We start from the raw sequence: 123,661 nt of genomic DNA on the forward strand, positions 1-123,661 counted from the left end.
AGGAAGAGGAGGAGGAAGAGCGGGGCACCGGGAGGGAGCCGGGCTGTTTGCAAGGGTGATTTTTCAGCAGCACACACAGACCAGATGTTTCCCCAAAGGAAGCAGCTTCTTGGTTTTAACCTGTTTTTCCTACGGGGCCCCTCGACAGCAGCAGCTCTTGCCGTGTCGTCGAGGCTCCGGGGGCTGCACTTTGCATCCCAGGTGCCCGTGTGGGAGGTTTGGGTCTTTCATTGCTCCGGAGCAAAGGAAGCTCCTCACCCTTCTGATTACAGAGGAAAGCTGGAACAACCAAACCTGGAGAGCTTAAAATTAAAAAGCAAATAAAAATAACCTGAGACATGCTATATTTAAAACAATTTCATTTTTTCCTCGCCCCCCCCCTTGCAGGAAGGATTTTGCAGCAACAGAGCTGGTAATAAGGCTGCACGCCTTGACCCAGGCACCGTGGGTGACAGCAGCAAGAACCAGAAAGGATGAAGCCAAAACACTTCAAAAGCCTGCGACTAAATCGGGAGCCCTGTGCTCCATTCGCAGATGTGCCCTGCGAATCAAGAGGAGTTCTCTTGCCGTGCCCAGCCTGGCCTGGGTAATGCTGGATGTGCAGAGCAGCTACGTGATCCCAGGCCACGCAGGAGCTGAGAAGCTCCTGCGGATCAGACATGAGCCACGTCAACCCTGTCAGCACATCATCCCCATCGTTTTTTTGGGCAGTTGATGGAGATCCAACCATCAGTCCCCAATGCTGCAGCAGGGAGACAGGAGCAGGTTGCAGGAACCTTCTGCATGAACCAATTCCCTCTCCCACACCACATCAGCGATGGGTCCACAGGCATCTCCGTCATCAAAAGCTCAGCAACCCCCCCAAAAAAAATGCAGCTGGAGCCTGAGGGTTTCACAAAGATTTACCCCCCCCCCCAAAAAAAAAGACACAAACTCCCAACACTGCCCAGGACAGAGCTTCACACCATCATAGATGGCTGCATCACTTTGTCCCTTCGGTTCACATGATAAAAAGCATCATCACAGCTTTGATATCCTAACCACGAGTGCAACTCCGCTCCTGTTAGTCTTTGAAGATACAAAGCGAGCATCTGAGCACCAGGAGCTTTCTTAGCATTAAATACAAACACTAAAAAAAAAAAAAAAGAGAAACTAAGGAGCTTGGAAACAAAGGCTGATTTTTCAACATCAAAACTAGCTAAAAATTAAAATCCATGCTGCTTGCAAGCCTGCTCATAATTAACAATGAAAGGGCTTCCGGGGAGGAATTTAAATAGTAGATGTTCTCCATCCCAAATGATTATTTTTGACTAATTTTCTTTCCTCAAACCCTGCAATACCCAAGGTATGTGCATAAGAAATGTGCATAATAATGCAGCTGACAAAAAAAACACATACAGAAAGGCAAAGAAAAGGGCTGCAATTTGCAAGTTTAATTTCATGCTCAGCCAGAATTTGATCAAGGAGAGGAGGGAGAGCCAGAGAGGATGGATGGAGGTGCGGAGGGAAATCCAGAGCTTCCTGACAAGATGTCTCCAGCATGCAGGTCAGCTCTATGCATCCCAGGGAGGTTTTTGCATGGAAGGTTTCTCCTTCCCATCATCATCATGGAAATACTGCAGAGCACCAGCAGTTTCCAGCTGCTAAGGATGGAGAAATCAAATATGCAATGCCCAGGAGGAGCTCCTGTATTTCCTTCCAGCACAGGGCATCTGGCACACATCATCATCATCATGGATTCAGTACAAGGCAGGGGGGTGGAGGGTAAATCCCACCTCGGCTACGTGAAGATTTCCATCCCCCAAAAGCTGCCAAAATCATCCATTTTAGAACCAAACACCAGTCAGATCCACACGGGGGTAACTGTGTTATCCCTACGGGCGAGCAGCTGCAGCTACTCCACTGCAGAATCCTTGGACATATGGAAAACAGTTCCGGCTCCTCTCGCTGCAGCCTCAAGCCAATGCAAGGAACATCGCGGTGGCAAAAAGCAAAGGATGTGGAGGAGGAGGAAGAGGGTTTTGAGGCTGCTTTGAACCAAGAAGCAGAGCAGCGAGCCAGTCCCGAGAGGAAACAATCCCCACGACGCCAAGCTGGGGCTCCCAAGCCTTTTTTTTTTTGATGAGGCTGCATCTGGATAACCTCAATCCTTGCTCGCTCAGGAGGAATGGAGCCAAAGTGTTTCAGATCCGGCCATCCCGAGATGCAGGGTCGGGGCTGGGGACGCTGAGTCACTCGCCACCAGCCAAGTACAGATGTTTTAGGTCTGCACATGTGGTAGGAGGCTGCTTTGGAGAGAGCTCGGTGGTTTTGCAGCACACAAGGGTCATTCATAAGCAGAGAGCCCAACAATGGACTCCAGATGGACAACCACACCAGCGATACTGGGACGAGCTCCCAGATGTGGGTGAACACCTGGCCAAGACCCAATCCTGCACCTGGGTGGCACCCCGATACACACCAACCTTTTCCCCTCTCCTTCCCAAGCATAGACCCAGCAGGTGCCCGCTGCCAGGAGATGCTCAAAATGCGGGCTTGGAGCCTAGGTCTGTCCTTTGGTTCAGACCAGGTACTGCAAATCATTCTCCCCTAAATTCAGGAGGGCCTTATCTGTCCTAAAATCCAAAGGGGACCCAGAATGACAATAGCCGAAGGTGCTAGAGGTCTGGGTTGCCAGTGCTGGTGCTCTCACAACCGCAGATGAGCCAATCTTGCTGACCTGTATTTGAAAAATTAACAGTTTATTGGGATTAGCACCCCAAATTCACACCGGAGAGCCCCACTGCAAGGGAAAGGGGTGGGAGCATGCACTGGAGAGCAGGGAAGAGGCCAGGATTACAACCACCTTTTACTTTGTTTTGCCCAAACTGTTGCAAAATTACCCCAAAGGGGCTGCAAGAGGTAACGAGGGAGGGTAAGCACAGGGTTACCCCACGAGATGGGGGTCTGCACCCCCTGGAAAAATGCTTACGTGTCAGGAGAGCCCTGCCAATACACAGCCTTGCCAAGGGCACTTCTTTTCACCCAGGGGCTCTCAGGAACAGGAGGGTGAAGCTGTCCTGTTTGCAGAGGTTTTTCTGCAGCCTGCCTTGGAGCAAACTACAGGATGAAGAGACACTTTTTTTTTTTTGAGCTGCATTGCTTTTGAGGCACACAGGGACCAGGAGCGAGCTGTTAGGCTGAGCTGTGCACCAGGCCCTTGGAGAGGACTTCCCCTCCCCCAGGCATGGAAAATGAGGCTTTTTTTCCTCCTCCTTTCCTCCCACTTTGTTTCCACATCCCTCCCAGGCATCCCCCAGTCCTTGCGGCCAACAGCATCCACAGCATGAAGGACCTCTCCTGCAGCCACCACCTCTGCTCTCCAGCAACCCCACTGGACCACGGGAGGCCAGGACTCATCACCCAACAGCCAGAAAGGACAATACAAAGAAGAAAAAAGTGGGTTTTTTCCCCAAATCTGAGAAATATGAGAAGAGCTCCCCCAAATACATCGCTCCTCTGTGCTCAGATCTAGCTGTCATCAGAGCCTTCCTCTGTCCCCGAGCTGCCCTCATAGCAGGATAGCCAGGGGCTGTCCTTCCTCATCCTCCTCCAGCCAGGCTCTGGATGCCAGCATGGAAGGGAGCAGGCAGGAGCATCGCACCTGCAAAACATGAGGTCAGAAAAATGCCTCAAGTCCAGCGCAGGCAGCTTTGCAAAACACATCTCCCTGTCCTGTACGTGACTGGGACCACTGGACACCCCAGCTCAGGTCCTGCCATGTGTCCTCTTTAATATAGACTGAGCCAGAGGTGGGGGCAGAACTGGGGGGCTGCAGAGTCCACCCTGACATGGGGTGAAGTCCCCGTAGCGCTGGCAGCTCCCCCCCAAATTCCACATCGCAGAAGCAGGAGGAATTTCACAGCAGGGATGTCTCAAAGATCACATGCACATATTTCCACTCCCCTTATCTGATGGATACTCCCATTAATCCACCCCCCCCAGCTTTCACCACATTCTGATGACAACAACCAAACACTGCCATCATCCCTAGCAAAGCACATTTACCCGGCGTCCCCGTACCCATCATCATGGCATCATGGGTTCCATCTCCCAACCACACCAGATGAATCACCTGTTCACAAAAGAGCAGACAGGAGCGCAGGGTTTTCTGGTTCAGTTACAAAGCATGCGTTGCATTTTCATCTCCCAGGAAATTAATTCAGTTCAGAGCAGGCTAGCTATCTGTACATATTAGTAAGGTATTTTCTTATCAGAGAAATACAAGGCTTTTCTTTTCTCCAGTAACACCTCTGCAAGATTACTTTTACCATTACTTTTATCAATTCATGATTAAAAAAAGCTTTTTCTTCAATAAACTCAAAAACCCACATTGCTACAATAAGCAGCTCCATGTAGGCACCACAGCAGCAACAGCACACCCAACCTCAAGCGTATGCGCAAGGGAAATCAAGCAGAATAAATACCTGGGCAGTGCCAAAGTGGAGCTGTAGCGCTGCAGGACAGGATCACCATGTCCCAAGGAAAGCGGTGACACCGCAGTCCAGCCAAGCACAACTTCAAAAGATCTCGCAGCGGTGAAGATCAAAGCTTGCCTGGGCCATCAGGTACTCAACTCGCTTAGACGTAAGATATGCTGCAAAGGATACACGCCGCTTACAAACTGTGTGCGCGCAAAAACCAGGTTTACCCAAAAGCTGCGCAGACACTTAATGCAAACTCTTACTGTTGACTCGATGCTTCTATTTACAATTACAAGGTACGTGAAGTTGGCCAAACCTTATAGCAGGGTGCGACCGAGCTAATGCAAACCTTTATGTTATTCTCCTAAAGCAGAGCCTGCTGTCAGCCTGCAGATGGACACACAGTCCACACTTCTCCTGGGCAGCATCCCCACTGCTCCAGGAAAAGACTCCATGGCACAGCAGCATCCCTAAAATAAAGGGACCACGGTGCCATTAGAGCACACGCCAAATAGTCCTCTTAAGCTCAGTTTCTTAGGGAAACTAAGGACCAATGGCATTGCTGGCTGTCCCTCTTCTCCCCAAGAATGCGCTGGCAAACGTAAGTTTGAAATGAGGTCAAAGCTCAAGGAGTGGTTTGGTTCCTACCAGCTTGGGTAGAAGTTCAGCAGGAGGAGTCAGAGCAATGCACGCAGCCCCGGGGTGGCAGCCAGTTGGTGTTGCAGCGCACATCCTGGCTGCCCATCAGCTGCTCCATCCTAGCTACAATCCATGCCATAGCTGTCCCGAGAGGTCACGAGGGAGAAGGAGTTATTACAGTGGTGGGAAAGGGATGATCCAAAGAAAAATGAAGCCTTTAGAGGGAATTACCCCTAGGCTGATTTCAGGAAGGCGAGCGCTAGTGCACCACATTTCCAGACTCCCACACATTTTTGGAGCCCACCCTGCACTGCACAGAACAGAGCTTTTTCCAAGAAAAGCCCTTCCCAAAGCAGCTCCTCCATCTCAGCACCATCATCATCATCCTCCTCCTCCTCATTCTCCTCTTCCTCCGAGGCAGCTGCCAGCAAGGAAGGGAATACGGCAACTGCAGAAGTCACTGCGAAGCTTGTCTGCGGCTGATGCTTTAGGCTTATAAATTGCAGCTGTCCCGTGGCAACGTGTCAAACATATCATGCACAAGATGCTGCGTTCGCGCAACGATCCCCATGGCAGTCCTCCCCATCGCCATCTGTTTGGAGCTGGGCCCCCTCGACAGGTGGCTGGTGGGACGATAAGAGGAACCGTCAGCTTTTTAGGGGATCTTGCAGCACGGGATACACCGACTTTCTCCCAAATACCCTGCCGCCTGCTTAGGAACAGTCCCACAAGGAGATTCCCACTCACGAAGCCAGGCAAAGATATTATCACGACAAACTGAGGATCAGCTGTTCGTTCCCCTACGCTTTCACAACAGCTTGATGGACCTCGGGGGAGGTTTCCAGCATGGACCACCTTGTCCCGCCGCAGGACCCACTGGGGATGCAGCCATAGGTCCTACCTGGCCTGCCCAACCCAAGCAAACCCCATCAGGAATATGGATAGCTTCAGGACAGTTGTTTGAGCTCATGCAAACAGACTGCTCTAGCAGCTTTTTTTTTTTTTAATTTTTAACCTTTAGCCCGCGGTTTGTTTGCGCTGCACTCAAATGGAACCCGAAGAAGGGCAGATGCCAGCAGAAACCTGAAATAACCACATACCTCTGCACCCTCCTCATCTGCTTTTTCTAGAGGTCTCAGCACCGAGGTTTATCTGAAGTTTGGAACCCATTCCCAAAGCCCACCAGCATCACGGGGCACAAACAACACCATGTGCTGGAGCCTGGAGACCCTGGGGAGGGGATGGAGGGTGAAGAGGTGCTCCTGGTTGCAGCTACACAAGAACCCACCTCTGCTCCTGGCACCCCAGCCTTGCCGGAGGCACAGCCGTCCTCCACCTCCCACCCAAGCATAGGTTTTGAGAGGCGAACCAGCCAGGAATTCTGGCAAGGAGCTCCGGAGATGAGATTTCCAGCCTTCCTGCCACTCTTCAGTCTTTCCCAGACTTGCCTCTTGCTCCTGGCAAGCTCAGAGCTGGTTCCTTTTCCACCCATACATCCCCCAGGCTCAGCATCTCTCTGTAAGGTCCCTTTTAACGCATCCTTTGCTCTTCTTTAGGAGTTGCCCTGCCTAGTTTATATTTTTTTATTTTTTTTCAAAAACTAGTTCTGCTTTCTAAAAGCATATGGGAAGGAGGTTGCAGAATTTCCACTGAAACTGGCTTTTTCCTCCACCCATACTTCCCTAAAACTGTAATTCAAACAACTTTAATTGTACGTTATTTTCTTTCCCAATTGCCCCTATGGATAATTTATCTTCTTTTAATGTAGCTGTAGGGAGTATAATCCTATCTTTCAGCTCCAGCAATGCTAACAATTTCCTATCTTCTGATGCCTTCTGCTCTTTACTATGTTGGGGCTTTGTTATATAGTCAATTAAAGCAAAATTGCTTTTTGCTACAATTTTACTGCAATCTAATCCAGAAATGCCCAAAGAATCACAGTCATCTTTCACAACACTCATCTGTTTGCTGCTATAAAAGTCCTCACTGCTCAGTCTGGAGCATCTCTAATTCTGTACCAGCCATAATGTTTGCCATCAATTAAACCTTCCCTATTGACAGTCCTCAGAGCTTTTATAGGCAGGATACTGAAAATATTCAGCTGAGCCTAGGGTCACTCACTGCTACCCCCCATTGCTCATTTTCTCCTATTGATAAAAAAAATCTGAGGCTCAAAAATTGCTTTTCTTTTTGCATTTACATCCAGAAGCTTTCCCCCCCACACCACCACAACTTCCTCAGTAGCTTTTGTTTCTCAAAAGTGCAAAAAAAAAAAAGTCCAAAGCCCAAACATGATCCCCAACACACCCAAAACTCTATGAAAAACCCAATTCTCCCCATTTAGCTCATTTCCAGACCTTAGCAGAGCACAGCACTGACCAACACAGCCCCAAACCAAACACTTTGGGGTTACAAAGAGACACTTTTTAATTATTCCAGTTCACTCAGGCACTTTAGCTATCCCCAATCACCTGCAAGGAAGCTTCTGGATCCCAAACCAAGAACAAATTCCTGGCTCTGAGCTTATATGGATCTGCCGGAGCAGTGGGCAGAGGGTGGGTGGGTGGGGGTCCCAGGTGAGGCTGCTCAAGGCCATTAAAAACTATTAGCACCCTCATGGCTGGATCCAATTCTTTCTCAGGACCAGTATTTATTTTAGGTGTCATACTCCAGAGGGAGAAGGGAGCCTCGGGTTTCATTGAATCATTTTTATTAAACCATTGCATCACTGGCTAAAATAAATGCACCCCAGGCCAGCACAGACAGCCCCATCGCAGAAAGCTTGACCAGAGAAAGCCAAGCGAGCCATTAAGGCTAGAAAAAACCACAGGTCTAATCTGACCTGCATCACGCAGGATTAGGAAAATAGGTTGAGCTGAGCTAATTGTATCATTTACGACACCGTAAAGGCAGGCTAATACCCTTAATTTTGATTTAGCTGGTAAAGACTGCAAAAAACCCGCCACGTATGATGCAATAACCAGCACACATGACGCGTGTGGTCTCCCACTGCCCACCATCGTGAGCGATCTGCGCCGCCGCGAGCCGTTTGTCAGCTCGGTAATGAACTGCTGGCCGGGCTGTTCCCTCTGTCGTCCCCGCAACGGTCCCAAGCCTGATCGTCTTCATTTCATTTTAATCATCAGCATTTAGTCAAACATATTGGCGTTTCTGCCTGGTTGGCTGCGCACGGCTGGGACCCAGCGAGAGGACTGCGGTCGATACAAAGCCATGATAGCACAGCTGTCATTGACGTTTGGGTCACTGGGCTGCCTCTGTTCCCCCAAAATCAGGCTTGAGCACCCCTGAAGCAGCACCTATACGTGACTGCTGCTTTATGAAGAGACACATATCGTGGGGGGGAACTGGCAGTGGGAATCACAAGCCCAGGAGGGAAGAGCAGGGTGGCACAGCCAAATACAGCCCTGACCAGGAGGTCACCGAGGTGTGTCCCTTGATGCACAAACTCTTCTATCCCTTGAGTAACCTATGCCTGGAGGCTGGCTGTCAAGTCCTGGGGGCTGTAACAGCCCCACCTGGGACTCCCACCCACACCTGCTCATGGGCTTGGGAGCCCATTTAAGCTCAGCTCGGAGCTCCTTAGTCTTTGAGCTCTGCTCCTGGGGTGCTAGTCTCTAGTTTAGCCTGAGCTAGGTTTGTGCCTAACTCTGGGTCCTGTTGACCTGAACCCTGATCCAGATGATCTCCCAGCTTGATCTCAGGTTTTGGTTTTTTTTTTTTTTTGTCACTTTAGACCTGCCTGGGGATCACCAGGCTGTGTCTGAGCCTGGTTGTCCTCACAAGAATTAATCTTGACCTGTGGATTGATTTCTCAGCTTGATCTTAAGCTGTGAATATGCCTAAAGATTGGGGCTTCTGGCTGCCTTCTGCTCTCCTTATTCAGGTACCTTGGGGATGGTCCTTCCCTGCCAGCCCTGGTGTCCCCTTTGTTTCCCCATCCCTTGCTGCTCCCTGGCACAACCCCCCCTGCTTGCTGGGGGCACCCCTTTTCCAAAGCCAAGCCTGATCCCCAGGCTAAGAAAATGTGATGGGAATAGGCTGAGTGATAAAATGCCCTAGGCCACCCCACGCAGGACACAGATATGTCCCAGCATGTAATCAAAACCAGCTCACTTCCCTACCTCACCCTGAGCTAATCCATGGGTGCCACCTGCTGTCTACTTCTGATGGCATCATCCATGACTTCACCTTTGCATCGCACAGATTGCTCCTGATGTCCAGGCTTTCCCCCTGTGCCTTCTTGGAGGGCTGTTGCTGGGATTCACAGTATTGCAAGAACGAGTTGGGGTGTAGCGTGGCTATCTCTGTGTATCTTGTCCGAGGCTGGATAGAGCTGCTCCCAATGAGAGGAGGAGGAGGAGAACATCATCCTGTTCCTTGGGATAATGAGGTCAGGGAATAGCTCTTGTGTGTCTGTAACTGGAAACTAAGCTATTGGACTGGGTTCCCTGAAAAAAAAAAAAAAAACCAAACCAAAAAACAAACTGGGTGGAGAAAAACCTTACTGCATGGCTGAGCTGGATGCAAAATTTGCAATTGAAATAACTTTGGCATTGGGTCAGAGAGAGGGGGGAAAAAAGCACTTTCTTTTTGTCCTTCTTGCTCCTTTTCTGCAGAAAATAAGGCTAGCCAAACTTCAGATTTTTGTCATAACAAAGGTGAAATCAACTATGCTGATATCTTTCATTGGACTCTTTGTTTACATTTCAAATCATTCTGACCAAAATTACCCTTTCTGTCACAATGTTTGTTATGTGTGAAAAGACATTTCTTCTTAGAGGAAAAAAAAAATCAGTTAAAACATTTTGACCAGTTCTGACAGGAACATTTGAACATGTAGGAGGATGGGAGATTGCTCGAAATAACCAAACTGCCATTACCCGGTGGGGTTGTGATGTGTAAAGCCAGCTTTCTGCAAAATAAGAAAGCACAACTATATTCTCTTCTCATCATTACCCTAGAATGATTTTTTTTTTCCCCAGAAAGCCTGTTTCTCTATTATTTTGAGCTTTTCCTCTGCCTCTCATTCTTCAGAGTGCTAGTTTTTTTTCAGTTCAATCTTTCTCTGGTTATTTAGGATGAAAGCTTGTTAAGGAGTCCCCCTGTGCAGCACACTCATCTGTAAAAAGAGAACCTTTCTGGTGACTCACCGGGTGGGTGTCACCTCTGTCTGGTGGCTCCATCCCGTTATCCGATTAGGTTAATGGTGTTCCCCTGCCTGCCATTGTGCCTTTGGGGAGATTAATATACAAATCATACGTGTTATCTTGATCATGCACTTAATGCAGTCTCACGCTGCCAAGGCATTCCAGTTGGCAAGTATGCCATGTGCGTGCGGCTGTCTATGAGCTGATTTGAGCCTGTTAGATATGGATCTGTGCTTTCCTCAAAGTATTAGCTGATGTTATTTGGCATTTCTCAGCCCTGAGAACAGCCGCAGTAGCTGAGTTTCACTTTTAGACATCAGCGAGAGTTTCATGCTCTACCCTGTATTTTCAACTTGCCGATAATAGAGACGGCAAGTGAGACTTTTAGAGGTGAAGCCTTCAAGTGCCAAAACGTATCAATACATGCAACAAAATAACAGGGATCTCTTAAACACTTCCAGTTGCAAAAAGACAGGCTCAAAGACTGTACAGGGGAAAAAAAAATGTCTCTTTGCTGTTCTGAAAAGCAAGAAGAATTGCAACTCTTTGCTGAATTTGCTGCTGCTGTTTTTCCTTCCTCTTGGCTTGCTTAGAATCCAAGATTTTCTGTCCTGCTTTTGCTCAAGTCCCAGGAAATAATTGAAGAATAATCAAAATTGAGACATCTTTCCTCACTATTAAGCCAGTGTGTTGAATCCAGTTCTGGTGAATCCCATTTTTCATTCCACTGTAAGTCACAAGAGGATGTGCTCGTGCAAAGTAGAATAGATTTTTACCCTATACTGGCCATGGCTGGATACATGAGTATGGCAGGAATAGATCTATTATGTTACTATATACATTAAGGGACATGTAGGGACCATGTTTATGTCCCTCGAAAGACTCCTGAAGGTAATGGGAAGCTTCAGATCAGGTCTGTCAGCACAGTCCTCTTCAGCCCACGGCAATCTTCTGTTTTGGTTTCTCATCTCGTAGGTTCACAGAACCTCTGCGTCAACCACAAACCCACAGGTTAGCTCACTCTGCACGGTGTCTTCGTTAACCGCTCTGGGTAACTATCTCCAATCGGAGGCTTTGAGGGAAACCCCAGCAGCCACGGCACAGCGCTCTGGCAAAGCGAAGCTCCTGGCAAGTGTACACACCGGGGTAAAACCCCAGAGCCCGGTACAGCGTGTCCCGGGGTTGTCCCCAGGACAGAGCCAGAGGAATGCGAACGTGATGGGTGAATTATGCAATTGTGAGGAGATCTAGCAAAAACAAGTGTGCTGAGCTGGTTACAGAAGAGAAAATTTAAAAAAAAAAAAAAAAAGCGCCTTCTGCTAACTTCAGCCCAGGCCTCTGGCAGCGTGAGTCACTGTGAGCTGCCATGGTTACGAAACAAGTATTACTGTGCAGATACAAACCATGCTCAGAGGCAAGTACATTGCTAACTAGTTCCAAACTTGGAAAACATTCGAGTGTAGGTAAGGCCTAATACCGAGTGGGTGTTTGCATAAAGGAGAGTTAGAGCAAAATCCTCTAGAGCTAATATTCAGCAGGCAAAGCAGCATGCAAAAAGCAGAAAAAAGGACACTGCTACATGAAAGCTTGATTTCTGGATCTTTTTGCCTGTTCCTTCTGGTTTGCAAGTGCAGAATTGTTTCACGGGGGGGAGAATAGGATGTTTCTGCACCATGGCAAGAAAACAAATAGTAGTTTCACAGATGATTCAGCTGGCACAAATAGTGAGTCATGGAAATGCACCATAGAAATTCTCCAGCACAGGATGCATGGCACAGTGGAATATCTGATGCACATCACATCTCGTACCACGGCATCCTTGGAGAGCTATAGGGGCAACCAGGATTACATACGGCACTGGCACATGCCCAAATGTCTCTCACATGCGACCTCAGCTCTGTGAAGCTGCAGTCATTAAGCCCACAATGGTCATCATCAAAGTCCTGAAGTGCTCAAGCAGCAGGGTGTTTGTGAAAAAAGGTGTGTCTGATCCTCCTCTTCAGTCTTTTGAGTCACACCAACAATAAAATGACTCAGAGTCTGGGTGCTGCACCCACTCCCCTAGTCCGTTGTGTCGTGGGTACACTGATGCCTGCTGAGACCTCTGGACTGGAAACACAGGACTCTGCAAAAAATCTGGTTTTGAGGGATTTTTCTGCCCTTTTTTTTTTTTTTTTTTTTCTTTTCACTCCAGCATCCTTCTCTGCTGGTCTGTCCCATGGTCTCCTGCAACTCTTGTGTCTCCCCACTTTGGGTGTGCATTACAATGACGAGCTCACCTTCAGCAGCAGGCTCCAGCCATTCGTGCCATCCCATGAGGGAGAACAGTCAGAAATCTGACTTAAATAGCTGCATCGTGCTTACCATCGGCTGGGGTCACCAGCACAGCACAAAGCAACCAGAGCATGAGGAGTACATCTGACCTGGCAAGGACAGTGGCTGTTTTTCGTGACGCTCGGCAGGTCCCACGAAGCGGGAAGGAGCTTTTGTGCTTTCTGTCCCCAACTCCACCGCTAACCTGGGGCAAACACCTTTGTTTCCTAACTGTGCAAAAAGGACAGGACCCTTGAAAAAAAACACATGGACTGGCTTATATAAAAGAGTAGTGGTGACTGGTAAAATCATTTTGGTCTTTCATGGGTGTGTGGGCCTAAAGCTGAGCACTTTGGGGTGGATTTTGCATTTCTGACGCCCCTGGGCCCTGCAGAATGGCACAGAAAACTCCTAAATCACCCTTTTTGCGACTATGACTGGAGCTAAAGTACCGGTTCTTGGCCTGCCTTCCCCTCTATCCGCCGCTATTTTAACCGAGAACCGAGGAGGTGTGGGGCGCTCCTCAGGCCGCAGCTTCGGGGCAGCAGGAAGGACTCCCCCCCGCTTCCAGCCCACACCACTCCTGAGGGGCACCACAACCTCTCAGCGCCGGTACGGGGCCCGGGGCTGCCCTCCACCGGCCGGGGAGCTCGGCACCTCATGCGGGGAGCCCGCGGGCTGAAGGCCGGGCTCTCCGGAGGGGTGTGGGGGGGGGTGCGGGTGGCACTGAAGGGAATAACGGCGGCAACATGGCGGCTGAGGGAGAGGGGCGGTGACACGTGACCCCACCCTCTCCCCGGCGCCCCCCGCCCCGCCTCAAATCTCGCGAGAAGTAGCGGCGGCGTCGCGAGAGCGGGCGCTGCGGTAGGAGGTCGGCGGAGAAGGACGGAGCCGGAGCCGGAGCCGCTTCGCTCCCGCCGCCCGCCTCACCCCCTCCCTCCCACCCACCCCCGTCGTCCCCCTTCCTCCTCCTCCTGCTTCCCCTTCTCGGTAGCGGACAGGAGGATGCCGCGTTCCGGGCCGCTTCCCGCCGCCTTTTCGCTGTTACTGGTGACGGCCGCGATCCTGCCGGGACCCGCCGCGGCGCAGAACGGTGAGGGCGGCGGGGCAGGGGAAGGGAAGGGAAGGGGGGGGGGGGTTGCGTTGTTATGGGGGTGGCTGTGGCGGGGGACGAGGGTCAAGCCGGGGAGGGTGGACTCTGCGCTCCGTGGCCGCCCCCTGAGCTCGGGGCGGGGGAAACACACGGGACCCCCCGTGTTTTCAGGTCCCTCAGGGAAGGGGGGGGGGGGGGGGGGGGGGCTGACAGGGCCGCGCTGTGGCGGTTTCTCTCACCCCCCCCCCCCCCCCCCCCGCCCCGTTTCTCCTGAGGCGTCTCGTGCTGCCGGTAAAATGGAACATCTCCTCCCGCCTACTAAACCTGCATCTGCCGGGCTGCCTTAAATCATTTATAATGCAATAAACCCGTAGTTCCTTAGCAACTAAAGAGGTCCTCTGATAGGAGCGTAAAAGAAGGAGGAAAGAAAAAAAAACCCAACCCCAACCCACCCTTCTCTCTTCCTTGTAGGATAGCATGAGCTAAATCTAGCGCGGCATGCCTCCTCCCTGATGAGTTTGCAGCCAAGTGCATGACAATTAGTGGCAGAACGAAGCTGGCCCAAGAGTGTGAGCCTCCTGCTTGAAGGAAGGTCCCGCAGTGCTTATAAAAATGCATATCTCATCGTGCGATCCAAAGGCGAGAGCGAGCTGCGAAGGCAGGTTTTTCCCCTCTCCAGAAGTGCCTTAGCACAATTTTTCTGGAGCGGCTTCTTATGCAGCATCACGGTGAAACTGATGTTGGGGATGCTTTGGCCTGTGAATGCTGTGAAGGGCAGGGATCTTGGCTCACAAGAGACTCTGGTCTACCTGCGTTGGGGAAAATTTACCCAGAAGGAAGGGATACCTTACTAATATACTCATCCCACGCAAGGTTTCATCGTTTCATCCTTCTTTCTCTCGCCTTCCTTTCTGCTCCGCAGATATTATTCAATCCTAGCGTTTTCCTGCTATTGAGTTGAATTTTGTCTTGCAGTATGAGGTCAGCTTCATTAGCTGCTGGCTCTAGAAGACACGTTCAGGCTTTCAGCATATTTGACAGTGAGAGGAGAGATGTAAGTGAAAGAAATAATGTCTTGAAGATCCCAGATCAGAATTATTGTCTCAGTATGGGCAGTTTTTGCAGTCTGAAACCAGAACGGAGCCTCACGTCTGTTAACCAAACAGAAGCAGCTTTGGCTTCTGCAGCTGCAGGCTTTCTGCAACGAGAGACTTCTTGTAGAGCCTAAAAGAGTCTGGGCAAATCCCACTGGAGTTCAGTGGGAATTAGGGACCTCACTTCCATGAACTCCCAGGATCGCGCTGGTTGGTCTGACTTGTGGATAAAGTCTGGCTCTCTGTTGCAGAGATGCTTCCTGTGATAGCTATGCCATCAGAGCATCATCATGGCAGGCTTAACCCATCCGTGCTGGGTTTCCCCTTGTATTTGGGTGAAGCGAGGTGAGCAATCTTCTGACGTGCAAGTTAAATGGGTCGTGTTCCTGTGCAAGGTGTCAAATACCGGCAGCTGGTATAACAATTCCAAATAGCTGGTTGGTAGGCAGTGCAAACATTTGGTGTTTGACAGGAGTTAGAAGTCTGGAGGTCAACAATTAAATCCATTTTGTGGATAGATGGAAGGCTTTAGCCTTTCTGCGTCTTAATCGTGACTTCCATTCCTGGCATAAAGCTAACCAAGCAGTAGCAGATCTTGGCATGAGGTAAGACTGCAGACCCCAGGTGTGTCCTGCAAGCTCATTAATTTTTATTTGATTAACTAGGGTCGTCCAAGCAATTAAATGGTAAGGGAGACTCTGAGTATCTGTGCTGCTGTAGGAGTTTACACAGGTGAGTGAACCTACTTGGAAAGGAGTAGAACGCTTGTGGAGGTCCTTCTGAATAAGGTTCATTGCTGCTGTCGGATTTTTACCCCAGTTTGAATGCAGTTGTAACAGAGGGAAACGAATTTAAAGATTGTAGGCCCTGCCACAAAGGAACTCTTTTCTTTCAGCAAATAATGGCCAATGAGAGGCTTAATGAAACAGAACAATTCCTCTTTTGCTTTGGCATGAAGAATAGGTAGAGCCTTTTCCTGAATTGTGTATACTGCTTGTAAGTGATTAGAAAAATGATGTTGTGGTTTGAACAGGCACGGGCAAGTATATCAGTGACAACTCTTTTAAAAAAACCCAACATACCTAACACACAGGTGCGTGCTTTGAAGGTGTAAGGAAGGATCCCAAAGTGTATATGCAAGAATTTTATTATCCATTATTGATATGGAGCCATCAGCGCAGTGAAAGGTGATAGTCCAAGTGCTGTTGAAGGCACAGTAACACCACGTGAGTTTAGGATGATGGAGGAATGGTAATGAACTTGTGGAAACTGCGGGACAGGTCACCTCTCGCAGAAAATGCCCAGTGGAATCCTGAGTGTCTGTGGGAAGCAGCTTTTTTTCTGCTTCTGGCAGGAGATCACTGTTGAATTGCCAGTGATTTTTCCAGAAGTAATGTAACTCAGAATATTTTGAATCGGGCTCACCTATAAATCTAAGCTTACTAAAACTGAAAGTAGGTTTTTGACATTTGTATGGATTATTTTTAAAGCTCTTGCATAAACACCTAAAGAGCACAGAAAAAATTTACATGTCAGAAATTTACCTTTTCCTGAAAATTCTTGTGAGAAACTTGTCAGGTTCTTTGAGGCTGCACTTCTGATGCACGTTAGCTCATTGCTTGCATCCAGAGCATAGTTTAGATGAAGTGATGGAAGGGAGGGTTTAGAAGAGAGATGAGGAAACATGAGGAGGAACAGCTGGAAAAAGCCAGTCTGTCAAGATGATCTGTGTTAAACCTGTAGTTTCCAACTGGTATTTGTTGGAAAATCACTTTAGCGCGCTTCAAAACAGAGAGCATCCTCCTTATGGAATGGTGCTTGACTTGCTACTTGGTGATGAATCACATGCCTTTTCTAGTTGCTGTTTTTTAACCTTTGGATATCTCTCTCCAGCTGCTTCTTTAAAAAAAAAAAAAAGACTTCAGTGTACTAATACTTTCACCTTAGAGTGTTTGGACTTAAAGGAGCATGGCTATATTTTTACTGTTGTCTAAAATAGATGCTTGGACTGCCCCTGTGAAATCCACAGTGCTGCTTCAGCACACCAACGTGGGAGTTGAATCGCCAGCAATTTTTCAAGTTCTTCCCTTTTTGGAGCTTTGGTCTGGCAAAGCGTCCTGAAAACCCAACTTTATCATGTATTGTGTAGAGAAGGGAATTCTTAAACATCACATCTTAAAATTGTGAATGCTGACTTAATAAAAACTGCTGGGGTTACTCAAAGCTAGAAATAAAAGTGGAAATAAAACCCAAATGAAGTTAGGTGGTGCTTGTTTAGCTCTGCTCTCTTCATCCTCTGTTTGGATGAATGAGGAGGAACTAGCTGGCTGAAAACAGAATGTGGCTTTTTTGTTGGCAGAAAACAATACAGAAATGGCCATAAAATCAGGAAAGAGTAGCTTCTTAAAATGAATTTCTTCTTAAAAGAGCAAGTGAAAAACCTTTCTTTAATCCTTGGGATGCTATTTCTGAGTGCTGATTCTCATCCATTTTGCACTGATTGTTTTCTGACATGATTTTAATGGTCCCCAGATAAAACTGAGAAAGAGTTTCATACAGCGTTTTTGGAGCATGAGTGTGGGCTGAGCATCGAGGAAAATGTTCAAAGTTCTGTTCTCTTTCCCACCATTGCTATTCTCCTTCCTCCTACAACTCCCGCATAGGGAACTTAAATACAAGCAATATGACTAATGTGTGTACTCTGGAAAATTGCACCAACTTCTGACAGATCTCAGCTAACAGGTAAAGAGGCAATCACTGCTGGTACTGACATTTTGAACAATAGTTTTAATTATGTCGAAGAACAGTTCAAAGGGAGGCACTCTGTGGAACTACTTTTCAATGATGAAATACACTGAGAGCGTTAAATGTCCTTACAACATACTACTGTATGAAGACTTCTTGTTAAATTCATGAATGGGGCGCATTCTTCCCTTCACAATGAGCTATTTCTTTTGCTGTAAGTACTACTTCAGAGAAGGCAATTGTAAAAACTTGCACTGTAAAGGACAACGTTAGCCTGTGATTCATCCTTGGGCTGTAAAGCCAGAGCATTCAAATTCTTCTTTACCTCAAGTGCTGGAGGTGCTGCAGCTCCCACTGATGAACCTGTGAAGTTTCAGAGTTAGATAAACTGTTTCTGCTTATCTGTTAGTTGGAAAGATCTTCTGTAAATCTAACCTAAACCTGCTTTTTGGGGTTTTTTTTAGGCTTTTTACTGTTTTTATCCATGCAGTTTAGAGTGGGGAGGAGGGTGTTACCTTCTCATCAGCAACGACTTTCTGTGTATTTCTCCAGGTTCATTGTCCTGGTTGTTCTTGGTAAGTTGCATTTTCCTGGCTGTTCCTGGTGCGCTTTTGTGGATTTTCTTCAGTCACGTTTTCTGGAGTGTGATGTGTAAAACCGGACATGCTTCCAGTTGGGACCAGACCAAGGTTCAGTGGAGTGGAAGGATCACTCAATGTGTCTTGCATATGGCATTCCCGTCTGCATCACAAGACAAATGGCTTCTTACAATAAAAGATTTTTTGAGTCACGTCCAGCGGGATCCTTTATGGTGGTCAGATCTTACATTGCACTCCTTTACTGCCAAAACCAAGTAGTTCTTATTAAGATGTTCTTATTAAGTGGCATCTCGCCTACTTCTGATGTCTTTCCCCCAGTTGTCATAAGTCTTATGTTCTGGAGCGTGCAACCCTACGTTAGCTTGCTTTGGTTTTATCAGCTTAAGAGACCCTCTAGCCCATCATCAGTCTTATTTCATTCTGTTTTCCATCTACTTGTTTGTGCACTGTATCTCATAAAAAAAAACAAAAAACAAACCCACATGTGGTACACCAAGCTACGTTAATGAGATTTTATTTTTGGTTATGAGGCTCTTGTATAGGGCAGTATTAAAAGCTTTACTAAAATTAGGAAACCTGTGTCTGTTCTTTCTCCTTTGGAGTCACCTTTGGTTTTTATTACCTTTATAGTAGGAGGTCACATTGTCACGGGCAAGCTGTATCAAACCACAGGTAGGCAATACAGCTCTGTTCTTCCCTCCCCCAAACCCTTCTCTGTTTTTTCAGCACTTCAACACAGATTTCTCCTGTTCTTGAGGCTGAAATGGGATTGACTGGTCTGCAATTCCACAGTCTTTCCATTTTAAACATGGGCCCTGTCTGCCCTTTTCCCCCACCCTTTTTTTTGGTGTCGAAGGAGATTCAGTCTAAACTAAATATAATTTCAACCTGGATTGAATGTCTGTATCTGTGTCAAAACTTGAAAGGATTTATCCCCTAGTAAGATAACTACTGTAGACTTTCAAAAATTCATGCCCTGTTGATAAGCTTGAAGCTTATTTGGGTCATCCGTGCGGTTGAAGTCACTGCTTGCGTGCTGACGCAAACTCATTCAAGAAAAAAGACAATAACTTCTGAAGCTGGGAAAGGTTCTTCATCTTATGGCGTCAGAAGCTGTAGATCTCTGCTATAATAAAGAATGAGAAGTTTTTTGAGAGCCAGATGGTTTTGTGGGGGTTTTTTTACCGTTCCTGCTCAGAATACAGCACCATCACATCAGTGGTGAAAAACAGCACCATCGCATCAGCATAGTATTTTGGCTGCTGGAAGGTGTGTATGCGTGGGGGAAAGTGTGAATGGTGGGCTCTGATCCTGGGAAGCAGATGGTGCGTAAATATGACCCCAACTGGCTCGCTGTTGAAGAGCTGTAGGAATAGGAGAGCCTTTATTCTTTTCTTAATGGCTTTGATGTCGAAATGGGGTTGGGATAGCAGAGATCTCTGCTTTTGAAGGAGGGAGGGAGAGGCGTTGTGTCTGTCTTCCACTCTTCGGAGGTGTAGTTGGAACTTTAGTATGTAAGACGGAGTCTCAGGGAGACAGTGTTTTTATTAACTGTGTTAGCTTTTGATACCGGGTTGGAAGCCTTTTGATATATCAAAGAAAAAGCAGGGGCAGGGACGTTCTGAAAGAACAAAATTTCCAGTTGAGGAGGAGTAAAGTGCCCAAGACAGTAGGTGACTAGCTAAATGGATTTGCATTGTGAGACCTTTTTGTAAAGGAAAATTAGATCATAATGTCCTGTTCTGGTTTGAATAAAGAAAAAAAAAAAGGTCTTAAATTGCTCTGATTTGTATAGGCTTGTTTTACATTGCATGTTTTAAAATGCCACATTAATGAATCTGTTGAGCCAAAGTGCTACTTAGTGTAGCTACTTATACTTCCCACATTTTGTGAATTAGTGGTAGCTTCGAGTGCACATAGGGATCATGGTGGCTCTCCCCAGAGCTTGTGGTTTCTTTGGGAACCTAAACTAAATGCATTTCCTGACAGGTGTAATGAAGACATGAGAAAATAAGAGGAAGGGGGAACATAATAGACCAGAAAAGGGACGATGTGAGAAGATGCCATCGATCCAAAACTCTTAGGAGTAAAAGTGGGTGAAAAAAGTATTAAATTCTGGGAGGGTGGTAAAACTGACAAAGAATATTTTTTTTTTAAATTAAAAAAGAGAAAATTGAACTTAAATGCCTAGAAAAAGAGCTTGACAAGAATTTTGGCAATGCAGTAGGCTCCCAACAGACATCATGGCAGACCAAAATAATTCGGTGAAGGCGTGCAGCAGGAGTTTGAAAAAACAGATGCTTGAGTGCATTTTTAAAAAACAAGTAGATACCATATTAATCAGAATTTTTTTTTTTTTTTGCCTAGTTTGTTAGAAAAGCTTTGTGGTAGTCACCTAGGCTAATCTTACCTTACAGGTCCAAGTTGTAAATGTGGAAGTATTTTAATTCCTATCCTGTTCATTCAAACTCCTAATAATGAATCATGTGATGCTAATCTGGTTGAAATGCAGTTATAAATTGGAGTTCAGCTGCACTGTTTCTGTTAGTCTTGTTAAATTCATGCAAGTGTTGTAACCTTAAGCTCTTGTCTTCCTGTGATGCTAAACATAGCATGCAATGATTGACATAAGCGTTCAAAATATTACATGATGCCTTCTTGCTTGAGGAAAATCAGAAATTAATGTTACAGTCCGGAGCTTAAAAGAGCGGTGAAGATTGCTCCAGAGATGGTTGTGTAAGTTAGGGTGGCTTGGCTTGGAGAGGCAAGGATACAGGATCTGAGATGGTGAAAGACAGAGTTGGATACAGGTGGTTTTATTTTCTGTTTGTTTTGGTTTAATTCTCAGTACAGAAAAAGATAATGAATAGATGGGAAGGATAAAATAAACGCTACGTGCAGATTACTTTGATCTGTGATACATAGCTTTCCATGGCACCATGAAAGCTGGTCTCTCGTCTTGGGCACAAGACTGGCAAGATTAGCCAGGCTACTGTGTGCAAGGATTATCTCTTCCCCTGAATTATGGGTGGGGTGAGGGTGGCCTGGTGCTAAAAATCCGTAACGCTACAGAAGACAGACTGATGTTAATTCTCTTTTTGAGCAGGTTATGACCATCGTTACGCAGGCTGACAGAGCAAAGAATTACGAGATCCATAACGTACAGTTTTGCAGTATGTTGTTGATCTTGTATTCTATATATCTTCAATATAGGCAGCAAACTTCTGTCAAAATTGTTAATTTCTGCTTGAGGTGTTCTAACCTGTATGCACAGATAGTTTACCTAAAGCAGCTTTTTGCAGGGAATTTAGTATTGTTTCGTTCTCTCTGCTTTGCTTTAAGCATCCAAGGTTGCGAGCAGTTGACTCCCGCTCTTGCATTTTATACTATTACATGTCTTTATGATTTTTATAGAAGTGTGGTGACATTAATTCACATTTTGGGATCTAGCTTGAAATGAGAAAAACTTATATCGCAGTATGTAACTTGAAATACCTCTTAGTTCTACATACCCATCTAGAAAACTTGTAAAAATTCTGTTCTAGTATCAAAATCTGTGCATACAACTCTCCTGCAAATCTCCTCAATGTCTGAAAAATCAGCCTCTTCCAAAATTAAGATTTTTACAGGTGGGCAAAATGCTTATCATAGCAAAATTTCATAGTTGAGTCTTAATAATAAAGTGCATGCTGGGGTGTTCTGTTAGAGAAGGAAGAAGTCTTTAATTTCTGGGCCCTCACTGATGGGGATGCCTAAAGTTTCTGAGACTTCAGCAGATGTTGTCCTCTGCCACTTTGGACTGCCATCCCATACCACTGATTTTAACTCTGTGCGCTCCCGTGTAACCTTTGTTTAGAAAGGGGAGGTTATCGCAGAAAAAGATTGAAAACTATTCTAATGAGGTTTGAGGAGGGAGTTAAGAGGTTGAGATCAAACAAAGCCAAGAATAAATGACATGGAAGAAATAAATAAATGAGTAAATGCGAGTGTGTGTGTGTACATATATATAAAGTCTACTGAATTTAGTAAGAAATGTGGTAACAGGATGTAACACATTGCAGTTTTAAGCCAGGTAGTCACCAAATAAGCAAACTTTTATTTTGAGCATGATGCATTATCCTGTATTTCTCAAATTTGTAGCTGAAGACTTTCAGTGTAGGTTCTGTCAGGCAGCTTAGTTTACGCTTGTGATAGATTACCTTAATGACCCTAGGAAATAAATAGGAACCTCAGAATTTGGAGATATTATTTATTCAGCGTTTGCATATGGTAAAACAAGTTCTGCAGCAAGCTTTTTTCCTCTTGTTATGACTGCCAGGCTACATAAACAGTGAGTTCAGCAGTTAGCTGCTGTTGAGGCTTACCACTTCACTAGAAGAGAGTTGCCTTGGGGAAGCACTTTCAAAATCCTGAAGCAACTGAACAGCGAGGTTTTATGACTCGGAGCCAGTCTGCACCTAGTCTTTGGAAGTCTCCTCTGGATGGGACTCCTCTTCTGTATTTATGTATGTTGGGAAGCTAGAGCTTGCCTGATTTCTGGCTTTTTTGGTGGTTTTTTTTTCTTTTTTCCCCACTGCTTTTTTCATGCTGAAGAAGAGAGTCTGACAAATTGAGCAGAGCTATGACTGGTGCTATACTATGTATGACCCATCCCATTAGAAAGAAGTGATTTTTTTTTATTTAACCTAATGATAAAATCTGAATATATCCCAGGCATACTGGAGGACTTGGTGCAGATACTACCAAAGGGCAGGTGAAAGGATTGTCTTTGGCAATTGAACAGAGAGATGTTTTGGTTATACTTGGTGAGCTTTTCTTTTGTACAACTGCTCTAAATCGGTACCGAGAGAAATCCATTCAGCTTGCCATTCCCTTTGTGCTTAATTTTGCTTTAAGAAGTGGTCTATTTGGTGCCTGCTTGGTCCCCATAATGTAGAAACCAATGATGCCCAAGTGGCTGTGCTTTTCTGCTTGTTGTCAAACGCGATGGTAGTAGAAATGTTTTCATTTCCAGGAACAAACTGCTTGAAGTAGACGGGACAGTTTGAGTATCTCCCTGGTTTTGAGGGTACTGAACCTAATATGAGACTGAGATACACAGTATTGATGGTTTGCTTTCAGACTTAATCGCTGAAAAACCTGTCAGTTAAAAATAAAAACACCGCTTTGTTGCAAGTTCTGTAGTGCTCAGTAGCAACGTATGGTCTCACTTACGGTTACAAAATAGATTTAAGCAAAGCTGCATGTTTTGGGTCTCAGACTCCCAAAGCTGCTGTTTTTAACGATAGCAGGATCAATTTAGTGACCCCAATCTTGAGCCATATTGTAAGTCATTGGGTAAGACTTACAATACGTAGGAAAAAGAAGTCATTGGGTTTGGTTTCTGGGAAGGGAACAAGTTGGGAGAATGGAGCAAAAATGACAGGGCAGAGAGAAATAGCTTTTAAGGAGCTATAAATAACAGCCAAGGCAGGAGCTGTAAAAGGGCATGGGTGAATATGGTACTGCTTAGTCTCTTTCCTCGTACACCTCCATCTTCTCAAATCTTGCTTTAAGTAGATACAACAAGGTATGTGGCTTTTTAGTACGCAGTAAGTGTCCAGGAGTTATAGTTGTCAGTGGCCTACGTTCAGATTTTTCAGCAAAGCATTATCACGTTCTTTTTGTTGTCCCTTTTATTTATGCCTCTTCTAGGCAGCAAATTAACTGCAGGGATGATTTATCCTTTTAACGGCACCTACCAAATGTTAACCTGGCATTGGCTGCCCAGTCAGTACCAGTAGGAGAACGCCTTGTCCTGCATTGCTGCTCTTCTGTTTTGGGGCCTCAGTGTGACAAAAAAAAGTGGATTTACAGTTCCCAAAGGGTTTTCCAGATATTACGCTGTCATCCTCTTTTTGCAGACTGAACCAGAGCTCTTGCCTCTCTCAAAGGTGGAAAATTACTAAACAAACTTTTCAGTTTCTTTGTGGAAATGTAAACATGCTCTAAGATGGCGATGAGAACATCACCTCTGCTTTAGGAGAACCATCAGTAGCAAACTCTTGAAGGTTGGCAGAAGATCACTACGTGTTTGCCCTGTTCTTGCCATAAGCGCCACTATTAAAGGCCTGGTACAGGATAAAATCTTTCAAAGCTTTTGTCTGGTCTCTGGTGAAGTATTTAAAAAATACCTTTTAATCTTCTTGTAAAATAACTGCACAATTGAACGTGGTCTTTGGTTCAAGAGCACGTGAAAGGCTTCTTAGTGTCATCGTCGAATTAAGTACAACAGCTCTTTAACAGTGCTGCTATATAAAATAGAAGTAGTACCTTTTTTACTTGAATTTAGGGAGATGATTCAAATTAAATTTTAACCACTTATACTCTTCTCACACAACAAAATCTCTAAAATGTAGTTAAACTCTCTTTTTAAATATATCTCAGCTGTGGGTCTGGATCTCCTGGTATCGAATAAGTTGAACTTGAGTTCTAATGGTTCGGGCATGGCAGATCTTGCCGCTAACTTCTGTGGAGTGCTTTTTTCTTTGAGATCTCATCAGCTTTACACTGAAGTCATGTCAAACCTTTGCATTTCAGGCTTCTAGTTTTTACTTCCATCAAGCTGTCTGCGTAAATGCATTGTACTAGTGATGTGGTGTTACTGCTGCTGAGTTCAAAAAATCAGAAGAATTTCCGAATTAATGTTTAAAGACTTAGTGAACTGCTAGGGGGCTTTACTTTTTTTCTTCTTCCAGAAGCTTTATAGCAGATACAGGTTTGAGTTTTGCGTGTCGTGTCCCGTCCCCAATTAGTGTTGGTAACACAGTGGGGTTGTTTAGTAGATTTTCTTCTTTATAATGAACAACAGAACAGGTTTCTGTCAGTATTTTATGTCAGCTCCCTTTTATGCTGTCTACTTGAAGAGTCCAAATCTGCTTGACCCTTAATTGGATTGTTGCTTTTGCTGCAAAAGAAAGAAGAGTAGGAGAGTCTGCTCAAGAGGGCTCCAGGTTGTGTTTGAGGCTGTAAGGCTGGCTCTCCTAACTAGAAAACCTACAAGCTCAAAAATGAACCCCTTTAACCACGACTGGCATTTTGGGGGGTTTTGTTGCCCCCAGATTTGGAGATCTGAGTGGCTTAGCTCCCTCTGATGAGCAGCAGCCTTTGGCTGCAGGAAGGTGATTTCTGCATGTGGATTAGGATGCGCGGGGTGGGTAATTACCAGTTAGGCTTGCGTTAATCTTGGCCGATACCGAACTTGAATTTCATCTCATAAATAGCGATATTTGGTGCAGCAGAGGAGCTGCCCTCAGAAGTTTATTTTTGTACTAATAATCTAAGCGGTGTCAGTAGGCCGTGTGAGATCAAACCCCAGGTCCAAGGAAGGATCCGATTTATGACGTAACCCTGATGTGGCCGCATGTACTGGCACAAAGCGGTGGGAAGGGCAAGGCTATTCCTACAGGCATGTCCTATATACGAGTGGTAAGTGACGGTAGACGGCTCGGTGTGGATGTCTGAGTTAGCAAAGCCTTCCTGTGGTCAAAGGCATGTTCTTAGAGTAATAGACGTGTCAGGGAGAAGCTGAACTGTGCTGTAGAAATGGCTTGAAGAAAAAAATATTAGTAAAAAAAATGCAACTTAGAACAAGCATTTCTCAATTTGCAAAGGAGCGTAAATCTGGCAAACAAATTGCGGCATCTTTGCTGCTTTTTAATACATTTCCTTCCTGCCTTCCTCTTCCTTGTAGCTGGAATAATATAATGGTGTTTTGGAGAATGGGCTGTCCGCTGCTGCCTGTGCATGCTGCATAGCTTGTCTGACCAGCCCAGGGAGATCAAGACCTGACCTGCTAGAGGTGTGTTTACTCTGAAGTTAGGAGTAATTCTCTCCAGCTATGGAAATCATAAACTTTTGAATAAGTAAATAAAGCATCCCTCCTGACCATCTCCTGCAGCAGGGGCCAATATTTTACATATTGTTGTTGGGCAGATCTTGCTCTGTTAAAAGCTGAACTCTGATTTACGTTTAAAAATGTATTGTACCTTCTGCTAATGACATTTCTTGTGCATATAGGGATTTTTTTTTTTTTTTTCCCCCCTGAATGACTTGTTCTGAGCCCTGCCTGGGATTGTGTGACCTCTTACATAACCCAACAGTTCTGGAAAGGGCATTTCTTTTAAAAGGTGGGTGTATTAAAATGTCCTGCTGCTTCATCGTGGATGACACAAAGCAGCTTGTACTTCTGCAGAATGCATAAAAGGGGAAAATAGAGGTTTGTCATTCAGTACGTGCTTCCTTTGTGCTAAAAAGAAATGTAATCAGTCTCCTTTCAAACATGTTTGTTGGATGAGGAAAGGTTAAAGCAAAATTGAGGAGTACTTTAGACCTTTAGCTCTCTAATGGCATAGTCTGAGGATTTTAAATACCTAATTTGAACACAAGATACTTTTTGTTCTCCTTACCAACATTTTATAGTGTTTTCAATATCTTCAAGATGCAAATCTGGTGGTCTTAAAATTTTTTTGAGATCTTTATCATGCAGGCTTCAGTTGCTCTGTTAGATGTGAACACTGGGCAAATTTAAATTGCTGTCCACGGTAGCTCAGCTTTTCTGTGTTGTGAAGCTGAATTCCTTCCCACTTATTTCCAGGGAGTGGGTTCCTAGTTGTTAACAATTTATTTTTTTCAATATACGGGAGCTTTTCTGCTCCTGTATATTTGGACTTTGAGCTTTAGAGAAATTCCTGTATATTCCTTGGCTAGAACTATCATATTTCTGTAGTGACCTACAAAAAGGAGTTAAAACTAAAGTGCTGGCTTTCCCCCCCCCCCCCCCCCCCCTTCCTCCCTGCATGGATGATTGTAAGTCTTTTGTCCCTAAGTTGTGCCAGGGAGAAGCATAAATGGAAAGAACAGGAGAATAATGCCTGCCTGGTTTCTCAGAGCTTAATCTTTGGAAAAACCTTTGAGAAACCAGTCAACACATTCTCCATGGAAGAAAAATCTCTTGTGATAAATGCTTCTTGATGTGTTCAAGCCAGCTTCTTGACAGCGTGTGCTCTTCTGAACAACCAAGTGCGCAAAAGCAGCGTTTGCTACACAATTAAATAGTTCTAAAAAGGCTTGGCGTAGGCATCCTGTGCTATGCCAGCATCAGGCAAGCAGCATCCCCAGCTCTTTCAGGTGATTAGGTTGGGTGCCTGGTACCAACAGATAGTTTGAGTGCTCGTTCTGTAGGTGTCTGTAGATAAGGGGATTTTTTTGCTTTCAGATTACAATAGTTTATAGCTCAAGGTCTTACTAGAGGGAGAGCGTGAATACTTAGGAACTGATTACCGCTTACATGTCTGCTTTGATTCCCTAATCGGTTGACTAGAGAATGAAAACTGCCTTAAGTCACTTGACTCTTGCATCAATCCTCCAACGCCGAGCCCTTTAGTTTGTAGTCAGCCCAGAGGAACGTTTTCTAGTCATGTGTGTAGCATTCAGGAACGTGATAATGACAAGTCTTTTTGGGATTTTAAGGTATTTTAATATTAAAGACTGGCTTGCGTTCTGCTGGCGTTGCCCTGAATTGAGACGCGTGTCCTTTGTGAGGAGCAGCTTGCCGTTTTCCTGGAATCGCTGAAATGGCTTTGTCATCCACATTTAAGCAGTGTTATGTAAGTCGTTGGTCTACGCGAACTGCCGAATGAAGTTACCCAGACTTGCCTTTTTTTTTAAAGCGTGTGATTGAAATGCCACGTAGCTAACTATAATTCTGTTCAGGATATTGTCTTCTGTGCTACTTGCGGTGTATGTGAGCTGCTTCAAGTTCTTGACTGATGCCTTTTAATATCTTCATTGAAATATGAAGAAATGTGCTTTTTGAGGCACTGAACAAATGCATGGAGTTGCTGTTGGTCTGGATACCATTAACACAGGCAAGTTAACGCAGCCTTCAGATTGATCAGAGCCGGTTTCTTTGTCGGTCTGCTAATGTTTATTTGGAGAGTGTTGGTCCGAACATTATAAGAGAGATTTTTCTGTATTTCCAATGGAATTAAATGCTTTAATATCGTGTCTGCAGTGGTATTTACAAATATCTGTCCAACCAGGATGTCCAAAGCAGAGAGGCTTGGGGCCTTCTAGTTTATAATCCTTCAACGCCTCTAAGTAGGCGGGCTTAAAACAAAAAACAGACTTTCGTAAGGAAGAAGCTATAAATTGAAGATAGAACTTGCATTCAGTAGAAAATGAGCTGCAATTGGGACTGCAGAATACATGTTAGGGACAAGCTTGTGCAAAAATAGCGTCTTTATACCCCATGTCTGCTCCTCCATGTGTCATCTGAATAGCAGTTAGTTTACGTGTGCTTTAGTTTTCAGCACTTTTAAGTCATTTGCAGAAAAATACAGAAGTCGCTGAGTTATACGTCCTTAACAAAGTGAACAATTAAATGTTGATATCAAGGTTTGCTTACCACGGAATGTATTTCAGTTTTGTCCCATAGTTTTTTTTCCAGTAACTAAATGAAATACCAAGTTTCCCCATTGTTTCTAAAAGACCTGAGTCAGCGTTCCAGTTACTTCTTCAGACTGTCCTCTTTTATAGTACCAGAGAACTAGAACAACTTTGTTCTTTCCAGCTAAAGAACTAGGCAAAAAGAGCTGTGAACTCCTGCACTTCAAAATGTGACTGTAGCCAGCAAGCTGACATCAATATGGAGCCAAAGTGAGTCAGAACAAGAAATTAATATCTATTCCCTGTTCTTCTCTTGCTGGATATTCCAGACTTGAATCTATTTTCACATCTTACACCTTACGGTGTCAAACATACAGGTATGGAGTTGTTGCAAAAGTAGAATTGTACGCTATCCACAACACATGAAATCATGTGTGAGTAGGAGATAGGTGTCCGGAGAAGGTTTCTGAACCCACGCAGTTTATATAATGAGAATATATTTGGAGTGAAAGCAATTTCCTGAAATTGGAAGTGCATAGCTGTAACTGCTATGACACACCAGTGTCTTTTTTACCCGGTAGTGTTCCTGTGAACTGTGCTTTGATGTGTTTTTTTAGTGAATTATGGTTACTGAGATCAGTTTTTGCACAATAAAAGTGACTATAAAATAACAGTTGCACTTGAAAGTCATTTTGGTCTCAAGTTAAGCATTGCTTTTTTATTCTGAGGTAACTCTTGAGTAAGAGCATCCGTCGTGTGAATGTATGTGGGAGAAGATGAATGGGCAGCTCAAGGGCCTCAACCTGATCCAAGGGTTTTATGTCTTGGGGAGGCAGTTGGACCAGAGGACCTTCAGAAATCCTTTCCAGTCTGAATTCTCTGATTTATAACCCAGAAGCTGGTCGCTGTGTCCTTTTCTCCATCCATCTGTGCAGAGAAGTCTCCTGGCTACGTGAGGCGTGTTCCCAGGATGGTCTTGCAACAGCAAAGGCTCTGGAACAATTTACTTAAGGACTCTCCGAATTTTACTTCGGCAAACAAATGAAATTAGTTTGTCCATAAATCTTTTTGCATGTCAAACTTAAGCAAGGTTTTTCTAATGCACAGAGAAATGAGGAATGTTGGTCTGAATCCAGAAAACATTAATCCTCATGGCTGCCTCAGGTTTCCCCCTCTGTGAAATGAATCTAACATTACATCATGGGCTCGTGCATTTTATATGATTCTTTCTGGGTAATGTTTTACTCTGTAGCAAGTCATAACCTACCTTCAGCTATATAGAGCTGCAAGATGAGATTGCAGGAATTAATTTCATGTATTGCTCCAGTTCTCGGTGTGCTTATAGATGGTATAGGCTCATCCGGAATGTCTGATACGCATGTCTAAGTGCAGTTTTTAAAGCTGCTTCTGTAGTTGGCTAAAGAATAGGGCAAAGCAGAGCAAGAAAATTCCGGTTTTTGTGATTTTATGGAACTGGTGCGGTGCATTTTGAACACTATAGCCAAGGGTTGTCCGACGGCGGTGAGTCAGCAAAGAGGCCAGGGAGTGCACTGTAAAACTTTACTCCATCTCGTATCAGTGAAGTGATTAAGAGCAAACCCCTTCCTTATCAGTGATGGGATTAAACCCCGTGCTTTCTAGTGATAAAAGAATGGGAGACCATCAAACCTCCTAGATGACAGGTGAAAACAGGCAGGATGCCTTAGTGCTTTCCATGGAATTGAGGTTATCTTTACCTTTCTCCTCCAGCTGGGGTGCTGTCACTTTTTTGTAGATTTGACTAATTTAAAATGCTTTGGTTTAATAAAGGTGAGCATTGGAAAGAAACTAAACATTAATTAGGCTGCTTTTTTTTCATCCCGAATGAGGTAAAAATGCAATGCTTTGTCAAAGTGATGGTGGGTTTTTGCTGCCCTCAAAAAAAAAAAATTTATCACTTGATTCACACCTTTCAGTGAAGAAGAAGAAGGTGTTAATTAGACAGCTTACCAGTTTAAGTAGCAGACACTAGGTGCTGGGGTTTTCAAAGCCCACATGATGGGTGCTGGAGGAAAAAGGAGAGGGAGGAGGGCAGCTTATTGTGGTTTTCTTTTATAGTCTGATGGAAGTTGTAAGTGAGACTGTTGCCATGTAATAAGGGTGAAAATAAGCAAAAATGAGGCCAGAGCAAAACCTGCTGAGAAGGGCTTTGTGGGCTGCCCAAGATCATCTGTGCTTTCGTATTTTAATGAAGTCTTTACAGCCAGCACTTAGTTTCATCTGTCTGGCCTTTCCTTGGAAGGAGATGGTTGTCCCTGCAAATGCAGTGTTTGAGGAGCATGTGAAGTTTTGCATCTGGTTATATTATATTCTTCCCTTTTGAATCCTCATAACCTGAGTTTTTTCTTAATTCCACTACAGAAGATCAAGCGATTTATTTAATTGCTCTGAAGCCATGTGCTGGTGGTGGTAAAGCTTTCTTTCATTTTACCTGTGCAGAGCCTAGGGTACTTGGAGAAGCTGGAAGGTGGGTTGTTTTTTTTTTTTTAAATAGAATTAAAAAAACAAACTCCATAATCCAGAATACCAGTTAGGAAGAAGGTGTAAAAACAGTTTCGTGAAGAGACCTCACTGAAAGTTTCAACCCTAATGCCTGGTTTTGGTGGCAGAATTTCAATACCAAGGGTGATAGCGCTTGCTAGAGTAATGTATTGATGCCTCACATTTTGCATAACGCTGGTCTATAGACCATATAAAACTTCACTTTGGCAAAGATACTTGGCTTTTTGCTATTCCTTTTAGGAAAGTTATTCCCGAAGGCATGTAATTACAAAAATGAATTACACTATATTAATAAGGAAATTTTAAAATGGGTTTTCAGAGACAAAGGGAAACAAAAGAAGGGCTAGCTTAGCTCTACTTTATTCAGTCTATAAATAAGTGGAATTGCAGGCAAAGCTCTCAACCAATGCACAGAAATAAAATCTCTAGAACCGTGCTAAAGGCCTGAGAGCAGTGAGTGGAAAAGCGGTGAAATACAGACATATGGTGGGCTAACAGGACAAATAGGAAACATCAGCCTCTTGCTGTTTACGTGATGGTTTTCATTGTAAATACAATCTGTAGAGCATTCATCCCGAACCAGTCTGCATTTTATCTGTGTGTTGTGGGCTCATACTGAAAATCGGGTTTATTTTTGCACTTGCTTTGCAAACTCGCTTTTTTGAGCTTTGACCCTGTGTCGTCTTTCTTTGTGTAAGTGGAATTCACCACAAGATAAAGATAGGATCAAGATAGGATAGGAGCCTTATCTTGCTTGATGGAGGTATGCACTGCTTTGCCCCCAACTGTAAAATCGCTTTGTTACAGTTATATTCCTTGTGGTTGAAAACGTCCTTGGAAATATATTGCATTTCCTTCATTTGGGTCACCTTTGTATGTTCTCGTGTGCGTGTCCTGCTCTGAACCTCAACAGCTCCTTGTGCTCTTGGGCTTCATAGCTTCTTGTTTCCCAGTCTTTGCAGGCTCTCGCTTTCAAGACGGTCTCCTCTTGCTCTTTGGTGGTGGTGGTGGTGTGCTCGTTTTCAGCTTTAATCTTCTTGCTCGACATACGTAAAACTGAGAGAAAATTAGTTTGTTCTATGTTAGAGCTTTTTGCAGTTCTGTGCTTCATTTAAACCTGGTTGTTTCAGTCTTTGCGGGGAACTGGTTCAATGTTTCCTTTCCTCTGCTAGCACTTAGCTGCGTTTTCTTAAGGCAAAACCTAGCTTTATTTTTTTTAAACCCCTTTATATAGACTGAACTTTAACTTGGGAAGATCAATATTCTCCCTGTGTTGCTTCTCCGGTGCCATTGGCATTGATTCTTTTGCAACCTAGTGCATCTTGTGTTACATTTCAGTAATGAAAGGATATTTAAATCAATAGTGCAATCATTTCTGCAACTCAAGCGTGATTTTTGTCAGGTACTGCTTTCTGTGTATTCTTAGACTAGTAGATTGCTGCTAGCATATTTTATAGTAATTGTTGATATCTCTATCAAGATCCCTTTTTTGCATGCACATTCTAGTGGGAGAGGAAGTTGGGAAGCTCTTCGGTCAGTGTGATACTGGTTTTAAGCTATTTAGGAATTGTCTTTTGTGTCACTTTTTCATTTGGGCTCCAGCCAAGGTAGAACACAAGCTGCTCTACAGGCTTCAGAAAATTACAGTTAAATATTTCCATGCGCTTCTAATATGTATAAATTTCTAGTTGTATGCTATATTTAGTCCTACAGCTACGTGATCACATCAGCCTTGTTCCTTCTCCCTCTCGCATCTCTTTATCGACTCTTCTCTGGCCTCTGTCAGTGAGGGGAAATAGCTGCAGGTGGAAAGGGTGCTGCTGTCGTGTGACATTGGAAGGGGTATTGCTAGTATGTAAAGCTGTGATTCGTTTGTATGCCGAAGCTGGAATGTAGCTTGGCTTGGCCTCCCTTGCTTTTGGCCAACAGGTAGCTCCCAAATATTGGCAGAAGAAAAAGTAATCCGCAAAGGCGTCTTTCATTGATAAAGCCTCATTAATGAAAACAGGTCGCTCAGGAGTGGTAAAGCTAAACTTTAACGTTCATTTAAACTCTCTATCTTTAGGCTTTTTGTCCACTCTCCCCTTCTGAACTCCAGATTTGTTTAATATGGAGCTTTTCTAGCTTTCTGGCACAGAGAGTCTGCTGTACATGTTTCTCTTACTGCATATGGAAATTTTTGGCTGCCCTTTTTGAATAGCTCTTAGCTTCTCTCCCACTCCCAGTTCAAGTGCACCTGTCTTTCAAAATGCATTTAAAAAAAAAAAAAAATAATAATCTGGATTTAGTGGTTCTTCACTACAGTGCAAATTTTAACATACAGATTTTGTAATTTGTGCACTGGATTTTTTGTGCAGGGTTGTATGTAGAGATTAATTTGTTTCTCTAATTTTAGAGCATTAGTCCATTGCTTTCCTCACCTTTATCCTCACAATTTGTGGATGAGATCACATCTTCAATATACAAGCATCACTTCAGATGTGATTTAATATTATTGCTGCTTGTCTTTCATTCTGTCCTTTAGGCAGAGAACCATAAATTGTTAATAAATAAATAAAATTGGTTGGAAACATAATAGTGTACTGGAATAGCCACACCTTCTGGACCATCGTGCGTTATTTTTCTTGCTTTCTGGTGTATCATGAAGATTTGTAAAGACCTTGCAAGGGATATTTAACAATAGGTTTTCCCTTTTTCTTTTATGCATGATAGCAATTAGCTTTAAAAATATCCAAAACCTGAACAACCCTCCCCCTCAAACACCTCTTTCTTTTAATGAGGAAAACTCACTGTGTAACAGAATAACTCATTCATGACTATAACAAAATAAATACATCTGTCAATATAACGAACACTTACAGTATCAAAACTACCTAAGAATATTTTCCTTTGAGCACTTGAAGGTGCTTATTCCTATTGTATTTCACATTAAGGATTCGCTTAAGGCTTGGGCTATTCCGCTACTTCCCATGGGTCTATATGAACTTAAAGTATGATCTATGGCTTATTGCCTTCTTCCTCCGTCCTCCCGAGAGCCCTGACCTTTGCAAGCTTTTGAATGTTGGCTGTGGTTTTGCTCTACAGGGCTGACACTTGCAAGCCAAAGCTGAAAATGATTCTTGCAGCCAGTGCTTCCTGCAGCTTACACTTTGGAAATAAGACAGCTACAAATTACAAGTAAGGGCAGGTTTTCAGTCTTAAACAGAGTATAATCACTTTAACAAAACCTTGAACTCTTGGTTTGATCTGTTTGTATCACATTTGTTCTTTTGATGCTCCTGTCTCTAGAATTGTGCAGAACATGGTAATAACAAAGCAAGAAGTACTGTGCTTGGGGAAGACCAAGTAAGGAAACTGTTGGGCTCTGAAAGCCTCTTATGTAAGCAATGAAATCTGTATAGTGTCATTTTCTGTTTGGTTTTGAACAATTATAGAAATCGCTGACAATTGCCAAAAAGCAGGAGTACTTCAGTTTCCAGACTCCTGTTATGTCACAGGGAGCATTCTCTGTAATATTTAGCATTTTTTTTTTTTTTTTTTTCATAGAAAGGTTTGGGTCTGAAGCGACCTTGTAGACCACTTAGTTCCAACCCCCTGCCATGGGCAGGGACACCCTCCAGTAGCCCAGGTTGCCCAAAGCCCCGTCCAACCTGGCCTTGAACACTGCCAGGGAGCCAGGGGCAGCCACAGCTTCTCTGGGCAACCTGTGCCAGGGCCTCAGCACCCTCACGTTACTGATTAGATATGAGGAAGAAATTCTTTATCTCCCCTCTTTCATTTTAAACCCATTCCCCCTTGTCCTGTCACTCCATGCCCTTGTCACCAGCCCCTCTCCAGCTTTCCTGTAGCTCCTTTAGGGACTGGAAGGGGCTCTAAGGTCTCCCTGGAGCCTTCTCTTCTCCAGGCTGAACAAGCCCCACTCTCTCAGCCTGTCTCCATCGCAGAGGTGCTCCAGCCCTCTGATCATCTCCGTGGCCTCCTCTGGACTCGCTCCAACAGCTCCATGTCCTTCTTATGTTGGGGACCCCAGAGCTGGACGCAGCACTGCAGGGGAGGTCTCACCAGAGCGGAGCAGAGGGGCAGAATCCCCTCCCTCGACCTGCTGGTCACGCTGCTGGGGATGCAGCCCAGGACACGGTTGGCTTTCTGGGCTGCTAACGCACATTGCTGGGTCATGTTGAGGTTGTTGCCCCCCAACACCCCAAGTCCTTCTCCTCAGGGCTGCTCTCAATCCATTCCTCACCCAGCCTGTAGCTGTGCTTGAGATTGGCCTAACCCACATGCAGGACCTTGCAGTTGGCCTTAGTGAACTTCATAAAGGGTTGGTTTTTGTGTGTTGTTTGCTGTTGTTGGGTTTTTTGGGTGGGTGTTTTGCTGTTTTGGTTTTTTTGTTGTGTGTCATCGTGTTCCCCCCCCCCCATGTCTGTCTGGTACTGGCAGATTTCAGCTCTTTTTGCAGCTTCTGGCTAGGTATCTTAATCGGAAATGGCCTTCTGGCAGATGTACAGTAGCTGGAAGCATTGCCTCAACTTACTGATGCTGTTTGATGTATTGCCTTTGCTGTTTCTGAATGACTGAAAATGCAAAACATTAACCCGAGACTCTTGTGTAGAGGTTTTTAATTGCTCTGCCAGTCCTTTGTAATGCTAAATTTTAATTAATTTGCATATGGAAGTTTTTCTACCACCTTCATTGTCACTTATCTTTCCAGGATTTTGTTCTTACCTGGAACACCTTTCTATCTTCTGGTCGGGTGGGGAGGGCCACCAAATCCAGTTTGTGGTTTTTTTTTTTCCCCTTTGCCATCATTATGGAGATATCTGTGCTTATGGTATGGTTACTCAGATGAAGATAGCATTGCATAGAAATTTATCATAATCTGAGACATTGTTTTTCAAGAGGATTTGAAACTGATGGAAGTGTAGGGTTTAAAACTTAAACCCAGAAAATATTTACTAAAGAGATCTTTTGATGCATTTGTCCGGCTTAATCTTTTTTAATTATTTTTAGGCTTTGTGCAAAAGTTACAATACTTTTAACAGCTTAGTGAATGCAGAATCAGATTCAAACCCGAAAGCTTTTGACAGCTTGTTGTATTCAAATTACTGATACTCCTTTTAATAAGAGGATTTACAATACTCTTTCATCTCACAGATGTCTATTGTGTAGCCCCAGCAGCAAAGCTAACGGTTGTTTTAAAATCCACAATCACACCCCTTCACCCCTGCCACAAAGGCTAGGTAAGAAGCCTTTCTGGCAGAAATGGTTGCTTAGTAGCCTGGACAGCTGGAGAAATGGAGTTGAATTGCAGCTTTGGGGGTTTGGGTCACTTGGCCTTTGACTTCAGGGATGCATTTCACTACAGTTGGGTTCATCATCTTTGTGCATCGGTGTTTAGTGGAAACTGGGAACCTGTAGAAGGGGGATCGCTTTCTGAGCAGTCTTCCCTCAGCTACTGTCTTCCTCCTTCAAGCATCCCTTGAAATGTGGACAGTCCAGCAGAGCAAGATCATAACCCGATCTCCTCTGTTACCTCAATCAACAGCATGAAAACAGTGTGATCCTTGTTAACCTCAAGAAACAACAACAGTGGTCTGAGTGCGGTTTGTAACTGCTAGTAATTAGGGCACTTCTAGCACAACAGCTTTTCTTCTTTTTTCCCCCGCAGCACTGGATTAATTGCTGTGGTATTTCTACTGAGCGTAGAGCTCACCTCCTTTAGTGCTGGAGTACTAGGCTGGAGAATCTTTGTCAAATGAGTTTGCAATTGAAACAATTTCTGGGGTTAATAGTTTTGGTTTTTTTTTATTTTTGAGCGTTTGTTCTTGTAGCTGTTAATTGCAGCTACTGCACAGTTGCTCTGCTGGCAAGAGATGGTTTCTACTTGTGTTCTAGAGACTCTTGGTCTTGTTTTCTTGGCCAAATGATTCTTCAGAGATGCATCTATAGTGCAAGCTTCCTGTGTAATTGTGTGTCAGTGCACGGCTGTTTGTTTCACGAGTGCGTTCAAGCAATGTATCTGTGGGAAATGCTTTTTAATGAGGTGCATCAGAAATTTTTCCAAGGCTTCAAGTCCACCTTTCCCTTTTCTAAAATCTGTTGAACTGTCTTTCAATCCTCTTCCTGAAAATAAGCCGTGAATTTGAGGAGAGGGATCAAACAATCCGAGTTCTATCAGCTGTGTGGCACTCTAGCTCTGCTTGCTGATGAGAAGCCCTGCTGCCCAGGGAACACAGCAATACGACGGGTTTTGCTGTATAATCTGTCTGGCCAGCTGTATTCTAATCTTTTAGTTTTAAGGAGGGGTCTGGCGGGGGAAGAGACTAGCTTTAAGGCAACGCTGTTTTCAATAGATACCTTTGAAAATAGGATTGAAGGACAACTTAGCGTGGGCTCTTAACGCAGCTCTGAAGCTGGTAAGTATTGAAGGATGTCATGCCATAATAAGGATATTTTGGCCCGATCACGAATGTCAGCACAGCATCTCGTTTCAGAAGGCAAAAATCATGTGGTCTGAAGTACCTTTGCTCTCTCTTTCCTAACTAATGAAACAATCTTTTGGCCTCTGTATGTGTATATACCACTGAAATTCCCTTTGCCTTAGAAGGTTGTGAGAGTCCTGGAGCTGTGGTGATCCAGCTACTTCAGGAAAGTAGGTCACTTGTCTTGGGGAATTTCCTGCCTCGGAAGTCCAAAATAGATGGAAGAAGAGGTCAAAGCAGAGTTCATGATTGTGAGCTGCGTAGGGCAGAAGGTTAGGGATTTTACCCTTTTTTCCTCTGTAGGTAGGTCATATAAACCAAGAAAGCTCTTCAGCGAAAAGACATCTGGCCATGAACACTTAACACTTGCCAAATACAAGGTCCACGCGACTGAAAAAGGCTTTGAAAGCCCATCAGTTTGCTCTGCGGCTTGGAGTTACCTCCTAGCTGGTGTGCGTTGCAGCCTGTGGCTTCCCGAGTATAGCAGCCACGGATGGATCCCCTGGAGCAGCGAGAAGCGCTTGGTGCCGTGAAGCTGTGCCCCCTGTGAATACTCTGCTCTCAAACTATTGACCTCCAGCTGCCAGCGCTCCGTGTTGTGCTTTTTTTTTTTTCTCTAAAAGTGGTGTTATTGTAGATGCTAATGTCTTATCTAACTCTTTGTTTTCTGCAACTCGTTGCTTTGTTCTTTGTAAGATATTTTGTTTTCTGCCGCTCTGTCACTGCGTTTCTGCTGCCCCTTCCCTCTAGCTGGGTTTGTCAAGTCGCCCATGTCAGAAACTAAACTCACGGGGGACGCCTTTGAACTGTACTGTGATGTGGTTGGGAACCCCACTCCAGAGATCCAGTGGTGGTATGCTGAAGTCAACCGGGCTGAGTCTTTCAAACAGCTGTGGGATGGCGCTCGGAAGCGCCGTGTCACCATTAACACTGCCTACGGGGCGAATGGGGTGAGTGTGCTGAGAATAATCCGCCTTACCTTGGAAGACTCTGGGACTTACGAGTGCAGGGCCAGCAACGATCCCAGGAGGAATGACTTGAGGCAAAATCCCTCCATAACGTGGATTCGAGCCCAGGCTACTATAAGCGTCCTTCAGAGTGAGTCCGGCACCCTACAGTAGTGGTACTGTAGTATCTAGAGGCAGTCTAGTGACCCTTCCCCTCCCGTTACCCCGATAAAACCCTCTGCTACCTCGTCCTGTTGTTCGGAACCCGAGACTGCTCCTCCGCCTGTAGTGCTGACGTTGCCTGCTGTCTGTGTCTCTTCTCCTTAGGATCAAAGGACTTGGGGGAAAAAATCTATGGATCTGTTTTCTAGCTTCTGTGTGAAAACAAGCCCAGTGTTGAATTTGTGTTTCTTCCCCTTCCCCCTTTAGTTTTGTAGTAGGTTTCCAGCCACCCTAATGCTGGCTTCTCCGTGAGTGCCTTTTATATTTGATTTCTGTGTTCTTCCCAGGTCTAACCATTTTATTTTTATTTCTTCTGTTCTCGGAATTTCTCTGAATGCCTTCCCACGTGGTTTTGGTTGCATATATGCTTCTGCACAAATCCTTCCCTTTCAGTTACGTGTGACCTTTAATGTTTAGATTTTTCCATGAAGTCGTGGTGTTTCTTTTCCTTTCTGAACAGCAGTGTGTTCCTAATGAGTTCTCTGATGCAGCAGCACTGAACTGGTGCAGCTATTCTTAATCCAGCCTATGAAAGGAGGGGTGAAATACCCTCCCCCAGTGTTGTATAAAGTAATAACTTGAGCTAAATGGCTTTTATCTGAGAATGCAACTTCTGGCAGCAGAAAAGCTTTCAAAAGCAGAAAATATGGTTGACCCAGAATTGTTTTTTGTTCTCTATTGTTACAAGACTTTTTTTTGCATTCAGCTCGCTTTTAAAGCCTTCCCAGACAAGTTTGGAAACTTCTCTCTTCAGAGTCAGTAGAGAAGACCCCCGTTTCATTTTGTGTAAGATGCAAAACTCTTGCCTTTGCTAACAAGATTAAGCAAGTGCATAATGAGTTATAGACAGAGTGATTTAAATCTGCAACGTGAGCCTCTGCTGCATGGAGATACAGGAGAATTTGCTTTCTCGGTGATTTCCCAATGTCCTAACGTGACAAACAGCAGAGTGTAAGTCTTGTCTCGCTATTTGTTCTGTGCATAAATAGACGCCGGGTACAACAATGTCAAAATCTGTAATTATGTCTCAGAAATGTTTTGGGATACCTTAAAAAAGGGGGAAAAAAGTCTTCCTGAAGCACACGCACACCTCTGGCTGCTGGTCCCCAGGACCGTGGGCTGCGTTAAAGTGCCTGGTGACGTGACCGAACGGTACTGCCACGTCCTGGTGGCCAGCCCTCTTGCTGCGGTCGGTTGGCACTGCTGGATCAGAGAGGATCCTTCTGGGAAACAGAAACAACATCGATACATGTGGAAAAATAGACAGTGAACCCAATGATGGGGATTGACTTGAAAATTTAAGTGGTGTTGGGTTGTTCAGTTCAAACCTGCTCGACTTTCAGTCCTAATGCTTGATACCTCCTTTGTCCTTTGAGGTCTCAAAGGACTCGGATCGGGAGATTGCTTGCATGACCTACAAGAGCAAGAGCCGTGTAATTTTAGGAAATCATATTACCTTAAGACAAAGCTAAAAAAAAAAGTCTTCTAGGAAGTAATGTCTCCTGGAAATCCCCCCTGCCCCTCTTAAGACCTTTAGTTTTTTTGGAGCGTGGCAAGTCTGTGTCGGTCCTGTCTGTGCTCCTCTCCTTGTTGTTCAGTCAGTTTTAGTAAAACCTACTGAGGGAGAAAATCCTTTTCATATGAAAAGTCAGTAACGCATCAGTTTGGGAGAGAATTACTGTGAAGATGTCTCTATATGGAAAGTGGGTTTTTCTTCTCTCAGGCCGTTGATACTAACCTGCTCCAGGGATTAAGTTTAACCTTTCGTTTTCTTCCCCAGTTAACATCATCTTGTTGCATCTGGTGCTACTAATTCTGGAGTGTGTGTTGTGACTTCATTGCTAAGTGCCTTGTGCTGGGATAATTCTTCTGCTTTTGTGTTTTATTCATGGGAGGTGGGCGGTGGGGTGGGGAGGAATGCTGAACAGAATACTTTAATGCCTTTGCTCTGTAATATTGTGTATGTTAAGAGTTCTGACCAGCTACTGCTTGGGAAATGGACCGCTTGGACATCAAACTCCTACGTGGAAATGGAGATAAGGGGAGAAAGCAGGTTTCCAAACCGTCCCTGGAAGGTGGAGACCATTTTGTCTGAAGCCGCCCAAAATGTCTCAGCTGCTGTATTGTATGCATGAACACAATTTGTCTTTGAAATGGGAATTTTCTGACTAAACAGGCTTGAAGTTTCCATGTTTTGCTGCTGGCCTTATTTGTCATTTACATCACTGAAAGGGAACAAAAGAGCACAGCCTCTGTTCGCTGTCCTTTAAATCACAGCTGGTCTCAAATACTGGAACTGGAATGCAGAAAGGACAAGTGCAACTTGATTTCTTTTAAAAGTTAGCAACCCAAGAACTGGCGTCTAGCTTCTATCTCATTCCTAATTCAGAGAAAGAATTTCACTTATTGATGGTGGGGTGTTTTTTTGCTTGGTTTGTTGGGTTTTTAACTTTAAAACCGGATCTTGCATAAAATGGGCAGTTCAAGTGATGTTTAAAAAGAGACTCTTCAGCATCTTGCTCTTTCAACTGGACATCCTTCTTTGGATGTCACAGTCCCGGTAGTCACAGTTTGTTTTCTAGAATGAAATCAGGCTAGGACTGCCTGATGGCCCTGTATTTAAAACAAAACAAAAAACCCAGAAATGCAGGTAAAAGATGTAACTTAGTCTGCAGTTGCAGTTTAATTTTCTTTAACTATAACTTAGAAGATTGCAAGTCCAGACACAAAAGGTCCCAGCAAACTGCAACAAAGCAAGCTTGAGACAGCTGTAAATATTTTCCGGACGTTGCAACTTAGCAGAGACAGAGGTACAAATAGGTGTGAATTAGCAGAAGTCATTGGAGCTCCAGGCAGGTGTTGTATGTTCTAGTTCATCCGTGTTAGAGGCTGAAGAGTCCATTATCCACAGAATACGAAAGCTGGAAGATTATCACTGTCAAAACGCTTCTGGATTAAGTCTTTAACTTTCCAGTTTCTGTAGGGACTAGACTCAGATTTTTTTTTTGTGTGTGTGTGTGACTTTTTCCTGTTGCTGACATTTATGTAATGCTCTTCTGGTGGCAGTGCGTATGCTTTCCGTTTTCAGGATCGCTGCAGGCTGATCACCACTGCCTCAGCAGAGCACAGACAGCATCAGCATCTGATGTAACAGCACTCGCTAAATGCGTTGCGGTCTCTGTTACAGCAGCCTCTGTCTAAAAGGAAAACACTGCGTTTATTTTGCAGGCTACAGACATGAAGATGCTGCGTTCATCAAAGAAAACTGTTTAAAACAAAACCCAGTATGATCAGTGAATTCTAGCAAAAGTTATTTCTCTAGAAAGTGTTCTGACACCAAATTACTAATCTCAAACACATTACTAAAAATATTTCCAGATATCTTAGTGTTTTTTCTGAGAATGCACACAAGCTTTTTGTTGGGGATGGAGAAGGATGCAGGGCAGTCCAGTAACGGTATGGCTTTAACAAGACAATTTTAGACCCAAATGGATGCTTGCATGGTTAAAATTCCCCGCATGGGAACAATGAGGCAGAAGCACAGCTGAAAATGCGTGATAACAGCAGAAGTGTCAAAAAACCTCCACTACTACAGTACCTGCCAGTTTTTCTGCACTTAAATGATATCCTAGTTCTAAATAGCTGCGAAGAGAAGCGATGTAGCCAGCCTGCTGAAGAAAGGGGAAGAGGATGTACAGGAGTCGGAATGGCTTCATCAGGTTATTAGCATGTAAATGGGGTTTTTTTCCTCCCTGCCTCTCTGGGCAATAATCTAAGTAGTGTACTATTGGATAGGTGAATGTTTTAGGTGTTGAAAAACGCAGTGTTTCTGATGGTACTGGTATTTTCCACTTCCCCTTGTTCTATTTCATAATTTGTGTTCCGACTGCTTTGCAGATGAATATCCAAAAAACTGCCCAGGCATGACTCAATTTGTATTCCAAATGTGTCACCACAAGGCGTAACGAAATTTACAGGAATAAAAATCCTTTGCTGGCTCGCAAAAATCATCCAGATGCTCGTTACTGACCGACTCCCTCACCCTCTTGCACTTTGCTGCTGACCAGAACGCAGAGGAGGTATTCGGAGAGGTCAGCGCTGCGGGAGCGTGGTCGGTGAAATGAGCAGCTGGCAACAGCTGCCTCTTTGGAATTCATGTAATTCTTTAAAGTAAGGAAATACATCAAAACCAGAGGACGCGGTAGCATTTACATGCTACAGCAGTTCAAGCTGTAATGACAGCTAGTGCTAAATCTAGATATTTTTGGAAGACTAATAGCAAGAATTCTTAAATTTCCTTTAAACTCTGTCATCCTGTATTCAAGGTGATTTATTTTTTTTTTACATACTACTTGAAACCAGCTGTGAGATCTTCAACAGAAAGGTCTTTTTTTCCAAGTTTGGGAAGAAACTTGGCTCTGACTGTTCTAAAAATTAATCAGCCATATTTCTTAGAGACTAGCCATCTGCACAATCTTAACAAAGTGTGGTTATCAAATGTAAGGACATTGCTCTCACACTAATCTTTTCACTTCTGAAAGGGTTTTCCCTTAAAAAAAAAAAAAAAATGAATTTGATGTTACCAGGTAAGATTGTAATGTGAAACAGCTTGGGTCCGGTTCCTAATGCAACCAGCAAAGTATGTGGTCTGTTTATGCAGTGAGGCTCACTTTTTTTTTTTCTTCCGAAATGTTTATGTTTTTAGGAATGAAATAGTTCCCGACTCTAATTTTAACACGGTGTGTGTATTCTTACATTTTATTGTTAAGCATTAAGAGCGGCTTTCAGCCATTCTTCATCAGGCTTGTGCCTTATTCACGCGGGGTGTTTGCTCGAATTTCAGGCATCAGAGAAGTTGTGCTATTTGAAATATCTTGTGTGCGCAGGTTATCTTCCTTAGGAAGACGTTTTTTAGAAGACTGTGTAACTTTGAGGGCTATTCTGTATAGAAAATGGGTTTTGTTTTAAACCTCAAAATCAATAGAGGAACCAAGCGATAGCCAGAAGGAAGTTGCTTCTGAAGGACTAGCTGATCTCTTACGTGTAGTCGCAGGACGCACGTTTTCCCATATTCTGCTCAGCAGCGTGTAAAAAATGATTAATGGTGTTACCTAGAAATCTGTAGTGATGTTAAGTATTTAAATCTAAAATAAATAATTCTCTTTTTTCCTATATAGGGATGCTGATCCGTAAGGTGTTGCCTTCACGAGTGGTCAGCTGTTTTATTGTGGCTTTCTTGATGTCTCCCAAACTAGTGCAGTGATGTTCCTTGTGTAGTCTCTTTCCCTTCCTGATTCCCCTTTGAATTTTAGACTAGTGTGGCACAATTATCGGTGAAGATTTGTTGCTATTTAATGCATTCTTTGTTTCAGAGCCCAGGATCAACGCCAGCGAGGATGTAGTCATTCATCTGTATGGTCCAGCTGTCACATTGCAGTGTAACCTCACCACAAGTCCCAGCCCCCTTTCTGCCAGTTACTGGGTGAAGAATGGAGAGGAGATCCCTGGCACTAGAAAATCCTCAAACACTACAGAATACAAGTAAGTCTGGCAGGAATAATCTTCGTGTTACCCCGGAGGACGATAAACCTGGTTGACGTACGGCTTTGGGATAGGTGGGATGGGATTTGGGACTCCAAGGTCCCTGGTTCGTCACAGTGGTCAGACAAATCGAGTTGATCTGCGTTAGAGGCTCCACGAAAAGTACGGCTGTAAATAGAGTTAGAAGAAGGATTCTGGAAACATCATTGTCTCCAGCTGTCCCAGCTAGCTCAGGTAAACATAATGTCAACAAAAAACATACTGTAAACTTCAGTCTAAACTCCTGTAGTTCTCCTCTAGAGCATACCTGATGTGTGGACATAGGTACAGACACACAGTCTAGCTTTCTTTTCCTCCAAGTATATTGTGCAGTCTCTGTCCTGCTTATGTCTACGTACAGATGGCTCTGCAGCTGTGCATCTTTATCGTGCACATAAATCACTGCTGAAATCAGGTGGTTTAGGTCATTTTGTGATCTTGGAGGACGAAAGATGGTGTTCTCTGAGTTGTTACTGATGAGTTGTCAGATCACTACTATGAAATGATACCAAATCTTGATTAAACCAGTACAGCTGTATCACTTGTGCTTCTTATTTGTCAGTACCTCCACAATTCCAGCATTAATCTATTCCATGTGCGCATGCTTTGGCTTTGCCTCTGCCTTCCATCTAAGGGTGCAAAGGAGAACGGAGCGTGTCCAGCCAGCTACCTCTTTTGTTTCACTGTAGCACACATCGAGCAGAAATCCTCTGAGGGTTTCAGTACCTGGAATGGGGCTTTCTTGCCGCGGAGTTGATGAGAGCATATGAAGATCAGAGATCTGGCTTGTATGTGTGATTTTTTTCTTTTTTTTTTTTTTTTTTCCCCCCTTCCATTTTCTTCACTTGATGCCAGCCTGGACTGCAAATACAACTTTCTGTTCAGCGTTAAGCTAAGATGAAGAGCACTTAAGGCATGTTTTAACCACTGGTGGTAACTTACTCTTTGGAGATGTTAGACCACTTCTGACCCTCTACTCGGCTCTTGTGCCAGAAAGAGGTGCTTATGTCTGGTCAAGGCCCATTGTATTATAGTCCATCTTGTTTACTGTTCCTTGCCTATACATTAAAGCAAGGAGACATGCCTACACGCTCAACTGGCTTTTCTCTGTCTCCGGCAGAGTACTGTGGGCTCTTTATAATACTAATGTTGTTTACTGGCACAGGATTAAGAAACACTTGAAGTTTTTATTGCCTTAGCAAAGGATGCCTTCATCCACAGGATTATGGAACTTGTCTTTGATAAAGATGTGTTCAAGGTTTTTCCTTTTGTTTTCCACTTTACATCATCTATTCAGTTTTGCAGTTTAAAAAAAAGTCTCATTTAGTTCCGTATTTACATCCTGTTATTTTCTCAGTACAACATTTAACACCGAGTCTGAGTTTTAAAGGCTCTGCTTTCTTATCTAGCAATTAACTTGATGAGCAGTCTTGTCCAAAAACGCCAGCTTGAGTGCTACAAAAGGCATGTTGCATCGAGGTTACTGAAAATCACACATTATTATTCAGGAAACCAAGTATCGAGGCTGACTTCTCTATAATCTGTTCCAAGCTAGGAAGAATTTTTCCTTCCAAATTCCTCTGTAAAGGAAGAATTCAACTTGGCTTCGGTTTTAACTTCCTGGAGAAGAAAGAAGTAAGGTGGGGAGAAGTGTCACTTTGTTCCCAGTGAGTGAAGGGTTGGTAGAGCATGCTCCAATCACAGGACAGGCTTGAGAATTGGGGAAAACTCGAATTTGCAATGTAGACCTCAAATTCCTGTTCGTTTATAAGCTGCTTTGCTGTATATTGTGGTTTCAGGCTTTCTGTGGCATTTCTTTGTTGCCTGTGGTCACACTGCATATGATCTGTTTGTTAACTTCTAGTTTGATTCTGTTACCTTTTTTAGATCCAGAAATACCAAATTCATGCAAGCAGTGTCAACAGAGTTGCAGTTAAAAAGTTATTTAACTTCAGCATTTTTTTAACACGACTGATTAGTCTTTTGCATTCTGCTTATTTTCCTTAAAAAATAAAAAAAGTTTGAGGCTCTTGGTGTTTCAGTCATTAAGATTTGTTCTGCTACGAAATGTAGTTAATTCATTGAAGTTCAGTGTTGTTTACCATTCAGAAAGCGTCAGAATTTGTAAGTTAAACTACTTACCTTTAAAATCCCACTTCATACGACGTTAGAAATCGGACCACATTGTTCCTAATTCTTCATTCAAACTTGATGTAGCTGTTGTGGCTGGAAGGCAGCTGTAGTGAGAAAGCTTAGAGTTAGATATAGCTTTTTAGTTCACCATTTTGATTAAAAGTGGGCAAAAATTATTTGTAGTGTGTTCTTTTACAAGCAGAAAGTGCCTGGAAGTGGTTCTGGCCATCTTGTGCTTCCATTCTGGAGACCTGTTCCCCAGCCTACATTCATGGTTTGGAGGAGAAAAGTAGCGATTTCTTTCCACGTTCCTCCTCAGTGTGAATTCAGAGTTGAGTCGCAGGTTACTGAGCTAAATTGAAGAAAATGGGGTTTTGGGTGTTTTTTGCATTTGCTGGAAAGTCTACATCTATGAAAAGTTGGGCTTGTCCTAAAACCCACAGGAATGAGGGAAATTGTTGGCTAAACAAACTTGTTTCAGGTGCTTGTTTGTCTATAAAACTTTGCAGGTGCATCAACTTAACACTCTCTTTAATGATTTATGGTAATGATACTCTTGTAGAGGCTGCCATAGCTTCATGCTTCAAAAAGAAACTTGTGTCGAACTGAAAGAATACAATGTCTTACTTCTCCGCCCCCCCTCCCTTTTATAGCAGGTAACAAGCAGTGGTCAGAAAATGATTATTTAACTGTTAAGGTGCTAAATGCTATTACAGAAAGCCAGCTATTCTCTGCCTTCCCTTGCAGGGTCTTAGGACAGCCTAGTAATGGAAATAATTGGGTGGGGTTGTCCCACGGGACCTGGGTGAGGACTGCACCTTTGCCAGCGGCGTCGGCAGGCACAAACGTTCAGGCACAAACTGCCTGCTTCCTAAGGATACTTCTGCCTGCAGTTTAAACACAGTTATAGCTTTGTTTGCTAGTAAATGATCGCTCTGTCGTTAAGATAATATTTAATTTTAACTCTGTGAAGAGCGGGTGTACTATTGGTTATCTGAAAGATGTATAAACTTTATACTGAACGTTAGACCTTCACCGGTGACTCTGGGAAGTGAGTGCCGTAAACACGGTGAAGACTTAGAGTCAAAGTATTGTTAAACTGAGCAACTCTTTCTATGTGTCCAAGCAGTTTCCGTGTGTAATTAAATTATTTTATTACAGTGCTCTTCTGCAGGGTTTCTGTTTGTCTGCATGCTATTTACTGAATGGGTTTTAAATAATAAAAAAGAAAGCTAAGAAGCCTTTCAGTAAAGGGAGAGAGGCATGGGAGACACCTACCTTATTCTGTGCTATGTGGAGATGTAAATTCTGCGTCATATCGTCGTATGCTTTTCTAGTCTAAGATGTCTCTTGTAAGAAAAGCTCTACACATAGGTTCTTCAGGTATTTAAAGTCATTTGTATCCAAAAGCTTTCCAAAGGACAGCAAAAGCTGGTGGACTTGAAGTTAAGCACCATCTCAAGGGTAAATGTATCTTGGGTTTTTTGGGGGATTTTTTTGCATTTGTTTTAGCTCTGGTTTTCTTCTGGCTGGCTTGCATCTGTCTGTCCCTCCACTAGTTGTTACTGCGTTAGTCTTGCCTAATTTTAAGTGCTGGCAGATTCCTGGGTGGTGTCTTCCTTCATGAGTTGACCAGCTTTTGCAGTTTTTCCACATGCAGTCTGAATCGGAGAAAGCTATTAATGGATCGGTCTTGTATCTGTTAAGAAAAAAACCCAATAGCTTATGTGATGAACAGTGTCGGCTTTGATTGTATCTGTAGTGTGCTGCTTTCCAATTGGCCACGTATGATTTTTTCAGTGCAGACAGTACATACAAATCACGTTTCTCCCTCGATGGGAGGCGATATCTGCCTAACAGGCTAGTGACTCAAGGATGACTTGCATCAAACTAACTGCAGTGCCTAATTAACAGGTGTCGGGCTCCTTCTTTGCTTTTAAACTAACTGCAGCTTCTCCAGCTAAATTAGTACTGACTTTCCAGACTAGAGCTCACCTTTTTTCTAGGCAAAAAACCCGTCCTTTATTTCAAGTAGGTATGTCTGTACAAACATAGCTTGAATTAGCAAGTAATAGCTGTGAAATTCAGTTTAAAAGATTAAAGTAGGGAGGGGGTGGGGGGGGGAATAAATTCCTAGCCTGCTCATTTTTGATTGCTAACACAGTACCTAACACGGCTCATGTGTTCTCTCCCTGTCTGCAGGATTTTGAAGCCCAGAGCAGAAGAGTCAGGGGAATACTTGTGCGTGTTTGTGTTTTCAAACTCTCCTATAGCCAACGCCACTATAGAAGTGAGAGGTACTCTTTTGTTTTGTTTTGTTTCCTCTCCCTGAAAGTGAAGTGCTTTCACTGCCTCTGCCACCTTGAGGCCTTTCTTCGTGAAATCAAGCCTGTGTCCAATCCTTGGTTATAATTTCAGGGGAAATCTTGCACGCAGTCATAGGGGAAAGAGCTCACGGATGCGGGAATATGACCGTTGCAGTTGTGGCCCACACAGGGGATATTAAAACACCTTCTAGCACACGTTTCTGTGCTCCTTTGGTAAATCTGGCTATCGCGAGAGAGCATGCCTGCCCAGCAGGATGGAGATTGCTGTAGAATATGTCTGTGCTCATGCAAAGCCAGCTGTGGTTTCCTCCCTGTTTCACTGTAAATGAGGCCATCTGAATGAATTCAATGTATTTGTCTGCTCTGAATAGGAAGAAGAGTAACAACCAGCATCTTGTGTGTGGCAGCGTGGAACTAGTTTTTGTTTGCAGAGACTATTTTGGTTGCTGGGACAGCTTGGGTTCTGGTTAGGACAGATGCCCTGTCCCAGATTGGGGTTTTCTACTTTCATGCACCTTTTTTTCCACCCCCCATCTTGTGCATGTTAGTAGTCTTCTGCCATCTTTAGGACCCTAAAATCGTGCGTGGAAACTGGAAAATGTGAAAGGTTTGCATCGCGTTTCACTGTAGTCGTTGAACAAAAGAACAGTGTTTCCGTTAGACATACAACACAGAGAGATGATGGTGTTTTATACAGCGTTAAACTGCCACAATACAGTTGTTTGTTCATTGAAGAGCTGTGGAAATGACTGTCCCACTGCGCTGCAGTAGCCATGGTTTGCCCTGAAGTGCTGCAGGAAGATGGAATTGATGCATTATGGCAGCTTTGTTAGTCAAAGGCAGATGAGTTCACTCAAAAACGCATTTTAAAAGCCTCGCAGCCAGCCTATGCGCGTCTGGGACTCTGCTGATGCTTGTTTTATGAAGGTGTACTGTAAACTTGTTTGAAATCTAAGTTGGAATTACTTACCATCTTTCCTACGTCCCCAGCTTAAATATAGAGCTTCCTCTGCTGCTGTTTGAAAAGAGCAAATAAGGAGGATGCTTCACGCTATTTCTTTGCATCCCTTTTCTAGTGATGCAGCCTATCCTGATCTATATTTTGATAATTGCTGTTTAAATCAGGTATTACAGATCTGTAGCGAAAGCTGACCTCTTTCCTGGGAATTTCTGCTGCCTCACTGAAGACTTGCATGGTCAGGTTCCTGAATCCGAAGCGAGGAAGTGGGAGTAATTCAGCAGTAATTCGGCAAATGTGCGGTACTATCCTGAATACCATCTTTCCTCTCTAGAGAACAGCATCTTTTGAACCATACCAACAGTTTCCTGGGGAAGAGAAATGCTGCCATATAAATAAGTATTCTGACTGATACTGTACCAAGAAAAGCTCACTGATTTCCTGTGTCGATTTAAAAAGTGTTTTTTTTTTCCAATGATCTTGCATAAAGCAACTTATCAAAATATACCCAGTATTTAACCAAATCTGGTGCAAAGCTGTCCCTGAAAGGAAAAATGAAATCTAAAAGAATGTGCCACAAGTTCCTGTCAGGCTAGGATTAAAAAAAAAAAAATCTGACTGCACCTCTAGAAATAATTATTGCCTTGCTTACAGCCAGTTGAATTCAAATTTACATTGTACTACTGGTGAGCTTGTCTCCCGGCTGTTCAAGTACATAGGTGTGGGGTTGTTTCCTCATTTTGGGGGAATTTCTTTTGCGTTCTGCTCTTACACTCTAATTGCTACATCTTCTAATATTACCTTAATTAAGATTTTAAGTACTTTCCACCTTCTCTAGGCTGTCCGGTGGCAGGGACACCCACCAAGAGGACTTGGCTGAGAGGTTTACAGGGACATAGGGTTTAACATTATAGAAAGAAAAGCCAGTGTATCCTGTTACTTGAAAACTTATGTAGTAATACATTTGGACGGCATTTAAAGCACAAGTTAGAGAACTTTGCGGTCTCCTTTACTCGTTGGGGTTACTGCTCCTAGAAGAGCCGTACAGCTAAACTTGTATGGTATCACGCATATTTTCTTGGTTGTAAATATCTCTGAATAATATCCATGCTAGTTGCAAAGAATACACAGGCTTTTTTTTTTCATTTTGCAAAAGAAAGCATTCTCTGCGCTTCCTGCAGGTGGGCATAAGTATTGTACGTGTTCTAGAGCAGTTCTAGTTCTCAAAGCAAACCGATTTTGATTCTACTTCATGTGTGGAGACGTTACCTAGTTGTTAATCAAGGCAGATGTAATGCATCAGTGATGATGCATCAATCTTGTTTGACCATGCAGATGCCCTAGTTTAATGCTTACCTGCATGTGTGGTGTGTCACAGTATTCGTGGACAAGCAATCGTAGCAAATTTAATTGCTTAATTGCTAGTTGTAATTGTATTGCAATTTTTAACTGCTGATGCACATAGAAAAAGATGGTTCTGAATATGAAAGTGCTTGTGGACGAAAATAGTGACTTTCTGACAACTTGTGAACGACTCTAACAAATGCCTCGCAGCAGATGTAATCCAGGATACATCAGTGCCATTTGCCTTTTATGTAATGTTCCCTATTTTCTTCCTGGATCTCTACATGTGCCGTGTAAGAAGATAAAAATGCAGAAACATGAGTATCGCTGTTAGAATTGCTAGGTGTGCTTTCATATTAAAAGCAGATTTTCTTTGTAAAAACATTACTAGGGCAGCACTAGTATCACAGCAGTTAAAAATATTGGAGTTTTAATGTCAGACTCAACGCCATTCCTGGGAATTCCCCAAGTCTGGCTTCCCTCATACCGTCGGCTTTTGGATGAAGTGTCTGGTGGAGACTTTTGATTATTCTTGCTCAAATTATCTCTGAGCTGTAAGGGGCGAGTGCGGCTCTAAGGCTGACACAACAGGCTGAGGAAATGCTGATATTAAGAAGATTCTGCCTTGAAATTGGGATTTTCTCCTGCTCTTTGCTTTTGCAGGGAAGTCAGCCAGCTGAGAGCATTGCAGGTAACCAGCTCGTGACGTGGTTATTGTCAGCAGGGACCGTGACAATGATCCTGCCAGGCGCTAGCCAAGATGCAATGCGTTATCTACTCCCCGTCTGGAAGTAGGCTTTTTAAAATTTAATTGCTGTGTTTCCACACGGTGGAAATACCTGTAGTGCTTTTGCTGTGGTGGTGTGATCTGGAGCCCTGAAAACTTAAAGCTTAAAAGAAAAAAAAATAATGAAAAAATGCAACTTTGAAGAATTCTGCCTCTGCAATCTTTCTGCTCTTATCAACATCTTGGCAGGAGGAGGAAACAAGTTTGTCTTTCTGTCTTCTGATACTCCACAAACCATTGTCTGGCGCAGAGCAGTGGCAGTGAGAACCAAATGGAGAAGAACACGCTTCCAGTTCCCTCTGGTTGCCTAGAAATAGTGCAGGCATCAAGAAAGATGTTGATGTACGTAGCGTGACCAATGGAGGGCATCCGTTCTCTCCGCCCTGCCTTCCCATCAAAGGCTCCCTTCTTTCCGTGCACCTGGACAGGTAGAGCTTTTTAATGCCCCTACCTAGAAGGCCTTTCTGCCATTATCTCATCAAGGGGATTCTTCTGCCCACCCTTTCCTCACTCGTTTTGCACCTTCCTCTTCAATCCTCTCCAGTTCCGATTGATTTCCCAAGAGCAAATGTTCAGATCGGTCCCATTCGCTGCTTCGGAGAGACATAAAACTTACTACTTTTGAAAAATGCTTATTTTCGAATAGCAGCCTCAGAAGATCTTGGTTACTTGACTCCTGGCTGTCTTGTGAAACTGCAGCAGAGGTTTTCTTAACCAGAAATTAATTAAGGAATTGGCTATTCTCTTAGTACAACTGTATCTTAGAGTGATCCGAAGCATTACACAGAAAACTCCTGTCACGTTCTCCCTTCTCGCAGTACCTTTGGTGTCCTAGCTGTCCGCCCAGGCTATAAAGGTAGACATGGATTAGAATTAGAATGCAGAAAAATAAATCTTCCAGAGACCTTTTACTAGGTCACCCGTAAGATGTAATAGTTTTTACATGCAAGAATATTTTTAGGTGCTCTTGCCCTTGCTTTAATTTTGTCCTTTAATGGGAAAACTTTGAAAGGGTTTTGTTAATTGGGACGTGGTTTGGAGGCGTTAGGCATATTAGTTCTCTACTTTTTAGCAATGCTAGTAAAACATCTTTAAAATACCTGGAAATTAAGGGCTGAATACCTCCTATATATCAAGAAATGACATTGCATGCCCTGTAACAAGAAAAAAAACCCTTCTTTTCAGGGCTGTATTGAAACCATATAATTAAGAGAGTGTATTTTGTGCCTCTGGGGTACTTGAAGCATGGAGGCGCAATCCCCCTTTCTTCTGTGATTCAAGCTATCAAAAGAATAATGCCTATCAGAAGTTTACTCTCGTGTCAAGAATGGCTAAATCTGTATTTATTTTGATTTTTTTTGGATAGCAATTACTTTAAACTAGGCCTGCCTCTCTCTGCTCTTTCATACGCTGTTTCAAACAAACCCTCAGTGTTTAGTTTTCCTGTTTCACAATGTAAGAATAAAAAACCTGCTTTTATCGGGGGGGGTATTTTGGTTTCAGTGATGCAGGAGCTGACGTAGCATGTTGTGCCCACGTCTCCACAGCCAACTGTATCTGACCAGAGATGTGGATTCTCCTGCTTGAAAGCTGAAGTGAAATCTAAATCCTTTCTGAACAAACCCTGCTTCTTTCTGTGCTTTGTCTGTTACCGACGCTGGCACGGAGTGGCACAAGAAAAGTCTTGACTTGAAAAGCTTCCCGGGGAAACATGGCTCTGTTGCTAAATCCGTGACTGAGGTCAGTTACGGCGATATTTTAATTGTAGTTTGTACAGCGGAACATAATTAGCCAAACCGTTTGGCAGAATAAGTACTGGATTAATGTCTCAGGCATAGCTTGAGACTGGCTAGCATCATGCCCTGAAATATTAATATTCCATGCAGTGCTCCCCTCAGACTGCGTACAAAAATAGTCCCTGCCCTAGCGGAGCTGGAAATGGCTGCTGCGTAACTGTGCAAGGCAAGAGCAGAATGTATTCTTGTCGCTTAGGCTCTCATTGGGATAACCCGGTGAAGATGTCCTCTTCTTAAAGAAATACAATTATGTCCTGGCTGTAGGAGAACACTAGGTCACCCTGGAGTAGAAGTTACTGTGTCCTAGAAAGCTTTCCCTCTTACTTCTTTTCTTTCTCAGCAACCTTATAGGAAAAAGTGGGCCAGGCGCAGAGCGCTGACTTGCTGTACCCTTTTCCCCTGCGAAGGTTCAGCTGTGACTCGCTGTCTGCGGGTGGATGCAGTGACAAACGAAGCGCTGACAGATGGAGACCGTGTGGGGCTTCGCTTGAAGCTGGTGACTCCTATTTCTTCTTTTCCTAATGGGGGTAACTTGCAATCGCTGTTGACAGCACGGCAGTCAACTTCTGCTGGCCTTTCGCTTTTGTTAGGGTGGATGTGACCTCTGCGTACCCTCCTCAAGCAAGCGCAAACCGCAGGGAGAGGTCACCGGGCTTACCTAGCTCCTGCCTAAAAGAGAACTTCCCAAGCCTAGCAAGGGGGAGATGACACCTTTCAGTAGATCGCGAGATGAAATTTGCTTCTTGTTGAACCACCGTCTTCTGGAATCAATGTGATGTTCCTCTTTGAGGCTGCAAACAATGGTCTGAAAGGACGTTGCAGGTACATACTGATGCTTGACAGCCAGAAGATGTCATGCAGCACACTCAACCCTAAAGCCGATTTATTTTCTGCTGGGAGACCATCAACTCGAAAACTTCCATTTCCTCGAAGTATTATTGCCCTTAGTAGGCACAGGTAGTATGCGATCACTTAACAAGTGTGGAGTGTTCCTTCCTTTCCTGCTTGCTTCATTTTCTACACCTGCGGCTTCTTTTTGCACGAGACCAGAGGATTGTTACGATCTGCTGTCTTCATTCAGTTCATGTTTTTGTGTCGCAAAGTATTTTCACGTTTGATGTGTAAAGACCCATTTTAGGTGGCAGGTTTTTTAAAGATAGATGAACCCCATAACGCCTTGTTCTTAGCTGTCACGGTTACAGTTAGCATCGTCTTGCAACTGGTCTGCATTTGTCTAGTTTCATCCATTGGTCTCGCTATACAACCATGTATATTGAATATTGTTAGTAAAGCCATTGAATGTTGTTAGCAAAGCCCTTGTTTAACGTATTAAAATATTTTCAAATGGCATAACTTCCTTATGGGTTCTACCAGAAGTCCTGAAGTTAGTTTTAATTTCTGGTAGGCAATATCCTCCGCAGCAGCGTTCAGCTTGGCAGTGCACACCGACAGCTCTGGCTGTTGCCGAGTTGGACCAAACCATCCGTTAGAAAATGCAACTAAGAGTTAATAATTCTGTAAGTGGCAAGTACGTCTTTCTTCACGCGGCAAACGGAGCTTCTGCGAAGCTCACGTGTGCGTTGGAAATCCCGGTTGAATTTACATAGGCGTTTTGAGAAAAGCCTGGGTTGATCAGCCGCTCCTGGTGGCATCTTTTCAAGCAAATACAGACATACTGAGGAATGATGTAGCTTAAGTATCCTTCCAACCGTGATTTCTCTGTTGTTCAGAAGCTTATTTTAATTCTAACAATGCTATCAATCAGCTGCATTGCTGTCCAAAAAGAATCTTTCAGGAGTAAGGCCTGGGATGCTTTCTGCATTTGAAAAGCCTTTGAAATATGGTAATTCCTTTAGTACTTAAACTTGCTGAGCACTTCCCCAAAGAGCTCTGATGTGATTTGTTTTGGGTTGGTTTGGTTTTTTGTGGGGTGGTTTGTTGTTGTTGTCTGGGGTTTTGTTTTTGTTTGGTTTTTTTATTTGAGAAGAGCAGGTTCAGCTGATGTTGTCTGGTTGCACAAGATGTTTTGCTTGGTTTTGTATGCTGTGACTGATGACAACTGTGAAATTTGCTTAATTCTTTTAGCTTGCAGCTGCAGATACGCTGTCGCGAACCTGTTCTCCCTCTGCACGCCTGTCTGTAGGGGTTGGTGGTGGCAAAGGGAACTCTCCTTGAATAGCCCCTTACAATAAATTCCAGTGCCCGGGGGTCTTTTCCTGGAGCGCTCAGATTGGACTTTGACTGGATTAACAGATCAGCGTCCTGCGATCACACAGCAGGCCACGTGTGACGTAATTAGCAAGCTAGAAAGCGAATGGGCTTTAAAGGTGGTCACTACGGCACCAAAGCCATCCGCTTAAGCGAAGGTTCAGCTCAGGCAGTCCATTGATCCATCGTAATCTCTCGTGAGGTATTAGGCTGCAACGAGCTGCTGCGACAAACGTGGCAAACGGCAGTGATGTTATTTATGGATAAATTAAATCAGAAGACCCTCCGCTGATAGTCAGGGCTATACTTTGCTTGCAGTTTTCCATCTTTATCTGCAACCTTCCTTAGAATATACGTATTTATGGGTAGGCTGAATGAAAGGATTCTGTGTTGAAGGGATTTCGACTTCTGCTGCGTTACGGATACCTGACGGTCCCCAGGAGGAGCGTCGCTGTGAGGTGTAACGAGCATAACGAGTTGCAGCATGTTTGCAGACCAAATCTAAAATCTTGCTGCAAGGAAGAACACCTTGATTCAGCTTTCAGAAATTCACATTAAGACAGTATCAGTTCAGAGTCCTGACGCGATGGGCAAGTTGGAACCAGACCGACAGCTCTATTTGAAAGCCGCAGGGACCTCCTGAGTGGTGGGGAGGGAGACGTAGATGTTTCTCGGCTTCCTGCGCTGGGGAACGGCTGGGCCGTCTTAGCTTTGTAGGGTTGTGGTAGACAAGCCTGATTGCTGAGACTTCTCCCTTGTCCCTTGATTTGCCTGGCAAACCGATCCCGAAGGATATTCTTGCGGATCTGCAGTTGAGATGCTGCTTGGAGAGACATGGGAATCGCAATTTTCCCTCTGTAAGATGGGCTCAGTGTGGGAAAGGAACAGCTTCCAGGGAACTATTCGCTTATTTTCGGTTCAGATTCTCAGAGCTTGAAATAACTCTTCTCTTTAATGAGCAGCTTGTAAATGAGAGGTGTTTTTTCTTTTGTTTCGTAGCTACCCCCGACATCACTGGCCACAAGCGAAGTGAAAATAAAAACGAGGGGCAGGAGGCACTCATGTACTGCAAGTCCGTGGGCTTCCCGCATCCCGAGTGGGTGTGGCGCAAGAAAGTCAATGGAGTATTTGAGGTAAGAAAATTGGGACGTCAGGCGTGTGTTAACCTGCCAAAATCCCCTGTAAGGAAGGAAATGAGCACCTTGGGTTTAGGGATATATTATTTAGGGTGCCTTATGACTTCTCGAAATGCAGTTCCTCAAAAATCTGATACGTTAGCGAATGAAGCTGAATTTTTTCAGCGGCAGCGAGTGTAAAGGGGATATTTATATTGGTGCTATGTGAACAGAGGTGTTCATTGCATTGCTGCTGGGCAAAGGTATGAACTATCCAGAAGGATACGATGTTCAGGGGATTTGCTATAAATTGCAAAACGCAAGTTACCAAATGTGATTTAAAGATGCATTTGGTTATAAATTTCTCAAGCAGTTTTGCTGTTTGAGTTCACAAGACTTATTAGGACGATGTGGCAGGGTTTAAGTGATCATATTTTTTCCGTGTGGCGACTGATCTAGTGAGCAAAAAAAACTTGCCCAGCAATTGGAATGGCAAAAGAAAGAGAAACTGGAGGTTGCTAAATCTTCAGCCCACCTATTTTTATTGTTGTATGATCTCCAGAAAGGTAGCGATCTGATTGATAGAGGAGGAAATAAGCAAGTAATTAAGCAAGTAATAGTATGGGTTAGTTGTTCACTAAGCGTGAGCTTAAATTTTTAAGGACAGTGCTGTTTGAGTGATTTACCATCAGTCCTGTGTGGTGTTCTGCAGGTTTACCTTCACACTGTCTTCCTGGTGAAGTTATTTGATAAATTCATCCAAGATGAACTTTCAGGAAGATGTGACATCCATATTTTGTCAACGTTTTCCCCCTTTTTAATTCTTTGGACATAAGCAACTCTGGAAGTCTCTTTTAAGAATACAGTGCCTTGAATTCCAGCTTCTCTAAATATTCCTGAAGTCAGTGGCTTAGGCTGCTCTGGCCACAAAGCTGTGAGCAGTGCGAGTTTCTTCTAAAAACATAGCAAAGGTAAAAATCTATCAGGGCCATCGTACCTTCAACAATTAGAGAAACGCTATCTAATGCGGTGTAGAATAATCTTAACTGGTACTGCTTTTTTCTTTTCCCCTCTACATTGAAATCATTTTGTCCCCTGCTAGGGCAGATATCCTCTCTCCTGTTACTTGGCTCATCTGTTTAGGTTGACCTGGTTTATCTTATTGCTGTGAGTGGAATGGAACAGTTTCTCTTGAAGCAAAAGGCTGAGGACGTGGTAGCTCACGTGATCCCAACCACCGGCGTATTTCATGGCTGATACTGTTAGAGTGGGATAAAAATACAGCTTGTCAGTCAAGCTGGTTATATATATTTTTTTTTTCGTGGTCGTTTTGAAGCACTGTTCACATTAGTGAGAAATACAGAATAAACACCGACAGTGGGTTTTTCTGTTAAGGAACCAGCCTCTTTGAAGAATCCCTCAAATCTCTTCTAGTTTCCATGACACACAAATGAAAATGCACCAGAACTTACTAAAGCTCTTGCTCTTTTCCTCTTCCACCTTTCTCCTTTTATCAGGACATCAACAACTCTTCCGGCAGATTCTTTATTTCAAATAAAGACAACTACACTGAGCTCAGCATCACAAACCTACAGATAAATGAGGATCCTGGCGAGTATCAATGCAACGCAACCAACCAGGTCGGCTCTGTCTCGGTCACCACCATCCTCCGTGTCCGCAGTCACTTGGCTCCCCTCTGGCCCTTTTTGGGGATCTTGGCAGAAATCGTTATCCTCGTTGTCATCATAGTTGTTTATGAGAAAAGGAAGAGGCCGGATGAAGTCCCAGACGGTAAGTGTGCTCAAAGCCACTCGTAAGGAGCAAAAAAAATAAAGGAAAAAAAGAAAAGGCAAAGCGAACTTGTGGCAGCACAACGGAGTGGGGCTTTGTGGCAGGAAGGACCAGCAGCTCAGTTCGTTCAGCTCTGAGCTCTTTGCTTTCTCATCTGTTCTCTCTCCAAACATTAAGCCCAGCAAGCGCAGAGGGTCCCAACGCTGGATTTCCCCAAAATCTCAGACTACGGGGGTGGGAGGGCGGTTATTGCAGCAGCTTTAAAGCTTTTGTTACGCAAGGGTTCTAGCGTTCCCATCTTGTTTCCAGTTGTAGCAGTCCTGAGAAATCCTGCGCGTTGGCCCTAAGGGAGCGTAGGGCAGCACAGAGGGGGAAATGTTACGCTTAAAGGGATTGGGATCACAGAGACGCTTCAAAAATAAAGCATGTTTTTAATGTTAAAAAAGTGGGGGTAGGGCTTTTGTTTTGGTCTGTAACTGAATTTGTATTTAAGGAATGCTCAGGAAACTATATCTAATTGTAGTAGCCACCGAGTTAGATTTTTTCTAAAGATTAGGTTTTTATGCTCAGGTTTGATGGTAGCACTAATTAGTTAGACTGTGGATACACAAAGTTTCCTTTTTGAGCTGCTTCTGCATACCTTCTTTAAAAGATGGAGGAAGGGGCAGTTTGAGGCTAAAAAGCAGCATTTGAAGAACCCCATCGAGAACTAGGTTTTAACGTGACACCTAGCTGCTTACTACAGTGTCTATCAAGAAAACCTGTCCAAGGAATCCCTGTGAGAAGCGGCTGGCGTGCCATCGTGCTGTAGGAACATGATGCCTCCCAGTAATGGAGAAGCAGGCGTTGTAGAGTACGTGGAAGGAAACATGCCGAATCAGTACGGGAGGCACGGAATCGTTAGTGTCTTCCCGGGTTGGCAGATAACTTCCAAAGGCAGCTGGGGTGTAGCTTGTGCAGCAATGACTAGTTGTTGAGCTGCACAAGGGACTGATGAGAACGCAGCGTGACGGTCGCCTTTTTGGGATGAAAATAGAGGTGCCGAAACGGTGATCTGCTTGTGAAGTTTGGGTTAAAAACAGCTTCACAGTCCCTGAGCTTCAGAGAATTAAAAAAAAAATAAATCTTATAAAACAGATAACAAACACTAATACTGTGAGAATGGCTGAGGCTTGGTTCACTTCTGTAGCAGATCAGAACTGCCTGAACTAGTGCATACCTGGAGGAAACTAGCTTTTGATCGAAACCACTTGAGTAGCATTTACTAACTGCTTATAGAGCATGCCTTGAGACTGTTGTAGGTGTGTACCCAACAAAATTTAAACTGTGTAGTGCATGTTCCTCTGCATAACTAACAGCTTCACAGTTGCTAAGGGGTTTATATTGCCAGCAGTTTGTCCTCAAAGTGGTTCTCGACCAGCCCGGAAAACCTCAAAAAGAACAATTTAAACGTTTCCTTGCACCTCTCCTGGATTGCTATGCCACCTTAGCCTAACTTTGATGTCGGGATGGCCAGGGAGAATCTCTGTGGCTGGTCACAGTTCCCTGCGTTTCACAATTTCGTTTGATGAAGTTCCACTGAAACGAGATGCCAGATAGTAATTGGATCTGGAAATACACATTGGAAGCGGCCTCAAATGGACTAAATCCAATAGAAATTGGCTTTGACTCGACCAGATCCCAATGCGACCACCATGTTAGTGGAATTAAGCACGCTTTGGAGGTGAAGAGTTCCGCTACCTGTTTCTTACAAAGGCTGAAGTTTTCCTGGCTGGTCTGGCCGCTCCTCAGATGCCTGAGGGATCCGGGCTCACCATCTCTGATGGAGGCGTCCAAGATGATGAGCCAAGTAATTGAGGTCACTAAATTGGCTTGCACGGTCTGCTATTATTTTAAAGGCAGCTAAGCTTGAGTCCTGGAGAGTAGATGCACCTCTGTGGCGGACCAATGTTTTCTCTGTCCGCTTTCTCAGAGGATAAAATCCGTATCGCAGTCAATACCTGTGTATTAGGTTTGCCTGGATGAAGAGACACAATCGGCATAAGATCCGCTCAACTAAAGGCCGACTTGAGTCCTACGTTCCCTTGGATACTCTTGGACTTTCTGTAATGGCATTTGAAGCTTTCTGTGGTAGCGCGGTGGGAAGCACCCTGTAAACGGGGGTATTTTACAAATGCCCACGTGAGAAAGCGTTGATAGTCTGCTGATTTCCACCCTTGGGATGTTTTACTTAGGCTATTCTTAATTTTATTGGTGTTATGAAATGCCAAAGTTAATGTTTTAACGCAATGGCGTGCTTATCAGTTGAAATTTCAATTCTCTGCTTCCAAAATCCTACATCCGCCTCCGCGTGCTGCAGCGAGCTGTAGCGGGTAACATCACCGAGCCTATAGCTGAGCCAGCAATTCCTGCAGATATTAGTCTAAACACCATATTACTTAATATAAATATTATTTGGCAACAGCTGTGATCTTTCTCAACTATCAGCTGGTTTTCTGATTTAACATTTTTTTTTTTTTTTAGCATTGGTTTTGATGTGTTTAAGCTTTAAGGACAAGGGTTGTGGTTGTGCCAGATCTTTGTGTGAAGCTGCTGCGGCAATAACGATTGAAAAATCTGGTAGCCTCATCAGCAGGGTAACCTCACTGATGGCCTTCTTCGCTGGGATGTAAATTTTCTCCTTGGACCACTCCCAAATTTTTTCTTAGACACTGAGATTCCTTCATATTCCCCACCATCCCCTCCCACTCCCCGTCTTCCCATGGCGGAATAACTCTGAAGCTTCCTTAGTCACCAGATTTCTCTGATGTTCTTCCTTTTGCTCCGGAGCAGCAGGTAGGAGCAGCCAAAAAACCCAGCCGTGTTTGAGGACGGATGGCCATTTTGCATCTTACTTTGGACCGCTGCCCAGCGTTATCGTTTGCCTTGGCACGTTCTCCTGCTGCAGGCTGTCTGTTCCTGCAGAATGAGGTGTCTGCTACCAGTAAACGGCCTAAATGTTGGGGTGCAAGCTTTGTACCTCTAGCCTCGCCCCTCTGCAGTGCTTTGGGGTGCCTCAGGTGTCTCCCCGTGTTCGGTGAGGCTTGCTTTCCCCTGGAGAATCCTCTGATGTACTGGTTAATGTCCGTCCTGTTGAGAGGATCTCGGGAGTGAGGATTTCTGCGTAGACCTAGCGCAAAGATGGTTTAGTTGGGACACTTTAAGGATTTCTTAAAAGTTTTGGAGAAAAGAGCGATGCTAAACGTGGTAACTTTCCCTGTATACAGGAAAATTAAAGCCTTCCTGGAGCCTGACTGTTAGCAGCGTAGGATGACTGCGTTTATCTTGGGTCTCGCTGGGAGATGCTGGTGCCCACGCTGAGCTCTCGCCTCGCGCAGTACCCAGGTGACGTGGTGGTTTCCAGGCTCAGTTAAGCCTACACCAGTTGCAGGCAGCCCCTTGGTGCTGTGCTCATCCCCTCCGACAAAACCAGCCCAAGCGGGATCGCTCCAGGCTCCGCTACTAACAGGGCACACTTAATTTATTGAGTCCTTTTACCTGTCTCAGCTGTCCTAGCCTGCCCTCGCTGCTCATCCTGCTGCTCTTTGAGAACTGTATCAAACTATTTAGCGTTTCCACATCTCCAAAGAATCCTCCAATTCTGTGTAGCATAAGGGAGGGAGACAGCAGATCCCGAGGGTCCCCCCCCGCCCTGGCTCCACCCTGACTGACGAAACATTCTCTCCTGGAAGGTGTCTGGGATGCTTTCCGGGGCGCTTGGGAACTCTACCTGGCCAGCAAAAAAAAAAAACCAAACCCCAACACACAATTGAATTAATTCCCTTTCCCCCTCTCTCATCTCCATGTGCCACAGGCTATTCCCTGTCTTGATGTGCCAACTACCTCATCTCTTGGCGCACGGGTCGAGTGACAGCTAACCTGGTTAAATTTGCAGCAGTTCTTCTCGATTTACTGTTCAGCTGCAGAGTGAGGCCGCTTAGGTTTCAGAGTTTGGGGAGATGAAGGGCCGTGCGTTACAAAACACTTCCCCAGTGTTACTCGCTGGCTTTACAAAAGGTGTTACCTCCGTGTAGAAGCGCTGCCATGCTGCTAGGGCAAAGATGCTCCTTTAACTTTGGCATTTCCTGACCGCAGTGGTTTGGTTGTTGGATTTTGGGTTTTTGTGTGGAGTTTTTGTGGGGTTTTTTTTTTGGTTTTTTTGCATGGACCTTGCTTTTTTTGTGTTTAGTTGAATTGCTTTTTATGCCATGGAACAGGGCTGCTCAGTAGCTCCTTTGCTAATATTTCCTCCTTCACATAATTCAGATTTGTGAATTTATTTTTTTTATTGTCGCCTGCTGTTGTATAGCAGAAAAAAAGGAACTTTGCACCCGTGAAATCCATATTTCCACCAGAAATGGTGCAAGGATGGCATTAGCGATGCCCAGAGCGGGTTCTTGCTGTCGTGCCTGGGGGTTCAGGGCATTTTCACCCTCCTGGGAGGGGAGGTGACTGCAGCGAGTACCTCCAGTAACCCGCCCGCAGGAGCGAGCCCTTTGTATCCAAATTATGTGCTGGAGGGAGGAAGGGAGGGCAGATTGCGCTTGAATTTCTGCATCTTTTCAAAATGAAGAGTTTTGGCTTGCTTTACACGCCGTAAAGCAATATATGGATCACATACCTTTTCTAGCGAGCGGCTAGGTTGTAAGATCGAGACCGGGTGAATAACGTGCAGCTTCCAGTGGCTTTTGGTGATGAAAGCTGCATGAACGTGGCATGTCGAGGCCAGAGACGCTGGCGCATCACTGCATGTACGATGGGAAACGGTTTCAGCAGGGGACTGCCGATGCATTTTGCTCAGAATGCAAGCTGCTTGGACTTCCCTTGACGATAAAAGGAAGCAAATAGCTTTTTATTTCCTCTGTGGTATAGCTTAAGCTGCTTATTTTTGATAGATGTAGCGATCAGCCATTGTGACCTGAATGTAGTTTATCAAAGATTGCTGAAGAAAGTGAGGTTTTTTTCTGGCATTGTTGGATCAAATAGCCTGAAATTAGCAAAGATGCTGATTTAAAGGGTGTGTTCTGGGGTAAGTAGAAAGTAAAAACTTCTTGGTCACATTCTCCCGTAGGAATGTAAAGAGTTTTTACTTTAAAATCCATATTCTACATGATCTTTAGCTCAAAGCCATGAGGTGACTGGGTTATAACATGTCCTTTTTCATTCTTCCCTTCTCGCTTCTCAGCTTAATACAAAGACTTTCCGTAAATGTTTTTCTGCTCCGGCTCTGCGGAAGCTCCATCCATATCCCCACTTTCTTTCTAATACTCTATCTTTTTTTTTTTCTTGACTTTCCCTGTTCCTGCTATTACTGTAAGTAATTTAAAGAACAAAATGTTTTCACTGAAACGGTTTACCTTGTAACAAGTTAATTTTTGTTTGGGGTTTTTTTTTTCTCCTATTACCCGCACCTTTTTCTCCCACGCTTAAAATTCATCAAGGGGAGAAAATTGTCAGACAGGCACGTTGTTGCGAGATTGTGTAGCTATCAACTCTGCCGAACAGCGAGCATCGTTGTATCCCAGTGGTAATCGAATAGCCTGGCTCCTCCGGGCCTTTGTATGCTCATTTGTTAGACGCTATTGTAGGATCAGAACTTCTCCAGTCTAACGTAAGTAATCTTGGCCAGAGAGTCTCCGTTGCCGATACGCTTGTGCCTTCATTCCATTTCGGAGCAACTGCTTTATTTTACAGTGGTTTGCTTCATGGAGCAAGATGAGCGTCTCCATTCAATTCCTCTTTCCCCTCCTTCCCAAATATTCCCACTAATGAAGCCAAAGAGAAGAGCGTTGCTCCGAACCCGACGTGCATCGTGGTGGTAAATGCCGCTTTCGAATCTCTTCCAGCTTGGACAAACACATCTAAATTCTTACAAATGTTTTTCTCAAAAGTTTTCAAGCCACTGTCAAATTTTTTCTTGCCAGATTTAAATATAAAATTTCCCCAACGATCTCTGCAATAGTTCCAACCAGTTGCTTTGCAGACCGTCGTGTTGCACCACTGGACACTGGCTTTTCCTTTTGAGCATTTGAACACGATTAATTAAACACAAATTTCATTTTAATTAGATCTGTATGGGCAGGTCTGAGGGCTGCCGTTTAGGAACTGTTGCTGAAGCTGCTGGTCTTGGCGACTCTTTGTGTAGATGATTTTTTTTGCAAGTTCTAAAGCACGAGCAGAAACGTAGAGTCCCTTCAGATGCAAAAATTTGAATCTTAGTGCTGGAAGTAGTTGTTAGTGTTTCATTTTTTAACTTCTGCCAGTCACAAGGCTACACAAGATCAATTTGATCTTAAAAATAAATCCTGCAGCTTTCCGAAGGAGGTAAAAGAAACTGAGTAATATCAAAAATAAATCGAAATTTAAATTTTTAAATTAAGGCTGAAAGAAAAGGACCACAAAACACAGCCCCCTGCTCAGACTGCCGAAGCACGAGTGACATTCCCAGACAGTTAATACGAGCGGAGGAGCTAAAGCAAATCTACTTGTTGTCATCCTGCGATTTTTATGTCCGGATATTTTTGCCCGGAAGGATTGATTACACGTTATATGATGCATTAAAAGATGGCAGCAGTTGTAACCTTTTCAGTTCAGAACTGTGTTGTTATTTCAGGGCAGCAAAAACTCAAAAGCAAATTCCTGCAAAAGGAGGGGTTTAGTGCGGTCAATTATAAAAAATTACAGCTCGCCCGGCAGCGTTTCGGGAGCGGAATGGAATGGAGCGGCGTACTGGGAGGACGTTCTCTACGGCCATAGGTTTTAGGTACAATTAGAGATCAACCAGTTACTAGAGCAGGTCTTCTGGCATAAAGGTTTTGAGTTATATTGATATTTGTCGGTTACTATGACTTCTTTTTTTTTTTTTTTTCCCCCGCCCCCCTTCAATTGCATCATACCCTTAAAAAAATGGTGGTAAGTGAGAGCGCTGCATGCTTTGGAGTTTGTTTAATCTCCGCTTCAGTCTATACAATGCACAAGTCATAACGTTAACACTTTTTTTCTTAAATCTTCTTCATTCACGTTCACAACTAATTTGGATTTCAGTTTGCTGTTTTTAATCTTTATTTAGTCTAATTTTGTACTACTTTTTCTGTTGTTCTGTTGCCCCCTGATTTCGCTAAGGTTTCGGTCTTTGTCTGTACTGTACAGCAGTTAAATGGCTGACCAGGATAGTAACGCACACAGAAATATTCCTCAGTCTTATTTTATCACCGTTTTAGGTTCTAGATGGGAAAGGGGCGAGTGGTGGTGATCCACCAGGTAACGTTAAGTGTTCCAGTGGGTATTTTTGTTGGATCTTTGTTAGGAAAACACCCCACGGCAGCTTTCTAAATGTGAAGCTTTTTTTTTTTTTTAAACACGCAAAACTACTTACCTGAAACAGGCATCTAAATATTTTAACGGAGAAGGGGAAGATGGTTATTTTATAGCAAGAGAGAGCTTGTATCTTAACGGTGCAGTCTGATATTTCTGAAGTCCGGCCAAACAAACTCTCAGAGATGTCGATGATGCTTGTTAGAAAGCCGAGCTAAGCGAGTCTCAAAGCCGAACGGCATCGGTAGCAGTACTGATCCGGGGCTGGGGGCAACCGAGGGCTTGCTGTCTGTCCCAGGCTCTTCCCACCCAGCGTGCGGAGTACGTAGCGCAGCCTGCTTTAAGATCTTTTGTGAAGCAAAAGATGTTTGCGGAGGGAAGTTCTAGATCTGTGCTTTGTGTTTCAGTACCTGATGTGTCTCTGTATATCTCCACTGTATATACAACAGCACATTGATGTCTGGTTGTCCTTACTAGTCCTAGTTCTCTCTGTATCTTGTCCGATAGTGTACTGTTGCTGGTAATGGACTTCTGTGGACACTGGTGTGTCGCTAGTGTGTTATTTTGGCTGTAAAGCTCTTGGTTTGTGGTTAGTTCTTTATTTTTTTGAAATATTTTTTTTGTTCCGGTCACTGTCTGTGCTAGCGGTGGCTTTGCCTATCCGTTGCCTTGAAGGTACAGGTGGAGTAATGTCCCCTTTGACCGACATTACTCCTCGCGTGTGCTCATGCGGATGCCTACACTGTTAAGACTGTAACTTCCATAACTGCTTCATGTGCACTAAGCACCCTTGTGGAATCCTGCTGAGAGTTTATCTTAAAGACTTCAGTGAAAAAAAAAAAAAAATTAAAAATAAATCCCTCTAGCACGAGGTGGGAACGACAACTGTTGAGTGCCAAAACCGGCAGGTCCTGAATTGGTGTGTCGTCCCCCCCCAAAACACTTCAACAGGAGCGTTAACGTTCTGGATCAATTGGGGTTTGTTTTGGTTTTTTGGGTTTGGTTGTTTTTTTTTTTTTTTACTGCTGTTGAAATGCACCTCTGTTTTCTGTACTGCAGCTTGGGGGCGAAACAAGGCGTTTTATAATTCCAAAAATGTTCAATTGGTCATGAAAGAGCTAATGCAAAACATTACTCATTGGCAGATCTTTTTCCAATTCTTCAAAGCGACTATTTTTTGCGAGACACAGGCAGAACAATGCCGTCAGTCTTCTGTAGCTGAAGTCTGTTGTGTCTGGAGGTATTACAGCACCGCGGTGGTGTTTCGAGCCCTGCGCTCCGTCGGACGCACGCGCAACGCCTGCCGCTATCTGAGGACTGCGTTGGGATACTCGAATCGAGTATCGCACCTTCAACCTCCTCCTAACCTGGTCTCTTCTAATTAGGCATTGAGAAAAACGGAATATGTAGGGGCTGTATCGTCCACGGGGGAAGATGAGCGTATGGTGTATATACCCTGTTGTGTATATACCAGCAATTACTCATCAGTGGTTGAAGAATGGCTTTTAAAAAAAAAATTAAAAAAAAATCAAAAAAAAAAAAATCAATGCAAGAAAACAACCAGCAGGATTTTACAACTGAAACGTTGGTTTGTCTTCTCATCTATTTTTTATGAGATTGAACCACTGGAACTTGGGGACAAGATGAGTCTGACCATATTGCAACAATCTGTCCGCTACAGTTGCAGTTCTTCATGACAAGCATTCAAAGTGTTAACCAAAACCATTGAAGCAACATACCTGCCATTAAAACTTGAATCCAGAAAAAAAATAACTCCATGAATCTTGGCACTACCAAGTGGAATGGCCTTTAATGCTGTAGATAGATCAGTTTGCTGTTTGCAGGTCAGGCGGTGTACGGTGCAGAGACTGACTCTCTTTTTTTTTCTCTCCCTTCCTTGTCTTTCCCCGGATTGCATCGGAATTCTTGCTGCAGATGATGAACCAGCTGGGCCAATGTAAGTGTGTTTTAAGAGAAAAATATCGCTTGGCTTAATCTGGGAATGAAATGCTGTTTAACTTATGTGCAAAGACATTTTTTCCCTATGCTTGCGATCGATTTTTGGTGCATTTTTTAATCATTTTTTTCTTTCTCCAGGAAAACCAATTCTACAAACAATCATAAAGATAAAAACTTACGCCAGAGAAACACAAATTAAAAATGCTTATCATGTAAGTATGACTCGCAGTCATCTCGGAAACAGTCAGGCTAAAGTCCTCCTTTTTCTGTAGTGGTTGGGGTGCGTAGCCGTAACTTGTTCCACGAATTAAAGGGTTACCGGAGGACGGCACTAGCTTTCAAAGAGCACCGGGGGCTATCAAAAGATATTTTTTTCCCCATAAAATGTACAGGTAGTTTAATGATCCGGTAGCTGTCGAACTCTCTGTAATGGGGATTATTGCTAATTTAAAAAAACCCAACCAACCCACCCTAAAGCCTTCCTCGTTCAATCTTAAAATCTGGAAGCCAACCTCGGTTGGGGAGCCTTTATCTTCATTTAAGGCGGAAACGGATGTTAAGCGCTTTGATTGCACGCTCTTGTGGCACGCGACGTTGAAAATGCTGCCGGGCATTGACTAGCACCTTTTCTCGTTTCTCTTTTAGAGCTTTAAGTTTCTGAGAGACTGATGGCAATATGACCTGCTAAATTTAAGGGTTGGAACTCTTGGTTCTAGAACTCCAGTTCTGTCTATTATTATTATTATTTTTTTTCTTTCCTTTTCAAGTGAGCAACAATATGACTGTCTAAAGCATGCCTTATTTAGCCTCTCCTTGTAAGGATGACCTAGCCAGATAAATTTTAATAATGCTTCAGTGTAGAAGGTGTAAACTATTTTGGGCTTGATGTGCTGTGAATGTCGTTTTGGTTTTTTTTTTTTCCTCCTGGTTTTTTTTTTTGTCTCCTTAATCTATTTAAAAATTAGGAGTAGTCAGCCAGATCACGCATGCGCCATTTTTTACTTCCTGTAGCTGTTAAAATTGGCAAAGCTCTAAAACGCACCGCTGCCATCTAGTGAGACTTTTTGTAAAGTACAGCAAAACTTAAAAATATATACAGTATATATTTATATTTTGGGGGAGGGGGAAAACCAAAATACAGTAATTGTGTTTCATTTTTAAGCTGCTGATATTCATTCCTTACTGTATGTCTGAAAGATGAGAGAATTATACTGTTCTGGTACTTAGAGAAGTAATATAAATTGAAATTATCTTAAGGGCTTAACCTATAGAGAGAGACTTGGGTGTCCTATAATCAGACTTCAAAAGCTGGAATGGTTCGACGTGGTGGAATGCAGTTGAAAACAAAAACAAAACTTCAGTTTATAAATATATATATATGATTGCTTTTTAAGTGATTTTTTTTTTTGTTAACTCATGTAAATTCTCAAATCCTTTTGCACTGATGTGTTCAACATATTCTTGTACATTCAATTCAGGCAAACTTTTATAATTTTCTTTTTTTTTTTTTGTTTAAATGATGAAATGTTACAGCATGGTGATATTCTATGCAACTAGTTATACTCTTTAGTTTGACACTGTAATTTCTCATGATTTAAAGATTGTAGAAATAGACCTAACAGGGTTCTCACGATGTGCGTAACTGTAGATGCATGAACTTGTGTTCTGTGTATTTGTTGAAGTGCAATGATGTATAAAAAGTGGATTCACCTGTTTTTAAAAATAAAACACTGACCAAAAAAAAAAAAAAAAAGACGTGAGGCTTTCTTCAAATATTTAATCACACTTAAAACTCGCGTATCCCGTGTGCTGGGTACCTGGTATTTCTCAACCTTCCGCGAGTTTTTTCAATTCCTTCTCCACATCTTCCACAAAAGCTGGGAAATTCTGATCCATGAGACACAAGCGAATGAAGGGCCCCAGCTCTTGCGCACGCCACGCTGAATGCCGGTACACAAGGGGGAGCTCAGACTTCTTTTTCAGCACAGACTGCGAAAGTAAAAACAAAGGTGTCGCGCTGACCTTGTACATCAAAAGTAACAGCATGCAAAGTTTTCCTTTGGTGTTTGACAAAGATCTATCTGCCTTGTTGTTAACGCTGAGTGAAGGTATTCCACCAGATACGAGCTCTGCAATTCCTTCTGCTACCTAGCTTCAATCCCAATATAGCTTTTATGCAACTTTGAATTCCTTTGCAATTATTTGACTCAGAAGTGCCGGTTTCCTGGGTAACGTGGCTTCCTTGTGAATATCCACTCTGTGGGAGAGACAAGGATAACCAAGCGCACAGTTCTAAGCTCTTAATTTAGCCAGATGTCTTTTAGCAATAAATTATGGGGCTTTTTAAGAGTTAAAACACCCTTTTCATGCCCATTTGAGTTCCCTCCCGTGCGTGCTGAAGTCAATAAAGTTTACAGCATTGTGATGGATGCTTTTCGGGTACTTTGCGTAGGGGAAAAAGAAAAAAATAAATCCCTGAAGTGCTGCTTTCATGATGAGGTAGGTATGATGCGCAGAGGTGATCCAGGTGGATGGTGTTTGACTTGGGGGGGGGACACACCTCAACCGTTAATATTTTTGCTAATCTTATCGTTGGTTCACATTGGAGTATTTTAGAAGGGAAGTTGTTCTTTTATAATGTTGGTGTTAATTCACGTTCCCTCGTGTTGCCTCTTAAAGCAGAGAAGGGTCACGAAAAATACAGTTGCTAAAGGCAACCTGCTTTGTTGGATCACTCTTGTCGATGCTTTGTGCAAGGACAGTAACAGAGGTATTTTAAAGGCTTTTTAGGTTTGAGAGAGGACGGATTTGTAATGGGGAGCACAGGAATTGTCCCTCGTACCACTGATGTAAAGGAACATTGACCTGATCATCCGATCCAAAATGGCAAAAGGGTAAGAAGCAACTGCACAAAACCAGAGGTTGGGGAGAGTTTTCTCCTCAACCATCTGATGCTGCACTGCCCCAAATTCACACAGTAAACAAGGAATGGGTAGCTTCCAGCTATTTTTAGAGATGGCTTTTACTCTGGATGTCTGGGTGAAGCTGTCAATTGAATTATGGGCTCTTTTGCTGTGGGTCAAGGATGATTGATGTTTTCAGACTTAAGCTCTGACCGCAGAGGTTGTTTCTGCGGAGTCAGAGAGTGACAAAACCATTTGATTTGGATGCCACCTTTAGGTATTTGTTCAGCGTGTGGTTTGTTCTCATGCAAACGGGGTAATTACACCATGAAATACCTGGTTTTGCAGTTTACTCCCTAGCTCCAGATCATTACACAAGATCCTTTGGTTCTGTTGGAATAGATGGCAGCATCCTGATGTTGAGCAAAAACATTTACCAGATGTTTACAGCACGCGAGGCAGCTCGCTCACTCCCTGTGCCCGAGAGATTCAGTTACAGGATCTAAATATTAGATTTCTTTTTTTTTTTTTTTTGTTACCTGCACTAGCTGTGTTACAGATCTTCTTTCCCCAAAGCTTGTGCAGGAATCTGGTAGAGGCTCATCTGGCTAGAAAATATCAAATGCAAATAAGGGCTTGTTACCAAGCAGAGTGTGGGAATGTGCAAGAAGGGAAGCGGTTCCATTTTTAGAGGGAACGGGAAGAGAATGTGCTCAGCTACCTTATGCAGTAAAAAAGCATCTTTTTATGGAACCTGAATGCACATCTGCTCAAGTCTTTAAAAATGGAAGACGTGAAATAATGGGCCTGTAGTTAAACTGTCATGTCTAAACTAAGATAACTTTTAAACTACCTACTGGAAGTAACTTTAAAAAATGCTGTGTAGGAATGCTCACCAGGAGCATGCTTTTTTCCTTCCCGTGAGTCACATCATAGAAGCGATGGTTTAAGTTGTCAGTTCTATTTTCTGAGCAAGGTTTTCAGTCTGAACTTCAATACCACTGGTAGGACTGTTGGTGTTCAACAGCGTTCTGCCACGAAATACTGCCTTTACCTTTCTTTCTGTACTTTAGCCTATCAGGAAATGAACAAAGCCTGAATTGCAGGTAATCTGCTTAAAGAACAAACAATAAATCTTGAATATCAGCTGTTGAAGGTCTCCCATATGCCTTCCTGGAAATGGTGTGGGTCAAATTAGCAATTTCCGCCCCCCGCATTTTCCCTACCAAATGTAATTCCAGTGTCCAGTAGAGTAGGACATTCCTAGATGACACTGTGCAAATGATGTAGCTGAAAGCTTTGATTATTTTATTTTTCAGGGCTCAGTCTTGGTCCCGATACCTTTATCGTGTACCCAAGAGCTATCCTGGCTAGGTTAGATTTTTATAGAGCTGGTAAATGTGAGCCTCTGGCTACTGAAGAGAGCATATATTGCAGAATTTGTAACCCTCAGAAGCACTATCTGCATTTGTCTTTTCCATTTACCTTAGGTCTTTGTCTTGCAGAGGGAAAACATTCTGTTCCTACCCTGAAATTGCTTTGAAATGTGTCAGGTTAAGCTCAAGTTGATACAATTGCATATTTACCATGTTTAACACTGCAAAACAGGAGTGGATAAACACAAAAAGGAGAACACAATTCATGGCTACTTAAATGGCTCTGATCATTTTTCTTACCCTGTATAATTTATTTGAAGGTCTGCCAGGTGGTTCCCAGCAGGCTCTGCTGAAAGCCACACTGATGAAATTGCAGACATGGGGTTGGGGTTTTTTTTTTTTTTTTTTTTGTAACTATTCAGCTCTCATCTTCTGTTCCCTGTTCTTGTTTATTAACCTCAGCAGAAAGCATCTAAGTCTTCCACCAAACCCTACCTGCAGCTGATTGGGAAATAACACTTGGTGTTTGCTGCTGTTTCTTGTACCAGTAACCTCCTATCTTTGCCTGAGCTGCGTATAAATTGTTCTCTTTGTTTCCAGGCTCCATAGCTAAGGAAAAGCTCAAACCCCAGAGCAGAGCCTTTTTCCCCCACCTAGAAATCTCATTCCATACGCTCGCTAATATTCTTCCTATGATCCCGTGAAACACGGAGATTAATTTTATTGGTGACCGCTTCGATGCCAAAACAAGGGCATCTGATTGCTCTGAGATGGTTCTAGCTCCTCAAGCTTATTGTAACTATGTTGAAGTGTGGTTTAACTTCTTTTCAGGCACACTAAGAGGAAGATGATAGCCAGCTTCAGGAGCTGACTCCCTGAATAACTAGCCGTGTTCACTAACTAGGTGTAGTTCCTGCACGTGAACTCAATTTTGGGTTTCCCAAATCGTATTTTATATTGATGGTCTCATAGTTGCAAGGAACTTCCTTCAGAAGTAAAATTTGTCATTTTAAGATCTAACACTTAAAGATTCTTCTAGTTTTCTGTCTACGTGCTCTCGCTTACTTACTGTATGTAGTACCGATGCATTTTGTTCAGTGTCCTTTGCTTGATTTTCCCTGTCAGCCAGCTGACTGAGACTTTGTTCGTCGGTGACTTGAACCGGTACGTACTCTGCGAGCTTCTGAACGCAACTGCTGCAGTGTTCTTGCATCTGTTCTTTTGAATCTCCACCAAACTGCACACGAAACATGCGGCATTCATTCTGCTCAAAGACCAAACAGAAGTTAAATTAACTGTGAATTCCCCTCAAACTATTTTGATTTAATTAAATTCCTATTTGTTAAAGTTACAAAGAAGGCGATTATATTTTTGAATCACTGCACCAACTTAAAGAAACATGTTTTTCCTGCTCTATCTTCATTTTTCCCAGCAGCTAAACCACAAGAGTACACTTCCCAGTTTGAAAATCAGTTTAAAAACCCAAGAAAATGGTTAAGTGAACAGGGCCACTTGTCAACTAATTAATGACACTGAAATAAGCAGAATTCACTAAAATAAAAAATGTGAATTCTGTGTTCTGTTTAGGATTTATGTGACTGTCTGCATCAAACCCAGCCTTCCCTACCCTCCCTGGTGTGCCTGTGCGTAGTGAAACACACATAGTTAGTTTGGCGCTGCAACTGAACGCTGCTGTTCCTCAAATAGATGCTACCACAGTTGAGCAGGAGTGCTAGAAGCTGAAATGCAGTACTTGAAATAGTGAAATAATACTAAAAATAATAATAAAAAAACCCCCTGTATAGGTCTAACCCCCAATAGAGGTTGTCAGGCTGTACCATAATAGATATTTTTTGAAGTACATGAAATCCAGGAAACTGCAGTGAAAATGGAAGACCGAAGAGCCTGGCACATACAACTGCTGTAAGTCTGATACATATCGAATGCTCTTGTTCAGGGAGTGAATTAATGGGACTTTCAGCTCGATCTGGAAATTTAAAACACAGCTAAAGCAGCAAGTTTTCCTCAGACTGACCTAGGTTATTTGAGTCTTTGTCTTTCCAAGATTTCAACATCAAAACCATTTTTTTAATGACTAGACATGCTGCTAGACTGCTGATTACATGAGTATAAGGGCATCTTTCATGTTAAAGATTTTTGTCTCAAAGATGAGCCAGCTCTTCATGACAGCCTGTATGTTTACATGCATGTTATTTTAAGATGCTTGTATTGCATAAAATGATTTCTTTTTTTAGGACACTAAGCATAAAAGCTTGTCTCAGTGTCTTTTAAAGGGAAAAAATGTCAAAATAATTCAAACTGTAGCGCTCATTTTACCAGTGCCCAGTTACATTCCCTCTAATTAACTAAGATGTCAGTTTACCTGGGTCAGCTTCACATAACCAAGAACTGATTTGTGGATATGCCAGACAGGTAAGTTCTCATTACAATGACAGAAAGGTCATCTTAATTGCATCTTAATTTGAATTCCCTTTGGAGACTTTCAAAAACACTTGTTTTAGTTACCCTTACACTCTAAATCAATTTTCACTCTGGGCTGTTTGTATTGCCCTCTGCTTTTTCACAGGGACTGTTGAATACTGAAGATTGTAGATTATAAACAACAACAGGCTTTAAGTTAAACATTTTTCTTTTATGGCAAGAGAGAGAAGGCTCAAATTCAGCTCAGATGATGTCAAGTTTTAGCATAACCTGAGTACTGGGCAGGAACACCTCAACTATTGAAGAGCTGAAGTATTTAAGAACCTTGAGGTCACTTGGACCGTCAGATTTGCACCTCTTCCCACGCTGGGAGGTGAGCTCCGTGAAAACAGCATGAAGGAAAACAATATTAAGAACGTTTTTGTCTTGCTACCGTTTACAGATTGCTTCATATAGAAAAGTTTATAGAGGCACATCAAAAACTAATGTGAGGTAAGTGATTGCAGGAGATGGAGCTGTGTAAAGGGCAGTCGCAGCCACGCGCGTGCATCTGACAGGTACAGCTTCAGAATTAGTCGCTCGTGTGCTTCACTGAATAAAATTTCCACTAGTACAGCTGAGTTTCAGTAGCGATCTGTGACAGGTATATTCTCTATGTGTCTTTTTCCTTTAAGTATATTAACACTAAGCTGCTCAGAATACAGTTTAGAAACTCATTCTGCTAGCTAAGAGGCCACAATGCCCTATTAAAATAATATTCCTTAAGAAATGAGTAAGTGTTGCTATAAATGCAATATTAATGACTTATAAAAAACCGAGGAGTACAAGATAAATCAGAAATGGTAGTGTAATGTTTAGTTGCCCAAGCTCCTTAGTTGCTCTGTGCACTCAGATACAGGAACTGGCTTTTGCAAACCTAGCTTGCTTTCCTCTGCTTAACTTAGCTCTTACTTAGGGTTGAGATGTAACCCCATACACGGTCCTGAATTTTTCTTTTTAATATTTTTGAAGATTAGCACGGAAGTTATATATGCTGACAGCATTTAAGGAATCGCTTCAGCTACGATTTAGGATATAAAGTAGAGAAACTGTATGATAGGACCACTGCAGCACCACTAAATCCAGTTTAAGTCATGTGAATTTACGCTAAATAAACATTTAGATGCACCAAATTCATTTAAGACTATGTTGATATTCCTCTTTTTCTGAACTGTCCCTTAGAGCTTCGTTCCAGCCTCAGAGCCATTGTGATGTTGATTTTGCTTCTTGTCAGATGCAGCAGAATCCCCTAAAATTTTATTAACTGTAAAGGAAACTGATGATCTACTTATTCATCAGAACTAATTACTGCAACAAGTCGATAGTCTTCTTCAGCGATACTCCACGTTTTATAAGAATCTGACAAAAATCAGAGAGCAAAGGTGGTTTGGTTTCAGGCAAGCATAGCCCATGAATTTAAAACAGTTGAAGATATTTATGCAGTTCCTAGTGCCACCATTAGACTGGGCTTATTCTCAAACAAGAGTCCTTATATTTAAACAATGTTTATTATGTCTCACATCTGCTTTTATCTTGCAATTAGCAAGGCATTCTCCCCTCTGCAAATTGTATTGTTTGGTTTGTAACATCTTAGAAAAGAAATGTTTATGCGTCTTTCATAAAAGAAATCAGATAAAAGATGAAAATACAACCAAACAGGAATTTTCCCACTTACTCTGGATATCGCTATTATCTGCAGTTACAATAACCCAGTCTGTACCAGAGTTCCTGTCAGGGGAGAATGCCAGAACATCTCGGGATACCTGAGATGTTTTTACGCCTGAACAGTTCTGTGAACGGGGCAAAGAGTTAAAACTGGTCTCTAGCAGCTACTGAACAAGGGGCTCATCAGGGAATTCTCTTGTCAAGTAGAGATAGTTAAACTAGAGGCAGCTGTTTCTGCTGAAACAACAAAGCCTAGAAACCTTGGGGGGAGAAGGGAGAGCTCTTCTCATTTTGAAACAGGCTTTGTTTCTGAAAAACCTCGTGAGTGCTCAGTGTAGATGAGTAAGAAACTTCTCAGAGTTCATCCAGGAACCAAGAAAACTGAGATTTATACATAAGCTGGTAATGATCAAGTGCTGCTTAATAATTTAAAAGCTAACCAACCACTTTTCATGAGAGCTGAGGGGAAAGCCAGAAACCTAGGTCCCTCTCATTGCCTTGAATACCAAATGCCTGAATCACCAGCCCGCCACTACTGTGCCAGGTGACGGGGGCCACAAAATGGCTAAATAATTGTTCGTGTAGATACTTTGTTTGCCAAAGTGGAGTATGACTCATAGGTAGCCTGCTTCTGTACATCTGAGAGAATCACTTCATCTTTTCAATTGTTAGCCATGGCAGATAGAATCTAAAATAACTATCAGTCTAGCTGTTGTAGAAGCTAACTGTCAGAAAGCAGTCTGAAAGATGTGAATATTAGCAGTCACAAAAGACATTCAGATGATTCATTCCATTCTTGTTTAATATCTAGAGTAAAGAAAAAAATAATAGTCTTTTCATTTATACAATTTACAGAATCTCAGAACTGCTGGTTTAATTTATCCAATATGAAGAAGCCTTATACAGAACTGCGTTAGCTATTGGAAATATTAAAAGCAACTCAACTTACCTTTGCCTGTGCACGAAGCAGCAGGCAGTCTGCTCTTCTTACTATATTTAACCACTTGTGGGAATCAATCAAGGAAAAGCCTTCCTGAAATAAAGCAGAACACAAACTACTTGCACACCAAACATGCAACGCTCAGAAGTACACGTTTATGCGATCTAATTTAATCCCTAATGAAGATTAGTCATCTGCATACGTGCAACTTTTATATCTGTCAAATAATTGCCAATATGCAATTTTTACCACCCTAGGAATTAAATCTGAATCTGTAGCTCCAGCAACAACGCTATGTCCAGGTACGTTCTAATTTCCGTATGTATTTTACATTTATATTTGTGCATGTTAGGGAAGTCTCTGTGAAATGTATAATAAAACAGCTGCAAAGGAGCTTTAAATTCTTCCGCATCCTCTGAACTTGCCCGAGAGGGCAGCAGAGGGCAGGCAAACCTGAAGAATGGGACAGCCGTTGGTTTATCTAAGGCCCAGAGAGGCATTTTCTCCAGATGGAATGCAGGTAAACAAGCAGCAGCTTTGATAACTTGATAAAGATGTTTTTATACTCCAGTTGCATTAACTGTCGGTCTCTTCAAACAAGACGGATTGCTCAGCATTCTGTAAAAATACCCTCAGGAAGCTGAAAACATGATATAAAAATTGCAGGGCAATGGACTGTGGCTCCCAAGGTACTCCACAGGCTGCCACATAGTCATTAGTTAGCAAAGTTCAGGAGAAAAAACAAACAAACAAATACGAGGGCAGGGAGGAAATTACCTACTTGTTTTATCTGAACTCATAATGCTTTCAAAGACCATGAATTTTCACACAGGCTGCTTTTCAGAGGTGTCCTAAGGGTCAAGAACCGCAAGTCGTGTCCATCCTGGACCGCCAGCAGTGTATTTTTGCCAGAGTTACTATCCATCTTACGCAGATCCAGGCTGGGAAACCATCTGCTGTTCTATTTTGGTACAAGAAATCACCTCAGTAAGACACTGCTCTGTTCAACGTGCTGGCACTGGCTTTATAGTCTCATGCAGCAATTGCGTGTAGATTTTTAAACTGAACTTTTATGAGAAGACTGTCTAGAAAGCATTGAAGAGTTGAACCAAAGGCAAGCCGGATCACAGACCTGCAGCTGATAGGATAGACTCTGGAATGGTAAGACAACATGCAAGTATCATTCCCAAAAGATTTGGGGTCAGAGGGAAAAAAGAGTTTCCCTCTGCACTGTAAAAATGGGTGCTGACAGCAGATAAGACGGGCCAGTCATTTGCAGCATGTTTCTTTGCACTGAGCGCTCTCAAAATGTCTCAAGGTAGGACTTGCTAAGGTGTGAAATGCTTCAAGGTCAAAAGAAGAGGAAGACCTCATGTTGTGACTGATGGGAAGTAGCAAGCTCTCCTCTACTCTTACAGGAATTAGTAATCTGGAATCTAAGAGGGACAAACTGCAAATGATAGACCTCACAACGGAAAAGAGCGCCGGGGTTCTCCACCCATGATGCAATTAGGCTGGTGGAGCAGGAGGTTGTGTCCAGCATGCTGAGGGCACCCTCCTCCCACATACAGCCAGAATCCTCTCTGAGGTCCAACAGTAGGAAGCGTCTGAAGGTCAGTTTGTCATGTAGTCTGAATTTATGCCTGACACAGAAAAGGAAGCCCGTGAAATACCCTTACTCCTCTGCACACGTGGCATTTTATCATGCCTGCCTTTGGGGCGTGCAGTTTTAGCCTCTCTTGGTAGACCTGCACAACAAGAGCTTGGTATATGGACGTTAAAGGTGAAGGGCAGAAGATACTAAGCAGAAAGCCTGAGGAATGAGATAAGTAGGCTGAGAAAAGAGTACGGCACTAGTAGAACACTTCTAGAATAATCGGTAGCACTTCACATGTCATATTTTCAATTGCACCGTAGAATACATTACTTTGAAATTTGGCTAAAGACGTTCATGGCTGGGCAGAGTTTAACCCCAAAATATTGTATAATGCTGCAAATGGAAAAGCATCAGCAAGTTAAGCTAGTGACTGCACACAGCAGAGACTTACGTCAAAAGTCAAGAATTTCAGTCATGCCAACATCATGGAAATAGAGCACAGCATCTGCGACGGCAAAAAAACCCCATACGTAGTGCAGAAGAGTTTGAGTGGGGCAGGGGCTAGGCTTTCAAGTCAGAACAGAGATATGTAGAACTGGAATATATAAAGCAGAAAAAATTATTTTGAACTGTCCCTTCCAGAAAGGGTATATTCTTGATGTTTATACAAATAATCTGAAAGTAAATGTTCTCACTGGTTGGAATGCAGTATATTTTTGTGAAATAAACACAAACTAACATAAGGTGAATTTCATCTCAGCACAAGGACTGACTTCTCTCGTTTAAAGCTGTAAATGTTGAACATCTTCTTTCGGCTAACTTGTATTGAGGGGAATTATCCACACCTTCTCAAAATGCACGGGCCAGGTCAGAACAGCTCACTCTGGATAAGCAGCCAGGCTCAGACCTGGACAACCAGCCAGCCTAGGAAATGGGAAATGATTTTGTGTTGGAGTATGATGGCTGCTCGTGCTTACACGCTTAGTGCTTCCTAGGGAATTCCATAGGGAATTTCTCCACTGCCACTTGGTCTTCCTGCGATTCCACTACCAAGCCCCAAACTGCTGTTAGTGAAGTAATTCTAATATCCCACTCTAGGCGACTTTAACTTGTGGCCGCTTGTGCTTACCCTGTTCATTTCAAATGGTTCCTGGGTTTGATCCACACCAACTGTGTTTATTTAAATATAGCTGTTCCCCTATTAAGTCTATTTATTTTAATAGTGTTTTTCCTTTCACTGTAAGATGTAGGTAAAACAAATGTTGTCTCCTTAAAATAATAACTGTTTTCAAAGAAATCATAAATGGCAGCCAATGTTTAACTTCCCCACCGTTTTATTGGTATTTCCCAGGTTGTCATCCTTTTATATGTTCTGTTTCTGAGGTAGAGAATGCTGGAAAACCCCAGCATTTGGAATTTTTATTTATGTACTCCTAATTATTCCACTCCAAGCCCAAAATTTAATTAACTGAAACTTACATTACTTCAACTTTAAGTGGAGAACAAAGCAGAAAGTCTTTCCTTTCCTCTTGCACCTTCGGTTGTATATTGTATATTGCCAAGCAAAAACAAATAACTAAGAATAGCGAAAGCAAATAGAAAAACTCAAGGCAGTACCTGAGCAATACAACAGACCTGATTTGGCACAAGCAAGCTACCTGAAAAAAGGAGAAGGGAATGTTTTAGACAAACTCAGGTCTGCAGAACTACCCAGACTTAACTCCATCGTTAATTTTTTACATCAGTAATTGTCATTACAGTCAGGATCCTCTAGATTTTCCTCAGTTCCAAGCAGCAAATAAGCCTGATTTTGCACCACGTCAAGAAAGTCTATTTTGTTCCTCAGGGCTTTTCCACGTTACCTCAGTCAGCACAGACTGTATTTGAGGCTGCCTGAATGAAGACAAAAAAAGATTCTTCTTAATGATAATTCTCTCTTTTTGCCAACAATGAACTAGTTATGAATCTGCATACAAAGTTAGGTAAATTAATTCAGAGCAACAAGAAGGAAGACCACAATAAATCTGTCCCTTGGTTCCACCGCTCGAAGTCGAGAGGATCTCTGCCAACATCTAGGCACTTGGCATAGGGGAGATCCAGGAAACTGCACGGCAATGTGTTGAGGTTATAGTCCATTTGTGCCTCTCGAGAGATAATGAATTGACTCTAAATTTGCTCTGGATATATATGCACTGTCAAAGAAAAAAGTAGGAGTCTCTCCAGACTGCCACCACGCTGACAGAAATACAGAGAACTAAGCAGCTGTGGTCACTGTTCTCCTTGAGCAGGCAGCATCTGTAGCTGCTTTACAGTCAGAGTTGGGGAGCGCTGAGCAGTATTGGGTGTGAGCAGAGACAGATGGCAGTATAAGATTAATCGGGAATATAGACAAAAAGGCAACCTAGAACTGGGCAGGAACATAAGACCTCAAATGTTTACAATTTGAAGAGATAAACAGCAGTGCTTTTCTAAGTTTGATCATTAATATTCAATCATGCACATACTGTGTCATTCACCAGGATCAGACTTGTAAGAACACTGCATTAAAGCAAAACAGTTTCATATATCTCTGACAAAAATCTAAGTCTCTCAGAGGGAGGACCCTGAGAGGAATTAAGCTGAAAGAGAAAACAAAGCAAGACATGTCCCAAGTATTTTGGAAGCAGGCAAGATGTGACCACACCTTACACGAGGCAGAGAAGCCAATAACGCTGGTTTAGCCTTACACCCATCTAGTCTGTCATTAATTGGGAAATACTTTTGTTCTGATTTTACATTTCGGCATTCAAAAAGCTGCTGGATAACAAGGCCTGTGATCTATGTTGGGAGGTATTGCATGTTATTTATGAATACTTTTATTATTGTATCATCTAGAAACCCTAGGGAGCTAAGCAACTTATGAACACAGGAACAGATTGTCCATTTTACGTTAGATTGCAAGGCCTTTAGGCAACCCCATCTTAACTAAAAATTAATATATATTTAAGAAATGTTATGTGTGTAACAGTTCAGCTATGCTGGCATACATCATTTAGCTTGTATTTACTCATTCATGAGACAGATGTTTTCAAATGAAACTGAACTACGTGTGTAAACAATAGCTTAGGAAGAAAAACATTCTTTTTGCTACAAACATTATATAATCTGTCTTTAAATTACAACCAATGTTTAAAAAGACCAACAAACCCCCAGAATACCACACACAAAGACACACATTCTCCAGTTTTGGCTGCCACTGATAGTAGGTTCCTGAAATGCAAATAAAACAGTTTGTTCTCAGAGTTCACAGTTCAGAATGAATGTATGCATTGTATAATGTAATGGATTAAGGAGTCAGCTGGGTATCTCAGACTGGGAATGTGCATTTGCAAGAAATGATGAGTTCAGCATGAGATCAAAGGAATTTTATTGCATTAATTAATATCCCAGTGCATAGCTGCCTGAGTGGTCCTGTCTGATAACCGAAGCAAGATGGCAGAAGAGTAAAGCTAAAGGCCTCAGTCAACATCTCTCTCGCCCCATTCCGATTCAGGCTGGGCAGCACCGCGGTACGCAACTCCCCCAGAAAACAGAGCAATCTGCTACTTGCAAAGGCCATGCTCAGTTTCCAGGGAGGCCCTGTGACAGTTCCTTAATCCAATCATGTCCCAAGGTAAGCTACCAAGATCCAACTGGGGAGCAAAACTGGCACAGTACCCCTCACGGTGCTTTTGCAGGGCAAAAGAAGAGATTTGGGGAAAGCACTCATTTGGGGAAGGGTAAGATGCTCTGCTGCTCTGAGCACCCCACCTGCAAACTCATGTGCCGCTGCACAAACCCAGTAGGGATGGCTTCAACAACCTGCCGTTTTCCCCAGATGGAGAGAGGCGCTGCCCAGTTACTGCATCGTCCTACCCACAACTCCACACCACGGGTCTGCTCGCCACACCGAGGATGTAAGGTACACTGAGAAATCTTTTCAGAAATAATATTCGCTATCTAGATTTTAATTGTGATTTGTTAATCTACAATACCAACGTTTTTTGACCTCTAGGTACTATTATTACTTAACATTTATGCTGAGGAACATCTCGTTTATTCCTAGAAGCGACTAATTGGGAAACAAAGGAACGGTAATGTTATTTCCGGGTAATACATCTGGCAAAAGTTGGCAACGGAATAGAAATACTGTAGTTGAGAAGACTGTTATTAAGCATTATCCCAAGAGACAGTAAAAATAAGGATGTGAGAACAGACAGCCTGAAAAAACTTGTAAATTATGTTCAAGTATTATACTGAACACTAAAGTGGAGGTAAAACTGAGATGCTTCCAGATAACTTAAGAAAAACTGGAAAACCTGTTATTTACAACTAAGTGTTTGCTTGAAATTTGACATAGAGATTATAAATTAAATGCATGCATATATCTGAAAAATACTGATTTTTAACTCATTGCCTTCCCAAAAGAGAATCTGAGTTGCCATTTTACACTTTTTAAACTAGAAAACTGCTTATTCTATAAAAAATTAAAAAATCTTCCTTTCCTTAATGACTGCAGAATAAAAATCTAATTCCAGCTTAAAGATAAAAGTCGTAAAAAGTAAACCGTGACCATAATTCCAATCAAATCTTCATTATTACCTTGTAACACACCTAGAACTAGAAATTTTCATTACTTGTATCTTTCTTCAAGATCTAAATAAGGCGAAATGCATTAGTTTTTATTCCGGCAGTATGAGCTGTCTTGAAAACTGAGTCAAGAGTAGGAGTGTCAGCGTGACAAAAAAAAATAATCCCCAAACATGACAACTTGTAGAGTGGGGGAAGCAGAAAGTTGTTCCTGCAAAATTTCCGAACTACATGTCACTATCCAAATGTGTCACGTATAGCGTCGTTGGGAAGATAAAAGCACAACCGAAACCATGTACTATATGTAACTTACATCTCAGTGTAAGCATTAGCAGTCTCAAGCAGATCTGCAGAATATAGAATAGGAAGTGGAAAGATGTGAAAGGCCAAAAAACCCCACCAAACCTCAAGGCAGACAGACAGTAAACTAACTGGAATACGGAACAAAAGGATGTTAAGCTCTGCATTATCCTTTTGCACGCAATTTTATTTTATTTCTTTTACCCCCAATCTCTCAGAAGCCGAATCTGAAATTTTGCTTTTAAGCTTGTTTGATTGTGGAAAAGAACACATCAGGGTTGAACTCATTAAACAGAGTGCTCTGTCCTTACAGAGGCAGGAAAGCTAAATGAAGTAGCAAACACAGGACGCACGCAGCCACCCTTGAGACGACCGTGCCCAGGGGACTTGGCAACCGATGAATGTCTTTTGCCAAAGTGCAGGTGCTGCCAGGTGTCAGCTTTCTAGAAAGAGTTCCCCCAGATGGGTACAATAGCCAAGATAAGCCCCTAACTCAGGACAAACCTTGATATTTCATAGTGAGAACGTGAATTTATTTATTTTTTCCTAAATTACACTTTAGAACAGTGACACTAGACCCAGGGACTTACAGAGGTGAACTGGATGCTCACAAGTTTAGCTGGCTAAAGCTCTTCAAAGCATCCTATTAATAAGCAAAGCAATTTCTTCTTTAATTCCTGATACAAATTATATATTCCCCTAGATCAATACCATATGTTAAACTCTAACTTTAGGGTAAACACATTTTATTAATAAATGTCACTACTCTTTACAAACTATTCTAATAGCTGGGTTTAGAAGAATTGAGGCAAGAGAGAAGTAAAGATCAGAACCCCTTAAAACTCTTTACTGCTGCCAATCACCAACACTTAATCGTTATAGAACAGGAACGTATCATTATATCAAACATAAACGGGGAAGCTAATGCAGAAAGATATTAAGCTTGTCCAAAACAATCATGTCAACAGCACATGTTGAAATAAGCAAACTAAAATTTTTGGAACTACGATTGTTGTACTGTGTAAGTCAATAAAATTAAGATTCCTTCTCCTCTTTGAAACAGCAATCATAAGACCTTTAATTAAAAAAACAAAAAACAAAAAAAGAACCTTCCTCTAGCTTTGCAACATACTACCACTAAGCAGCATTAGCAACCTGCTCACTTCCCTAGGTTTCTGTCAAATGTCCTCATTTATTGCACAGGGACCTTCATCTACCCAAGGCACTGTTGTGAATATCATCTCAAAAATTTGGTGCATAAGTTTCAGGCACTGCAAAGAGAGCATCAAGAACATCAGAACGTCTGCTGAATGCTTGCCTAATTAATGAGTTAGAATCTACTGTATCCTAAGCACTGTTAGCTTATTAGAAGTCATGAGGGGACCAGGAGGGCACTAAGGACATTAGTCTACACTTTGAAAGATCGGGTCACAAATCAATTACTCTGGATTAATTTTATCCTATTAAATACGTCCTCTTCACAGTTTCAATTTGTGTAATTTGTAGGATATTAAGAATTCTAGCACTGGGCTTAATTGCACTGAATAAACCACCAAAATATAATTTTCATGATGTGCTGATTTGAAAGAGGGAAAAGAAATAAGAGTTATGGTAGACAGAACATGATGTATCTTGAGAGTATGGCCAGAGATTGACAGATAGTCCTTTTAAAATTCCATTATCTACAGTATGCAGGAATGAGATTTTTCCCCTGTAAAATACGCAGTCTGTTAGGCAACACTGCAGCAAAATCAGTGTTATGTAATTTAATTCCAAATGAGGAACTTTGTTTAAAAAAAAAAAACCACCAAAGAAAAAAACCCAAAAACCCAAAACACCCTTTGATTTGCATTAAGGATTTTTATGTTCCACGCTCTGAAGTTCTATTTACTCTCCTCTTCATTCGATTTGGCTGATCACAAGAAGTAGATTGTATTTTAAAAGGCAAGCAGTTGTTTCCTTGTTAAAATAGTTTCAAGTACGTCTCTGGCAGAGTCATTAAAGAAAGTTTAAAGTGATCTTGAATGCATACCCATTCCCCAAAAGTTTAGCCATTAAAAGAAATAATTTGTTTTCTTTGAGCAACTGACAGAAACACTCAACGCATCCGCAATTATTTGTTAATAGTAGCATGGAAGTACTTTAATGATGGGTTCTGGAGCGTTCACGGATACTGTAATCAACTGTGTTTCAAACGTATGGCACCGTACCACATAGCAGAGTAGGCAGCACAAGGTATTTACTAATCTACCTGGTTTAGAAGTGCTGAGACTCACTGCGTACATTGTAGCATTCTTTTTGGCAAGAAAATAGTATTTCAACTGCCATTAGTGAAAAGATTGCTAGAAGGGAATTCATTAAATATTCTACTGTTTTATTGCTCACGAAAATAATTCTGTAGTCTACCATATGTATTAAAAAAAAATCAGTTGTTAGGATATGTGAATATTTTATTGCTATTTTATAAATATTGTTCGTAGAAAAGGATCATATAAGAATCATAGTCTCACTTGCCTCTAAATCACTAGATTTCTTTAAGAAAAAGAAAAGGTTTCTTAACACTCCTGCTTTAAGAAAATAAAAAGGACTAAGAGAATACATAAATACATCTATTTTAGAGAAAATGTTTCGAGCCAGGAACACTCGACTATTCTTCCTAGAATGGATCTTGTTAATCCAACCATCAATGAAAGAAAGATTTCCATTTCTACACAACTCTTTCACCTCAGTTTTACGCAAATGGAGTTGTAATGAAAGTTGTTTGTAGATGAAAGGTAGACACCAGAGGATTCACTAAGTAAAGAAGTCACACACACAAGCTACGTCCTCTTGTTTTCACACTGGCAGGAGAGTACGTTGGCCAAATGAGATTAGTTTAGCGGAAAACTAACTGTGAAGCTGATCGGCACCGAGTTCAGGCAAGCATTAGTTTAGTTAACACCACTGTTTACTGCAGAAGAATGAACAAAGAAAAGTTCTCTGTGAAATACAAACCAGCCAAAGTCTGGAAGTTTACACTTTTCAGTATGTGACTTGGATTTATTTTTTTTTTTCTGGACTTTTTTAAAAAAGCATACACCCACAGTATTATCAGCATAATGCGGAGCTTGCTGGCAGCTAAAAAGGTTCATTTTGGCTTTTGTAAAATGTACACACCACTGACGAACAGATGCACTCTGACTTTTGTCTTCCGAAAGAAAACAGAAGGTACAAACCAAGACAGCTTACATCTATCAATGCACTGATTTTACTACATTTGTTGCCAATTTTAAACCAGAAGAGATATCTTCTTACCATACTACAGTACTACTCGTTTTAAAAGCATCCAATTAGTAATTAATTTTCTTTGGAACAGATGCTGGATGAAAAATTTCTTTTTTAAAAAAACTATTACTTAGGATGATCATGTTAATTCTTGGGGCGGGGCAAGGATTCCTGTTCTATTGTTACTGCTGCTGTCAAAAAAAAAAGCTAGGGACATTCACCACTGAATGAATTCTGGAATGTAGTTAGCAGTTCAGTTCATTCTTGGATTACTGTTAGAGGGGAAAAATTCCCTTTATTATCCATCCACAGAAATTGTACAAAAATACAATATAGTTATTCAAGTTGAGAAGGAAATTGTGTCCCTGTGACACAGATCTTGTGCCTCAGTGTGCTCCTGTACGGAGGTACACGGTACAAAGCTATCATAATTGTTATCCAGTTCCCTCAAAACCAGGAGCTTGTAGAACATCAAAAGGTCTGAAAAGTAGGGATTAGAAGATAGATCAAAAGACTAGACATCAACAACTTAAGGGTGCAGTTACTACATAGCAAGAAACAGTTCTGTAGGTACATCAGAGGGAATTTCAATGCGAGTAAGGCAGCACGTAGGTGTTGGAGAACACCTTGGCAATAAAAAGGAAATTCTCGGTAGCCCAGGTCAGCAAGCAGAAATGAACATACACAGTAAAACCACAAGCTGAATCATTCCAATAATTGCAGAGTTCTATCAAACTTGATACGTTCCCTCTGGAGCAGAAACTTTCACATTATCCTCTGTGACAAAATGTCCGTTATAATGGACCCCCAGTGAGAGGATTTGGTCTGTGACAGATTCAAAAGAACTATATGTACTTAGTCGTGCAAAGCCTGTTTAAATATTGTGACAGGTTTCTGACAACTCCTGAGAGCTGGAGACTAGAGGGAGATAGAACCAGTGAGATTAACCATTTCTACAGCCTGATTATTTCTACAGCAATAACACAGACTGCACAGTATTACAACTTCTTTTTAATATGGCATCTCAATAAGGAGTTTGCAAAATTTCACCAGTGGCCTGCGCAGTTCTGGCTGGCATTGAGTCTACCGCATTGTAAGCTGCTCCTGCTGTCCAGATCCCATTGTCAACAGCGTCACAGTGGTGTAAACTGTCCTTGGACAATGATACTGAGTTTCTAGTGTCCCTGCTAATTGAAGAAAACCATTCAAAGATCCAGTAATGGTCATATGTACTTTGATATCGATGCTGTTATCAGCTACTGGTCAACAGCATCACTGCCTGTGCTGCCTTTTTCAGCACAATCCCTGTGCATCACCTTTCTGTTTGACGATACTAGCTGCTATTCCACAGACTTTTCTTCAAAGCCTGAAAAGATACCTGTAGATTGGGATTGTCCAGGGAAGAAGAATTTTATCGCCGAGTATCGGTCTTGCATAGTGTTTGGAAAAGGGATGCATTTCTGGGAGGATGTGTGTCTGAGGAACAAGCCTAAGGAGTAAAGCTAAGCTAGGCATGCTGGAGCAAATCCCTTGTAAACAGGAAACCTAACGTAGTTCTGAAGATGCTCGACCGTGTTCGGAATGACCAGATTGGGTATTTGCAAAGTTTTTGAGCAAGTCAAGTATGTTTAAGAGGAACAGTGAGAGGACTGCAACTGCTCCAATCTCCAAGAGATATCAATAGGCATAGGGCGTGTCGTACCGACGTATTTCACACTAGGTTAGTTCTGTCTGCCCAGAATATACCTGCAGCATGATCCCAATTACATGCACTCAAAAAAGTGCACCCAAAGGAATTGACAATTGGGTTTTAAAATGCATATGACATCAGTTTTGTATACTTTTTCTCTAAACTTAGTAAAAAGGTGTTGGTGTTGGCCTTAAGGTTGGTATAGAAGCATTGCTAAAATAAATGTTGTTTTTCTTTAAAAAAATGAAACGACTTGTTTTTTCTTTTGAACTCTCAGTATTAGATATCGGTCACATTTACTAAGCATGTCTGTTCCAGCTCTATTCTGCACTATTCTTAGGCTGTGATCGTTACTGCAATATCTTAGTGTCTCTTCGAAGCTGAAACGAACCTGATGGATGTCAGAAATTCCTCATCTGGCATTTCAAGCAAGGCAGCTGCCTGAAAGCTTCACTAGCCACTAAACCCAAGAGCTGCAAGAAAGTGCTTTTCTCAGCCAAGTCTTTATAAAGCTTTTCTTATACTTCCCGCACTCATCGCTTACCACAGCACGCTTTTATCTGCCCGCTGTTACTTGCCAGATTCAGTCTTTGCCAGACGCAGTCTTTAAAGGGCTACAGCGTTTGTCTGTGCCTTTTTTGCTCTTCAGTTAGTTATTAAAATTTACTTTCAGTTAGCCTTTACATGGTTATTTCAAGGACATTCTATAAAGTAATATCAGCCTACTAGTTACTAAACACTTACAGCCGTCTCATCGGGATACTGAAAACAGGACCAGCCCCAGGAGAGGTGCATTCTGCACTCATTCATTCCAAACAGAATTTGGCAAGAGACAGCAGCAAGTTTCATTTCAGTTGCATTTCTTTTACCTATCTGGACCTTCAATTATTCCATCCCTTTTTTTCTTATTCAACGCAACTGCTGAAATACTTTCCAGTTTTACCTTGTCCAAGAACATCTAACTTCTCCTCGCTAAATATGTGAGCCAAATATCATGTCTCGTATGAGGGATATCCAGACTGACAGCTGACAGCTCTCTGTTAGCTCATTCATTATCTATTCAATACCCTTAACACACTCCTAGGCCAAAAAAATTCAAGGGTATCCTTGGTTCTCCCCCTATACTTACAGAAATACCTTGTAAGTTTAAGACCTTTTAAGAGGCACAGCAAAAACTAATTTACAAGTTTATACATATTTAATGCTACAATATACTCTCTTATACATTCTGTTAACCTCTTTGGTGTCATTGTGAAATCTCTAGTTTAGCAGCTGGTCATGCTTAAGTATAGGCTACAGGAAAATCAGTTGACGCAACTCTGAAGTTGTTGTTTTGTCTCCATGAATATAATATGTATGTTAGATCACATTACCCAACATAGAAATAACCCCACCGTACCCTTTGATAAGCCAAAATCCTAACAGGTCATTGGTAAGAAACTATGTGGATCATACAGCAAATTTTATAGGGTCTAATAGTTATAGTTTTATCTATTTCTTAAGTGTATTTTCTCTTTTTTCTTAGGCAGAAGAATCATGAAAAAAACCAAACATGTATCTCGCAACACCAGCAGCACTTAGTATTACATCTTAATCGAGATTTTTGGAGCCACAGAAGAAACACTGTTCCTCAGTATGAAATAATGCATTTAGTATTATTCTGGTAAACGTAGAGAGAAAGCAGCACATGAGAATTACCATGAGCAGTTTCCTTTCAGTGGGAGAGAATGTGAAGCTGCGAAGGGAAACAAAGTTAATACTGATGCTAACCTGAACAGAGAAATGTTCTTTATACATGAGAAACTTACCAGTACTGTTCGCCCTTGGGAAATAAAGAAATGGCCAGATACAACAATGGTAAGGATTAGATGGCCTGATTCTTCATTTGATTCAAAAACCTTTAAAAAAGATAGACAAAATAAAAATCTAGCCCTGTAAGCACAGAATGTACATTTTCCATTTCTAGTGCAAATTAGGAGGTTTCAGAGGTCGGTGCTAGAAATCAGGTGTGTAATTTACCTCTGAGTAATGGAACTTGCCTTCCACTCCCACAGACAGGAGGCACATTTAGGAATATTTTACTAATTATAACTCCATATACAGATTTAACTACTTTAAACAACCACCTGGACTGTTCCAACTTGACCTATAGTTTTTAATACCACAGGTTACTGCTGGAGGAAGGAATAAAAAAAAAGGGGGGGGCACTAACTATCGTATCATCGATGTGTTTAATAATGCACGAAGCAAAATCTCTCCCGATTCCTGCACGAGGTGCAAGAAACACGCAAAAGCCTCACTTATTACTGCTTGTTACACAGCGGCCTCCTAGACCCCACTGGAGCCAGTTACAGCAAAACCAAGCAGCCAGCCCCCCGGCACCGCCTGTCACCTTCCACGAGGAGGCGTTTTGCCCTTCATCTTCACCCTCCTGCGGGGGTAGGAAGCGGCCGTAGCGCTTTAGGGGCCACGTTGTGGCACTACCGAGGAGGGAGGAGGCCTGGCCCGGCTCGGAGGTGCAACCCCCGCCCGCCACCGCCATCGCTGCCCTGAGGGGGCCCCGGTGGGCAGCAGGAGCAGCATCACGGCGGCGGCTGGCAAACGGGAATTGAGCGGGAAGCAGGAGCCAATAGGAGGGTAGAGAGGGCGCGTGGGGGGAATTGTTCACCAATCAGCGGGCGGCAGAGAAACGAGAGCCAATGAGGTAGCGAGTTCGGGCTCGCGGTGGTCTTTTTCTACACCGGTCGCGCGAGCCGCGGTGCTGTCGCTTCGCTCTCCTCAGGGGTACGGTCCCCGTCTCGTCCCCGTCTCGTCCCCGTCTCGTCCCCGTCTCGTCCCCGTCTCGTCCCCGTCTCCTTTCGACGGTGCCGCTTCTCCGAGGGGAGCGCGGCTACTGCCTCCCCCTTCTTGCCACAGCCTCCGGGTGTACCGATGTGGCGGGATCGCCCGGCGGTGCTGAGGGAGAGAGAAGCCCCCGGGACACGCGCGGCGGCCATTTTGTTGGGGGCTGAGGGAGCGCCATCAGGGCCGCGCAGCGCGGAGGAGGTGGCGGTGTAGCCGCCTGCAGTCCAATTACTGCTCGGTGAAATGCCTGTGGAAGCGGGCCAAGATACCAGTATGCATCCTTCCTCAGGTGAAATACATTCAAGTCCCTGTAGAAAAGTTGTCCTAAACTCTATAAATTGCCTTTTTGGTTTCTTGGTGCAAGGTGGTGGGCTCGCTTCCCAGAACATCAACGGCCCTTTTGTGGTACCTCAAGTGGGAGCTGTGTTAAATGTCAAAAAGCAGCTCTCTTTTCAGTGTGTGTTGCCTGTTATTAGCTAGCCCAGGTTTGTACAGCTGGATTGATAAAATTGCACTCTTCGCCCTTCCCATTTTGCTTCCTCTCTTCTAATAGGTTGCACCTAGAATTATGTAATACTATACTTTCTCTAGAAAAAGGGGGATGCTGAAATGACTCATAATAAAAGACTGCACTTAAGTATTCCATTTATAGTACATACCTTGGCCCATTAACAGTAAAAACCTGTGCATTAGCCAGTCAAGGTCATTGAGGGGGCATGGAAGAGGCAGTTAGCATTCAGGAAGGTGTGCCTGAGAGTCTATTTACCTGAACGGACTTGGGGATCCCAGTCACCACCAGTTGCTGTTAAACCATCTACATGCTTGAGGGTGCTATGTCAGTAGTTTTAATCCCAGTTCTGAGCATTGCCTGCTGCCAGCAGCACATAGTTGATCAAGATGAAGCTTGGCTAAATAGTCACACTTCTTAAATTAAGCAGAACAAAAAAATTTATGCCATTTTTTTGTTTGTTTTTGTTACCTTTATGGTTTGCACTTACGTTGCTGGCTTGGCTGATATGAATAAGGTTAAATTGAATGAGTAACTACTCTCTCAACTGAAATAAAACCTTTGGTACAAGGTTAACCTATTACTTAAACTGTGATGGTTTCATCTGTTAGAAAATATTAGATTGATGTTTATGTCATGCAGCCATTGTGTTTTTCATCTGATGTTACACCCCCAGAGCCAGATGAACATCTGAGGAACTATTTCCATAGTAAACAGTTTTACTGTGTTTTCAAAAGGAAGATGTTTATCTGAACGTTTTGCAGCTAGGAAAACACAGGCAGAAGGGCATTAAATGACTTGACAAGGTCATCCAGAAAAATCAGTAATGAAACAGGGAATACAGTGTGGGCCTCCTAGCTGCCAGTTGCTTTCTCTAATCACTGCTTCCCCAGGAGGATTTCTCAAATTGCGCTTGTCAAACATTCAGAATTGGCCTGTAGACCTGGGACTTTCTTGGAAACTACAGAAGCAGCTAAATATTATTGTCAGAGAAAGATAGTATGAGTGCATATATTGAATCTGTTTTCCCCTAATTCAGCTGAAGTTCTGTGGAAAATACTTTGCGGCATCTTCTAGTGTCTTAGTTTCCAAGAGTGATTTCTGCTGACATGCTAAAGGCTTCCGTAGGAGGAAAACGAAAGCTCAATCTTTTACCAAACCCAAAATTTGAAAATGTGGTTTTGAAGGAGGCAGAAGTAAACCAAGAGCGTCAGATACTCCCTATCAAATCCTTTAAAAAGAATGTATTAGTGAAACAGCACATGAAAAGAAGGAATTGTTAGGAGAAGGTAAAGCCAGTTGCAGTGTGTAAAAAGCTGTGTAAATTCTTTCCTCCCCAGCTTTGTTAGGACACCTCAGTAGTATATGCAGTACGTGCAGTTTAGTTAGATCTGAAGCTCAGCCGATCAGACCGTGATTGGGCAGATTCTCACGCTACTCTGATGTAGAATGACCACTCACAGCCATGTTTTCTTTGGATGCTGAACCTTAAACACGATTCTGGCACCCTTTAATTTTTGGATCATAGGTTTTTGCTTGACTAGGGTCAACTAGTTTGCTTTTAGTTTTTGGATGTGAATGTGTTATGTCTTCACCTGTGTATAAAGTAAGGTTTGAACCAGGAGAAATGAGCATTGCGTTAAGACTGATACACAAGCTCTCGCTGACTCTGATTTCTTTGGGGAATTGCATGATTAGCTCTGTATTCAGAGAGTAGACATGTAGGAAGATAGTTAAAATGGGGGGGGGGGGGTTGTGTGAAAGGCTACAGAGGTTGCCAGTTTCTTAAAGTTACAGAATAGAATGTAGAAGGAGGAGACTGGTAGGTGAGCCTGACAGATTAAAATGCATTTCATCAGAGATGAGATAGCAGATCTCATGTACGTGCTGAGGGTTTATCATTGTGGTGTACTTCAGATCTGCTTGAGATTTTGCAGACTGCAATGGTAAAAGTTAATTCTCTCACTGCAAAATTACTTAGGCCTGTTACTAAGTTAGAGAAACTGCCAGAAGCAGGGAGATCCATGAGGAAGAGAGATCCATTCTGTTCCTACACAATATGGATATTGTGCCAATAGTTGTTTTTTCTGTAGAGAAGATGAGAAGGAATTTCTTATGTTTGGGAGTGGAGCAAAATGATGCAGTAATTTTCTGGCCTGGATTATATAGGCTATATGTATAACAGTTGGTGTTAGTGGTAAGTATTTTGCTGAACCATCTACATTATTGATTTGTAATAATAATGGTGGTGATAATAGCAATAATAAAATCATATTACCATAATTATATTATCAAGTGTGAGTGTAGATTTGCCACAAGTGCAAAGGATGGACAGGAGTAACTTATGCAAATTGGACAAATAATGTATAAATAGAGGCTACCAGATACATGAAATGGATAAAATAAGCAACAAAAGGTACATTTTGGAAATTCTGGAGGTTTCCCTGTGGTACTGACAACTTACCATCTGCTTCGACCCTGCGGTGTTAAAGGGATAAATAGGATTACTCGCAGTGGCATAAATAAAAGGCTAGTGAAAATGTTCTTTTCAGAGTATTTGATTTACTGCTTTGATTTTTATAATAAACAGTGTTACCTTATGCATTAGCTGCTTTGTTTAGTTGTGAGCCTTCCTCAGTAACTGACAGATTCATTCCATTAATTAACATTTCACGTAGTTGTACCGACTTGCATCTGAATGTGATCTGACAGTCGCCAACCTCACTGCCCAAATCTCTCAGTGCTAATGAAATTACAGCATCTCGGTATTTGATTATTGCATAATAGTTCTCTACCCATCACAAAAATATCTTCATCCAGTTCTGTCAACACATGTCAGCATTGAGGGAGGTGAACTTCAGAGTTTTCTTACGCAGAAATTTGAAGCCGAGGACCACGTGGTGTACGATGGCCTCTGCTGTCCTGCGCAGTGTCAGACATTCACGTACCTATTAGCAGACCTCATTCCCCAGCTGCTGAGGACTGCAGTCACTGAATTTTACTCATCGGTTTTATCCTGTTTTATTTTTTTTCCTTGCCAAAATCTACCCCTTGCAATAAGCTTTACATTTTTAAGTGAAAAACAGAAACCAAATCAGTGTGTGTCTGACTAAATGTACTTCAAGTATTGTTGTAAGGTAGGAGTGAAGTCTGATGGCTTGTATTAGGCATCAGGCTCAAATTGTATTTCATAGTCTCTCTTTTCAATGGCCATATCAAGGTTAAGATTGGATTGAGAATCCACCATTTAAGACTTCAAAGGGTCCTTCCAGCTCAGTGTCTTCCAGAGTTTTAAGCAGCAGATCCTTCTCATTTTCCAAAGTCAAAATGTTTTCTCCAGTCTTCAATTATCCCTTTTTTCAGAAGTTATTCAGTTTTAGTGTGTCTCCAGAAATTGATTCCGTAAGTTCATGTATTGTTTTAGTTTATCTAATGGTGACGTTCCTAACTTGTGAAGTGTTGTATACCTAAATGACACCTTCATCTTACTCCCTAAATTATATTATTTGTGAGGATGCTTGAGATTTACAAGGAAGCTGTGGAGGTGTATGTTGATGTGCACGCTTAGTTATGTGATAAAAAAACGTAGCCACGTAGTTCTGTGGTTTGCATATCTTAATTGTCACTGCCATGGGATTTGCTGGAGTGTTTCAAATTGAGTCAGAAGCTTTAAATAGGTAGGTGGATATAGATGTCGGAAAAGTCTATCTGCATGAGGTCTGTGTGGCTGGTGTGCAAGAAGTGGAAGAGCCCTGTGCCAGTTCTTTTGTGAACAGCCAGTGTCGATAGAAAGCAGAGCTTGTCCACAGTCAGCAGGGACAAACAAAAGACAGCCTGACTGAATTTGCATGAAGACCCCTGATTTAATGATGTCTTTGGCCTCGTTGGGTGTTTTGAGACTCAGTTCCATAAAGCTTTAGACTTTTTCTAGGGAAGGTCACATTTATTCAAACGATAATTTATTTGCATTCCCTTTATTTCCTTTTAAGTTTTCTAACTTTAGCACTCATGGCACAGATGAAGGAGCTTCTGCCTCACAGATTTTTTATTTACATAAACCCCCCCCCACCCACAAACACCCTTCACTGTCAGTGCATCCATTTTGCTGAGTGCCTTTCATTTTCCATGACCTTGAAAACATAAGGGCATTTATTAATTAAATCGAATTTACAGATGGGTGGAGGGGAGAATTGCAGATTGGAGAGAAGCAGTTTGTTGTATGCCCCTCGTTTGATGAGGATTGTAGAAGGAGAAATAATCCTTGCCATTGCCGAGATTTCCCATCCCAGTCAACTGTGTTTTCGTTTAACCACTGGCTAAATAGTGACCCTAGCTGGAAGAGAAGAGGCTGGACTTAGAGTAATTATTGTAAACTGAATTCCTGACGGTCTTGGATATGGACAGGAGCTGTAATTATCTCTGCTTTTTTAACTTTCACAGTTATTAACTCTGCATGTTTCCTAACGTAAGCCTGTATATATGGCTAGAAAGGCAGCAATAATGGAAGGGACTTCTGACTTGTACATAACTCTGTCAAAGTTTGTTTCTGTTCAAACATATGGCAGACCTTTAAGAGATTTTGTAAAGAAAAAAGGATTTTTTTTTTCCCCCTCAGGCTGCATTTAGCTGGTTTTAGCAGTTCTTAAAGTAAGCTTGAGGGAAAAATACCTCTTTGGTTCTCTTTTTAAGTCTCAGCCCCACAGCTGATGTCAGTTACATGCACGTAGAGAAGGAAGAAAATCTGTCTTGACCTTTTGTGCATTCTCGAAGGATATTCTCTCCCCACCACCCACCTTCATTCTGAATTCTCTTTCTAGTCTACTAGATTATCATGTGTTCAACCTAAGCCTTAGTGGAGCAGGTGAATAGAGGACTCTAAATATCTCTAGCTAGTGCAATATATTTGTGCCTCTTTCTCTGTGCCTGAATAGAATAGAATGGAATAACCCACATTAGAACCACTTAGAGTTTAGTGATAGATTGGTCCAAGACTCAAAGCATCCTATTCCAAATAGACAGCCATTTAAAGTACAGAAAAATCTTACCTAGATTTTGACATGCAACTGAACAGTTGCTATGCCTTCCAATAAAAAGTAATATTATGTGGTACACTTAAACCCACCTTGCCACATTCAGCTGCCCCTCTGACATATAACCTGGAATGTGTGTCGCACGAGAAGGAGCCTCTAGTCCCCTGAATCCCACACTGTTTAGGAAGCAAGTAGCAGAATGCTGATAAATTTAATTTACTTGCTCAATCTCCACTGTGTTTTGCATTAATATGAATAGCATTATAGGACCAGGGATCTGCTTATATAACAAAATGCCCTCCTTCAGCTTAAGGTTAATGCAGTTACTCATACTTGCCACACATAAAATGGAGGTCTTAATCTCCTGCAGCAGGATACAAGTAGCTTCCAGGAGAGTTATATATAACTATACTGTATGGCAGGGAACGGGATATCAAGTATTTGTGGTTTCCCCAAATTACATAATATTGGATACTGGGGACATTCCCATCTCACCAAAGATGACAGAATCAGTATGTGTAGAAAAAGAACATTGATCAGAAGCAGGCAGTGTTACACAGGAAATCTCTGTTTGCTCTAGTAGCCTAAAACAAAAATTAAAGACCTGTTCTTTCCCCAGTCCTCAAAGACTTCTGCTTTGATATTGGATTGCATAAGGTGCAGTGTAGAAATGATGCTATACTGTAATGTACACTATTGTTTTCTCATTAATTAAAATACGTGAGATTCATCATTTTTTCCTGTCAGCACTTTGGGCCAGGTTCCCTTTAGCCTACACTGATGAAATCTCACTGGTAATAGTAGGCTGAAACAACATTACAGTCTCTCTGCGTTTGGCTGAATCAAAGACATTCAACATAAGGGAATATTCTGAGAGATCATCTTTTCTGAATCAGTATCAGGCATACGATATCTCCCTGTTCTTCAGAGCTGTCTTCCTGTATATCATAACAAATTAATCTGTTAAGTTGTGATAAGTGCAAATATCCATCTTTCATGCTCCCATATGATACAGGTGGCCAAACACAACTCTTCTCCCTTGTCCCTGATTTCATTGGGGACATTTGCCGAATAGACAAGCATGATTAAGGTTTGGACATTTCTTCAAGATACAGTTTTATAATAACCCATTTTCATCTCTGAGCCTGCTTTAGTACCTCTTGGACAAGAACTGGGTTTGTTTTCCCATGTTTTCATAGAGCCAAGCATAGGATCACCACTTCATAAATATGGAATGCCTCCTCTGTACTCTAAGTTACATTTTTGTTAATTTTAATACAGTAGGCCGCTGCTTACTTCAGTCTAATTTAGTTGCTGCATGAAAACTGAGATCTATTGTCATTCTCTGCAGAACCTGCATATGATTCTGATCATCCAGCAAATTCACAGCAGAACAGTTTTACCAGCTTCAGCTGATTTCTTCTTGATATTGTTTGACAGAAGGTAAGAATGAGAGCCTTTCAGTCTTATTTTTTGTTGTTACACAAGACCTGAATAGACAGGGGCACAAATAAACACAATCTGAGTTGTTATTCTCAGCAAAAAAAAAATCAAGTGTGATAGATGGAATGCCATTTGTGATAGGAGATATTTTGTTTTCTTATCTTAGCATTCCAGAGATAGGATATTTGCTAACATTTAACAATGGCCTGATGTCAGTGGAAAACTCAGATGTCATTTGACATAAGCTCTCACATTAATCAAGAACAATGTAATTTTTAAGAGACATTTCTGCTATGGGAACAGAAGTGAGGCTTAGGGTCATGATGGAAGGTTGAAGATTATTCTCAAACTGCTTTTTCTCCTCTCGTGCTGCAAAGTAATGTTTTTCAAAAACAGCCCCTTTCCAAAAAACGTTTTCATGGCTCCACTACATTCATTACAAAGGTAGATGGAAAAAATTTGTTAATTACAACGGTGTTAATGTCAAGTAATTGGTTTGTGTCTGTGTTTTAAGAGGCTGACAAAGCATATTTTAACTTGAAGGGTAAAGGGCTGGAAGGGAATGGTTTTCCATTGTGCTAACTTTCCCAGTGCCTCAGAGTCTGTTTCATATTCTGTGTAGAGTGACTCTCTGATTGAAAGCCACTGCTGTAGAGAATCTACAAATCACCTAAACTTTCTACCACTCTGGCATTTCTCCCCCTAAAAAAAAGATTATTTTGGTGTGATTTCCACATATCCTTCGCCATGGATTTCTTCACGCTCCCTGGGTGGTCGGGCAAACCTGTTAGAAGTAAGGTACAATAAAGGCTACTGTGTTGGCTTCAAAACAGAATGAAGCTTGCTGGTGAGCTTTGCCTATTTGTCTTGGTACTAAGAGCCTGAAAGATGGTTTTAGGATTTATGCTTCTGGCCATGAAGGTCCAGTCTAGCTGTATGTATTAAGGATAGTTCAATGCCATATAGAAGGTACTGGGCAAGATGACCCTGCTTCTATCACCGTGAGTGCAGTCTTTTCCACTTGTGGATATCTCACTAGTGAAGTAAAAGCCATTATACCAAAGAGGCTCAGTACTTAAAATAGTAACATAGAAGCAATTTGACGGTATTTGACAATTTTAAAGGTATTATTGGACAGTGCACAGCAGAGAATATTTTGGTTTTCAGTGTAAGTGCAGACTTACATGCTTGCAAGTAAAGCTAAGCGCTCTCCATGTTGAGAAGAAACGATCCTTTAAATCTGTCTGGGCTTTTCATTTACCTTCAAAGCAGCATAGCAAGGTGATGCAATCTGTAGCTTTTCTTCTCCAGCAGGTGTTAAGTTTTGCAAGACTGTTGTTTCTTAAGGTTTTGAAAAGCAAAGCAGAGTAGGCCACATTAATCTGAGAGTTTCTTGTTAAACAAAGAAAAATACATTATTTCTTCTGTTTAAAGATTTTATTCTTTTTAAGAAAAATGTATAAAAATACAGAACACATACCTGACTGTACAGCAGCACACAATTTGTGTACTGGCCTCATTGCCATAGGGTGTTGTGGGTGCTAGAAGTTTGCGTGGGTCTGAAAAGTAATTAGACGAGGTAAGAGAAAAAACAATCTGTGATGGGCTGTTAAACATGGAGATAGCCCTTATAACCAGAAAGTCCTTGAGCCATAGCTTGCTAGAAACTTTGAGAGTATAGCAGAGAAATGTTTTTTTTATAGGGTTTTCCTGTTCTTATCGTTTTCTCCAGAGATCCACTATTAATTAATCTTCTCATGATTTCCTCCCATAAGAATAGTCAGTGGTCTTTCCCTAGTGAAAGTTAAGCACCTTCTTGCTCCTGCCTTCTCTCCAAAAAGCAGGGAGAGAGGTACAGGAAACAGAAACCAGGAAGAAGTACAAAATCAAATGAGTTCAGGGTACAACAAATGAACAAAAGAGAAAGTGTTGAGGGTTAAGGAGTGAAAAATGTAGGGACAAGAAAACAGATGGGGACACTGAGCAAAACACTCGCAACAGTGCCCACTGCTCCCTCAAGGTTTCCAGCAAGATGGTGGAATCTGAGAGAGGTTTCACAGTCACTTCCTGGTGTTATGGAGGGCAAGCTTGGCTAAGATCAAGAGGCTGACAAGGAAGTCTTGCAACTTAGTGCAGCTTTGAATGGGGTGAATATAAATAAAAATGTGAGGGTGAAAACAGAGCTGAAGGAACGCAGTGTGGCACACTATATGTACACAGGGCATCTCCCTCTTTCTCAGAGGAAACGTGTCAGGAGACCCTGTGAAATGCATTAGGAACATGCCTGCTGGCTGCTGTTGGAGACCTGACTGTAGCTAAACAAATCTTTAGTCTGCACCTCTATGTCTGTTCTTCTACTATATGATCCTTTTCTTAGTTCAAAATCATGCTTTTCTAGTTGCTTCTTTGAATAATAGAAACCATACAGAAGTATATGCTGTATTAGCCATGCATAATATGCAGGAAATAATTTCAGGCACAAAATCCAGGCACCAACCTTTATCAATATTACAGTTTTGAAAAAATGCTCTTTTATTCATCCTTTTAAAAGGGATGAATAAAATCCCTTTATTCATTCTTTAAAAAATATCTAGACAACCCAGACTAAAAGAAACTCAGCATATCCAGCTGTGGAACTAGAATTTTGTGAATTTTGCACACATGCGCACATATTATTCATTCCACCAGCGTGCATACATTCATCCTCTGTCTCTTACCTGCTTTAGTAATAAGCCTTCAAGAAGCAAGAACACATGTCCTGAAACAACTTCTGTCGGTTACTTAATTGCTAAGTGACCTTTTCTAGATTTGTAGAATCACTTAAGCCCAGGCACCATTCATCAGTATTTAATATACACCATGAAGTGCCACTCAATTTTCAGATACTTAGCTCTGAACTTAGCTCATCTCATGCAACTTTTTCACAGAGTTGTTATTTCCATGAAGAAGGATTTCCAAATTATTCCCTATTGTCAAACAGACAAAACTGGGTAAATCCTCAGCTAGGTGAAATATGCCAGGAGAAAACCATTGGAATCACACTGCCATACGCTTTAAACTCAGATTTTTGTCTTGCCTTAAAATGATTGCAAATTTGTGAGAATAACCTTCAGAATCAGAGGGCCAACTAGTGGTGCCAGACATGGAGAGACACTGCTTGCTTGCAGTGTTCAGCATGGACAGTAGGATGAGGAAAAAGTATACAACAGATTACAGTTTTCTATAGATCAGGAGCAATTATTTTGCAGTTCTAACTGTTTTTTACTACTTACCACACCGTAGGCACTAGGTAATCTGATAGTTGCACATCATCCACTAGCGGTGTTTTAGGTAACCACCCCCCCTAGCCTATACCTGCGGGCCGAAGAAGAAATTGGGTAAGAAGTGCATACAACAGGCAACTTTGACTTGATTCAGGATACAGGGCCTTTGCCTGTACTATGAAATATAAACGTAACTCTGTATTACTGTACTAGGAAATACAAGAATAATAGCCACTTAGATTCATAATGCTAACTGATCAGCCATGCAAGCTCATGGACATAAACTGTCAGGAATTTTCTCCCGTTAAAGCACATATAAAACAATCTTTTCATGACAGAGAATATTTGATGGGTTTTTAAAAGTTCTATCATCTGATCATAAATATGTAAATGAATAATATTTTCTCCCTAAGAATCTAGCTGAAAAAAATTATAATCAAGAATTCATAGGTGAGAGTTAAGGGTGTACTATTGCTATGTACTATGCAATTTGTAATTCCTGAGCAGAAGAATGTGTTTACTTATTCCATGAGCACTACGGGATACTTTAGTTAGGAAGTTACAATGAGATGAAAAGACAGCCTTGCCATAGGTTCATATGGAATTAGCACCAGCAAGCAGCTACCCCCTTACGCCATTAAGGCCATCTTGCTTGTGTTTTATAGACACCGATGGACAATTTTTAGCATCAGCATTAGTTCGTGAGCCAGTTCATCGCCTCTGTTGTTCTGGGATGGCAGTAGGCTTAGACACTCATAGTCTGCACATAATGTTTTCCAAGCTCTAGTTTGCACGTAGAAATACAGCTCTTATTTTACAAGGAAGGTGGGAGTATCTGTTAATGATGTGACACTGAGAGCTGAAGACCTCAGCATATGTTACAGCTTCTAAAACTTAATCTGACCCACGTGCCAGAGGGATGATGATACTTATTATTATTGAAGTGTATGGATATATTATTGCAAGGGTATAGAAGAACATTCAAGAAAGAAACATCCAAAAAGGAGTTAAATAGGTAGCAGGCAAAATACTGATCTAGATGCTTCAAAATGCTCTCTGAAACAGTGTGAAGATCCAGAAGACACTGGCAAGACATTGCTGATTAAAGAGAACAAGTCAGGGAGTTCAGGTTCCAGCTGATGACTTTTCTTATATGAGAGTTTACAAATTCCATTACACTCATGTTAACTTCAGAATTGTTCTTGCTTACTTTCTCCATCAAAATGCATTGCTTGAAAGTAGATAAAATAGAAAAAGTAATTATAAATTTGGCTCAGAGACAGACAGGAGCTATGTCTGGATGGGTCTGTGGCTGTTCAATATTCATTATTCTTCATCCTTTTGCACAGTGAAAGGACACAATTTATTTTTACAATTGTATTGAGATATTTTGTGGATTCTATCAGATGAGCAATTTGGTTGGAATCTTCTCGCTATACCAGGAGGCTGTTGTTGGTCAGTCCTTTTATTCATACACCACAGAATTCAGACCTCAGGGAAAAAGGAGGGAAAAGAACAAACTTCATGTGGTCACGTTGTCTAGCATACAGCTGGATGACAGTCGGATATAGTGAGGAAAGTAGTATAGGAGTCTATTTAACACACCTGTGCACTGCACTAAGGAATGCTACAGTACAGTGCTGGATACAGTTTCTCGAGAATCAGAGACTCCGTGGGGAAAATGTAGCCTGACTTGTATACCATAAGCTGTAGAATTTAACCCAGTTCTTCTTACTGCAGCTTGTACATGAACTAGAGCATTTCTCTCAGAAACAGTGATTTGATCTTGTTTTAAAGCCACTAAATGGTACAGCATCATTTCAATTTAATCAAGTCAAGGACGAGAAATCGTTTTTACAAAATCACCTTGTAAAAATACTAGTACCTCTTCCTCTTCACCACTCTGTGAGGAGCAGGCCAGGCATAAGCTGGTGATCACAACACTTTGTATACAGACTCTTGAAGCATTCAGCAGAACGAGGGTGGTCCTGAGTAGGCCTGTTACTGTCAGTGGCTGTTCACCTTCTGTCAAGTTGCACATTGCTTGCTGCTGCTGTCGGTACTGCTCAGTGCCCTCAGCATTAGCACTGTGACTGCTTTTCCAGACACAAGTTAAAAAGTATCTTACTCTTGATACTCAGGCAATGGCATGTACCTCCTTTGATATTGCATCCCGTATTTCCTTTTTTGGGCTTAATATTCTCAGACTTACCCAGTAGTTAGAGTGGTTTCATTCCTTATCAGAGGTTGAATGCGGAAGCATGTGAAGATGATGTTGAAGTTTTTGAATAAAGTCAAATGTGCTTCTCGCTGTGAGTCTAGGGACTTATGACATACAGAGTAGGATAGATGGAGCAGTTTCCCTGTCAGTCATTACTGTGGCCAGTGCAAAATATAGCTCCTGGGTTTCATGCAAGTGGCAGGTGCTGGGCTTAAAAAAGGAAGACATGAGTCTAAGAGGAAATTCAAGGAAAAAACTGCAGTGTCTCAAAGTCCCTTCAAATTAGGTTTGGGTGGGAATGTTTCTTCCTGCTGGCTGATGGAGACAGGTGCTGGAATCTTCCTCCATGTTGTGAAGGGTATCTATGTGTGTCTATGTAGATGATGACAGATAGTGCTATTGCCTAACCGAGTCCATGCTTACCTGCCACACTTCAAAAAAAAAACCCACCAAAACAGATGTAGAGAACATAACAGGCCTAACAGCAGAGTGAACTGATGGGCCCTGTTTATCCTGTAGAGCTGGTACAGGTCAAGGTATAGCAACATACACCTCTCTCAACTACACATATGCTCAACCCCGCTCTGGAGGAGACAGGAGACTCTAATTGTCTGGGACTGTGCTCTGGTTCTGAATTCACCTCTCTGTTTAGTCTGGCAGCCCTAGACTCCATTAGAAGTATCTGCAGAAGGGCAGGTGGGAGGGGACGGTGTTTATTCCTCCACGAGGCCTTGGCACAAGATTCCACAGGAGCACAGCCACCATGCAGTCATTCAAACACAGAAGCCTGACGCCAGTGCCGTGTCCTGACTGATCTGAAATTGTGACCAGGGGATAAGGGGTGTCTTAAAGAGTTGCCAGCTACACTCCTCTGGATTCCTGCATTTTGTCCAGTAACCTGTTTGCTCTTCTGCCTATTATATAGGTATCCAGTTGTGGGCATACAACACTGAAGCTTCAGTGTTTGCTCGCAGCCTATCACCTAAAACGCCGTTAGGTACTTGCTTAGTCCTCCTCTAGTCTAAGACCAGTGCTGACTCCTGCCATAATTTAATGGGATATTTTTACGCTAAAAGCATAGTCTGAAAAGGCTAACTTGTTCTACCATGTATGGCAAATGGATCCGTCTGTTGAGCCACCTGGAAGGCCTCTATTTTTAGGCTCTTTCCTCGGAGCAGTTGTAATTTGAATTGACATATTGTTAGCTAAATGCATGGCACACTGGGCAGTAATACCTCTGGAGCCATGCAAGTCATTGATTGTTAACAGCACTAGAAACAGGGGCCCTAGTGAGAGCCAGTTTGCTTTTTTCAAGCAGGAAAACAAGCACAGAAGTTTAGACTTGCTTTCAACAGCCAGAGCTGAGCAGTCTTAACAAGTCAGTTATTCAAAGAGAGCAAAAGGATGAAGGACACATTTTATCTGTCTGGGAAGCATTCAGACTGTCAGTTACCAGTTGATACATGAGGCAGACACAAGTATACTGTTTAAGTTAGGCACCTAAAGTTGAATTTGTACAGAGCACATATGCAGTTTTGGCTAACATTGTTACATTGTTCTTTTTTAAAGAATTCAACAAAAGTGGTATTTAATTGGGAAATGATTTCGTTAGCATGTTCACACAGTTTATGTGAACTTGATTGGGAATTAATGTATCTTAAACTGCACAACATTTTGTACATGCGTCTGCTACCTGCGCATACTTGACTGAGGAGGTCATATAGATGACTTCTTGCTTTGGCAGTTGCTATTTTATGCATAGTGATAGGCTTCTGTCTGTATGCACATGTGTTAGTTCAGAAAAGAGTGGGTGTTGGCCCATAGTGTTTCTCCCATAAAGATAATACACGTTCTACAACTGTCCTAGATTCACCGACGGGAAAAGCAGAGGGACCATTTCATCCTTCTATTCCTCACTGAAGGGTGAGAAGTCATATCTGGCTAAGGTAAACCTTCCAGGAGAGCATCCAGTCCTGATACAGAGTTATTAAATGACTGAAAATTCACCATCTCCTTTGGTAGTTTGTTGTGTGTAGTGGGTTGACCCTGACTGAGGGCCAGGTGCCCACCAGAGCCGCTCTATCACTCCCCTCCTTCATTAGACAGGGGAGAAAAGGTATAACGGAAAGCTTGTGGGTCGAGATAAGGACAGGGAGAGATCATTCTCTAATTATCATCACGAGCAAAACAGACCGAACTTAGAGAGGGAATTCACCTTATTTATTACTCCTCTCATCATTCCCCTGCTCCAGCGTGGGGTCCCTCTCACGGGAGACAGTCCTTCACGACCTTCTCCAACGTGAGTCTCCTCCACGGGGTGCAGACCTTCAGGAGCAAACTGCTCCAGCGTGGGTCCCCCACGGGGTCACAAGTCCTGTCAGCAAACCTGCTCTGGCGTGGGCTCCTCTCTCCACGGATCCACAGGTCCTGCCAGGAGCTTGCTCCAGCGCGGGCTTCCCACGGGGCCACAGCCTCCTTCAGGTGCCTCCACCTGCTCCGGCGTGGGGTCCTCCACGGGCTGCAGGTGGAATCTCTACACCCCCTCATCCTCCCTCCATGGGCTGCAGGGGGGACAGCCTGCTTCACCATGGTCTTCACCACGGGCTGCAGGGGAATCTTGCTCCGGCGCCTGGAGCACCTCCTGCCCCTCCTTCTGCACTGACCTTGGTGTCTGCAGAGTTTCTTACATCTTCTCACTCCTCTCTCTGGCTGCAAAAGCTCTCTCTAACTGGTTTTTTCCTCTTTCTTAAATATGTTATCACAGAGGCGCTGATTGGCTTGGCCTTGGCCAGCGGCGGGTCTGTCTTGGAGCCGGCTGGCATTGGCTCTGTCAGACACAGGGGAAGCTTCTAGCAGCTTCTCACAGAAGCCACCCCTGTAGTCCCCCCGCTACCAAAACCTTGCCACGCAAACCCAACACATTGTGATAGTTAGTCAGCTTGCTTTTAAATTGTACTCCCTATTTATCTCCCACTTAACTTTGAGACATTTGTTATCTTTATGTGTTTCTGTGCTCACTTACAAAATTCTTTAGTTGTTAGGGTAATGCCTCTTTATAAATAAGCGTATCACCTCTTGATCCCCTTTTTATGACAGATTAAACATAGTGAACTCTTCTTTTACTTTAAGGCATTTTTTTTCCCAGATCTTCACACATCTTCCTCACTACCCAGCTGCTTATGGTCACAAAATCCCTGTGTGTACTTGTGTGTGTGTGCAGATGTGCATTTCGGTTCGCTTTGTTATCACTGTTAAATGTTGGCTCCAGAACTATTATTTCTGGTCCCTTTTTCCCAGATTGACTTTGACAACAACTCTACCAAGACAGATTTGCTTGGAAATCTGATTTCTTGTTTGTTCTGGTGTTTTAAGAACAGGGAAGTCTAATTTCTGCCCCAGATTCTTACTCTGCTGAAGCTTTGCCAAATGGAAAACCTGTGCATTCCCAGCAGTAACACCTACATTTGTTGGGTTTGGGCATCACTTGTACAAGTGGATGCCATTTAGGTGCCAGTTTTTGTTAAATTACGAACAAGGGAGTACTTTGATTCCACTCAGTCAATTTGCAGCAGGCTTTCCTTGCTCTGAAATACTGTCAAAATCTCAGTAATCCATATCCTGTCTCTAAAAACATGCATTCATTGAGTTTAAAATGATTTCCACTTAGTTTTGTGTTCAGAAGGCTGGCAGGCCAGTATATTATCTGGCAATTTGAACTGCTTGTAGGAGTTTTCTTCTGTAATATGTATCTGCAGCAGTACCAAGGTGAGTAAGTCAATAGAATACTGGTCTGTTTGGTCTCAGACTTTTTGTTGAACTAATGTATATGTCCCAGTTGTGCAATCATATCTAGAAAATAGGTAGCATGAGGCACTTCATTTCTGCTGAAGTACGGAACTGTTCTCATGATGTGGAGAGAAATTGAGGGTAAACATTTCTCTGGTGTTATTGATACGAGAGCAGGAGAGACGATAAAATCTGCTTGTTGATATTGGTTGCTAGGCCAAGCAGAGTGGTGGTCTTTGCCTTTCCTCTTCAGCTCTCTATTGCCAGTTGTTCTTCATGTAGCTGTGAAAAGACTAAAAATGAATGAATGAGGGTCTTAGAACACGGAGCTGTGCAAAACTGGGGGTCATTTTCTGGTTTGTCCCCAAGCATTCTTTGCACTGAAAAGATTATATTCCTCAGTCTGTGCTGTACCTCTGTCCTCTAGTTAGAAAATGGGAATGATACTACTCTGCTTTATGGTTGTGAAGAGAGAGAAATAATGCTAAAATGAATTCAGAACTGTGATGCATTCCTACTGCAAGGGGATGGAGAGCAGTGTGACTTGATAGATGAAAGCTGCTTCCTAAGTAATGCTGATCTATTTTATTAGATCCCTATTAATTACAAAGGAATCCAGCTCCAATTGCTTACTGTGATTGTAGGAAAAGTCAGGAATTTCTGCCAAGTATATATTGTTTCATTGCAACTAGAATGTCTGCTTCCAGATAATATAGCAAATGGTTCCAGTCAGTCAGATGCTGCTACTATACCTCAACTCACCAACCACTGTGGCTGTTCAGAAATCCAGGGTAATTGTGGTACACACTTTGACCCTACTTGTCAAAACAATCAGTAACTCAGGAAGACGATATCTACCAAAGTTGCAGCATATTCCTGTGGGATATGGAAACTTCTCCCCTGTGTAATGGAGGACGTGATTAATTCTGACTGTGCTGACACAAGAAGGTTATTGAATAGGATTTCCTTGTGAATGGGCAAATCCATTCCTAGCAGAAAACCATTACAGAGATGTCAAACATACTCCCATTGTATTCTGAAAACCTGCACTAAGGTTGCATAAAACCAGCTCAGTGTTTACACAATTAAAAGTTACAGAGAAGCATCTACAAACTTGTGCATTTTGTAGTATTATGTGGTTACAAAACAATATGGAGAAGACTAATTTTATTGAAGAAAAAGATTAGCTCTGCAGGCTCCCTGTGTCTCTTCAGTCTCTGTCTCTGTGTTTTCAATAGCAACCAGCTATTAGTCTGTAAAAATCTGGAGTTTTGGTTCATATTCCTGTGTGTCCAGAGACTCTGGTTCCCCCTCAAGGCAGTATATAATCACTTTCTACATTTTAAGCAGCTTAACAGTTCACTGGCTTGGTCCATCCTTCTCCAAACACAACTTCAGTACCATCTGGAATGACATCAGCCCATAAGGGAAGAATAGGTGGCAGCAGTTAAAGCTGAATGAGACAGCCATCATGGTAGATGATCAGGTAGAGAGATGTCTTCCTCAGTGCTTGTAGCCTCTGCTGTTTGAAGACACATACCTACACTTGACAACTTCAGTTAGTGAATCAGGAGACTGGAGGAACCTTTCCTGGCAGCAAGGGTAGGATTTATTTCCCCCAGTGTAAAATTTTGTGCGTCAGGTGTTCACATCAAGGCTGGTCACTGACTTTATAGCCACTGGAGAGAAGGAAACACTACCCAAGTGTCCAGCCCATTATAGATACAGATACACACATTTAGTGCGAGGAATTGTGCCTCCATTGATTATGAAGAGAGATGAGTAAATGACTTGGATCTACACTGCAGACATTCACGTTTGGTCAAAGAAATCATACATCTGAGTGATGCATTCATCACTATTATCCTCTAGAAAGAAACTGAGGACCTTGACAAATCTGATCACTTTTTGCTTCAAATGCAAGGTACCCATCATCTTGACTTTTGACAACAAATCTGTGCATGTGAGTAACAATTGACCTGCATATACTTTTACCCCTACTGAGAGGACATAAGAACAAGTAAGTGACAGATATTACTCATGGTGCTCTAAAGCACTGTTGAAAGATATTTTGGTGCAAGGTAATGGATGTAATATAGATGTGTAGAATTCCCATTGAATTCACTAAGATTTAAGTGTGCATTAAAACTGCTTGAGTGCTGCACTAAGGTAAGCTCCCCTTAGACAGTAGTCACCTTTCTGTTGCTCCATTAAGCTCACTAGTCAGTGGAAAGACTTGCAGCTATTAAAAGTCGCAGAGAGGTAACTGTTAACCTCTCTATGAAGTTCTAAAATCCTCCTTTAGCAACTGTTGAAAAGCTCTGCCCATGACTCATCAAGGCTTCTCTTTTTTTATGACCGTTTCTGGCAGGTACATTTTGGTGGACAGAGCAGTGTGTCCTTCTGGAAGGTATGGATAGCTGTGAATACCGTTTGATATTTTCCTGGTGCCACAAGAGAACTAGATATGTCAGCCCAAAGTATTACAGCAGTTAACAGGATTGGTGTGATTGCAGGGGCCCTTTACTGTCTGGTTGTGTAGATTCCCTTGGAAGAGCTTTCAGCTTGTTGTGGTCATAATACTAAAGAGTACTTGACAGAGCACAGAGTCTCAAAACAAATAAGAAAACAAAAAGTTATTATTTCTGCCATGTCATTCATATATTGGACACCTTCTAACTAGAATATAAAGAGGACTCTGTGAAGAATCAAGACATTTTGTACATTTTCTTGCCAGAAGATGTGTTAGGCATATGGTAAGTTTTGGAATTTATTGATTAACTCCCTAAGTCCCTGCCACAGCTTTCTAGGAGCACAAGCCCCTTAGGAGACTATCCATTAAGATACTGGATGCTATTAGGAATCTTACGGTTAGTGGAGGAATATTAGGAATCTCACTGTTAATATAAGTTCAAAACCTCAGTGCATAGACCCATGGGAAAGGAACCAGTTCAGAATGTTTTCTGTCCTCCAGAAGTCGAGAATTAGCTATGGAGTTTTTGAACTTCAAGTACTAACTAATACTTAATATGCATAAGTGCTATATATAACCTATGTGTCACAAATTCTTCAGTGGCTACTACTATATTAAACCCTGTACATACATAAATCAACTAACTGATGTTATTATTTATGTTGTTGTTAGTGTGAAATCCAGGATCATCCTTTTACTTGGACAGATCTTACTGATCAAGTAAGATTTTTTCGACGTAAAATGTAAATTCCAAGTAAATTTCAGTCTTTGTTGCAAAGAAATAAATGAGCAAACATCTGTATTGGTCACACAGCACTGCATAGTTATAAGACGTAGCAGGAACACAAAACAGTATAATTGGGGCTGTAAGCACACCTTTAAAAGCAGTCAGTTTAGTCCTTAGGTATTTAAAAAGTTAACAAAATGTTATTTTCAGCATTGTACTTATTTTAGAATTTCATGGGATTCCAGGTAGTTGTCTGAACTGTTTAGTTCTGCTTTTGTATAGTAATTGGTTATATCATTCCTTCTGCTCCTGAGGTCTGGAGGTGGAAACTTTACAGCTTAATTAATCAGTGCTTTTGCTATTTTTATTGTCACTGTGGGATCTGGAATTGGTTTAGGTTCTTTTCCTGCTCTTAGCAATGTTTGGACCCATTTTGCCCTGTGCATGTGTTAGAAAATGCCCTAGTCCTAAAGAACCTGTACGTTCTCAGAAGCATAGTGACTGATACAATGATTTTTGGAATGTATAGCTTTAAGCACTGGCTTCAATGATACTTAAGCACATTTATAGTGCCGGCCATAAATGCTAGTCTGATTTTTTTTCATCAACTTGGATATCAAAATAAGCATTACTCACTGGTACATCTTCTTTGAAATACAAGAATTAACCCTCAAATATTTGTTTCTTGATGTCTGCAAGGCAAGTTCTCCCTGAAGCAGTTAACCTGCCTTCAAGAGAAGGGCGTTGGTGACTGAAGGGCTGCTTATTTGCGGTAAATCTTTTCCACGGTCAACTTTTCATCTGAATATATGGGCTGCAAGTCTGCTCTCAGTCTCACTGAGTAAATACACAGGAATTAATCTGAATGTCATCAGTGGAGTTACTCTAAAGTTTCTTATCTTAAATCAGATTTTTAAAAATTCATTGTTCTACCTTCTGTGTTGGCATAAGGAATTCAAATTGCCTTTACCATCTGGAGAGGATGGGTGGATCATTTTTCCCATGTGCAGCCCACTGGTAGAAATCTGATATATTTTAAGTTTGCCTCTCTGACTGAGCTTGTCAGCTATGACAGTTTAAATACAGTTCCTTCAACAATAAAGTTAGAGCTTGGTCATTTGTTTTGTTTTGTTTTTTCTTTTGAGTCTCAATATATTTGGTACTTCTCAAATGCAGCAGCTTCCAAATTAACAGTACAAGGCAAACATCACAGATTCACATTGTTATTTATTTTGGGGGGTGGTGGTGGAAGATAACATTTGTAGATGTAGAAAAACATCAAGTGAATTCTTAGGCAGTTATTATTTTAAAATAGATCTCTTGGTTTTGAAGGCCTGGTTTAAAACACTTGAAGTGGTAATGCTGAAGTAGAAAATCTTTCTGAAAAGATACTGAAGCAAAAGTCCATATGAATCTCAGCCAGGCTGTGAGGGCATCCTTGTACACGTGTAGTAGGCAGTAGAGAACAGTGATGGAAGGAGAAGAGAGAATAAGATGATTAGGTGAAAGGAAAGATGTTCCTTAGTAACATTAACTTGCTGTCTTTTGGGACAATGAGGTAGGACAGTTAAAGATTTTGAGATGCCATTGACAGTCAAGGAACAAAACTATTCATTTTGTACTTACTGCCAGCATACTTGTAGTCCATGTTACTCAGCATCACTTCTCTTGCCACAAGTTGGGGCAACTCCATGGTTTGGGGGAAGGAGCAGGTAGATTTCTGCTGTGTTGTGAAATTCCTGGTTTCACTTTAGAAGGTTTCTTTCTGTAGCTGGAAGGAGTAATTTTTTATGATAGCTATAGAGTCTGTAGAAAGACTAAATCCTTATGACAAATTCCAAAAATAAGCAAATTCTTGGTATTCTAGATCTAAGGAGTGGGTACGTGGAGGCTGTATACAGCTTTGTTGCAAGTGTTTATCTGAATAGCAGCAGATGTGATGTATGAATACATAAGCAAAGGGTTGTTTTGTTGTTTTTTTTTTTTAAAGTGCACTATTTAGATTGGGTATATATTGGATAAGAAGCCCTGACACTGATGTGTATTTCTGTGTTCATTGCCTATATACATACATACACATTTATATAACTGCACACATACACATGCATATCTATATAGACTCTGGAAATAAAACCTCAGTTTTGAGCTTGTGTCTTGGTTGTTAGTCTGCCTATATGATTAGAAAATAGTATGGCTGAGACTTTGGATCACTGCCAGAGAGGGATCATTCTGTTTTCTGAATACTGCAATTTGTGTAGTTCAGTATTGCTTCTTGGATTATGTCTCACTCTCAGTCTAAGAGTGCAGTTAGGGTGAGATGTGTTGTTCAGCAGCTTGAGGTTGCTCATTGTTAGTACCAGTTAGGGGACTTGCTTTACTGTATCCTAAGTCAGTAGGTGCCTGAACTGCAAGGGAAGGTTCATGGCATTCATCCGTTTGCTGTTTAATAAACATCACACTTTGGACTCATTTCAGAATGCTGCTTCCATAGGCCCATCTTGGTTTTGACCTGAGATAAAATCCTGGACCGCCACTCTTGAGTTCAGCTTGAGCTAAAAGACCAAGTTAGAAAAACACATACTTGCTAGTAAAGGAGCACAAAAGGAAATGTATCTCATACTCAGACCAGTGGGATGTACAAAATAGCGTCAAAGCTGGACAGTATTATTGCACATACTTCAAGGCTAATATAGACCTCAAACAAACTCAACCCCACAAATTTCATTTCAGTGGGGAGAAAAAAGTGAAAATATATGGTGTAGAAAATGGCTTTTTATCCCAGTTTGATTATCAACAGAGTGCCTCTTTGTCCAAGACATCATCATCAATTATACCTTTCCCCCCAGAGCTGTTTACTGTAAAAATCTATTTTCAGAGCTATATGTAGTAGCATCAACAAGAAGAAGAAAGGCAAAGAAAACCGACATTTTACCCTTCAGGTACAGAGAAAAGGATCTATTAGTGGTAGGGGATGCTATTTTAGAAGCATTCCCACTGTCCCACTTATTCTCTGGTCTGATCCATCCATCTACCCTTCAAAAACCTGTCACAATGGCAGGAAAAAAAGCCTTTAGAAATATATGCGTGTCTTGCTCCTGTTTAATTGGTGTGTTGGGTGACTGAGCTCAAAAGACTTTTTCCTTGTCAGTCTCTGTCCCAGTTCCTGCACTGCTGTGAAAGGCTGTCCTCACCATGTTCCTGCTGTGTGTAACACAATGCTCCAGCACAGCTGCAGAAGACTTTGGGTCCCTCTGCTGTATATTGCTGTCACTGACAGCAGGAAGGAAGATTCACTCTGTTGAAAAGCATAGATGCACATAGTGCCTTTTTTAACTGCAGGGAAAAGTGTCATTATTTCTAACTGCAGTGAAGAATTTAAATACTGAAGGGCCAAAATCCCCAATCTGTGTAAGCCCTGCTCCACACAAACCTGCTAAGGCTCTTCACTAATTTTAAGGCTCCATGGTTTAGCGGCAGGGTGTGAGGGAGTTTGAACAGCATGAAGTTTGATCTAGTTTGCATTGTTGTCAAATAGTTCTAGAAGCAGGAAGTCACTGGAGTTCAGTGCACAAATCCTGACCTTTGCGTTATCTAGGTAAACTTAGGAGCAAGGGAAACAAATGGCTTCCGAGTGTGTATGACAAATAATCCTTACACAGTTAGATTTGCTCTGGCTTTAAGGCAGTGTTGTTTCTCGAGATCTCCCCCCCAATGTGATAGTTACACATTAAATTTGCTTTGCTTAGTAATTGGCTTGTGTTTAAACTGGAAACCAAGATAGTGTAACCTTGGGGAAGTCATGAAATTGCATATGACCCTATTTGCAAGTTTGGAATACTTATCCTCTTCTTGAAGAAGGGCAAGAAAAAGTGCATTGTTTCCTCGGAGGATGACTGCTGTAAAAGTGAGCATCATTGCAATTCACATGCGTGAGTGAGACACGAGTGCAATATGCTATGAGGTCTGTAGCATTAGCAATATTCTCTTCATTCTGTTGTACTGAGATTTTATAATTCTATGACTTTAAAATCAATATATCATGATGGCAAATCAACCTGTGGAATGGAAGCATACTTCAGTGCATACACTCATCCTTTTTAATATCTTTAAACAGGGGTACATCCCATTGGAAGGAGTTTGTGCCGATGTTGTGAAAAGCTTAATATGGGAAATTGAGGCACACACATCCTTCAGATTACTCACCTGCCCAAAAGCTTGTCCCTTTTTTCAAACTATAACACTTACAATGAATATGTATGATTTTCGTAATGATAAATATTTAACAGCCCTGAAGAACTCCAGACTTTTACACATCTATCAAATGATTCAAGCAGAAAAACTTGTCCTAACTTTGCATGTGCTGCTTTAAAAAGGGAGAAAGTTTGCTTTCTGTAGCTCATCCAGTTCTTAATAGGCGAGCCAGTTTTTGTCTGGGAACAGAGCTGTAATCATAGAGAGCTGTAATGCTCTCTATCCAGCAACCAAGAGAAGAAATTGATTCTGGCTTTCTACTGATGTGAGCTAGATTTGTTCTTGAGGCTCTGGTTACCAATGCAATTCTCTAGTCGTTCTGTCTTCTTTCTAAGTCTATCCCAAATTCATAAGACACTCTTTATCATATCCCCCATCCTAGTTAGTCCTGAGACTATAATTTCATTTTGTAAGTGACAATTAATTACATGATGAATGTATGCAAAAGGAGAGAAGTATGACCAAGAAAGTCATCATGGAAGAATTGCTTCCACCTACAAGCATCCCTGTCCCGCTCATCCACAGACAGCTTGCCCTCACAAAGAGGCTGTAGGTGAAATTACTAAGTTTCAGGGAGCAGCAAGAGCAGTGCTGTTCCACAAGGAAAGACAAGCCAGCGGCTGAGGGAGACCACAGCACGGGCAGGGGGAGCATCCTCGCCAGTGGGGCGCCGTCCCACAGTACCTCAGCTGGGCAAGCAGGACAGGGCTGGTGACAGTAACAGATCCCATCAAGAGTCCAGCCATCCTCAGGCAAAGAACAAGTCAGGTCCAAAGTCAGTCCAGGAAAGCCAAGTAACAACTCAGGAACAAGCATGGAAACATACACCTACACCATAGCTCAGGCCAGGACTGGGTGCCCAGGTCTGAGCTTGAATGGAGTTCCTGGAGCAAAGAGCAGAGATTGTTTGGGTAGGGCCGGTGGGGCAATTAAGGCCTACTGGTGCACTGAGGACCCTGACACTAGAAGTTGAATGGTGGTCTGTCTTTAAAAGATGAGTGCTTGCTTTCCTGTCTCCTCACACAGTGCTGGCTGGCATTGTGAATGCAGAGTTGCTGCTCCCTTCATTTGAGTGAAATGAATCTACTAAAGCCAGTCACAGCCTGACTATTGCAAGCAATTTATGGTAAAGCAATTCTGTTGTTTTCCAAAGTGGCATCACAAGCCAATTTGAAATCTGGGGTTATCTTCCCATTTCTTTAACTGCCGTTTCCTGCAAATTCACAGGATAGAATAAATGAAGAGCACATAGTAATAAATTGCTCTTGTTGAGGCTGCTTGGTGTCCAAAACACTGCAGACAGAAAGAGACGTCACATCATTGTTATGGTGACAGTGAAGTCAGTGAAGAATGATCCTTCCCCCACCCTCAACTCTAGTCATGAAAATTCAGCTATCATATCTCTTTAGTCTGTGATGTATGCCAGCTGCCACTCATTAAGCAGCAGTAGAGAATTTGGATCCATCCCTACCACATATGATTTACTAACCAACAATTGGGAAGCTTTTCTAAAAGAAACAAATTGTTTCTACCCTCCTTTATACATACAGCAGCTTGAGACATTGCTATCTTTGATTCCTTAATTCCAAACTCTTTATTTTTCAGGTGACCAAATAGCTGACTTATTCCTAACCACTTTAGTGTCTTCATATCTTACAGGCTCTTCCGTGGGCTGCTGTTGAGCTGTCCTTTTAGACGTTGCCCCTTGGCTTCTGTTCCACAGGATACTTTGCTCCAATTCAAGATTAAAATATTAGGCTCCTCCCCAAAAGAGCAAGTCCGTATTTCAGTCAGATGCTACAGCTGAGTGATGAATCCTTTCAGTCCCATGCACAAGAAGTACTACAGAAGTTGCTCGTTAAGGGAGAAGCTATATTTTCTCATTTGGTGTCATTGTTGTGAGGTGCTGTTTAGTCACGGGCCCTGTGCCTTGGGTCTGCCTGAGGCATTGCATCTAAAAAAGCTGTTCTAAAACATGCTTCGCATTAGACTCTTGAGAGTTAAAAACAATCTGACAACATTTAGTGCCATAACTGGTCGTCTTTGTGTTCCCTATTTTAGCACATTCTTAGTAAGAGAGCTTTGTGATAATCTCTCCCTAATCCTGCAGAAACCTGGTTTTTACTAGGCTGCCAAGAGCTGTGTTCTGCAGAGGTCGGATTTGGGATATAGATGCACTCAGGAGCATGGTCTTTCTTACACCTGACAGGGTCTTCCTAGGAATGATCACTCTGATTCTCAGCGACTTCTTTTTGACTCTCGTTTTTTGCTACTAAGAAGAGTCTTTGAAAGCAACGGATTCTTCCACAGATAAGCATGATCGACTTACAAGCCTATTGGTCTCCCTTTTCCTCTTGGATGAGAAATGAGCCCAACTTTTACCTTCAGTTTAGTGACCAAAGAGAAGGCGGCTGCCTGAGTTACAGCTCGCATCCTCCCAATTAAACCAAACATTCCAGTGTAGGTCAATACATTGGGTCTTGAACCAGTTTGAACTAGGCTACAGCTGGTGGCCCAAGAGCAGAGAGGTGCTGCATCTTTTTGTTCTACCAAGAGATCTAATTTCATAGAAGAGGATATAAATACTAACAAATAATTGATGTTCTGGTTAATAAAGGAAGCCATTTTCCATATTCCCAGGAGCAGACATTGATTTCTATAGAAATCCAACAATCTCTGACCCAGAGAATGGATCTGTTCACTATTTATGACCTACACTGAAAGGTTTTCTAAAAAACGAAAGAGTCGGGGATTTGGTCTTGAATGATTCATGAAAATCAGACAATAGTCCATCCCCAAGAAGGTCTGATAAGTAAAGTATTTCACAATTGCAGCAGCATCCTCAGAGATTTTATTCCTGTTGTTCAGTTAACATCTTTGAACTCCTTATTAGTCTGTGATTTCTTTCTGTCTTGCCCATAACCATCCTGGCTGAATCCAGGGACAGGCAATTCTGTCACTGTCTCTGTTAAGCTCACAGCATTCGTTTCTGAGTTACCACAACAACACGGATTACGTGACAAGCAAATGAAGAACCAGTCAGATAATGGAGTTTTTAAAATGGGGATTACTGGTGCTGAAGATGTAATGGCCTCTTTGATGCTGTTACTATCTATAGCATAAATCCTTCTCAGTCTTTGGACTATTGACCTGACACACTGAAAAGGCTCCTTTGCAGCCCCTGTTGTCCAAAGAAAGGGAAAAGCTTTGAGCACAGACATCTTCAAGGCACAGGAAAAACACAAGGCCAAGAGATAAGCTTGGTAATTTGAAGGCATTTTATTTCTTTTCAGCACAATCCCAACGTTTTAGCTGAAACCGATATCCCGATTTTATCTGTGTTGCTTTTTCTCCAAGGTGTGCACTCAATACTTTGTAATTTCTAAAGATATCCTGAGCTGATCTCCTCTGGGCCAGAGCAGCGGCCTTCCAAATCAGCATCTGCTGCAAAGAACTGTCTTAATGAGATTTTGGAAAAACAGTTGTCCCTGACACTTCAGCTGTCGTACCTCTTGGAGTGTCTACAGGCCTCTTGTATAGTATGACTGTATGTATACCTTTACTACCTAAAAATAAACAAATAGCTTGGTTTGGGAGATACTAGTTAATGGCAGTGGAATAATTTGTAGAAAGGTGAGAATTTTTAGCCTTTGTCCATAACATAATGCTTACTCTCTGCAGCGCTGTTAATGTAAAGAGAACCTTTTCTGAATTCTGCAAACATGAATCCTTTGCGCTTTCATCTAGAGATCTTGAGTTTTTTTGACCAATAGTTTATCAGGTTCATAATATTTTGAGGAAGCAGCGGAATATAATTCTCCCTATTTTACAGATATAAGGTGAAATTCTTTCCTGAATTAGGGCAACATTATGCTCTAGAGCAGAGTTATGAAGACTGCCTGCAGAAACTTAACAGGTGTAGCTATGCTTCACACACACACACGCGTGCTCCCTTGCTAGGTTCTCTGATTAGTCTCTGGTTTTGCGAGAGCTCTGTGGGGTATCTAGCAATTAGCAAGTGTTGAACCAGTTTCAATTTGCTCTGAAATTGAAAATATGTGGGTTAAAGAAAACTGAGGGGTGAGGTTGAAGGCTATACTTGTGTAGAAGTTGCCTCCCTCGGTTTTGACTCTGCTCCTCAGCTGCATTCAAGGACAGGCACATGGAAACTAAGAATAGTGGGACTCATTCAAGTGCCTTTTCATACAGATACCTTATCATCACTGTCACCATGAGTCTCTGTTACATAACAGATGCTGTCACTCAGTGCATGAACAAGCTTCCCGCTGATGCTAACACATTTGTTATGTTACACTGCCCAAGTTCACAGAGGCCGGTGCTTCCTTTGTCTTGTTGCCTGTTTGCAACTAAGGACTCAAAAGAGTTGTCCAGGGCCTTGAAGTAGGTGAAGTGTACTTCTACAGTGACTTCAGAGTGTTTTCCAGGGCAACTGTGCTTTCCCTTTCTGTGCTCCAGTTCTGCATGTCAGAGCTGTGTTTAGGCATTTGTGCACAAGACCTTCATTTCCACAAGTTTTGAACATTTCTGTCTTATCAGTTGCACTGTTCATGTAGCAGCAACATCTCGCTGTCAGGCAGCTTTCTTGGGCTTTAGCCTATGCTGCCTTTACTCCGTTCCTTTTCCCTACTCATTATAGGACTTTGTAACAAACTAAATTTCCCTCCCTCCTTGTGTTCAAACCCTTCAGCTATTGATAGGTGGCTATCATGGGCCCCCAGTCATTGCTGAGCCAAGCTATACATATTTAATATGTATATTAATATTTAATACTTATTATACGGAGCCCATGACCGAACACCATGTTCTAGATACAATTTCGCCACAGTAGGAAAGAAGACATTTTACAGTTTCTTTGTTTGATAATGCAATGCCGCTGCAGATTCTCCCTCAAAATTGCTTTGTTTTCTTGTCGTTTTTGCTGAAATATTTTAGTGAAAACTTACCTCCGATTTTCTGTTTATCCTAAAGCTTCAGGTCTTGCCCATGGTCACAATTGGCCTTAAGTTATTTGTAAGAACAATCCAACTTCTTTTGATTGGTTTTTTTTGTGTGTGTGTGGGAAAGGGTGGTGGTCTTATTTATCAGGGTGGGTAGAGCTAGTGGCAGGAGTCCCTCAAGGCATACCAGTTTAAATAGAGCTAGATTCAGATAATGAGTCATGGCCAGAGCTGAGAACAGAGGACAGGAACTCTGGTTATTAATTTTCTGCATCAGCCTTTGACCTCACACCTCAGATACACAGGCACCTTCCCGACTGAGGAATGGCCCCTGTCTGAAACTGCTTGCTTTTAACTGCCTGTGGCAAGCTAAGTAGAATCAGTTACAAATTCATGTTTATCTAGTGTGCAGGCACACCAGAGATGGTTGTCTACAAGTCCCTGGGGGGAAAGCAAAGTTTATTTGCAAAAGCAGTTACATTCTAGACTGCACTGTGTGAACTGATCTGTTTAGATTGGAGCTGGTTTAGGTGTTATCTATTACATAGATAGTGACAAGGTGAAACTGTGCAAATGGAAAATTAGTTGAAGTATCGAAGTGTCATAACAGAGAAACAGCGTTGGTCTATTGAACTGAGTTGGTACGCAGGAGACTTTGGCCCTACACCTGCCTTCACCACTGAATGACTACGTGAGCATGATTAAATCACCTTCCCACCCTCATCCTCTCTTTGCTCTCTGACCCTCTGTCTAGAACATTAGCCCTCTGAAACAACAGCTGCCTGTCAAGGTATGTTTTACGCAGTTCCTAACACAGCAGGGCCTGGTTTTAGCTAGGATTGTCCTATAAATCACCATTATGAAGCCCATCACAATAGAACAAAGTACAGAAATAGAGCAGAGTGATAACCCCCTCACTAAGTTATTTGAACTACAACAGGCCTAAATCCCACAGAATCTGCTAAGGACAAGACTGGCAGCGAAGGGAATTTAAGTAATGTAAACCATGTATGAGCTAACATGCACTGGGAAAAGAATACACAGCCATAAGGTGCCCACAAGTAAAATTTAGGCTGAAAAGTAGGCAAAGAGCTTTCTAAGCATCAAGCCAGGGATGTTCTGGAAGAGTTTCCCACTAAGGAAGTTGGAGGCAAAAGACCTAACTTTTTGTAGTAGCTATAAATGCCCTCTTTTAAAGTTCATTAGTAACAAGATAGAGAGCTTGCTTAATACTTTGTTAAAACACAGGCAAGTCATGAAGTTTAGGGACAGATTCCTACTCTACATTTTCCTTTCTCAAAGCTATGTCAGATCTTCATTCCTTCTCTGTTCTTTTCTAGCTTTACTTTCTATGATGAATTTCATTCAGTTAACTTGAACAAGAATCTAAAACAAATTTGTGAAATCAACTAAGCTCGGATCAAAGAGTTTGACTTGTCCATTCTAAACCTGAGAAACTGTGGCTTCACAGTCAGGACTTGTAACAGGACTTTTGTCTGGAACACATTGCCATAATAGAGATAATTTGTGCCTTGATTGCATCAGTCCACTTAAGGAAGTTAGCAACTTTAAGTATACAAGCAAATGCACATTCTTCACTATCAGTAGGGCTCTGCTCCCCTGCCTGCCACATTTGATTTATGCAGCACACTTCCTAGGACTTGCCTGTTTCTTAAATAGGTCAGTCAATATGTAAAGCGGAACCTTAGCTAGTTATCGCAGGTGAGAAAATCGGTGTCTTGGGTTTCAGCACAATCTGCTGATACAACCTGGTGGGAAAATGACTTCAGTGTAAAAAGCTACTTTTGTGAAGGAACAAAGCAGAGAGGAATTTGAATCTACTTTAGAGTAGCTGAGAAACTCCGCTTGGTTTCTGCCTGCCTTTGTCCCACCTAACAATGCATTTGCTCTAAAGTATATAGCAGAAGAACAAGCCCAATACTTCTTGGACTGTAAAACCACAGGAATTCTACCTGAGTGGATCAGTGTCGCTCTTGGGCCAGTAGCATGTCTCTGACAGGACTGCTGAATGCACAGTCCAGTCAGAGCCAATCATAACCTCAAGGCCCCGGCAACACTTCTTTGTAAGAGCTGGGTTTACAGCATCTTTTTCCAGAAGGTTGTGCAGAGTAATGCTGACTGGCAGGCAGGACAATCTTACATGGACCCTGCAGCTGAAGAATGAACCCAGTGGAGTGGGACATACAGTCTGGATCAGTTGTTTCTGTTTGAGGTCTTCCCTCAGTCTGTGATTCACTGCGTTGTCCTTTCTCACATGATGGCTCATCCTGAAAGGCAAATCGCAGTTGCTGTCCTTTTTTACAAGGAGTTACGTATGCTGCTGAAATTAGAGTCCTGAGACTCCTGTAAAGGTACTATCTGATACTGTCCCGTCAGAGCCCGGTACAGAATGTTCTTCAGGGCTTCCAACACTTCTTTCTGAAAACATCTCAGCATCTTTCCTGGCAAGGAATCCCTTCCTGATGTCTCTACCTTACCTTGCCATTTTGTGTGTCAGAGTGAACCTGATCAAAAGGTTACTGCTGCTGAAAGAGGGAAGCTTTATTTCCCCAGCTACCTCCTACACTCTGCTGCTTTTACTGCCTCTGGCTCTCATCAGGTGCTTTAATAAACTGATGTAGTCTACTAATCTGTCAGATAACTGAAGAAGCAAACCAAAAAAATAACACTTTTTCTGGGTTAGCGAACAGAAGTGTTTGTTTGTGAAGGTGCCATGAGTGCAAGGAAGGAGGGAGAGCAGAGCTGGAGGATGAACAAGGCATCTGCCAGCTGGTAGATCAGTGTGTGAAACCACAGCTGTAGATTCACCCTGTTATTTTCTTAAGCATTAGGAAAAACTGAAAATCTAGAATCGAATTTCATGGTTCAGGGAGATCTCTCTCCTAATTATGCAAAAATATCTACAGGGTAATGATCACAGACCACAGAGCACGTGAATGTAGTTGCCCTTGTAATTCCAGTTCTAGGTATATTTTGGCAGAGTTTAACCCTTAATAGTGAGTATTCTTCTTCCTGGGTGGAATCTAGGCCAGACACATATGTTAAAAAAAAAAAAGAACCAGCTTGTCTCCATGAAACACAGAGTGGTGACTGTCTGTGTATGTCTGTATTGCTGTTAGAACTTCAACACGTTGTTCTGGATGCAGACTGTTCTTTTCTGCTTCATACTTAGCCTGGTTTCATCTGACTGGGAATGGCAGCCACGAGGGTTTGATAAATGGATTGAA

General features: G+C 42.4%; 2 protein-coding genes across 3 annotated transcripts; one reads left to right on the forward strand and one right to left on the reverse strand.

The window, feature by feature from the left end:
• The first annotated feature begins 13,406 nt into the window (after nt 1-13,406).
• Nucleotides 13,407-69,838, forward strand: NPTN (neuroplastin). Of its 2 annotated transcripts, none has more exons than XM_075763947.1 (8): nt 13,407-13,676; nt 44,107-44,275; nt 48,650-48,744; nt 56,867-57,000; nt 58,500-58,773; nt 68,062-68,083; nt 68,224-68,297; nt 68,731-69,838. In XM_075763947.1, exons 1-7 carry the CDS (start codon nt 13,589-13,591, stop codon nt 68,282-68,284), a joined length of 843 nt encoding a protein of 280 aa, XP_075620062.1. In that variant the 5' UTR covers nt 13,407-13,588; the 3' UTR covers nt 68,285-68,297; nt 68,731-69,838. The 2 variants fall into 2 exon arrangements, with proteins under 2 accessions (XP_075620062.1, XP_075620063.1); XM_075763948.1 differs by having other exon boundaries at nt 69,343-69,838.
• Nucleotides 69,839-69,876: 38 nt separating this feature from the next.
• REC114 (REC114 meiotic recombination protein) lies at nt 69,877-91,451 on the reverse strand. Its single transcript, XM_075763949.1, has 6 exons — nt 91,302-91,451; nt 90,718-90,807; nt 77,460-77,543; nt 73,434-73,628; nt 71,528-71,596; nt 69,877-70,074 (listed from the first exon to the last, which is right to left on the reverse strand). Exons 1-6 carry the CDS (start codon nt 91,449-91,451, stop codon nt 69,913-69,915), a joined length of 750 nt encoding a protein of 249 aa, XP_075620064.1. The 3' UTR covers nt 69,877-69,912.
• Nucleotides 91,452-123,661: the final 32,210 nt, after the last annotated feature.

This window comes from Balearica regulorum, chromosome 12 (assembly GCF_011004875.1).
Source record: "Balearica regulorum gibbericeps isolate bBalReg1 chromosome 12, bBalReg1.pri, whole genome shotgun sequence".
Classification (NCBI taxonomy): domain Eukaryota; kingdom Metazoa; phylum Chordata; class Aves; order Gruiformes; family Gruidae; genus Balearica; species Balearica regulorum.

What these genes read in the sequence shown, in the direction of transcription:
- NPTN (XM_075763947.1), top strand. Translation starts at nt 13,589, where the DNA reads ATGCCGCGTTCCGGGCCGCTTCCCGCCGCCTTTTCGCTGTTACTGGTG. An exon ending in ACCCGCCGCGGCGCAGAACG is followed by an intron (nt 13,677 to 44,106) that starts GTGAGGGCGGCG and finishes TCTTTGTTTCAG; the next exon opens with AGCCCAGGATCAACGCCAGC. An exon ending in AAGTCAATGGAGTATTTGAG is followed by an intron (nt 57,001 to 58,499) that starts GTAAGAAAATTG and finishes TCCTTTTATCAG; the next exon opens with GACATCAACAACTCTTCCGG.
- REC114 (XM_075763949.1), bottom strand. Translation starts at nt 91,451, where the DNA reads ATGGCGGTGGCGGGCGGGGGTTGCACCTCCGAGCCGGGCCAGGCCTCC. An exon ending in AAAACGCCTCCTCGTGGAAG is followed by an intron (nt 90,808 to 91,301) that starts GTGACAGGCGGT and finishes TCTTTTTTAAAG; the next exon opens with GTTTTTGAATCAAATGAAGA. An exon ending in TGCTTCGTGCACAGGCAAAG is followed by an intron (nt 73,629 to 77,459) that starts GTAAGTTGAGTT and finishes GTCTTTGAGCAG; the next exon opens with AATGAATGCCGCATGTTTCG.